The 144179-nt window shown below is 41.3% G+C and overlaps 2 protein-coding genes across 7 annotated transcripts; both read right to left on the bottom strand.

The window, feature by feature from the left end:
- Positions 1–40928: 40928 nt before the first annotated feature.
- On the bottom strand, positions 40929–54107 carry LOC141577541 (uncharacterized). Its single transcript, XM_074363027.1, has 2 exons — positions 52325–54107; positions 40929–41984 (listed from the first exon to the last, which is right to left on the bottom strand). Exons 1-2 carry the CDS (start codon positions 52493–52495, stop codon positions 41337–41339), a joined length of 819 nt encoding a protein of 272 aa, XP_074219128.1. The 5' UTR covers positions 52496–54107; the 3' UTR covers positions 40929–41336.
- A 6036-nt stretch (positions 54108–60143) lies between these two features.
- Positions 60144–125092, bottom strand: PTPDC1 (protein tyrosine phosphatase domain containing 1). 6 transcript variants are annotated; one of them, XR_012506711.1, is made up of 11 exons: positions 125023–125092; positions 100441–100528; positions 86465–86636; positions 84365–84445; positions 84008–84126; positions 82867–83004; positions 80192–81435; positions 76400–76585; positions 75159–75269; positions 70960–72831; positions 60144–62331 (listed from the first exon to the last, which is right to left on the bottom strand). XR_012506711.1 is itself a non-coding variant. In XM_074363024.1 (10 exons), exons 2-10 carry the CDS (start codon positions 100520–100522, stop codon positions 72712–72714), a joined length of 2253 nt encoding a protein of 750 aa, XP_074219125.1. In that variant the 5' UTR covers positions 100523–100528; positions 125023–125092; the 3' UTR covers positions 70893–72711. The 6 variants fall into 6 exon arrangements, 5 of the variants coding, with proteins under 5 accessions (XP_074219125.1, XP_074219126.1, XP_010965770.2 ...); XM_074363024.1 differs by lacking the exon at positions 60144–62331 and having other exon boundaries at positions 70893–72831; XM_074363025.1 differs by lacking the exon at positions 60144–62331 and having other exon boundaries at positions 70893–72831; positions 125030–125088.
- Positions 125093–144179: the final 19087 nt, after the last annotated feature.

Below are 144179 nucleotides of genomic sequence, written 5' to 3'. Positions count from 1 at the left end.
TGGAATATATATAAACAGTTCACAGAACTTAATAACAAAAAAACAAACAACCCAATCCAAAAATGGGTAGAGGACCTAAACAAGCAATTTTCCAATGAACACATACAAATGGCCAACAGGCACATGAAAAAGTCCTCAGTATCACTAATTATCAGAGAAATGCAAATCAAAACTACAATGAGATATCACCTCATACCGGTCAGAATGGCCATCATTCAAAAGTCCAGGAACAATAAATGCTGGAGACTGTGTGAAGAAAAGGGAACCCTTCTACACTGTTGGTGGGAATGTAGTTTGGTGCAGCCATTATGGAAAACAGTATGGAGATTCCTCAAAAAACTAAAAATAGACCTACCATATGATCAAGCAATCCCACTTCTTGGTATATATCCAGAGGGAACTCTAATTTGGAAAGATATATGTGCCCCAATGTTCATACCAGCACTATATACAACAGCCAAGACATGGACGCAATCTAAATGTCCTTCAACAGATGACTGGTTAAAGAAGTTGTGGTCTATTTATACAATGGAATACTACTCAGCCATAAAAAAGAATAAAACAGTGCCATTTGCAGCAACATGGATGGACCTGGAGAATGTCATTCTAAGTGAAGTAAGTCAGAAAGAGAAAGAAAAATGCCATATGACATCACTCACATGTGGAATGTTAAAAGAAAAAAAAAAGGACACTAGGAACTCAACTACAAAATAGAAATAGACTCGCAGACATAGTAAACAATCTTACGGTTACCGGGAAAGGAGGTGGGAAGGGGTAAATTTGGGAGTTTGAGATTTACAAATGTTAGCCACTATATAAAAAATAATTTTAAAAAGCACAGAGAAGTATGTTCAATATCTTGCAATAACCTTTAGTAAAAAATATGAAAATGAATATACATATGTATATAAATGACTGGGACATTGTGCTGTATACCAGAAATGGACACATTATAATTGACTGTACTTCAATTAAAATAAAAGAGACAAGAAACTAAAGGAAATCAGAATAATGATGTCTCTACAAATAGAGATGATCAATGAAGAGTTAGAAATGATTAAAAAGAACCAAAAAGAACTGAAAAGCACAATAATTCAAATAAAAATATTTACTAGAGGATTTCAATAGCAGATTTGCTCACGCAGAAGAATCAGCAAAGTTGAAGTTATCTCAACTGTAATTATCTAGTCTAAGGAAAAGAAAGAAAAAAGAACAAGGAAATACGAACAGACACTAAGAATCCTGTGGAACACCAGCTAGAGTACCACCGTTCAATTAATGTGAGCTTCAGAAGGAGAGGAGATAGGTAAAGAGATAGAATATCTGAACAATAATGGCTAAAATTTTCCCAAATTTGCTTAAAGACATGAACCTACACACCCAAGAAACTTAACAAACTCCATGAAGGATAAATACAAAGACATCCGCATTGAGACAAATTAAAATAAAATGATTGAAAGACAAAGACAAAGAGAAAATCTGAAAAGCATTAAGAGTGTGGCAACTCATCATGTACCTTTATAAGACTTATTTTATTTTATTTTATTTTATTTTATTTTATTTTTTGAAGAGTGATTTTATTTAGGTTTCTTTGGGGGGTGGGTGGGTAAGTAGGTTTATTTATTTATTTAATTTTGAATGAGGCACTGGGGATTGAACCCAGGACCTCGTGTATGCTAAGCATGTGCTCTACCACATGAGCTATAACCTCCCCCTACCTCTATAAAATTAACAGCCAATTTCTCATCAGAAACAATGAAGGTCAGAGGGCAGTTAAATGATATACTTGAAGTATTAAAGGAAAAACATAACATTAACCAAGAATCTACATCTGGCAATTCAAAAAGGAAAAAGAAATTAAGACATTCCCAAGATAATCAATGATAAAGGAGTTTGTTGCTAGGAGACCTGCCTTACAATAAATAATAATTACAATGGAGGTTAGAAAATACTTTGAGAAGAATGAAAATAAAAACAAAATACCAAAACTTATGGAATTCAGTGAAAGCAGTGCTCAGAGGAAGTTCATAGCTGTCAATGTCTACGTTAAAAAAAGAAGGAAGGTCTTAAATCAACTAAATTTATACCTTAAGGGACAAAAAAAAAAAGGAAAGGAAACTAATCTCAAAGCTACCAAAGGGAAATAAATAATAAAGATTAGAGCAGAGAGAAACTAGAAATCAGAAAAGCAATGAAGAAAACCAATGAAACCAAAAGTTGGTTCTTTGATAAGATCAACAAATTGACAAACATGTAACTAAACTCTCCCACCCCTGCTGCCAAAAAAAAAAAAAAAAAAAAAGACAGAGAGAGAGAGAGATAAGATTCAAATTATTAAAATCATAAATGAAGGTAAGGGCATTATTACCAACCTCACAGAAATAAGAAGGACTATAAGAAAATATATGAATAATTGTAGGCCAGCCAATTAGATAACCTGGATGAAATGGACAAATTCCTTGTCAGTTCTTATCAAAACTGACTCAGAAACATCTAAAAAGATTTATAACAAGTAAAGACATTGAAATGGTATTCAGAAACCTCCCAACATAGAAAAGTCTAGGACAAGATGGCTTCACCGGTGAATTCTCCCAAACATTTAAAGAATTAACACTAGTCTTTCTCAAACTCTTCCAAAAAATTGAACAGGAGGGAACACTTCAGAACTCATTCTATGAGGCAAGCATTACGCTGATATGAAATAAGGACATTAAGAAAGAAAACTATGGACCAACATCTCTAATGAATATGGGTACAAAAATCCTCACAAAATACTGGCAAATGGAATCTTAACAACATATTACAAGGATTATATGGCATGGCCAAGTGGGATTTATCCCAGGACTGCAATGGTGGTTATACAAAATCAATCAATGTAACACACCACATTAACAGAATGAAGGAAAACCAGTATTTGATAAAATTCAACACACTTGCATGGTAAAAACACTCAACAAATTAGGAATAGTAAGAAACTACTTCAGGGGGAGGGTATAGCTCACGTGGTAGAGTGCATGCTTAGCATGCATGAGGTCCTGGGTTCAATCCCCAGTACTTCCTCTAGGAAATAAAGAAAGAAACCTAATTCCCCCACCCCACCCCAAAGAGAAACGAACAAAAAGGAAAACATTTTTAAATTAAAAAATGAAATTACCTTAACATAATTAAGTCATATATGAAGAACCAGCTAACATCATACTCTATCATGAAAGACTGAAAACTTCTCCAAGGTCATGAATAAGACAAGGATGCCCACTTTTACCACTTCTATTTAACATAATACTGGAAGTTCTAGCCAGAGCACTTAGGCAAAAACAGAAATAAGAGTCATCCAAATTGGAAAAGATGAAGTAAAATTATCTCTGTTTGCAGATAACATGATCTTATACGTAGAAAACCCTCAAGATGCCACAAAAAATGGTTAGAAATAATAAACTGAGCAAAGTTGCAGGACATAAAATAAACATACAAAAATCAGTTGCATTTTTATACACTAATAATAAAAAATTGATCAGAAAATTTAAAAATCAATTCCATTTACAATTAGCATCCCAAAACATAAAACAGCCATTATTTGTGGCTCTGCAAACTAATATGCTTTCAGCTATTTTTTGTTTAGTCTAAAATTTTGATTAAAAAGAATTAACTTCATAAACCATATCTGTTCACAAGTTGGATTTTTAGGGTATGTATTTGAAATACATATTCTATTTTTTGAATTAAGATAGCCTTTTCTTTCTTTTTTCTTAACTATTTGAGCTACACGCACAAAGCAGACAAGGTGGAGCTACAAAAAAGGCAGCTTTGGGATATACCCTCATAACAATCTGTGACCTGATCATCATATTTTGTGAGTAATTGACAAGATATCAAAATAATGTCTTATAAGAGGAGAAAATCGCTCTTGCATCACAGTTGAGTTGACAGCTCTCCTCACTCACAGTGGGGGACAAGGGGAAACCTCCCTCTAACCAGAGCCAGCCAAGTGGAGCTGCTCCCTGCCAGGTAGCAAGCTCCGCAGTGAGCAGGTGGCCTGAAGCCTTCTAAATCCCTCACCAATACTACAGCCTGGGGGTCTAGAGCTGGTGGGGGGATGACTAGTGAATACAGTCCCAGGTCTCTGCCAAGAAGTCTAATCCCAAAGTCATGATGGAGAGTTATTTGAAAAAACTCTCATCCTTTACTTTTGAATAAATTAATTTTTTCCCCACATATCAACAGAATGTTCATGGGGGGGGAATTCATTTTTGTTAAGTCAAGTTCATATAAGTGATTTTTTCATTTAGGAAGAATTATGTTCTTTTAATGTATCACTAAGGGTGATTTGTAAATTATTAAAACTATTTAGCTAGAAATGATAATTTTACAGTTAATGGGGTTTACAGTAGGATTAATTAACAGACTCTGTGGAACAGAAGATCAATTTTGAAAGGTCTACCACGAATAGATAACGGCTTTTTTGTTTTTAATCCGTAACATTTATTTATTTATTTATTGAAAGTAAATACCAATACAATGAACTAAGGCAAAACATATATAGAAAAATTGTTTTTCCAGATACGGCTAAGTGATTCTTTTCAGTCCAAACCGTTATAGACATATGGCACAACTGGCAACGTAATTATAGTACTTAATTTTTTAATTAAAATTTTTTTCTTCTCCAATAAATTCTTGCTCTACGCCATGATAACTGGGCGCTTCTCCTATCTCATTGGGTCTGTGTCATTCTGCATATACCTTTTTTGGTGTTTGTGGTACCAGCTTTTCTAGAAGGAGAGATTACTTTTTTATTTTCTTTGCCAGAAGAAGTGGAATTGGGTGGCTGATAGTGCAAAAGAATAGCAACCTACCGAGTTCCCCTGCCACAAAAAATATTATCCAACTGACAAGGCTGCTGCAAAAGCTGGCTTGGTAACTGACCACATGCATCTTTGGCTGATTATCTCTAAATGATCAAGTTTCCTTTAGGATATCTTAATGATATTGTACATTTTAAATAAATTTATACTCAGTGAAATTAAACTGCATCAACATTATTGTCTATGCACTGAGTTGCTTCGCACCATATTAAGTTAAAATTCATAAGGTATATATCTTCTAATGAAATACTATCATTTGAAAAAAAAGTTGTTTATACAACCAAATCTCCGTAAATATGTCTATTTAATTACCTGTGGAAAGATAACAGAAACACAAAAGAGAAAACAGAATGCTTTTTTTCTAGTCGTCTGCGTTAAAAAACAAAGCAAAGCAAAGCAAAACAAAACAAAACATTGCAAATAGGTACACCAAAATAAAGCATCAATAAATAAAGCCCTTTGCCTGCCTGTGATGCTGCAGGACTCCATCTGGCGGTCACTGAAACTCCCCAGCGCCCTCTGCTGTACTGGGATGGGATCTACCGCCCTGTTGCCATAGAAATAAGCCTCGGGCAGCTCTGAAATCCCTACCAAGGGACTTCCAGGAGCCCAAGGGGCTAGTAAGAGAGCCTGAATATAGACACAGAAATACAGGAGAAAAATCAACAATTATGGCAAAAATATTTCACAGTATTTAGTACAGGAAAAACTGCCCTTCCCCTTACTTAAGACACCAGAGGAACTGAGTTCGACACGGTATGAGACAGCTACACCATTCACTGGTGAGGAGACAAGTTAGAATTGTTCTAACGTAAGATATTACCTGGAGTTGGGAGTTAAAACATAGGGGAAAAATTAAGTGTCGAAAAGTCCTACAATGGGAATTAGCGCACGTCCAATTGAAGAGAAGTTCGACTTTTTAAAAATCTCATCTAAGAGGTAATAATGCATTTTGGCATTATGTAGTGTAAGTGAAAGTAATTAAAATGAGTTGAAATAAAAACAAATGAAATAATGGGCTGCATTTTATTTTGAATATGCTGGATAAAAGTAACGAAAATATTTAGTTACCTCTATTTTTCTAAAAGCTACGTCAAACATCTTATTCTGTAGGTGTTTTGTGTATGGTGGTATGTGTGTTATTTAGGAATATTTAAAAGCCATTTTTTAAATATTGACTTGCCAGAAATGCTTTAGATTTGCCATTCTAGTAATCATTTTTTTGTACTAGGTGCTTTAGACAAATATATAATCGAGAGCTATATTCTAATGTTAACTCAACACAGAAGGTAACAGGACATGACATATTATGGTACAGAATGATTTTTAAAATAGTGCTATAGAATGTTCCAGAAATAAAAAATAAAATAAACATTTTATTATTTCCAATATTTGAGTTTAATATTAAAAGGCTCATCACAATCATCGACTAATTTCACCTAAATTACAAGTGGAAATGCCTATGACATAGTTTCTCTTTACAACCTCTGTCTTTATCTAAGTTAGAGGTCTGCAAATGTTTTCTATAAAGGGCCAGATAGTAAGCAATTTAGGTTTTGTGGGTCACACATGGCCTCTGTCATGCATTCTTTTATTTTTACAAATTAAAAAAATATATAAAACAATTTTTAGCTTGGGCCTGTACAAAAACAAGGAAACATCTGTGTCACAGGTAGTTGCTTAATTAAATAACTTCTCAGTAAAACATTTACCTATTGTATTGGGGTTTTTTTTTTGTATATTAACTATATCCAAAATGACCAAATATGACCTAAAAATAAAAAAAGAAAAAAGGAAAAAATATTTCGATGATGAACATGAAAAAACAAAGATGTGCTTTTATTTGTCAAAAGGTAATTTTAAAGAGGGAAAGATCCAGACTTTATATAATTATAAAAAGAACATGGCAAAGACTCCATTTAACTGACTAACTAATGAGGGAACCAGTAAGACAGTACAACTCATTCTGGTTTGAAGAAGAATTTAAAAACCACAGATATATAAGCAGAAAGCGGCAACTAATAATTTACTTATAACGTAAAATTATGTGTAGCAAATGGTCAAGTCCTCACTTGAGGTCAAGCTGACCTTTATCTTGAGAACAGATGTGTAATGAGTTGTATCTGCCTGATTATATAAACGACTGAGATTTCTTTCTGTCTTTACACTCTTTAGCGATTGCCTAATTTATACCTTGCAGTCTGGTTTAATGTTTATTCAGTAATAAAACTGTTTCGTTCTTTTCTACTTTGTGAACAGAATTGACTAGGTTGGCAGGTGATTTTATCTTTATTTCCCCTGCACTGGTTCCCTCATTAATTAATGACTTAGATAAAATCTTTGACACGTTTGCATTTTGTATATGTGTGTATGTCATGATTTGACCCTTTCTTGCAAACAAACAAACAAACAAACAAACAAAACCTATTCATGAGGAAATGGAAAGTAGGCTTACATTTTTTTAAGATAAATAATATCCACACCTCCTGCCCTGCTCTGAATACTTTTGTTTTGTCTTGCACAGTTTATCTTGGATCAGAAGTGGATATAGATTCTAACACGCAGGGGCTTGCATAATCGTTCCAGCGAAACGTTTTATTCAAACTTTGATACAAGCAGAGATCTGCTCTGTACACCTGTACGTGTGCTGCCGAAGCAAGCACTACTTCGTACACTTGTAAATCTAGCCTTTGGTACTTCTACGTAAGCAGCAGTCTAAACCTCACAAGAAAAAGGGCAAATTTCAGGAAAGCTGGGGAACCCCTTGTGAGATAATGAGGAAATATTCCCGCAAGAGTACATGGGAAACTGAATGAGGAAGAAGTCAGGAATCAAGAAGGAATTGGTCTCAAAAATGATGTAAGAAAGGATCTGGCGTTGGATGGATTTTTCTCATGGGAGTGAAAAACAGATTTGTCTTTCAAGAGTTTGGACTATGCTCCCCAAAGCATTAAGCTTAGTCTCATGAGAAAAGGGGCAAATTAAGAGATTTGCAGAACCCCATATGAGAGAAACAGGTGATATTTTCCTGAGAGTTGTAGGTTTATGCTTGCCTGAGAAGGGAATCCATAATTGCAGAGAAAAGAAGTTAGTCTCAGGAGTGGAACAGGAAAGAATCTGGTGACGGATGGAGTTATTCACAAGAGTTAAGAATAGGTTCAGTCTGCAAGTGATGGCCCTATTCTCACCAGAAAGCTTATTTTCACAATAAAAAGAACAAGTCTCATGAGACTTGGGGAGATTCTTGCAAGAGAATGCAGGTAGGAGAGAATCTGCAAAATGATGGAGTTCTTCACAGCGAAAGGAAGAGATTTCACCTGAGAGAGGTGGTACCATGCTTGCCAGAGCAGTTGGATAAGTCTCACAAGAAAAAAATGACAAATCTTGGGAGACTGGGAGACCCCTTGGAAGGAATATGGGGATATTCCCACGGGAGTGGAGACTTGTGGCAGAAAGGGGTTCATCTCGAAGAAGAAAAACATGTTAGGTTTGAGAATGTTGTTTGGAAGGATCTGGGGAAGGATGGAGTCCTTCACACAAGAAAGAACAGATTCCTCTAGGGAGCAATGGGACTATGCTGGCCAGAGCAGTTGGCTAAATTTCGGGAGAAAAGAGGCAAATCTTGAGAAAGTTGGGGAACCCCTTGTGAGACAGTAAGGGAATATTCTCCAGAGAGTGGCAGGTTTACATTTGCCTGAGAAGGAAATCCATAATTTCAGAGAAACGCAGTTAGTCTCACGCTTGGAAGAGAAAAAGAATCACGAAGGATGGAGTTATCCCCAGGAGCTGAGAATAGATTTGACTTGCAAGGGATGGGACTACTCTTGCTAGAGCAGAAAGCTTATTCTCCTGATAAAAAGGGCAAATCTCCCGAGACTTTAAGAGATTGCTGCAAGAGAATGTGGGTAGGGGAGAATCTGCAGAAGGATGGAGTCTTCACCGGAAAAGGAATAGCTTTCTTTTGAAAGAAATGAGACTATGCTCGCCAGAGCAGTTGGATAAGTCACAGGAGTTAAAAAGCAAATCTCGGGAGAATTGCAGGACCCTCTGGAAGGACTGCGGGGATATCCCTGAGAGAGTGGAGAAATGAAGGCTTGTGACAAAAATGGGTCTATCTTGAAAAAGAAAAAAAAAATGGACTGTAGAATGCGTACAGGAGAGTCTACAGAAGGATGGAGTCCACGTAAGAAAGAATAAATTCCTCTTGAGAGAGGTAAGACTAGGGCCACCAGAGCAGTTGGCTAAGTCTTTCGAGAAAAGGGGCAAATCTTGCTAGAGTTGGAAAACCCCTTGTTAGAGATTAAGGGCATATTCTTGGGAGAGTAAATGGGTCACTGAACAGGATAGAAAAGAAGTCCATCTTGGGAGACAAAAATGAATGAGTCTCGTGAATGAAGAAGGAGAGAATCTGGTAACAGAGTTCTTCACGGGAGTGAAGACTAGATTTCGTCCTGTGAGGGGTGGGACTATGCTCTCCAGAGCAGTGGGCAGTCTCATGAGAAAAAGAGAATGATTTGTGGACCCACTTGTGAGAGAACAAGGAAATATTCTTCCGAGATTGGCACGTTTAGGAACACCTGAGAAAGGAATCCATAGTTGCAGAGAAAAGAAGTTAGTCTCAGGAGTGGACTAGGAAGGAATCTGGTGATGGATGAATTTATTCCAGTGATTTAAGAACAGATGCGAGTGCAAAGAATGGGACTACTCTTGCCAGAGCAGAGAGCTTATTCTCGATAAAAAGGGCAAATCTTGTGAGTCTTGGGGAGATTCTTGCAAGAACTGCTTATAGGGGAAAATCTATGGAAGTACAGGGGGATATTCTCCCAAGAGTGGCTGGGTTACCTCTCAAATGGAAAGCGGGTCCACCGTATGTAGGAGATACCCTGTGGGGCCCAGCAGACCACTCTCCTCTCTGGTCACCAGAGTTTTATGCTCTAGGGAGGCCCTCCATGTGGGCTCTATGGATCCTCCTCTTGTGGTGGGCTGACTATTGTGGATGTGCTGGCAGGTGTGGCTGGCCCCCCCATCTCATTGGTTACCAGGCCCTGGCTTGTGCAGAGGCTGCCGGCCACTGGTGGGTGGGGCAGATCATGAAGTGGCTGGCCACAGGGCTGAGGCCCTGGGGCTAGTGTTGGACTTCTGGTAGGTGGAGCTGTGGCCCAGGGGTTTGGCGGCTAGTGTCAGCCTGCTGGTGGGTGAGGCCAGTTACTGACATAGCTGGCTACAGGATATGGGGAGTCCTGGAGTTGGTGCTGGCTTGCGATGAGTGATGCCAGATCTCGGGCAGCTGGCTGAGTGTCCCAAGGTGTCCAGGGGTGATGCCAGCCTGCCGGCAGGTGGGCTGAATCACATCATGGTTGGATGCAGAGCCACAGTGGTCCCAGGGCTGGTTTCCACCCACTGATGGGGGAGGCCACGTCCTGGCACTAGTGCTGGCCTTCTGATAGGTAGAACTAGGTCCTGGAGTCTCAGGCTGTGGGGCCTGTGGGGCCTGCGGGGCCTTGAGCTGGTGTCAACTCCTGGTGGCCAGGCCAGATCTGATGACCAGCTGTGCACCCCAGGAGTCCAGGGCTAGTGCTGACCCGCTGTGGGTGGGGCTGGGTCCTGCAGCAGCCAGGGGGAGGTTCTGGGGGCTTTAAAGTAGCTGGTCTGCTGGTGAGTGGGTCTGTGTTCCCACCCAATTAGCTGCTTGACTTGGAGTGTCCCCAGATTGGAGCCCACTGGCTGATAGGTGGGGTCAGGTCCTGACACTCGTAAGTTAGAGGGAGGATTCCAAAATGGAGCTTGCCAGCACCAGTGTACTCTTAGGATGAGTAGGATGAGCTCCCCAAATGGCTGCTACCAGCATCTATGTCGCCTAGGTGAAGCCCAGTTCCCTCCTGCCTCTCCAGGAGGCTCTGCAAAATCAGCAGATGGGTCTGACCTAAGCTCCATTCAAGCTCCTTACGGCTTCTGCCCTGGATCACAGAGCATGTGAGATTTTGTATGTGCCCTTTAGGAGGGGAGTCTCCATTTTCCTCAGCCCTCTGGTCCCTCAAAAGTAAGCCCTGCTGGCCTTTAAAGCCCAAACATCCTGAGAGCTCATCTTCCCAGTGCATGACCCCTAGCCTGGGGAGCCCCTCCTACCCATCTCACTCTGGTTTCTTTTTTATATCTTTAGTGGTAGAAGACTTTTTCTGCCAGTCTTCAGGTCATATTATTGATAGTCACTCTATAAATAGTTCTAATTTTGGTGTGCCTGTGAGAGGCGGTGAGCTCAGGGTCTTCCTACTCTGCCACATTCCTCAACTTTAAATTTTACATCAAATTTTAACATACACTTTATCAAATTTTAGATGTAAATTTTAAATGCATTTTTTATTGTATGTCAATTATTCTTCAATAAAGCTGCTTTTTAAAAAATGGAACAGAGACTCTTAAGTATGTGAGACAATATCAAATAGTTTAACATGTATTACTGGAGTATAAGAAGCAGCAATAATGAGAGCAATGATATATTTGAAGATATGATGGCCAAAATTAGTAAAATACATCTAACCACAATTCCAAGATGCTCTCTGTACCCCAATCAGGATAAATTTTTAAAAATCCACAGGTAGTACATTCTAGTCAAACTGCTGAAAACCAAAAATAATAAAATCCTTAAAGCACTGAGAAAAAAAGATAATGCATGTAGGAATGAAAAACACCTGACATGTAATCAGAAGCAATGGCATCCACGAGACAATGGAACTATATCTTTAAAGTGATGAAAGACAAAAATTGTCACCTTACAATTCTGCATCCAGTGAAAATAGTCTTCAAAAATGAAGTCAAAATAAAGAAGAGAAATGATAACAGGAAGAACCTCAATTCTACAGGAAGAAATTTTAAAAACACTGGATGGAGTAAAATCTTTTCGAAAGACTGTTATGTCAGTTGGGTCTTCCAGGAAGCAAATGATAAGACAGAGTTAGGAGTACAAGGGGTCTATTGAGGGCATTTTCTGTGAAAGATAAAAAGGAGGGTCGGAATTTGGCAGGGGAAGCATTCAGAGTACAATGTAAATCGAACACCTGAGAAAGGAGTGGGAGAGCATGATTTGGCAGGGAGATCTGTGAAATTTCAGAAAATCTAACAGGGAGCTCCACAGCCTAGAAAGCCCATCAGAAGAGCATCGCACTGGTTGAAATGGTCACTCTTTAGCAAGCCTGCCATTCGTATTCACTGGCTGGGGACCGCCTGAGAACTCACTCACGGCTTCAGTTCTAATCCTGAAGGCATTGTTACTGGAGGCTCTCAGGTAATTGCACATCTCATAGCTGAACAGTGAGGTTTTTTTTAAAGGAAGCTCTAAGCAGCATACTTCAATGGGTGCCTCAACCGTTTAAAGTAAAAATGACTATAATGTGGGGGTTTTAGCATTTAGAAAAGAGAGATACATTTCAACAGGAGCACAGAGCATGCACAGCTATTGGAAGGACATTGCTGCAAAGTTCTTACACTGCCCACAAAGCAGTATAATATATTTTAAAGGTAGACAATAAGTTATCAACGAAATTGTATCTCCAGCAGTGGTTCCTGAATGTTTTGATTTCAGAACACTTAAAAATATTGAAGACACCAACAAAATTCTGTTAAGTGGGTTAACTGTATCAACACTTACCATATTAAAAATTAAAACTGAGGGAAAATTAAGTACTTTTTTATTTTAAAATAATAGTAATCTTATGTTAAGATAAATAACATTCTATAAAAATAACTATTTTCAAAACAAAAAAAGGGGGGAAAGATTGGCATTGTTTACATTTTTTTGCAAATCTCTTTAATGTCTGACTTAATAGCAGACAAGTAGATTCTCATACCTGCATTTTCATTCAGTCTTCTTTCGTTTAAGTATATGAAGAAAATCCAGCTTCACGTAAATACATAGTTGGAATAGGGGTCATGTGTTTTAAGAGTCCTTTTAGACAGTTAGGGATATTCTGCTCTGATACTATACCAAAAGTCAACAACTGGTTGTTTCTTCATGGCTAGTCAAAATGTGGAATCTAAATACCTATTGGTAAATTCTCGTATCGTTACATTACAACCCCTCAGCCTACTTTTCTGCACGTCGAGCGGAACGTTTTACCCAGATGATGCGCGTTACACCACGCGTCAGTCACTTGGGAAAAGCTGGTTCACTGAGATGTGCAGGTCTTTCAAATGTTGACATATTCTACACATAATATCAGAAATATCATCAGTATCACCTCTGATCTCATCAGAAGCATTTTTAAATATTGGGAAACTGACAAACTCTCAATGGTATTTACAATTACAAATTACAACGTTCACTGGAAAGCTTGAATTTTATCACTGACAATAAATACTGTCATAAGCGGCTGGCTCTTATTCATTTCTGAGGAAATGCCTACCAAATACTCAGATGTGAATATTCATATTTTAACTGTCAGTAGTTCTTTCAAGGAAAAATGGTTTCCCCTGAAAAAAAAGCAGCTACTTCAGCTCACAAATTTAAACAACTGTTCAAATGCTTTTGTATACTTCCTGTTTTGTCACAGAGAATATTACAGTCATGTACCAAAGGGTTAAGATTTGCATCAAATTAATAAATTTTACTTCATCAAGGACAATCTTAAGTGAAACTGACTTTTTTAAAAAAACCTTTCATTGTGTGGCAGTGCAGAAAAGAATGAACACTAGTACAGCTTGGTGCCACTGCCTTGATTCATGATAAATGGGCAAATAGTTTCACTTTTTGCACCATCTTTTGCAAAGATTAACACATTAAAAAAGGAAAATATCATCTGAAATACTATTATAAAATAATTTTGCTATTTTGTACCTGTTGAAAGGATCTAAGGGCCCCAAGGAGGTCCCAGGACCACAGTTTGAGAACTGCCAAGTGATCAGGCAGTGAGCCAGCTCTTCATTTATGGTTCTCCTGGGATCAAGGTCAGAGGTGAAAACTCTACTCAACTTTTGACACCCTGTTGGCCACATTTAGAGCCACTGGATGACCATTATGTGCATGTGGTCTGTATCCACACATAACCTTCCCCTGCCTTTCATGACTTCAGGTCTCAGGTGGATGCTGTGACACACCACCTAGATCCATCTTCAGGAATGAAGAATCATTATCGCAGCTGCTGGCGGTGCTGCTGGCAGGCAGCATTCAGCTTTCAAACCCTTTTGGGATTGCCTCAGCTGCACAGAGCCAGATCACACAAGGTACACTGCCTTCACAGAGTGGCAACCGTCCAGTAATTGATCAGTGTGGGAGTCGAACGCTCACCCCACCTCAAGAAAACTCTGAAGGGCCATGTGAGATCCTTAGATCCTTAAAGGGCTGGCTGTTGTCATTGTTGAGCATCACAATTCAATTTTTCCCTCTGCCCTATCCTTTTTCTTCCCCTCTCCCAAAAACGTTGACCTCGAGAGTCTACCATAATAAATGTCCTGCAAACTTTCTTTATCTCAGAGTCTTGCTATCTGGGGAATCCACCAAATCTGTGGCAAGGTCTAAATACTGCCTTGATTTTATTGGCAGGACCTCTTCCATATCATTACTTCCTCCTTGGGTACCATTTTGCAAATGTGCACACAGATGCAAAAAAATTAGAGTTCCAGTCCTCGAGGGGGTTATATAGCACATCCCAGGATTATGGGATAAAAAGAGCAAGTAGCTTATTCATGCCTCACTTTACCTCTTGCCTAAAATAGATTACCTGCCCAACCCAAAATAATTGTATGAAAAGCACTGGAGTCCTATCTCTGCCTCTAGTTAGTTACATGGCCCAAGTAGGTCATCTCCACCCCTCTGCGGTGATTCCTCGTCTGTAGTGACACCTATCATGTACTGAACAAAATGCTAAGGATGTTACTTGCATTATTTCCCATCATCTATACGACCATGCTTTCAGGTATGTACTGTCATCATGACATTGGAGCTTAGGAAGCCAAAGCAGCTTGCCTGAAATCACAAAGGTCTTCACTGCTCATTCTGAATTCAAACTAAATTCTAAACTGTTCCAAAGTCTAAGCTCTTAATGATTTCTCTGCAATCTAAAAAGGGGCACAATGTTAGTACTACGCTTTCTAGTGTTAGGTGTTAAGTGTAAAATGAGGAAAACGAGGGAAAGATTGTGGAATGACTTTGTGAGTAATAACATGCCAGACAGGTGATACTAGAGTCACTCTACAAATGCAACGGTTTTGGGGGGAGGAGCAAGGAGGATTTATTTACTACGTTATGATAGAAAGGGCTGGCTTATTCCAGCAGGTCCAGCTAAGACAAGGAAACTGGCATCTGCAACACAGAACTGCTCAGTCAAGCAGGAAAGCTATCTATAGCCGACGCAGCACCACCTCTGAGCAAATTTCCAGAACTGATTGCTGGGATGATAATTTGAATTAAAACACTGTTCACCCAAATGAACATCCTTCATATGGCTAAGACCTAAGATTCTTAGGAAGATGGGACTTCCAACATGGAGGAGAGTGATAAAGAGGCTCAGCAAATCATCTCATTGAAAAACAGTAAAACTAGACAAAATTGTCAAAAAAACAACCATTTTGGGACTCTGGAAATTATCAAATTGCAAACAAACTGAGAAATGTTCATCCATGAAAAACTACTGAACAGTGGAAGTCTGTGGCATTATGACCTGCATTATTACCTAGACTGCTCCCGTTCACCCACACCAGCTGGGTCAGTTCTACCAAATTGGAACAAGTCCTGAAAACCAAAGATTCACTGCTGCCAGAGGAAATCTACTTTATTTGGAGCAGAATAAAAACAAAAACAAAACCCAACACCAACACCACCAACAAAAACACACAAAAAACAACTCTTCACTCAACAACGTTATCAGGAAGAGTAGCGACCTAGGAAGCGAGTGGAGAACACCTCTGACTCAGCTGCCATGGATCTGCAGTCCTGACTGGGGAAACAAGCGGCCAGCACATTAGCCAGAAATGTAACAAGGAGATCCTGAAGATGACAGACACAGAAAACCTTGCAAGCTCTCCACACATCCCAGGCTTACCAGAAGACCGCATGCACGTGTAGGGGAGACCAGAGAGAACTCAGGCTATCCATACCTTTCTGGATGTCCATAAAACTGTCTTCAGGTGAAAGAGCCCAACAGAAATAAAAGCTAAAGGAGACTTGTAAACTTGCTGAACTTTGAATATATTCTCCAAACTACACGTAGATCTATCAGCAAAGAGTGGGGATCTTAGTGGCTCAAGGTGTTTGAACAGAACCAGTTACCAGTGTTTGGCCGACAACTAAGATATACTGAAGCAAAAGGCACTTCTGGAAAGCCAGGGTTTTTAAAAACTGTGAGCACAGACATCTGCAGCCTCGCACTGAAGGCAAGACAAATGCGGCAAAATTAGCCCCGTCAAGTTTACTAAACAAACAGCAACAACAACAACAAGCCTCAGGGGTAGAAATCAAACTCCAGAGTTCCTATAATTGTGGTCCAGAATCCCAACTTTTAAACAACAACAAAATAATTACAAGATACGTAAAGAAACAGTGTGACTCATACTTAGGAAGTAAAGCAGTCAGCAGAAGCTTTCTTTGCGTAATCTCAGACAATGGGTTTAGCAAAGATGTAGTGGTTACTCTACATAAAAAGATACCAATTCCATCTAAATAAATCTATACAACTCCTATCAAAATCCCAGCTACGTGTTGCATAGATATAGATACACTTACTATAAAATATATGTAGAAAGACAAAGGAACAAGAAGAGCTAAAATAATTTTGAAACAATAACAATAAAGAATACAGAATCACTCTACTCAATGTTAAGACTTAGTATATAGTTACAGTAATTAAGACAGTGTGGTACTGGCAGAGAGATACATACATAGACCATGAGACACAACAGTAAATCCCAAAGTACTCATACATATAAACCCAGTTGACGTCTGACAAAGGTACAAAAGCAATTCAATGCAGAAAGGATGGTCTTTTCCACAAATGGTACTAGAGCAATTTAAACAAATTAATCTCAACCTGAACCTCACACCTTTTACAAAAATCAATTCAAAATGGACTGTGGATTTACATATAAAATGCAAAACTATAAAACATTACAAAAATATGGGAAAAAAGCTTTGGGAGATACAGCCGGGTAAAGAGTTATTAGCAAAGTCACTAAAAATAATAAATAAAAGAAAAATGACAAACTGGAGTTTATTAAAATAAAAATGTTTGCTTTTGTGAAAGACTCTTTTCAAGGAAGAAAAGACAAGCTATCAACTGAGAGAATTTATTTGCAAAACCTATACTCAACAAAGGATTCCTGTCTACAGTATATTTCAAAATTCTGAAAACTCAACATTAGAAAATCAAGAAAGTGGGCAAAAGGTATCGAATAGGAAATAATGATGGCACTTAAGCACATGAAAAGGTGTTCAAGCATCATTAACCAGCATAGAAATTCAAATTAAAACCATGGGAAAATATAACTATACACCTATTGAATCACTAAAACAAAAAGAATTAGCAAGATGTAGGAAGCTCCAGGCCCTCATTCCAAGGAAACATTAAAAATACAATTAGACACTGACTAAAGTAACATTATAGGGGCTCCGGAAAGCAGTAAAAGATCTATAGTGACCAAGCAAATATCCAATCAAGAAAAAGCCACATTCAAATGGTAGGAAATCTGTGACCTTTTCACCCACCCTCACCCCACCTCCTTCCAGGTGCGGCATGGTTGAGAGAAGGCGATCCGACTCCCTGTTCTCTCACTTGAGCCAGAAAGACCCGTCTGTGGGACACCTGTCTTACCTGACTCAGCCCACACAGTGAACAAACAACAGCATAGCCCAGATCTCGGACTGGCAGAAGTCACTGAAGGAAATGGGAAACACGGCAGCACGTGAAACTGCAGGGGGACCACAGACCCACGGATGCCTGCCTGGGTCATGAATTCTAAGCAAAGGAACACAACAAAACGTGTAAGGCCCTGAGAAGCTGCGCTAAGACTCTTTGAGAAGTTACCACATTTAACAGCAGCCACGTGTTCTGGGGAAATTGGAGGGGAAATAAATGCACACGTGTCGTCCAAGCAAGACGCAAGCTCAGAGAAAACCTGAGATGTCAGTTTCATCCCAGGTGGATCCCAAGGCTGAGGACATGCCCTGCCAATGACTAAAGGTACTGCATGCCTGTCTGCAAAGACAAGGAGAGGTGGCTCTTCCTCACATGCCCAGTTTTCAACAGAAGATCACAAGGCATACACAGAGACAAGAAAAAGGGCCTATTCAAAGGAACAAGATGCATCTCCAGAAACCAGCCTTGAATAAACACAGGCATCAGACTTACCAGACAACATCTCTAAAACAACTTACTCAGACGTGCAAAGAATTGAGGGAAACCTGGACAAAGAACTAAAGGAAATCAGGAAAATGATATACGAACAAAATGAGAGTATCAACAAAGAGAGAAAGTGTACAGAGGAGCCAGAAATAAATTCTGGAGCTGACAATACAATAACTGAATTGAAAAATTCTCTGGAGAGGTTCAACAGCAGACTCAAGTAAGGAGAAGAAAGAATCAGTAAACTTGACGATGAGTCATTTGGAATTGTGTCTGAGGATCAAGAAGAAAAAAAAAGAATGAAGAAAAGTGAATAGAACCTAAGGGATTTACAGGACACCATCAAAAGGACCCATATATACATTATAGGAGTCCCAGAAGATGAGAGAGAGAGTGGGACAGAGAGACTATTTAAAGAAATAATGGCTGAATGCTTCTGAAATTTGAGGAAAGACAAAGCAGTTTAGAAAAATACCAAGTAGGATAAATCTAGAGACTCACCAAGACAAAAAGTGAAAAAAACAAACACAAGAAGAATCTTGACAGCCGTGAGAGAAAAGCTACTCATCACATGCAAGGGATCCCAAATAAGATTAGTGGGTTTCTTGACAGAAACCTTGAAGGCCAGAAGGCTGTGGGATGATATATTTAAAGCGCTAAAGGGGAAGAAAAAAAAAAAACCAAAAAACCTGTTAACTGAGAATTTTATATCCAACAAAAACTGTCCTTCAAAAATAAGAGAGGATTAATGAATTCCCAGACAAAAAGCTGAGGGAATTCATTACCACAGGATCTACCCTGCACGAAATGTTCAAAGAAGCCCTTCAAGTTGAAATGGAAAAACAGTAGGCTTGAAACTATAAAACAACTAGAAGAAAACAGGAGAAAAAAAAATCTTTGACATCAGTCTTGGCAAGGAATTTTTGGGTATGACACCAAAAGCACAAACAAGAAAAGCAAAAATCAACAAGTTGGACTACAAACATCAAACCAAAAAGCTTCTGCAAAAGAAACAGTCAACAAAATGAAAAAGCAGCCTACAGGATGGGAGAAAATATCTGCAAACCATCTATCTGATAAGGGGTTAACATTCAAAATATATACAGAATTCCTTCAACTCAGTAGCTAAAAGCAAATAATTGGATTTAAACAACGGACAGAAGACTTCTACAGACATTTTTCCAAAGAAGACATACAAATGGCCAACAAGTACACAGAAGGGTGCTCAACATCATTAATCATCTGGGAAATGCAAATTAAAACCACAATGAGAAATCACGTCACACCTGGCTAGTATCAAAAAAACAAAACAAGGGATAACAGATGCTGATGAAAATGTGGAGAAAAGGGAACCCTTGTGCACTGTGGGTGGAAATGTAAATTGGCATAGCCACCATGGAAACAGTACAGATGTTACTCAAAATTTTTAAAAAGAACTACCATATAATCCAGCACTCCCATTTCTGGGTATACATCCAAGAGAGATGAAGTCAGTATCTCAAAGAGATATTTGTATTCATGTTCAATGCAGCATTATTCACAACAGTCAAGATATGGAAGCAACCTAAGTGTCTACTGACAGATGAGTGAATAAAAATAAACATCGCCACACACATGAATATAACTCAGTCATTAAAAGTGAAGGAAATCCTGACATTTGCCACAACACGGATGGACCGTGAGGGCATCATGCTCAGTGAGGTAAGTCAAAGACACTGTGTGATCTCACTTATATGTAGAATCTAAAAAAGGTTAACTCATAGAAGCAGAGAATAGAATGATGTTACCAAAGGTTGCAGGGGAGAAATAAGGACATGTTAGACAAAGGTACAAACTTTCAGTAATAAGAAGTATAAGTTCCAGGGATCTAATGTACAGCAAGGTGACTACAGTTGGTAATACTGGACTGTACGCTTCAAAGTGGTGTAGTAGATTTTAATGTTTTCACAATAACAGCATAATGGTACTTATGTGAGGTGAAGGATGCTAACTTTATTGTGGTAAACATTTTGAGATAGATTATATATATATATATATACATACATACATACATACATACATACACATATACACATACATACGTACACCAAATTACCATATTGTACGCCTAAAGCTTTTAATGTTACATGTCAATTACACCTCAATAAAATTGAGGGGGAGCTACAATGAGATATCACCTCATTCCTATTAGGATGCTGATACAACCCAGAAGTTTAGAGGAATTAGCTCCCACAAGAATTTATGACCAGTGGGTCCTAGACTAAGTGAGAAGCAAGTCATGGAAGAGAGCTGGGCATATTTTAAGAAGCAAAGGGGGAGTACATACACAGGCAATTCTTGCTTTGCATGGTACCATGTTAATGCAAATGCATTCATACTAGAAACTTGTTCCTTACTTTCATGGTTCTCTATCAGAAAAAGCAAAGGAAAAACACAATTCTCACGAGTGTGGATTTTTGTTAACAAGGGACCATGCAAAGCAAGGACTACACACACACACACTCAACACACTGCATTTACTGAGAGCCTCTCATGTGAAATGTGCTCACACAAAGTACTCTGGATAATATACCTCTGGGTATAAAATGGGGTGTTAGAAACTTGTTCTACATTACCTGTGAGAAATAGATAAGCTATACAGTTTGCTTTTAAAAATCTGTTTCTACATCAGTATTTCATTGCAAAGACATGAAATCAAAGAGGCTCTCTCCTTATGAATAGTAAGTTCTGCATTAGGGTAACTGTAGAATTCAAAATTTGCAGTTACCATTCAAAAGCACAAAAATGTAACTTAATCATTTTTTGGAAGACTTAAAATGCTCCATTTCTGCTAATGACAGAAAACTGAAATTTTGATGTAAAGCAGTTTGGGGGGAGGGTATAGCTCAGTGGTAGAGTGCATGTGTAGCATGCATGAGGTCCTAGGGTCAATCCCCAGTACCTCCATCAAAAAATAAATGAGAAAGCCTAACTACCTCCCCCAGGCCAAAAACAAACAAACAGAAAACCATAAAAAATCATTCAAAAATTAAAGCAGTTTATTTTAATAGTCTATCAAACTCGGTTCTCCCCTGTCCCATTTTCCTCCTTAAGGGTGACCTAAGATTTCAAGGGGATCTCAGCATCAGGAAGGGATGTGGTCCACATGTTGTCTGAACTTGGTCCTTGCTGACCGCCAGTTCTAAGACCTAGGTTTCTGAACTGTGGTTTTTGGCACCAGCCTTTCCCCACAGCATACTGTGGTCCTGTTCAGGGTCCCACCATGGCGTCCAGGTGCCAGAGATCTCGTCTCTATCACCTTTATCCTAGCCACAAGGCTCCTTCCCAGTTGATGGTTTCTTCACACCTTCACTCCTCTCTCATACTTAAGCACACTCAGGGGCTTTCCTTAGACTTCCCTGAGTATGAGGGATCCTAAAAGGGAGCTTTCCTCTGTAAAAGCAAGCATACACACTCAGTGTGGGGCAGTTTATTTTTCTCACATAACTAGAAGGATGGAGGTGGGCAGATGCTGGCATCAGCTCAACAGCTCAATGATGTCAGAACTCTAGGTTGGCACTGATCTCCCTCCCTCCCTGTGGCCTCAAAGTGGCTGCAGTAGCTCTGGTCATCACACAACCACATTCAAAGGTAAGCAGGGTGCAGCACAAGGCACTTTCTCTTCCACAAAATTCCTCTTATGAAATCCTCTCCCCTTCCACCACTCCTTACATCTCACTGGTCAGATCCCGTCCTGAGACAATGAAACTTGAGGTTCTCCTGACGGAATCATTTGGATAATAGGCCTTCTACAGCACCTCCATGGAAAGCCACAGTCCTCCAGCCCCCACTGCCGAGGTGCCATGCTGCACTCAGGCTTCCCTACAGGTCTCCCAGTATTTGTTCTGGGGGAAGAAGGCAAATCCGCCACCCCCTGATCCTAAACTCTCCCCAGTCAATGTATGCAGTTCCGCCATGACCACCCCAGAGCACTGAAGACAGGAATTTCTTCTCCAGCACTCACTGAAGTCTGACTGCAGTCTCACTCCGTCCTTACTTGCTGGTAAAACTCTTCTGGGGTGGAATGTTCATTACACATTTTCTTCTACTCTGTTGCCATAATGCAACTCATTGTCCTCTGTCCTCCAAGTTTATGCAAAATTCAAAACAAATCACTTTAAGTACCTGCTTCTGGTATTAATTTTCAGAGCCAATTTTGGCACTCAAAGCCAAGTATTTGTCCCTTGGTCATTGTGTGCCCTTCCTTCCATGGGGCAATAAGCTAAGCCTCTTAGCCGAATTCTAATGGTGGAAGAACTTTAAAGGCTTTTTTAAAAAATGTTTTAGTAAAATGCACCACTGTGGTCAGAATAGTGGTCGACAGTGAGGAAGTTTGGGCTTGGGTTGGGGTGGGAGGTGGTAAAGCGTATGTGAATCCTCTGTACATCCTGCTCAATTTTGCTGTGAGCCTAAAGCTGCTGTAAATTTAAGATCGGGGCGGGGGATGGGGGGGACTTCACTGGTTCCAGTTCCATACCAGGCCCTATGCTGGAGGTGATACACACTGAAGGAAGGGTCCATGCAGGCCCCCTCAAGAGCTCAACCGAAATGGTTAAGTCCCGCACAGCCCTTCTGTCTTAACCTCTCCATCTCAACTGGTATTCCTCAAGTTCAGGGCTTGGAGGGGCCCTGCCAAAGGCCACCCAAGTATGGCAAGGGTGGAAGAGCCCACAGATCTTTATGCCAAGTTTTCCCCTAATGCCCTCCGCTGCAGAGTTACGGGTGCACTTCCTTCTCTCATCTCCTTACTAGTGGAAACAGTTCTGTTCAGCCTGGAAACTGGCCTGCTAAGGCACTTCCCAGCCTTCCTTGCAGCCACAGTAGTGTGCTGTGGCACCAACTGATGACTCACTAGAGTCACCATGTGGCCCTGCTGGGAAAACTTCAGGTTTGACAGCCGAAATCTTTCCGCCTGGAAAAGGAGTGATGGCCAGTTAACAGTCATATTGTGACAGAGGTGATCTTAAGAATGGAAACCATGTGCTAGATTCGGCAGGAAAGCTAGAAAGTCTGGGACAGCAGCCACGAAGCTTCCATACTAGCGCTGGATAACGCTGGCATTTCTTTTTTTTTAGTGAGGGGAGGTATTTAGGGTTACTCATTGATTTATCCTTAGAGGAGGTACTGGGGACTGAACCCAGGACCTCATGCATGGTGAGCATGTGCTCTACCACTTGAGCGATACCCTCCCCATAACCTTGGCATTTCTTTGAAATGCAAACGTATCTAACTCCTTACGTCCAATCTCCAGAGCTCCTAAGCTCCCCTCCCACCAAGATCCCAACCAGGGGAGGCAAAATAGGAAACACTAAATAGAACAATCTGAAAATTAGTTCAGTGGAATGGAGGGGAAAATGAGGGCTGGCTGATGTGGCACAAATACTTTAATAAAATGGCTAAAGATCTTAGAAGACTTTTATAAGCAAAACTAGAGAAAATTTAGAATATTAAAAAATCACCCCTCTGTTACAGCCACTATCATTTGCACTCAGTATATATGAAATTGGTGCAGTTCTGCTACTCAGCAACTGAAAATTTTAAAATCTGATTTTAGAGGGCTGCATAATGTAAACAATGCCACACACAACTAAAATTTAGAGAAAATTTAAAGCCCCAATTGGTCAGAGGTGTGGAACATGCCTAGAACCCACCTCCTGACCTTTCTTCCACTGTAAACATTTTCTAAGAGAACAGGATGGGAAACTTCACTGACCTTGTAGACTTTTAAATGTATTAACTGTTCAAAATCATTTGAAAGAAGTTAAAGCTACTCCTGTGATGCTAACTGTACACACACCCCAGGCTCAGCACCACTCCTAGTGTGGTAAATGTTTGAACAAGAGAAGGGCTGAGAAGGGCTAATGAGCAAAGCAGTGTCTGCTTTAGTAAACTCAAAGACTGAGATTTCAAGAAAGTAGGATGTCCTGAGCAGATGTAACTATATGTACAAAGACACAAAGGCATTTATAAAAACGGAAGAGTAGGAGACCACTCAGGTTAGCTTAATATACATCTGAGAATGGTACAATCAGCAACTTACTGCAAATAAAAAGTGAAGTACTTTAACAGACCTTAGAATTAAGTCCAAATACTTGCAAAAAAAAAAAGCATCCAACTCTGCAAGCATGATGAAGGTTAAGAAATGATTTTAGAAGCACAATTTTAAGTAAAAGTAATATTTTATTAGAAAGATGTTTAACAAATTATAACACTACTATCTTATAACCATGTTCATTTCTGTTGACTTTCCAGTCCTTGTACACATCAAACAGATTCAATCACAGGATTACATACCATAATGGGTGCTCAATGCAATGATGGGTTTTCACAACATGCAATAATGCCACCCCTAAGAACTGCTCCAAATTTTAAGTCCAGAAGACAAATAAACCCAGAAATTTAAGATAAATATTTACAAACACAGTGTAGGGAAAAGTAAAAGATTTCAATAGTCTTGTAAAATGCGTTCTTTCAGGTTTAACAGAGTCGTCTCTGGATCAGGAAAGGGAACTTGACCAAAACCGAAAAACTGTGCTTTCCAAAACCTGCCAGCAACCCCAAAGTGAGATTACATAAGCAACTAGCTAGAATTCTGACGTCTTAAACTCTCAGGAGTTGACGTTTAGTAATTGATGTTGGTACCATGCTGCTGCTTGTACATCATTAATGCAAGCACCGCTTCCTTTGGTACTCCTACAATGTTTTCAGGAATTCAGTGTTCTGCAGAAAGAACTCTGCTTCATCAAAGCAAGGCAGCAAGGAAACAGGTTACCGTGGAGTAATAAGGCCCTAAGAAAGGCAGCAGGTCGTATAGTTACCTCCTTGTGGGCAAAATCCCTGCCCTAGAACTATGCAACCTACTACCTCTTCCTAGGAGCCCATTTTTTTCTTGCCGGTCTTCCACTTAGCAGGTGGACTTTCAAATTAACCTGTTAAATTAGGCCGTATTTCTTTGGTTTTATTTAAAATTCAAACCAATTAGAATTCTTTCACTGATGCTTTTAAAAAGTTACTGGCCACATGACCTTGGTAAAAACCACAACTGTTTGCTTAGAATCAAACCTCTTGCTAAAAAGGAGTAAAAAGTAATTCAGTTACATCGGAGGATGCAAACCAGAAGCCTAACACCCAGCCCACCATGTATCACTGGAGACACAGACTTTTAAAAACATTTAATATACTACCAAAACTTAAACATCATTTCATAAGATCTCTGCCTCCCCTGATAAACTAGAAAATTAGGTGATACCATGTATAAATCCTTCTTGCCACCGTCAACTGAAACAAACTAATTTACCGACTTTAGATGCCATGTTTTCTAGTTACAGCCAGCTACTTTCGGACCCAGGTTATCTGGGTTTTGACCCTTAGAGTAAGCAGAAGCAGCAAACGCTGATCACGGTTTTTGTCACTATCAAAAAGCTTTCAGACTTGTCACACTGCACCATAAAGGTACTTTTAAACGTTTTTTACAAAATGGAGTCCACAAGTTGATTTAATTACTGAACCTGGCCAATAAGGGTAAGAAATGAATCCTTGTGTAATTAATAAAAGCTATAAATACATTTTTTTTTAACATCACCAGAACTTAGGTATTCTGGAAGTTTCCAACCGCACAAGGGAGGTGATACCCACACGGGAGGCACACATACTGGAAACCCACAAAACTCCATGACTGTACTTGCCTAGCGATTTCTTGAATGTTTCTACTTTTCTTTGGCACACAAAGAGGCAACGACTACAAAAGGTTTCCGCAGACGTATACATACGTACAGTTCGTAACAAAGCCCAATTCTGGACCAGGCAGGTTTCCATCTATATGCCAGGGATGAAATAAAAAGCATAAATCTGGCCCAGGATAAATCACTTGGGTTGGGCCCACCCGAGAGAGAATTTGATGTTTGCTCTCATATAAATTCCTGCTGCCAATGGCACCACACAGTGATTATCTTAGATATTAAGATTTAGGATAGATGGAACTATTTGGGAAGAGGTGAGCTCTCCTTCACCTCCACTTTGCATCTTTTTCTTCTCCCAAAATAAAAAAAATACCAAGCACTTACAACAGGGAGCTTTTAGCCTTGCTTGATTATACGGGCCCGAGAGAGCATACGGTTCGGCCGCTGGAAGAAAGCTGAAATAAGGGCTTTCATAGGTGTGAAAACTCAAGTAGCTCTTTCTAGCATTATCCTCAAACTTTCCCTAAAACAACGAACTATGGATTTCCCCATCTGACAGCGTCAGGGGACCTCCCTTTGTGAACGAAGTCCCACTTCAAGTTTCGTGGGCAGTGCAAAGCTAAGGTCATGAGGACTTATCCAGGGAGCAAGGGTTGAACCCAGAGCCCATCTCTTCTTCTCCAGGTTGGAGAGTGAAGCTGTCCTAAGAAACAGTGGTTACAACACTGTCCAAGGCCGCTCAAAAAAGCAAACTGAGGAATGAATCATAATCCACATGATTCCATTTCAGCTTGGACAGTGCGTTTCCAGTTTGTATTGACTTTACCACCAAGGATCACACCCTGGACATCTATACCAGGGGGCAGTGAGCCTATTCCAAAGGGACCTTGGTCTCCTATTAAGATTTCCTGAAGGTTATTTCTTTCTCCACTCTTTTGAGATTCCTGCTTAATTTCAAATTTCTTAAATATATCAGATACCAAAATTTTAAATGTTAGACCACTGTCTATGCTTGAACAGAGAATATGATTATCAAATGACATAAATAAACTGTAAGTACAAAACAATGTCAAAATTAATTTTTCTGAGTTTTACTATCATCTACATAAAAACAAAATGTAGCAAGTCTACTCCTCAGGGAAGGCAATAGATTGTATAGTTATCTCCTGAACAGGGTAAAATCACTACCCCACAACTATACAATCTACTACCTCACTCTGATAGAGCAATCTTTTCTTGTGGAATGAAGAGCGCAATCTCTTTATGTTGCATTATCAGCATCTAACAAAATAAAATATACACTTATTCTGACATAGAGAAATGAGAAGCAGAAAGTATCCCCACTCCCAACCAGTCTACTTGGTAACACTTTTAGTCTCTAGAAGAAGAAGCAACCATAAAGAAATGATGCACTGCAGCATTTTTACACAAGTTAATCTTAAATGTCAGGCAATTAGTTATCAACTTTGCATGAGGTTTCCTGGATGCAGATTTTTCTATCACGTTAGGAAAGACAGTAGATTGTATAGTTATCTCCCAGTGGTGGGTGTGACCCTAAAACTATACAACCTACTACCTCATCCCACAGTGAAGAGAACGTCCAGGGTGAATGCTGAATAGGGACCACAGCTGAGCACCACAGGAAGGCTTTCTCCTAGGGAATTCTGGTTCTCCTGTGTGATTAAAGGAGAAAAAAAAGTATTAGACCACCTTCATTCACTTAACTGGAACCAAGTTTAACTGTACAAACCTTCCAAAAATCAGCAATTTAAATTGTAGCTACATGCATGATCTATACAGGGCTCTTATTTCCTGTATTTGGGTATTATTTTAAATGCTTGGTTATCTGAATCCATATATTTACAAGATTCAGAAATCACTGTTTTACCGTATCTCTTGACTATTACCAACTTTTAACCTTCTTACAGTTACCAGAAATCAATCACTTATCCTTTCTTGAGAATCCCTCCTCCAAAATCCATTACAAAGGATAAAAGAGCCTCTAACAAAGTTTAATAACTCCAAAACCCGGAAGTCCTATGCACATGCATAATCCATGATTAAATGCACTAACGTACCAAAGGGATATCAAAAAACATGCATAAAGGGTACCTAATTTTTAAACTAACCTACTCATGTACTCCATGTCAGCAAACACTAAGTGCTCTTATTAACAGAAAATCAAAGATAATCTCCTGGATCTGAGTCAGGATCAGGATCCTTCCTTTAGCTAGAAAGGTACTGTGAAGATCAAAGACAAGAACCAAGATATTTGACACTTTGGCACAATACTCTCTGAACTAAGCACTATGATTAGTTTAGTTTCATAATCAAAATCTTAATTAATCTAAGCCATATTAAACATCAGTCTTCAATTTACATACTTCATGCTTAACAGGTAGCTAACTACAGAGGTTAATTTTTCAAGAACATACTAAATTTAATGCCAAAGGAAGTTACTAAGCAGTGGCTTAGCACCAACCAAAATCTGTAACCAAAAACACTCTTATGACATATAGCTCACCATAGTAGAACTGACTGAAAGTCTCGAAGTAAATGCCATATATTGGGTCAACTGATTTTCAACAAGAGTGCCAAAACAATTTAATGCAGAAAGAATAGTTTTTTTTTCCCCAACAAATAGTGCAGGGACAACTAGATACCCACATGCAAAAGAATGAATCTGGACCCCTACTTCACACTATGTATAAAAGCAACTGACAGCAAATAACCTATTTTAAAGAACGGTGAAGACTTTGAACAGACATTTCTCCAGATACAGCTAATAAGCACAGATGGCCTATAATAAAAAAATCAGTGGGACAGCACTCTCAGATCCACAAGGATGGCCATAATTAAAAATAAAGAAAGCATTGTCCAGATGTGGAGAAACTAGATCACACCCCTGCTGCTGGCAGGAATGTAGTAACATAGTGCAGGTGCTTTGGAAAAGTTAGCAGTTCATCAAAGTTAGTTACCAAATGATCCAGTAGTTCCACTCATAGGTAAATTCCTAACAGAATTAAATATAAAACTCATACACGAATGCTCACAGCAGCATTACTCATTTGGAGTCAACAAAAACCCAGGTTCAAATCTTGGCCCTACTCACCCACTGGCACTGAGACTTTATGCAAGTAACAGCTTTTCTAGCCCCTCTGTAACATCAATACACTGGAATAAATGATGTGAAATAATAAGGGAAAAGATTTACCACCCCCCAACAAACAAAAGGTCCACATCAAGCCCTTCATGTGTGCCACCTCAAATAGTCTCATCTCTATTTTACATGGGCAAAAACTGGTGCCAAGAACTCTAATACAAAAAAAAAAAAAAAAGTTTAGCAACTTGCTCCAAATTACAGGAGAAAGCATCCGATCTCCAAAGTCACCGTTTATCTAAGCCCATCTCAGTTCTGCAAGGCCAGGTGATTCGAGGTATGAACATGCAGACTGTCCCTAGAAAGTCAAGCCCAGTATCCTTCACCATAACCAGCACAGTCCTTACTTAAAAAAAAAAAAATGACAGCAACAGTTAAAACTAACTGGAACGTCTACCCTAACCCTCAGGCCCAGCACAATTTTCTCATTTAAAGCACGTTTGAATCTTCATCAAACACAGGAATCTAAAATGAAATAAACGTAGAATCTAAAATGTATTCATTTTTCAATCTTGTTAAGTCTGGCTTGTTTACTCTGCACTATTTTTCTTGATCCAGCAATGTAAATAGGTACCCGTATTGGTAGAAAGCAGTCCGGCAATTTACATACCAAGGGCTATTAAAATGCTCCTCAGTTGGGGTGGCATATATATAAAATACAAAAGCTGCGTGTTTATGTTCCCTAGAGCAGTGATTCCCACCTTTCCACAATCCACACAAGAAAAATACTTTGTATTTCTAAATAGTACTCATATATATCTCTATAGATACATAATACTAAATACTAACACAATAAAATACTAATATTCAGTATTGTTCACAGCTCAACACTAACCCTTATTTTATACTTTATTATACACATTAAATTGATTTTATGACCCACTGATGGTCTTTAACCTGCAATTTTTCAGGTAACATTGATTAGAAGAAATTTTGGAAATTAAAATCCAACAGGAGAGAGGAGGCAATGTTTAGTTAAGCAGCTTTCAGAACACATAACACAATCCATATACTAGAATTTATGGATTATAAAGACCCATGGAAACGTTCATTAAGAAATAACATGTACACTGATCACAACTATGTTGGCTACTGGGAAAGAGAAAGGATTTGGGGAACTTTCAGTTCAGTGTATTTTCAGTTCTTGAGAATTTCTCCTCTACGTTCAAGTACACTTCAGAATCAGAGACCTGGTTTGAATCCTGAATCCCCATTTACCACGTCTTTAGACACATCATGTAATCTCTGGGCCTTTTATGAGTTAAAATAACTCATAAAAATGAGACAAATCTTACAGGGCTGCTAAGAGAAATTGGAAATAAAATGCAAAAGGCATCCAGTACAATGCTAAGTGCATAGTGGATGCTCAATAACTGGAAGCTGCAATCATCAGTGTAACTAAAACATTCTTAAACAAGATTAATAACTAACAGTATCTGAATCTATTATTTCAGATAATCCCTTTTCTGAAAGTAACATAACTTTATATCCATTTTCTACTCTAATTCACATACTACCTCAACTTGAAGCTTGAACTCCTCCCCTCCCCATTAAAAATCTGATTAAAAGTCACAACTCAACTTGGACAAAATGCTTCTGCACAACACAGCAGTATAGAAAGAGTGCAGAGCAATGGCTTTGGGGTCAAGCAGCTACTTAGTGGCTGTGTTCTCGGGGCAAGTTAAACCACCTCCCTCAGGTTTACTTCTCATCTCCAGTTGCGGAACTAACATCCACACCTCACAGGGTTGTTCTGAGAACTATGCACACATGCAAAGCACCTTAATAACCTTGAAATAAGTAGTCAAAAAATAGTAACCACTTTTCTTAATAAATTAAATCAATTTGAGAAACTAAGTAATCTTATTTTCCTGGATATACTTGTAACAGTCGAAAATACTTATCTTCAATTAAACCATGCTGTGTCAATTTAAAATGTGCTGTGAAGAGGCAAATCTACTTATTATGAATAAACTTGTTTCTATCTGCATTTATATCACGTAAAGTTCCATAACTAACACTCACATTTTAAAATCCACTTATATTTTAGTAAATGACAGTGTATGTCATCATGTAATGTGAACATACTTGTACAGTTAACACCTTAAACTCAGGGTTTCTTAACCTGCATCTGTAACAGGCTTCAGTAACTACCAGAAATTTATATATAATTTTTTCTGCAAGAGCCCATAGCTTTAACGTTTGCAAAGTCTATAACCAAAAGATTAAGTGTCATGGTCCTAAAAACATACTTGAATATACATTTTGAAGGCTATATATTGAGTAAAATACCTTTGCACTTGTCAATTTTACTAAGAGTATTTTAAACAAACAAGCTTCTAAATTCTTAAAATACACTAAACTTAGTCCTCTTATGGTTGCATAAACTTCCTTTTTGACCAAACTTCCATACAGATACAATGAAGCATTTCCTTCAGTCTCATCATTCAGTTTCATGATAACTACTGGCTACTTAATACAGATTTCCTTCAAGTACTAATGTTGAGTATCGATGAAAGCATTTATCTGATGCTGGCTGAATATTAAAACACTATGCAAAAGATAAAATGTTTCTTAAATATAAAACATGCAAACTCTCCAACAGTATTTTGATTCCTTTGACAGAATATGCCATTGTTTTTAGCAATGGATCACTTCATCAATGTATAAGTTAACATGTGAAACTGACAAGATGATTTAAGCTTTTAGATGTAACTAAGTTTTGCACCTTAACCTACTTCTAAGATTTCAATTTCCTTTTTGGGGGGGGAGGGGGTTAACTGAGGTATAACTGACTTACAACATTATATTAGTTTCACGTATACAGCATAATTCACTATTTGCAGACACTGCAGATCACCACAGTAAGTCTAGTTTCATCCAGCTCAATTTCTTATCCTACCAAATACTGCACCTAAGCTTGTCACTCATGTTAAATTTTAAATAGCCAAGTACTAGGTAATGTAGGTAATTGTTTCCAAAAAGACCATTTCCTTTACTTCACTCTTAGACACACAGTAAGTATATAAGACACTCTTTTTGAGGGGGACGGGGATTATGTTTATCAATCTATTTTAATGTAGATACTGGAGATTGAACCCCGGACTTTGTGCATGCTAAGGACACACTCTACCACTGAGCTACATACCTGCACCCAAGATACTCTTGATTAGATGAAATTATCTAAATTCTGAAATTTTCTTAAAAGGTAACTAATGTCAGGTCAACTCTGAGTATTCCTTTGTAGATTCAACGCAAATTGTTAATCCGGGGCCAGTTTCCCTGCTATAAGTACATTCTGTGCTACCCATCACCGTATACCTAAGAAAAGTAAATTCTGCTACAAACCCTATATTGCACACAAGTAAGTAGGGTGAGGCAGAGTATTCCACCTGGGTGACCTGTTCTGCATAACGGTCCCTATATATACACCATTATTTCTCAATCCTTCATCATCTTGTCTTCCTATCCTTAGTATGGTCCCAGGTAGAAAAGTCACTGTATAATCCATACATCCCCAAAAGCCAAGAAAAAGTGGGTTATTAAACCCAGATCCCCCAGTTTACTATAATTAACAACTGAGTCTATACTGTACAAGAATGTTTCCTCCTATGCATTAGGCAATCATAACTGACTGAATAAAAATTGGGGGAAAGAGAGACAGCCAAGTGAACAGTTCATAGTATAACTTCAGGATAATGAGTACTGACACAAAGCAGCAAATGACTACTTATCAGAAGAACAAAACGCTCCCAAATTATATTCATCACTAATATGTCATTTTAAAACAGATCATCCAAAATCTTTTAAAATATTCCTAGAGAAGCAAAGTTAACACTTAATAAAAGTGTAGTTGTCAGCTGCCTCAGAATACTTAAATCTTAGACCTAGAAAGAGCCTAAGAAATCACCTGATGCAATTTGCTCACATCTGAGATGAGGTTGTGGAGAAAGGGAACATTTCTGGCTGACAATCTGAAACAGCAAATACTTAACCAGAGAAAGCTAATTTCTGAAAAGCAGCTAGGCAATCCCCTGTAACGGCACTATCCATTTGGTCACTATTACCCACATGTCACTATTGAGTACTAGAAATGTCACTAGCCCAAAATGAGATGGGCTGTAACTATAAAATGCATTCTAGATTTCAAAGACTTAGTATACGTTCTAGATTTCAAAGAAAAAGAAAAAAAAAGTAGCAGCTCTCATTTTATCTGGTTATTTAATGAATTCCACTCTTTAAGTGGATTGTGCAATGCTTAAAACACCCATACAGTTAAAGAGCACACAGTGACCAGGCCTCCTTTCCTCTAGTCCAGAGGTCACATGAGGGCAATGTTGACAACTCATTACTGAGTATCCGGGTTCTTCTATTCTCATCTAGACATGGAAAAATCATTGGCAGTTAATATTCTGGGATGGAGAAAATCCTTTACTGTCTAAATAAAAGCTTCTCAGACTATCAAAAATATTAAGTGATTAAGATGCATGCTGGCCCTTGATGGCAAATTTATTCCCCCAATTCCTGAAAATTAAAGGGAGGGGGACAAGTTCTACCAAATACAGAAGAAACAGGGTTGCTTTTAACACTCCTTGGAGAACACAGGTGCTATGAACGAGAAAAACATCCATTAGAAGAACTGATTTTCAAACTTTTTTGACACTTACCCTCCGAAAAGGTATTTTTGCAGGAATAAACACATATACAGCTGAATCAACAGTTTGATGTAAAAAACTAAAATTTTCTGTTTTTAAAAAAATTATCACCACCCACTAAAGTGATTTCACGATCCAGTAAGTCAGGATCTACAGCTTGAAACACTGGTTTAGAGCTCTTAATACTGAGCAATTCCCACTATTAATAAAGCTACCACTGTATTAGCTACTGAAAGAGAAGATACACAAATATCTAGTGTGCCGTACACTAAACCAAGAAATTCTAGTTAACGCTAAGTACTCTACTCTCAGACTTCACAGGTTTCAAAATACTTTAACTGTGTATAGTAAATCACCCTCACAAAGCCCAAAGTAGCTCACAAATTTCACTGCCTTAATTACATACTGCCCCTGAATATACTGTAAAGGAACCTGACTGCCATACAGCAGAAAAACCTGGATAAAAAAAACGATTTTATTTTCTAAATACATACAAATTCAGAATTTAACACTAAATTTTCTCAAACTACTGTATAATTTTCAGGCCAACAGAAATAAACGGGGACTGCTAGATGAAGTTCTAACTCTAGCAACTGAGTGCCAAGAAAGCAATAATCATCAGTAAAGTTAGAAAAAGGAAAACTCATCCAGTCTCCTGATTCACTTCAAGAATTTAACACTCACTATCCCTAATGCCTTTTTACCGGTTGCCAACCCTCTCATAAATGATCAGGCTATTAAAAAAAAAAATCGAAGAGTTAAAAATGTGCAAAACATACACCCTCACCTCTGACACAGAAGGAAGGGGGCCAGGCCCTACTGTAAAAGTTGGAGGAACCGAAGGCCACTGCTAGCCAAGGACAGAAAGGTTACGCATTCCTCACACCGGAGTCCTCCGGGGACATGTATCAGCCAGCCTGCTTCCAGGCTGTGCAGCCCGATTCAGGGCTGGGGCCGCTGGCGGTGGCCCAGGTCGCCATGCACGAGCCCGTCCCCCGGGATCCTACTTCCTCCTGCCCCCTCCCCCGCCAAGGACGGCTGCCGAGGTGGACCCGGCCTCCCAGTTGCTCCGGGACAGGAGGCTGTGCGCGGCAAGATGGACTAGGAGCAAGGAGCCAACCCAGGGCCCGCCCGCCAGCTCCCGCACGCCCCGGCCCTCCCCCGCACTTCCTACCTTCCTTCTCACATCCCAGCCCCCAAGGCCAAGGTCTCCCCGGCCCACAAACCTGATAGCGGAACTGACGTCAGGGGGACCTGTCGGCACCCACAGCCAGTCACGCCACAGTGGGAGGCGACGCCGACCAATGGGCACGGCCCGGAGGTGGGACTTCCCCCGTCCAAGTTTGATTGAAGTAGGGGGAGGGGCAGGGTGAAGAATGTGAAGAATGACCCCTCCCCCCCGTCCGTGAGGCGCTGGGCGGGAAGCGGAGGGGGTTGGGGCTGGCCGCGCCACGCGGCGCCCATCCCCCGCCAGCGCCGCCGCCTCCTGAGGCCTCCGCTCTCAACCCGTCCGCCCAGCTCGCTCCGGCCCGCAGGCCTCCACCAACCGACCCGCAGTGCTCCCCTTTTCCCACCGCCGACTGGGGTCCGAGTGAAGGAAAATGGCGACAGGCCTGCGCTCGCCGTCCCGCCTCTGTACCCACCTCAGGCTCTCGGAGGAGGCCGCTGCCTTCCGTCATCTTCCGCAGGGCAGCCCGGACCTCAAGCCGGCCGTCCGCCACCACCCGAGAGCCGCACGCGAGGACCCGGATGGAGGCGCGGGCGGGCGGGCCGCCGCGGCCTGAGGGAAGGCAGCGCGGGAGCCGGGAGGCCGAGGCGAGGGCGGGCTCGAGGGCAGCGCGCGAACTCATTGGCGGGGCCGTTCGATTGACGTGCGTATCGCCCTTTTGCCTCGGCCGAGCCGGGTTTGCCGGGACCCCACTGGAGGGCGGCGGCTGGGCCCGCCCCGCGCTGGGCGGCCTCCTCATGAGGGGCGGGCCAGTCCCGCCCACCTTGCCCGCTCCCCATTTCTTATTGGACAACCAGGAGAATGGCGGCGCGGTGTCCTGCCTTCCGCTCGTGATGGACCGGCGCCGTCACGTGGCCGCCGAGACCGCGCCAGGCGGCCGTGCCGCTAGCCCTGGGGTTGGGGGCGTGTTCGGTGCGCACCACAAAGGACCGTCCCGCCAGCCACCCCTTGGGGCCTTAGGCAGGTCGGCCCGTTTTGTCTCAGTTTACCCATCTGTAGATGAGACTGTCGTGTGGGCCGCCCCAAGTTTTGAAGGTCCTTGTCTTTTCAAAGCAGTTCTTACTTTTCTTGCCGAAAATTAGCCTAAAACAGTTCCTCCGTGCCGGCTTTGACTTTCCCAAACTAGGATCCGGGAACACACTGGTTAGGTTCCCCTTCAGGTCTCCCTGTGGCTGGGAGCCCCACTACGCGGGCCTCGCTGTTTCTCCCAACTCACTGTAACTTTGTGCGCAAGATTTTAAAAACAAAAGCAAAAACCAAAAAGATTAAAAAAAAAAAAAAAGCATTCTCACAGGTAATAGAACTGTTTTTCACAACACTTAGTTTACCTGGTGCGTTTATGTTCCTGCTCTGAGGTGGCACTGGTCTACTACACGCGATAAATGCCCAAGGGATTCTTTGGAGAGTTCATTTTGTGGGCTGAAGTGAGCAAGAAACTAGAGGAGGGAAAACTTGAGCTTGGGCCTGAAAGATGAGCAGGATTTAGAGAGCACTTCCTGGAAGGAAGATGTGTTCAAAAAGAAGAGACCTGGCCCACTGGACTGGCTAGAGTTGTGCCGTGGAGAGATGGAATCCTCGTCGGTGTCTGTCCCCAGTACCTAGCACAGGAGGAGGTAGTCTGGGAATGTAAAAAAAAAACAAACCTCTGTTAAATGGAACCTGGTACTGTTGACGTAGGCGAGGTGGGAGGAGAGTGCAACAAGGAGACTGGTTAGCGTGTGGTTCGGTGTTTGAGTTGAGAGGTGCTGTGGGCGTCAACAACACAACAGAGCCCCCTTGGCTCTGTGAACTTTTCTGACATTTTCTTCACCTACTCACTTGAAAGTTTTTAGCAAGTCTGAAACAGTAATGTGAAATATATTACTCCGTGCTTTCCAACCCGTGTTTCGTTCTCTACCCTTGAAAGCCAACCAAACAACCCTGAATTCTGTAATGAAAAAGATGAATAGTTTTGACCATGTAAGTGAAAACCCAACTTTAAAAAAACTTTAAAGTTAAAAAACAAATGAAAATTTGGAAAAAAAACCATTTTGTAAAATATATAACAAAACATTAATTAGAATGTCTAGTGGTCAAGAGCAAGGAAGGACCTGAAACCAGGCTGCTGAATCTTAACCCCAGTTCACCCTCTTCCCACCTACACAGTGAGGCATCAGGCAGATTGCTTATCCTCCTTGTGCCTCAGTTTCCCATCTGTAAAATGGGGCGATAACAGCACTTACCTTATAGAACTGTTGTAAGGATTAAACAGATAAACATTGCAAGTACTTAGAACAGTGCTTGGTAACAAAAGCACTGTGTAAGTGCTGATATGGTATCCTTAATGTAAGTGAATTTTTCCCCAAAATCAATAGTTAAAAAGTGAATGGTCCATTAAAATATAGACAAACGACATACTGTCAGTTCACAAAAGAAATAAAAATGGCCAATGGGTGTGAAGAGGTGTTCATCCTTGTTGGCAATCAAATAAATATGAATCATAGCCATTTCCCAAAGTCATCACAGGTCATCACTTAAACATGCCATGAAAAAGTACGATGCTGATGTAGACCTAAATTTATCAATATGGGGAGATTATCAGGGTTATATTGTTAAGAGAGAAATAAGGTTACAAAACAATGTGTATAATGACCCCATAAATCTTAAACAATGGTTAGCTCTGGAATCACTGGTGACTTTTACTGTCTTTACACATTTCGTAGCAGTAAGTATGAATTGCTTTCATAATCAGGAAAAAACACCAAAGTTATCCAGAGATGGTTAGTTGTTCCCCAGTATCCATTGACTCCTTCTGTAATAAACAAAAACCAGGTTTTGGGGTGACGGCAGAGCTAGAGTGCCCTAGGGTGTAGCCATAAGTTCTGGGTGTGGAAATGTGAGCAGGATGGGTGGAGTTTCTGGGTTCTGCCCTCCAAGAGAGAGGCTTGCTCTTTCTTCCCCCCCTTTCTCATTTCCAGCTGCCTGGGTGGAGGGAAGTGTAGTGGCAAACTACATGCAGAGAGCCCCAGTCCCCTGCTGGCATCCTAGAGTGTTCTCCCCTGAAGCTTGAACTTGAAGTGAAAGAGACATGACTTATCTCATCTAAGCCCCTTAAATTTAGGGAAACTTCCTTAGGAAGCTAGCCTAATCAAGTGGGCATGCTCACACGGTGTGCTATCATTCTGCCTGTGGATTCTTCGGAGATGAAGAGGGTATCGCGGAAAGAACACGCAGCTTTTGGAATAGAGCGAACGTGGGTGAAAACCCCAGCTTATGTGTCCCGGGGTGCACTCTTGGACAGAGACAATGTGTTCAATTAAATCATAGTAGGGTGTGATGTGGAACTGCTGAGTGACACATGGAACCTGGTTGTCGTTACAATCATTATTTGCAGAGGTGGCAAGGGCTAGGAAGAACTGCATTTGAATCCTCGCTCAGGACCAAGTCAACTGCTAGCAATGCAGACCAGCCCACAGTAATTAACTCTTAGGTTCCAGTTCAAGCTTGTCCCCACACTTCACCCCACTGCCAGCCTGGCCTCAACCTCCCTCTCCACTCTTCACACTTGTTGGGGTGTAACTCCTACCACTGCTCAGGCCACCTAGAATGTTCGTCCCCATCTTCACCTGGCCGGACCTGGTCTGACTGACGGCACTAAAACCTGGCCTGCTCAGAGAGAGCTTTCCTGACCGCCCAGTCTAACCCCCAACCATCACTGTATCACCACTCTATTTTTATAACACCTTCAGCATTTTGGCACTCTCTGAACCCACCTTGCTTGTTTCCTGTTCTCCCCGCCCCCAATGGAACAAGAACCTTGTCTGCATATCCACAGCTGGGTCCCCATCTTCTAGTACAGGGCCCTGTGCACACAGTAGGTGCTCAAGGATCTTTTAAAGTGTGGAATGAAAACAGAGACTAGGGCAGTTTGCCGTGGAGGCTGAGCTCAAAGGACGTGAACTCCAAGAGCGGGAGTCTAGGTAGAGAGGGACTAGCAGACAGTGTGAAGAGGAGGAAGCAACAGCCAGAGGGGCCGGGGGAGGAGGAGTCTGGAGTCCGGAGAAGACCCACAAGCTTCCTTGGCTAAGGTTCCCAGAGCAGCCAAGCCCCAAAAGACCAGAGGCCCAGTGGTCCTGAGGCCTTGCTTTCTCAGATCCCACTTCTTGTCCACACCTCTCTGCAGGCAGCTTCAGGACAGAACCTTCCCTCCACCTTTGTTTACCTGCAACCAAAACTACCTGAGTAAAGCACACAGTCCTGGGAACTCCCTCTGCCCCTGCCCCACCCCCCCATCATCGCCCCTCCCCAGGTGAGACTGGAGCTCTGTTTGGCTGCTCCATGTCTGGCCCTCCACTCAGCATGCTGGGTCCAGATAATCAGTTTGCCTCTTGGTCTCCCCGCTTTTCATAGAAGATACCCTCGTCCTTAATCCTGCCCCTAATCCTGGATCCCCGCCTCAGTGGGCCCAGGTCTTAGTACGGAGCAGGGAGGATGTGTCATCTGGAGGTTGATATCTGGCCACGCCCCCGGATATCTCACTCACTCTGACTGCCCGTGATTCCAGGGGCCTCTTGCGTTCCTGTGTCCTTGCCAGGAAGTGCTCCTGCCTAAGGAGTCACAGCGGAAGGAGGGAGGCCCCAGGCTTGGCAAACACTCCCAGCATCCCTGGGGCGGAGCGGGCTGTTATTATTCAGTTATTATACTGTCTACCTTGACCAGAGGCTGCAAACTGGTGATGGCCTGGAGGTCACATCTGGTTCACAGAAGTGCTTTGTTATGCCCATGCAGTGTTTTACATCTATTTTTAATTAGCTGACAGCTTTCAAAAGGATCAAGACATTTAACGTTGAAAAGTCTGGATTTCTTGCTTTTCTCAAAAAAAAAAAAAAAAAAAAAACAAACCAAAAAACTGAAATCTCTGGCTACACTCAGCTTAAATTCCAAGAGGACAATATTTGCTTTATGTGCAGTGTGGGTTCTGCTATTTGTCACAGCCCCCATCCTGCCCCCACCCCCAGCCTGCTTCATTTTTATTACAAGCCTGGTTCCCGTGCTCATCTGAGCTTGTGTCCTCACTGCCTCCTCTTTGGGGCACTGTTCCTGCCCGACTTGGGCCACAGGGGTTTGGTCTAGGCCAAGCAGGGTCCTTTCCTGAAGATATCTTTAAACAGGCACTGGGAGAATAGAATCCCTTGGCCCCAGACCCCAAGCTGTGATGACAGGGGAGAAGAGGCCATTCTGCACGGAAGAAACAAAACAAGCATTGAGAAGCAGAGACAAAAGAAAGAGGAGGGCCGCTGACTGCAACTGAGTCTAGGTCTTATCATTCCAGAGGCTTCCCCGTCCTTTCCCCAGTGCACAGTTGCAACTAACAGTGAGGCAGCGGAAAGGAGGCTGGGCTTGAGAAATGACATCAGGAGTCATTTCTGCATTTCTGCACATGCTGAGATTTTGGACCAATTGCTGATCTCTGTCTCAGTTTCTTCATCTGTACAATGGGGACTCTACAGCTTACCTCCTAAGGTGGAGTGGAGTTCCAGTAACGTCATTTCTGTGAAACATTAAATGCAACGTTTATGCATAACAGGTGCTACTTAGGATTCCATAAGCACTTAGTGAATTTTATGCTAGACGTTAACTAAAAATTGGTGGGCTAGAATTAAGTGAGCTCCCTCTTGAAGAATGATAGCACTGTTCTTTAAGGAGCTGTTTCCAGATCAGTAACTGGGGTAAGCTAGGAGAAGCCAGGCTTCCACCAGAAGGACCTGGATTTGCATTGCAGTCCCCTCTTTCAAAGATTGTAACATCTTGGGCTCTTAAATTCTATGACCCTGATGCTCCTCCTGTAAAGTGGCGATAATAATTCTCATCTCTTTCACTTATTTTGGAATAGAGTGAACTCATTAACATAAGAGTGCCTAGTAGCGTTTGTATCCTCGGCATTCCACAAATTGTGATTATTGCGATGGAAAAAGAACAAAAGACACAGGGGAGAGCTAGTCAAAGGTTTCATTTCTGGGGAATCATTGCTATTGTGATTTCTACTATCTGAGGCTCGATTGAGCTAAAAGTGCACAGTAAGTCATCAGAGCACAAAGCTGTTCTGTTCTGTTGTGCCAAGAAATTACATCCCGCACCACCCACTCAGATGGTCAAGCCAGCAGTCCCCACGATTCAAAGCCTTCTATGTGAGCTTCAAGCAACTAGCTTTCAAAGCAGATTCCCATTAAAAAAGAAGAAAGAAAAGAAAAAACATTGGATGATCAATTAACAACATAAGACCCCAAATCAAGAGAGAAATCTCAATGTAAAATAGTGTAGATCTTTTTTTTTTTCAAGAAGTGAAGTCTAGCAACTTTCAAGTTGCAGCCAATAAAGGATGCTGATGTTTTGAGACCAAAATACCGTGTTATACAGTTGATTCCCTAGACCCAACCTCACTTCTCTGTGCTGAGGACGTGCTAGCGGAGGAAGAAGAGGAGGAATGAGATGGGTTTCCGGGAAGCTTTGCCTCTTCATTTGGTTTGGATGCTGAGCCCATCAATGCCTTGTACAAAGTATCCTCAAGCACCTGTTGGGACAGACGGCCCTGCATGGCACAGCCTGCCTGCCAAGCCTCTAGGAGCCCAGGCGTGCTGACCAGCACTTGATCAGTCTCAGGGAAGACGAAGGCAGTGATGTCTATGCCTCTGATGAGCTCCTGAAAATAGCGCCTGATGGCAATAGCGTCCTTGGTGGGGACGTGGGGGAACACGCTGCCCTCCACGAGTCTCTCCATCTCTGCCTTCAGCCTTTTGTGCTCATGGAGAAACTGCACAGCGTTAGTGTGATGCTGCAGAAGCATCTTCATCTGCTGGTAAAGCTGTCGGGGGGCTTCAAGCTCCCGGGCCACCAGCTGTAACTTCTCTAACTTGGAGGAGTGCTCGCTCTCCAGCTGCCTTTTCAAGGTGGCAACCCGGCGTTTGATGCCACCGAGCAGGCTGTCACCGATGGCGTCGATCATGGCCAGTGTGTCAGCAGCGCTGGTGGCGAGTTCCCTGATGAGTTTCTCTGTGGCCTGTGGAGGCAGCGTGAACATTTCTTAGGAAAGCCCTCCAGGGGGCAGGCCTGAGCACCCGGTTCCTGGCACTGCCTCCTGTCCTGCACTGAACCAGGAACTCTTCAGGGGTGTTGGTCACTGCTGGCTGCCCGCCCAGTACCCAGTTTTCAACTCTTTCCTTCCAAAGAACTCTGATTCTCCCAGCCAGCAGTGTGTGGGCAGCTAAAAATACTTACATTCATTTCCTGTTTCCCTTGCAGTTAGGGGTGACCAGCCGAGCAACAGAAGCAGAAGTCTGAGTTGTTGGGTGCGGCTTCTGGGAAAGCTGCCTAAACGTGGGCAGATGCCTTTGGGACAAGCCTTGATCCTCCCCCCGCCCTGCAGGGACCCGGGGTCGATGCCCACATGGAGCAGCATCCTCGTGACCTGGTGCTGACCAGAGCACACACAGCACAGCTGAGACAAGAGGGCGGAGCACCACGGGGCCACCAGGCCGGCATCCTTGACTCCCTACCTGTGGGCATTTCACTAAGGTAAAAAACCAAAATCCCTAACTTAAAAAAAATAAAAAGCCACTGCTCATGAGCTTCTATCACAATGAAACAAGGGGTCATGGGCAGAGGGCTGAGAAGGGAGGCAGCTCTGGATTTGGAGTGGTCTGGGAAGACACCCTGGAGCAACTGACCTCTGAGGAGAGGACTGAACGGTGGTCACGCAGTGGTCATATCTGAGGGGTATTCCTCCAGGCAGGATGGCGAGGAGGACAAAGCTTGAGATGGAACAAGGAGTCTGAAGAGCCCTCCAGAGGCTGGTGAGCCTGAGACGGAGCCCGGCTCAGAATGGGAGCAAGGAGGGCAGAGAAGCGGGTGGGGGACTGCTGATGGATTTATTCACAGTGGGAGCCATTAGAGTGTCTAGGCCAATGGTGATGAGAGTGGGCAGGAGAGGTGGGAGGGGTGGGGAAATCAGGGAAGTGTCATGGCAGTTGTGGGTGCGGGACTGGGGCTCAGGATGGACATCTGGGTTGGAGATAAAACTTTGGCATCATCAGCGATAGGGGATTTTTAAAGCTAAGAGACTAGTGACCAGAGAGATTATTTATGGAGAGAGTGTAGCTAGAAGGCTGAGCTGAAATATGGGGCAACCCCAAGTTTATAGATCTGACAGAGGTGGAGGAACACTGAGCAGAAGTGGCCGGGTAAGCGGCTGAAGGTGGGACAGCCAGGAAAGGTTGGGGTCTTGGAGGTCAAGTGGCCATTTTCACTCACTCCAATCCAGAAACTGTTACTGGCTGTGGAAATGAGTGTTTTCTGAGATGCTGGCTCAGGCAAGAGAGAAAGAAGTGAATAAAGAGCAGGCCAATGATCTCATTTGTATCCTCCATCCACTTGGGTCTTTTAAAAATTTGACTATTTCTTTGTTATTTCTTTTGAGCTTCTAGTATTAATTTGGTTGTTCTTTAGCGTCCAAGAAAATTTACAGTTCTGTACTAGACAGGAAATTTTAAAATGCTACAAATTGTGGGATTGTTTTATATTTGTAAGATGGTATATTTTCTGATAGAGAAATGTAAAATGATGTATTTTCTGGTATTGTAGGCTTTGTTTAGAAAACAGAGCCACAAATAACCGAATGAATGAATGAATGAATGAATGAATAAAAAGATAAATAAATAAATAAACAAACGGATGGATGGATGGATGGATAGATAGATGATAGATAGATAGATAGATAGATAGATAGATAGATAGATAGATAAATAAATAAATAAATAAATAGATTTCAACACCATATTTTTCTAGGGACAGCAAATCCCACAAAGTCACAAAAGAACAAGCTTGATTATTTCCCCCAATCCTGAATCTCACTTAAAATACACTTGAATTCTCCAAGCCAGGGAGGGATGGTTTTCTTGAGCGAACGTGGGAGTGAGATCAGGAGGGTGCCCTATGGCAGAGTCTCCCCACTCAGCGTCTACTGTGGGGACATCTCTCAAAACTATTTGTGTTTGTTCTTCACCACCAGTGAACTTCAGCGTCACATGATCCTATTCCTTTAGCAGAGCCTAGGTACTAATGATTGACAAATCTGCTGGTCAAACCAAAGCATTGTGAGCAGCTGGGGCATAAATTCTTTGTTTAGAGCCTTTGTCCTGCTCACAGTGTCTAGCACCCAAAAGTCACCCAACAGATACAAAAGCCAGAATGAACGAATGAGAAAATCATTCCTCTAGTGATAACATCATATGCTTACTAGCGTTCAATAAACCCAATTTTTCAAAATATCCTTTAAGTTCTTAAAACAGCTTTTTTGAGCATAACTGACATGGGAAAAATACACAATTTGATAACTTTTGAAACGTATTGGATGTTTTGAAGCCATCACCACAATTAAGACAGTGAAATTATTCATCACCCTCAAAAATTTCCTTGTGTCTCTTTGTAACTTCCTCCCTCCATCCTTGACCTCCCCTACCCAAGCAATCACTGACCTTTTTTCTATAAATATATGTTAGCTTGCATTTTCTAGAATTTTATATAAATGGAATCATTCTCTCTCTTTTTTTGATCTGGCTTCACACAGCAATTTTCAGATTCACTCATGGGTTATTGTATGTATCAATTTGTTCATCCATTCATCTGGACATTTGGCTTGCTCCCAGTTTTTGTCTCTTACAAATGTAGCTGTATGAACATTTGTGTACAAGTCTTTGTATGCATATATATTTTCTTTTCTCTTGGGTCTTGAAATCTAGGAGTGGAATGACTGAACTATTTATTTAACTTATAAAAAAAAATTACCAAACTGTTTCCAAACTGTATCATTCTACATTCTCAACAACAGTGTACGAGAGTTCCAGTTCCTCCACATCCTCACCAATACTCAGTATGATCTAGCATTTCTAATAGCTGTGTATCTCATTGTGGTTTTCATTTGCATTTCCCTGATGACTAGTGATGCTGAGAATCTTTTCATGTGCTATTTGCCATCTGTACAGCTCATATGGTGGAGAGTCTGTGCAAATATTTGCCTATTTTTATTGAGTTGTTTGATTTCCTATTGTTGAGTTTTGGGAGTTCTTTTTATAGTCTTTATTTTTTATCAGATATGTCTTTACAAAGTTTTTTTTTTCTCCTACATATTCTTACTAATTGCATGGTTTTAGGTGTTTTATGTAGGTCTTCAACCTATGAGGGGTTAATTTTTGCACATAGTGTGAAGGACAGATGTGGTTTTGTCTTCTTTTCTTTTCTTCCTTCTTTTCTTTTCTTTTCTTTTCTTTTCTTTTCTTTCTTTCTTTCTTTCTTTCTTTCTTTCTTTCTTTCTTTTCTTTCTTTCTTTCTTTCTTTCTTTCTTTCTTTCTTTCTTTCTTTCTTTCTTTCTTTCTTTCTTTCTTTCTTTCTTTCTTTCTTTCTTTCTTTCTTTCTTTCTTTTCTTTCTTTCTTTCTCCCTTCCTTCCTTCCTTCCTTCCTTCCTTCCTTCCTTCTTTCCTTCCTTCCTTTCTTCCTCCCTCCCTCCCTCCTTTCCTGTCTTTCTTTCTTTCTTCCCTTTGTTGTTGTTGCGTATGGATTTTCAATTGTTCCATCACCATTTGTTGAAGAGGCTATTCTTTCTCCAGTGCATTGCCTTTGCAGCTTTGTCAAAATTCAGGTGTCTATGTGTGTACAGATCTGTTTCTGGACTCTTTATTTCGTTCCATTGTTTTATTTGTCTGTCTTTACACCAATACCATGCTCTTTTGATTACCAAAGCTTTAGAATAATTCTTGAATTAAGGTAGTGTTAACTCTGCACCTTTGTTTTCAAACTGTTTTGGTTATTCTGTAGCCCTTGCCTTTCCACATGCGCTTTAGAATCACCTAGTCAATTAAAAAAAAAGTCTGCTGGAATGTTAATTGTAATTGCATTAAATCTATAGAAATATTGAGGGAGAACTGATATCTCAGAAACATTGAGCCTGTGCATGAGCAGTATATATTTCTCCATTTATTTAGATTCTCAGTTTCTCTCAACAATATAATAGATTTCAAGGTACAGATTTTACACACCTTTTGTAAGGTTTATATATCCATAAAACATTTTTTATCTTTGATGCTATTGTAAGTGATATTTAAATGTTCTTATTTTAATTGGTTTGTTGCTAATATTTAGAAATACAATCGATTTTTTTGTATATTGATCTTATATCCTTCAACGTTGCTAAACTCACTTATTCTGGTAGCTTATAGAATCCATCAGAATTTTTGTAGAGACAGTGATATCATATATGAATAAAGACAGTTTTGCTTCTTGCTGTCCTATCTGAATGCTTTTTAAATTTTTTTCTTGCCTAATTGCACTGGTTAGAACCTCTAGTACAGTGTTAAATAGCAGTGATGAGAATGACATTTCTGTCTTATTCTTGATTTTGGATGGAAAACATTCAGTGTTTCAAGATTAACCATGATGTTAATTGTAGGTTTTCATAGATGCCTTTTATTATTTTCTGTTTGGTGATATAATGGAAAATATATGGTCATTGTCCCTGGTTCCTGTTACAGAGCTCCTAAAATTCTCCGAATTTCCTGAATGATAGAAAGAGCTTTTGTTATTCATAATAAGCTCTTTTAAAACGTAGCTGAGATTATGCTAATTAGGTGACTGTTGGTGGGTTCCCCAGATAGCTTCAGGATGGGGCTTGATTGCCAGAAAGAGCAAACCACGATTGAAGAGTTGGAACTTTTATCACCACCCTCAACCTTGGCGAAGAGGAGAGGGTCTGGAGACTGAGTTCAATCACCAATGGCCAATGATTGGATCAGTTGTGCCCTACACAATGGAACGTCCATAAAACCCCTTTAAAAAGGGTGCAAGGAGCTTCCAGGTTGGTGAACACACTGATGGGCTGGGGGGATAGGGCACCCAGAGAGGTCATGGATGCTACCCCTCTCGCCAACCCCCAGCCCTTACCTTGGCATATGCACCTTTTCCATTTGGCTGTTCCTGAGTTGTATCCTTATAATAAAGAGGTGGACATGGTAAAGTGTTTCCCTGAAGTATGTGAGTCATTCTCATGAATTCTCAAACCTGAGGAGAGGGTTGCAAGAACCCCCAAGTTTATAGCCAGTCAGTCAGAAGTGCAGGTGGGAACCTCACACTTGTGACTGGTTTTTTGAAGTCGGGCAGTCTTATGGAACAGCCCTTAATCTGTGGGCTCTGCACTAATTAGAGTGTTAGTGTCAGAACTGAATTGAGTTTTTAGGCACCCACTTTGTGTCTTAATCTGAGATATTACTAGATTGCTGAGTTTTATCAAATTGATGTTAAGTTTTTTCGAAAATTATTTCTATGTCTATTGAGATCATATGATTTTTCATTTTTCTTTTGTTGTTATAGTGAATTACATTAATTGCGTTTTGATTGTTAAACCAATTCCAGGGAGATCCCTTTTGGTTATGATGTATTAATCTTCTTGTATATTTTTGGATTTGATTTGCAAAATTTTTAAACGAATTCTTTCATCAATGTTCATAAGGGATATTGGTTGTAATTTTCTTTACCTGGTTTTGCCTTCAGGGTAATCCTGGTCCTATAGAATGAGTTGGGATATATTCCCATGTCTTTAATTTTCTAGAAGTTTGTGTATATTTAGTATCACTTCTTCCTGAAATGTTTGATGGAATTAATCAATGAACCTATAAGGAGTTTTTACTGTGAGAAAGTTCTAAACTATACATTTAACTTTTTAAATAGATAAATGATTATTCTTGTAACGTTTCTTCTGGGAGAATTTGATGGTTTGTATCCTCCACAGAATTTAATCTAGGTTGTCAAATTTACTGGCATACAGTTATTCACAACAGTCCCTTATTAACCTGTTGGAGCCAATCCTCAGAAATAGAATGACTGATGATGACACCACAAAAACCAAGAGGGGATGAAAAGGGCTATTACTCACATAATGAGGCTTTCTAGAGGAGAGCAGGGCAGCTTCCAACCAAGTCTAAACTCCTGCAGGTGCCAAAGAAGGGAGCACCTAGACTTGCTTACCAGTTTTTCCAGATGTGGAACAGAAGGGGAAGAGGGAAAAGTGAGGCTTGAAAGCTGTGAGCAGTGTCAAACATCAAATAAGGAGTCAGACTATTATACTATCTTTTAAATATCTGCAGAATTTGTAGTGATGTCACCTCTCTCATTCCTGGTTTTGATAAATTGAATTCTCTTTTCTCTCTCTCCTCTCTGTCTCTCTGTCTCTGTCTCTGTCTCTGTCTGTCTGTCTGTCTTTCTCTCTCCTTGAGCAGTCTGGCTAGAGGTTTACTTCTATTGATCTTCTCGGAGAACTAGTTTTTGGTTTCTTTGATTTCCTCTATTCTTTTTGGTTTTCTATCTCATTATTTTCTGCTTTTGTTTTTATTATTTCCTTTATCCTGCTTACTTGAATTACTTTGCTCTTCTTTTCTGCACTTTCTTAAGGTGGAAGCTGACGTCAGTAACACCAAATCTTTATTCTTTTCTAATTTAAATCTCCCACTAAGCACCTTAGTGGCACTACGTAATTCTGATATGTTGTGTTTTCATTTTCATCCAGTGCAAAGTACCTTCTAATTTCCCTTTTGGCTTCTTCTTTGATCTATGAGTTATTTAGAATCTGTTATTCAATTTCCAAATAATTGGAGATTTCCCAAAAATCTTTGTGCTAGTGAGTTCTAATTTAATTCCACTGTGGGTCAGAGAACATGCTTTGTATGATTTGAATCCTTTTAAATGTATTGAGACTTGTTTTATGGTCTATCTTGATGAGCTGTGTGCACTTGAGAATGCGTTCTGCTGTTGTTGGGTGGAATACTCTATAAATATCAGTCAGGTCTGGGTAATAAGGTTGTTCAAGTCTGCTGCATATTTGCTGACTTCCTGCTTACTTGTTCCATCAATTATTGAGAGAATGGTATTGAGAATTATGGATTTGTCAGTTTCTCCTGGTAGTTTTATCAGTTTTTGCTTTATATATTTTGAAGCGTCCTTATTAGGTGCATAAGCATTTCCGACTGTTATTATTCTCTTGATTAATTGATCCCTTTATCAAAATGAAATGACCTTCTTTACCCTTGGTAATATTATTCAGCCTGAAACCTACATTGCCTGATGTTAACAGAGCGACTCTAGCTCCTTTTGATTCATGCCAGCATCACATATCTCTTTCCTTTCTTTTACTTTTAGCCTGTTTGTGTCTTTATACTTAAAGTGCATTTATCACAAGCAGCATATAGCTGGGTCTTGATTTTTTTTCATTCTGACAAAATCCTTTTTAATTGGAGTATTTAGACTATTTTCATTAATGTGATTATTGATAAGGCTAGATTTAAGTTTCATCTGTTGCTATTTGTTTCAATTTCTCCGTTTTTTTGTTTCCTTCCTCCTTTTTTTCTTCTTTCATTAAGATTGTATATCTTTTATAATTCCATTTTATCTCTGTTGCTGGTTTATTAGCTATAACTCTTTATTATTTTACTGTTTACTTGAGGGCTTATCGTACATGCCTTTAACTTATCACAGTCTACCTTCAAGTGATGTTACACCACTTCACATATAGTACAAAACCCCCATACTAGTGCACTTCCATTTTGCATTTCCCAGGCATTGTGCTATTATTGTTAGGTATTTTGCTTTTATATGTTGTAAACCTCACAATTTATTGTTATTTTTTTAAACAGTGAGTTATCTTTTGAAAGATTTAAGTAATATGAAAACAATCCTATATAGTTACATTTCTCAGTGTTACTCTCTTGTGCAGAATCGGATCTTCCTTCTGCCTGAAGAACTTCCTTGAACATTACTTACTGTGTGGTTCTGCTGGTGACGAGTTCTTTCAGCTTTCGTATGTCTGAAAAAGTTCTGATTTTGCCTTCATTTAAATTCTAGGTTGACTTTTTTAAAATTCACGTTTAAAAATTTTCTCCACGGTCTTCCTGCTTGGATTGTTTCCAACAAGAAATCAGGTGTCATCCTTATTTTTGTTCTTCTGTACATGATACGTCTTTTTCTCCCCCTCTGTCTGCTTTTAATATTTTCTCTTTATCATTGGTTTCAGCAATTTGACTATGGTGTGCTTTGGTATAGTTTTAGCCATATTTATTGTGTTTGATGTTTGGCAAATTTCTTGGATGTGGACTTACAATTTTCATCAAGTTTGGAAAATTTTTAGGCCATCATTTAAAAAAATAATTTTCCTACCCCTCGCTTACCCTGTCACTTTCTTCAGGGACGCCAATCACCCATATATTGGGACACTTGAAGCTGTTCCACAGCTAATGCTGTTTTAAAAAAAAAATTCTTGTTCCTCTCTGGGCTCTACTCTGAGTAGTTTTTATCGTTATGTCTTCAAGTTCACAAAGATTTTCTTCTCAGTGTCTAACCTGCTGTTAATTCTGCCCAATGTATTTTTCATGACATTATACTTTTTAGCTCTAGAAATTCGATCTGAATCTTTTTTTAAGTAGCTTCCATGTCCCTGACTTTTTGAAACAGGGAAAACAATTGTAATAATTTTAAATATCTTTGCTAATTCTAGCATCTGCCTCAGTTCTGGTTTGATTTTGATTCATTTATGGTTGTTTTCGTAATGGGCCATGTTTTCCTGCTTCTTTGCCTGCCTGGTAATCTTCAAATGCCAGACATTGTGGGTTTCACCTTGTTCGATGTTGGGTATTTTTGTATTCCTATAAATCTTCAATTTGGGGGTACAGTTAAGTTGTCTGGAAAGAGTGACCCTTTAGTGCTTGCTTTCATTGTTAGGTGGGTCTGGAGCAGTGCGCAGTCTGAGGCTAACACTTCCTGAGAACTCATCCCAATGTCCCATGATTTACGAGTTTTTTCCTGTCTCATCAGTGGGCACGAGAATTGCTCTAATCCTGTTTGAGCTCCAGGCACTGTTCCCTCAGTCCTTTCCCACCGTTCTCTTCCTGGCCTTAGGTAGTTTCTTCACAGACACGTGCTGACCAGTTCTCTGTTGAATACTCACAGGACACCCTCTGCAGATCTCTGGGCGCTCTCACTGTGCATTGCCCTGTTCTCTGGACTCTGTCTTGTGCACTTGAAATGGCTTGATCTCCCCAGACTCTCAGCTCCATCTCCTGCACTGGGGATACCTGCCAGACTTTGCTTGGGTTCCCTCCTTCTGCTCCAGGCAGTAAGCTGGCTCAATTGCCGGCCTCACCTTGTTTATATCCCTTCTCTCAGGGGTTAGTGTCTCTTATTGTCTGATGTCTTCCAGTGTCTTGAAAGCTGGTTTTCATGAATTTTAGTTTATTTTGGTTTTATTTTTTCCAAAAAGGAGGATAAATTCAGGCATGGTTACTCTGTCTTAGCCAGGTGAGGAAATAATACATCCAATATTAACAAATATTATTTGGTATTGAGAAGAAGATCTATAAAAGTCAGCTGTGGTAGATAGAGATTTTCTGCCCAGATTCCCCTTTTCAGAGGGAACTTGCTGGCTGCCATGGTATGACCAGCCTCCAGCGGTCAGATCCTTTGGGGTTGCAGTGCCCCTCCCAGAGCAGCCCACTTTTGGTGGCTCAGCAAGAGGACCTATGATAGCCTGGCCATTTCATCTCAGCTTGGGGTACTCTGATGGCAAGGCTGGCTCCAGATTCCTCACTGTATCAGGTGCTGCTCGTCAGGCCTGCCGTGTAGCTTGCCTTCCCTTCTGTTTCATCTACTTCTTCCTCCTTCCTTTTACAGATGTCAGACTTGGATATCTTGTACCACGAACTCTGTCTCAGCTTCCAGAGGACCTAGCCTGAGATACCAACTCTTATGTGGCTACTGTGGCCCAGAGATCAGTCCCCAGAAGCCTCTGCCCTGGCCGTTCATAGATGTCCCTTCTCTACAAGAGCAGAATGCTCACTGCTAGAATTTATTTCTAAAAGACCATCTAGTCTTCAACATGTGTATGTGTGTGTTTGACTTAGAAAATTTTATTCTCTTGACAGATGTATCCAGAGGTAAATTCCTAAAACCTATATTTGCAGATAGGGGGATATTTGCAAGGGGAAAAAGTCATGAGATAAGGAAAATAGGCCATAGAAGCTAGGATACTTCTCGCTTAATCATCTCATAAGAGGGTAAAATGGCCATTAAGTTACCATTTTGGAACCCCTTAAAGCGATGGCGAAATCACCATCTCTCAAGCTGCACATTTCAAAACTCAACACATTTCAGGACACACTTAAGGAGAGTTAGTCTCTAGAGAATTCCTTCTTCATGTTTAAACACTGCCTCTGTCAGTCTAGTGCCCTCAAGAGAAAGCCAACTGTCTGGACTGAAACCACACATTTCCCTGTTTCCCTGGAGAAAGGACACCAGTCGTGGGAGCCATACCTGCATGGCCTGTTCTGTGCTCTCCCATTTCTGCAGCACCAGCTGGATGTCCTCAGCAAAGCTCACTTTCTTCTCTGCGTAGGCATCAGAAATCTTGGCTACCGGGTGAGACTCGTGGTCCCCAAAGAGCTTGCATATTCCACATATTGGTTCTTCATCACTTAGGCACATCTGATTGACAAAAGAAAAGTCAATAACACTTATTTCCCTTCCTGTTCCAGTCCTTGACACTCAGGACTGGTCATATCTCAGGCTGGTAACATTCTAAGTGTACTTTTTTTTATTGAGGTATAGTCAGTTTACAATATTGTGTCAATTTCTAGTGTACACCACAGTGTCATACATGGAGATATATATATATATTCATTTTCATATTCTTTCTCACTGTAAACTACTATAAGATATTGAATATAGTTTCCTGTGCTATACAGTATGAACTTGTTTATCTATTTTATATATGCCAGTCAGTATCTGCAAATCTTGAACTCCCAGTTTATCCCTTCCCACCCCTCTCCCCACTGGCAAACACAAGTCTTTATTCTATGTCTGTGAGTCTGTTTCTGTTTTATATATAAGATCATTTGTCTTTTATTTTATAGAGTCCACATATGAGTGATATCATATGGTATTTTTCTTTCTCTCTCTGGCTTACTTCACTTAGAATGACATTCTCCAGCACCATCCATGTTGCTGCAAATGGTGTTATTTTATATTTTTTATGGCTGAGTAATATTCCATCATATAAATATACCACAACTTCTTTATCCAGACATCTGTTGATGGACATTTACATTGTTTCCATGTCTTGGCTATTGTAAATAGTGCTGCTATAAACACTGGGGTGCAGGTGTCTTTTTGAACTAAGGTTTCCACTGGATATATTCCCAGGAGTAGGATTGCCGAATCATGTGGTAAGCCTATTTTTAGTCTTTTGAGGAATCCCCATGCTGTTTTCCACAATGGCTGTACCAAGCTGCATTCCCAGCAACCATCTAAATGTATTCTTAAGCAGGTATCAAAAGTCAATTGCAGAGGAGGCCCTGGTGTGTGGAGGACAGAAACGATGGTCGTACCAGGATGCTTGAACAGTAATTTAGCAAGCACATACTATGCTTGGTATTTCATGGAGTCCTCACCTCAACCCTTTGATTTGGATAGTATTGTGCCCATTTTACAGGTGAGAAGGCTGAGAGGTCTCCAAGCTGTGACTTGCCAAACAACACACTGCCTGGAAGGGGTAGCACTGAGATTAGAAGACAAGGAGTTTTCTGACTCCAAGAGCAAAGCCTTTACCACTTGGCCAAGCCAGTGCTTCACAGGGCGCTTGTGAGGATTAAATACCGTGATGTATGTAACATGCTTGGTGTGGTATCTGGCACTCAGCAGACATCACACACATGGTAGCCATCGATAATATCATAAGGAGCTTGACAAAGCTGACCCCACCCACTACCGGCTCAAGTTCAGTTGGGCCTATTTTAGTTGCAAGGGATCGAGGACCCTCACTGCCCTGCTGGCCCCTCCTCTCCTCAGCTTGGCTAAGGGGAGCCTTGGAATGAAAACTCATTCTTGGAATCTTGGAAGGGGAGGTAACTGCTGAGGATGAGAAAGAACTATGGAGAACTAGTGATAAACGCAACCGATTTTTAAACGCAGAGTCCAGCAGGAATGCCAAGTCACATCCTATTGTCCTGAGTCCTCTTAGTGGCCTGAGCTAGCCTGCCCCAAGCATGCCACTTATGTCCTTACAGGAGGCGGGGTGGCTGGAAGGAACAGAGCAGAGGCATGTGGAGCTCAGAGCAGCCCAGGAGATTGGCTGAGGGTGGAGAATCGCAGAGAAACCCTGCCCTATGGGGACAGACCCTTGATACTCTGCACTGAAAAGCCGGGACCCCTGGAGAGAGGAGACCCTCTGTTGGAGCCATGTCCGTGTTTTCGGAGTTGGCTGCAGGGCTTCAAGCCAGAGCCAACTTATGAAGACTTAGGAATACTTTTGATCTTCTCCAAGAAAACCACCAACTCAGTTCATCCCTGACAGCTGACAAAGCCACCTACACCTGGCGGTTGGTGCCGCCTAATCTGTGAAACATGGAAACTTCTGCTTCATCCTGCCGCCTCCAGGGTTGTTGGGGGAATCAGATGGACTCAAGGGCGTGAAAGGGCTTTGTCAGCAGAGAAGAATGAAAGATGAAATGGTGTTACATCTGATTCATTTCTGACTTACATCTGATGTGGAGATCTTCCTAAAGTCAATGCCAAAGGGGAAGATTATGTGCATCAAATTACCCTTGAAGATCCCTTGGCTGGGAAATATGAAATTAGAGTAGAACACACGTGGTTTCATATAGATCACACTGTAGACATGTGTGTATAAATGTACAATGTATCCAGCATTGAACAGAGTACAATAAAGAGTTCATATGATGTATGAAAACTCATTAAAAAAGATTAAACAGCATTAGTCATAGCTCTTCAAACAGGCACGCTTAACCAACAGGAGGAATGGCAGGCTCACTGGTCCTGTCTTAGCCCACCCTCTCTCTCTGGGATGATCAAGGCTCACTAAATTCTCATAAATCTGAATCTAATGCAACTTCACTGTACCTACTTGAGCCCCTCTCTCTGTGGTCTTTTAGATTCTTCCGTGGGCTGCGTGGCTGAATACCACACACACTCCCCTCCCTGGACTCCATCACTAAATGAGGAATGAAGTCAACCTTGGTGTGTGCATTTATTTGGAAAGTAATCCTCTACTATGGACCTGAGCAGATACCCGGTTCCAGCCTTAAAGTTGCTGAGTAATTTGGCACATTGGGTAGCTAAGCGAGAGTAAGGTCGAACTCAAAGCGTAATTGAATACCAGATTCACATTATCTCCATGCTTTTCACACGTCTGACCAAGCTGGTTCTAAAGTTCTTCCTTAAACTTCTCCAGTATGTTTTCAGCCAGGATGTTCCTCTGCAATCCACGTGTTCCCCTTCCCTTCAAATAAATGACCTAAAACACAGAGCTGGCATGAGCTTGTGGCAGATTCCTGTGGTCAGCTGTGACATCGTCGCGGGGAAGGATGAGACACCCCTCTTCCTGCACATAAACACCGCTGAGCGGGAGGAGAGAGCAGGTGACTCAGTGCTGACCAGACTTTCAGAAGGAAATGACTGTGAAGTCTCTCATCCCTGCAAAATAACCCCCGCTCCCAAGCCCTCTCGCCTGGGCTAGTGTGTGCATGTAATTTCCATCCGCAAAGACAGTTGCCAAATGCTCCATCAGATGAAATGGGAGCCTGCCTTCTTTTGCCCCATGAGTCTTGGTAAGCACCTGCTCTGTCTCCTGGGGAAGCCCAACCCAGTGGGAAGACAAGCTCACAGGGGACCGTGTGGATGGATGCTCAGGGGAGCACAGAGAAGGAAGGACTGTTTCCTTGGGGTGATGGAGGAGATCAGGACCGGAGTCTCAAGAAGAAGCCTGAAGTAAGCTTTGAAGACCAAAATGTATTAACCAGACATCTTTTATTTGCTGTGTTCCAGTGTCCTGGTGGGTGGGGCCTGGAGAAATGGCCCCTCCCAGGGCGAGTCAACTCCTAGAGACAGAAAGATTCTCCTGGGATCATGCCTTTCACATACAAACCAGCAAACTCAGGGTCCTTTATATTTCCTATTCCCTATGCCCCTGCCCTAATCACCCAGGGCTGGGCACTAGAAATCTAGGGACCGCCCTTGTGTCCCAGAAACTGCAGAAGGTATTCAAACTGGCCAGTCCTGAGATTCTCCCCCTACCTCACCTGTTTCTTCCTGAAGAAACACAGCAAAGGTTCCTGTCTACATTTTCCCCATCTCCCTCTGTTTCCTGACGGGCTCTGATTCTTCTCCATGTGGCCCCGCCTCTTGGACTCTGTGAGTTACAAACTGTCTTTCAATGGCAATCATCTCCCGATCTGTTGGCCTTGTGTATATACCTGAATAATAATCAAACCTACACTTTGAAACACAAAGCCAGTTGCCACGTCCCAGTCCACCCATCTGGCAACAACCTTAAACCGCATTTGTTTAACAAACTTTTATTAAGCACCTATCATGCTGGGAGTGCGAGAGTGAACAGGACAGACCCACCTGGCCCTGCCCTCCAGGGGTTATCTGCTAGGAAGGGAAATAGATGCCAAAAAGCCAACGTGCTAGCTCCGTCCTCTGATCTCCAGCCAGACAAGTTATCAGACCCTTCTCAGACCCAGCTGCCTTTTCTGCAAAACTAACCCGTGGTGAAAGAAGTCAGAACAGTGTCCTGTGTGTGTGTTGGGGCAGGGGTGGGGGTGTCACTGGGAAGCACATGGGGCGAAGGAAGTGCTCTAGATCTTGCTTTGGGTGGGGCTTAGATGGAAATACACATATATAATTTATTGGGATAAATTATGTGCCCTTCACACATCTTACTGTGTGCATTTTATGCCTTGAGGGGAAAACTAGCTCTGTGAACTTAAACATTGTAACTTGAATTTCAAACCTTGGTTTCCTTGTCTGCAAAATGGAAATACCAACCCCTTCTCTCTGTGGCCACTGAGACCGCTGCTGGGGAATGCTCCTTAAAGGAGCCACTGTCGCTAAGCTTAAAGTGAATTTTGTTACTTCTTTGAAAAAAAGTGCCTTCTTAAGCTTTCAGAGAGGTTCCATAAAGGATCAGCAGGCTTAGATTTAGAGATTATCTTGCCCGTAATCTGGATGTAGAAAATGTTAGCGTATTTTTTTCGATTGCCCCTCTCTCTGGACAGAGGAGTGGGGCTGCTCAGCTCTCCCCGGCCAGCACGCCATTTCCACAGGGGTTACACCCTACTCAGAATTTCTCTGGTCCCTCTGGGATGAGAAAAAGATTCGGTTTAAGAGGGGCTGGGGCTAGGTTTGGACCTCAGCCTAGCCCTCACTGCAAAATGCCAGTGGTGTGTTCCATTCCCCAGGAATTCAGGGGCTTGCATGGTCCATGGGAAATGAATTATCCAGATCCCCAGTACCAGAATCTGGATCTTCAACAAAATTGTGGGCAGCAAAATCGAAGAGCACTGAGATGTCCCAGAGGGGCCAGTCCTCTTCTAGCCCCCTCTCTCCTCTCCCTGCCTCTGCCCCCAGTTCATCAGTCACAAGCTTTTTTCCGCCTCCCTGTTCACAGGCGCGGCTAGGGAAGCGCCCCGTCCCTGCGGGCTGTGTCCCATCAGGGTCAGGCGCACTCAGCTACCCCGGCTCAGCGCCACGCCCTCCTCTAGGACCGATCGCACCTGCACAGCGCTCCCCACCCCGACGTCCAAGCTCGACGAAGGCCTCCAGCGCGCACTTCCTGGGCCCTGTGCTCTTCGCCCAGAGTGTGAAGGGTCTCGGGCCTGGCAGGAGGAGAGCCGGAGAGCAGCCTCAGTTACGGAGTGGGTGGGCGGAGGTGCCGTCTCTCATTGCTGGGACCAAGAAGCCAAGGTTTGAGAGCATCTCTTAAAAATCACAGCCTAGAGACTAAAAGAAGTGCCGAAGCCCCTGGCGGTCGGGGTGGAGCTGTGAGCTACACCCTTGGCCACCAGAGGACGTGAACGCCAGTAATGTCCACAGCTGATCGTAAAGAGATGCGCAGACGAGCACATTATTGTGAGGTATGGTGGCAACCACAGAGAGAACTATCTAGAGAAAGTTCGAAGAGGATGCCTCCCAGGAGCGGGACTAGGGTGAGAGGACATGGAGCGGAGAGCATGGCTTTTCACTCTAAACTCTGTTCCAGGGTTTGCCCTTTTAACCTCGTGTGTGTGTTACTTTGATATGATTTTTAAATAAATGCACAAATAAGTGAAAATTCCAGGCTGAAAAGTGAAAGCGTGCATAAATCTAAGCAGCTGGTGCTTTTGAACTGCTGTCGCCCTCCCCACCGCACCCTGCGCGCGCACGCACGCACGCGCGCGCGCGCGCACACACACACACACACACACACACACACACACACACACACACACATTCAGTCAGTTATCCTTGGAGTGTCGGCACCTGTCTCTCCAATTGGCCCCCACTCTGTTCCTTCTGACCCAGGTCCCTACATTACTTCCCTCTTCCTGCAATTTTCCATTCATTTTCCATTTTCTTCCTTCGTCCCTTCCACAAATACCCAAAGAACCTAGAGAAACACCGATCACTGTTCCTACGTCCCAGTGGGGGAGAGAGACTACACCAGCCATTGTACACAAAGCCTCCATGAGAGGATGTGATGTAGAAGATGGTGTGATTTCAAAGCCGATGCTCTATGACCCTTTCCAGGTTAAACATTGCTTCTGGCTCTCATTGCTTACAGGAGGATATGCAAAGCCTCTGGCATGGCAGGTGAGACCTCCTTCAGCGTGTCCTAATCTGCCCTCCTGGTGGGCACCCTAGGTGCCCTGGCCTCCCCTCCAGCCTCACACTGAAGCCTTCTTGTCTGCTAACCAGCTCCAAGCATTTACCGCCGGCCCCTTTCTTGGCCTTTGGCACCTGCTACCCTCTCTCCCCAAGCGCCCTCTCCATTCACGTCTGCCCTGCTCTGTAGACTCCCCCAGCTGTCACCTCCTCTGAAGCCTTTCCTGCCTCCACTGTGGGACCTTTCCCTGTACGCAGGGCCACCGGCTCCTGCAAGGACGCCCCTCATCTCTGCATCCCTGGGGTCCTGGCACAGTGACAAGGCCACTAACAGGTGCTGATAAATGCCCTCCCCACCCCAGCACCCACTGAATACGTGAAGGCTGGCGTACTTTCTCTCTTGGCGGTGCCGTGAGAGCCTTCTCTCTGCCATTAAGCCACAATGCGTGTCTCCCTGCAGCTCCTCCCCTGGGCCTCACCGTGTCTTCTAAGCCTGCTCCCAACCACCGCACCATAGCCCTTCAGCGATGTGAGTTCTGGCCGGCCAGGCCAGGCATCCCCAGTTCTTTCCTGGAAGACCTTCCCCGAAGTGCTGACCGGGAAGAACTCGGCTAGGCCAGCAGCAGAAGGGCCCGAAACCTCTCTTACTCTCCTGCACACCGGGCAGCAGAACTGTCCGTTGGCGTGCGTGCAGCTCTGGCACACCAAGATCAGCTCCAGGCACTGTTTGCAGAAGCCGTGGGAACAGGACAGGAGCAGCACCGGGGGCGTGAACAGCTCCACGCACACCGGGCAGGCCAGCGCCGCGCGCAGCGCCTCCATGGCGGCAGTGGCCGCCCGCCCTCTCCGGGGCCTTCTGTCCCCGCCGGGCTTCTAGAATACAGCCACGTGGGACGGGTCACAATAGACACGGCCAGGCTCTCCTCAGAGGACGGGAGCAGCAAGGGGACCTCCACAGACACCCGGGGCCCAAGGACGTGTTGGGCACGAGGTGGGAAACTGTGGCCCGCCAGCCAAATCCAGCCTGCGGCTTCTTTTTTTCCTCTTTTCTTTTTTTTTTACTTGAAGTATAGTCAGTTTACAATGTTGTGTCAATTCTGGTGTACAGCACAATGCTTCAGTCATACATGTACATGTACATATATTCATTTTCATATTCTTTTTTGCTGTAAGCTACTACAAAATATTAAATATAGTTCCCTGTGCTATACAGTATAAACTTATTTATCTATTTTATATATACCAGTCAGTATCTGCAAATCTCGAACTCCCAGTTTATCCCTTCCCCCTACCCCCCTGGTAACCATAAGTTTGTTTTCTATGTCTGTGAGTCTGTTTCTGTTTTATATATAAGTTCATTTGCCTTTTTTTTTTTTTTTTTAGATTCCACATGTGAGTGGTATCATATGGTATTTTTCTTTCTCCTTCTGGCTTACTTCATTTAGAGTGACATTCTCCGGGGCCATCCATGTTGCTGCAAATGGCATTATTTTATTCTTTTTTATGGCTGAATAGTATTCCATCATATAAATATATGACAACTTCTTTATCCAGTCATCTGTTGATGGACATTTGGGTTGTTTTCATGTCTTGGCTATTGTAAATAGTGCAGCTATGAACATTGGGGTGCAGGTGTCTTTTTGAATTAACGTTCCCTCTGGATATATGCTCAGGAGTGGGATTGCTGGATCATATGGTAAGCGTATTTTTAGTTTTTTTGAGAAATCTCCATACTGTCCACCTTAGCGGCTGCAGCAATTTACATTCCCACCAACACTGTAAGAGGGTTAGCTGGCCTTGCTCATGTTTCTTCATCTACAAAACTTTGCCCGGGTCATCTGTACTCCCCACCAGCTCTGTAACACTGCACATCCAGTCACTGGCATGTTACTTAGACTTTCTTAACCTCACCCACTTTCATTAATGGGAAAACTGCATAGGTCTTACTTGGCCAGTGGGTTCTTGGGAAGATGAACTAGTCTTAAAAAGGAACATTGATTGAGCACCCAGGCTGGGCCAGACAGCTGTCACATTATCTGTCATTTTATCTCCACAACTGGAAGAGACTCGAGTAACTAGCTTTCACCTGTGTCTGGGAAGCAGAGGATGGAGAGGTAGAATGACTTGTCCAGGGCTACAGTTCATGTAAGTGGCAGAACTGGTGATGTACCACACTCCACGACTCTTTATTTGCCCCAGTGGGCTGTTGCCTCGCAAACGAGGTCTTCCGGCAGATGGGAAGGCTCCTGGTGAAATGCACCATTTCCTTACACTCCTGGGTGTGCTTATGAGACCATGGAGAGCAGGCAGAAAGGAGTAAAAACCTACCCCATGTGCTCTCAGGCTTCATTTGACACAAGCTGGAGCACTGAACAGGTTTGAGACACATGATGGGGCATGTGGGGGCTCAAGATGCTTGTTATTCGTGATGGTGACAGCCAGCCTGCAGGCTCATTAGTGCTCAGCGCACACCATCCCATTTACTCACCACATCGCTCCTGTGTAATCAGCTCTACTTCATGAATGCAGACAAGGCAAATCCCTGCTCTCAGAGAGCTCTCAGTGCAAAGGAGACGGCAGATGTAGAAGAGGAGGTGCAGACGTCCCAGAAGGCCCACCAGCCATCCCTTCTCTGGCTGTCTTCCAGGACAGTGGCCAGAAATGTCAACTCCCTCTCATTAGACTGTCTGACATTGAGAGGGTGGTTGTGGTCAGGTGCTTTTGGCCAATGACACTTGCAATGATGTCTACTGATTTCACCACACTTCCCTTTATCTTTCTGCCTTGTATGAAGATGCAAAACTTGGAGTTGCAGCAGCCACTTTGCAACCATGAGGATCACAGACATGGAGCCGGACATCAGTGAACAGCTGCACTGATGTCAGGTCTCACGTCCCTCCAGCTCACTGTGTACGAGTAAACAAAGCCACCCTGAATTGGGTTTGCAATCCTGACTGACAGAACAAGGCAGGAAGTATCATGAGTCACGGGAGAGAAGCTGGAAGCCTTTTGGGAACACGAGATGACTCACAACAGAAAGGATCGTGGAGAGTGGAGCAGCCGTGGCTGTTGCTCACTCCATAGAGCCATGCTTTCTGCCTTGCTAACAGCCCCCCAACTACACTCAAGACCCCAAAGTGCCCCATCCACTGGGACAAGACCCTAACAGCAGTGTCATCCCCCTGGCCAGTCACTCAGACATTTAGGGCCAGCTTGATTACATGGCCCACTTCTTTCCAGTGAGACATTAGGGGAATCTGGCTAGAAGGTTACTGAGAAGTGTTTCTAATAGGGGGAAATCTCCCACCCCGTTTCTTCCTGCCTTGAGCACGGTTGCGTGAAGACGTGATCTTGGAGCTACAGCAGCCGTCTATGATCGAGACGTAAATCCCCGAAGATCTGCAGAGACGCCGACCCAGACTGCTGACACTGACATCAACGAGCTGTTGAAAGAAGCCTGGTTCCAGATTTCTCGGAAGGAAAGAGCAGACGCTTTCATTGCTTAAGCCCTGTCGGTGGGGCGTGCAGTGGCTCATTCCTGGCTTGCACGCAGGCTTTCCGGAGGACCAGGCATCGTGGTCACGTTTGCAGGTGCAGAGGCAAGGGTGAGGAGGCATCTTCCAAAAAGGGAGCATCAGGAGCAGGTGTGGAGTGGGAAACTGTGGAGTATGAGATGGAGACAGTGAGTCGTCTGGTTTAGTAGTAGAGTTAGTGTTTGAACTAGGATTCTTTTTTATTACGTGTGTTAGAAATTGCTAGCTCAAACTGGCCAATGGGGAAACAAAATGGAATAAACTGGCCCCACACTTAAGAGAGTTTGGACTGGCCACAGGTGAGGTTGGGGTCTGGGCTCGAATGATGTCCTCAGGCCTCAGTTCCCTGGAGCGCAACGGGACGTGGAGGCCGGACAGTGGGATTCAGGAACGTGGGAGAGGAAGGTGTGCGAGCAGCAGGCCCACTCTGGCTCTGCATGTCTTCCAGGCACCCTGAGCGCCTCCCAGAGGCCACCCGACTGGACGAGGTGGACACCCTTCTGCCTCGTTGTCCCCCCTCCCTGTCCCTGCCGCATTCCTGCTGGAGAGTGCTGGACAGTGGGGTTTCCCTTCGTTCCCTTTTCTCCACTTGCTTCCTTTCTAAGGCACAGTCTTCCCCACCTATGTCCCTGTTGGACACCACCTCTGTGCCAGACTTCAATCAGAAGTTGCCCCTGCCTTCCAGGAACCTGTGTTTGGGTGGAGGAACCAACACGCAGCCCCTAGACTCTTCCCTGGAAGTCAGCGCTCTCCTTGGGGGAGAAGGTACCCAAGGTACTTGGCCTGGCCCCCAAGAAGCTGCAAAGAGAAAGTGTCCCCTGGGGTGGGCCCAGGAGGACAGATGTCCCTGGGGGAAGGGCAAAGACAGAGCAGGAGGGCTCAGGGGCAGGGATCCTGGATCCCCGAGTCCAGCGTGGTGCAGAGCAGGTGCCAGTTTGGTACCCATCGGGTAAGAGCCCAGGGAGACTGAGGTGGGAGGACGTGATGAGATGTGTCTTTAGAAAGTCCTGAGACGTGTGGCGAGAGCCCCAGAAACTGGGGTGGGGGTGCAGAGGAGGGGATGGAGCTGAAAGGCAGTTACCCACAGATCCGTGGACAACTGGTTCACAGATTGAAAGCTGGGGCCTGGGGGAGGGACGAGGCAGAGGCGATGAGAGGGGAGCCAGGTTCTCTGGAGGAAACAATAAAAAACCAGCTGCATCTTGTAAAGTTGCTCACCCCCCGGCCCAGCCACCCCTCTCCTAGGCTTCTTCACCAGGAGAAACCCAAACTGAGTTTTTGGAGAGGAGAACCCACCCATCCATGCACGTGTTTCGCATCTTTATTCACAGTTGGCAAAGCCTAGAATCAACACGCGTGTCCTTGGGTGAATGGATAAACACACGCTGTGGCCCATCCACACAGTGGAAATTCCCCAGCACAGAAATGAGCAAACCACGGATAGACAGGGCAGCACGGGAGAGTCGCAAATGCATTTTCCAAAGTGAGAAAAGCCAGATGCCAAAGGCTGCACGCTGCCTGATGTTCTGGAAACGCAGAACCAGGGGGACAGAAAACAGATGGCTAGGTGCCGGGCCGGGGGTGGGGGCTGCCAAGGGACACCAGGGGGCTTTCTGCGTGGACGGAGTGATCCTGTGTCTTGACTGTGGTGGTGATCATATGACTGTGTGTTTGTCAAAACCTAGAACATGAAAAGCAGAGAATCTGTATATTAATTATATCACATATACCTGACTTTAAAATCAGCAGCCACTGGGGTGACAGCCTTCGGGGGGGAGGTGGTTGAGTCGTGGTGGCTGATGCTGTGGTGAAGGGCCGAGGAGGGGCTGGAACGCGGGGTCAGGCCCTAGGGGTGAACTCAGGAAGGGGCTTCTGCATACAAGCCTGGTCCTCGGAGCTGAGGGAGGGACAGATCCTGGTCCTCCTGTCAGTGTGCCATGCCCAAGACAGCCTCAGCCAAGACAGCACCCCTAGGGGCGCACTGGAGAAGATCGTACATTTTGTTTGTTTGTTTTTGTTTTTAACTGAAGTATAGTCGATGTGTCAATTACTGATGTACAGCTCAATGTCCCAGTCATGCACATACATATACTCATTTTCATATTCTTTTTCATTAAAAGGTTATTATAAGATATTGAGTATCGTTCCATGTGCTACACAGAAGAAATGTTTTTTTTAATATGTAATGGTTAACATTTGCAAATCTCAAACTCCCAAATTTATCCCTTCCCACCCCCTTGCCCCTCTGGTAACCCTAAGAGTGTTTACTATGTCTGTGAGTCTGTTTCTGTTTTGTAGATGAGTTCTTTAGTGCCCTCTTTTCCCTTCTTCTTCTTTATTTTTTTAGATTCCACATATGAGTGACATCATACGGTATTTTTTTTCTCTTTCTGGCCTCCTTCACTTAGAATGACCATCTCCAGGTCCATCCGTGTTGCTGCAAATGGCATTATTTTGTTCTTTTTTATTGCTGGGTAGTATTCCACTGTATAAAAATACCACAACTTCTTTAGAAGATCATAGTTCTTTTTTCACCTTCTCCCAAGAGTTACAGAAGCTCCTGTACAACTCATCTCCTTAGCCAGCCTCAAACAAAGGGACAGAGGAAAGTGATTTCCTCGGGGTCGAGAGTGGATCCCAGATTAGAAGACAGGTCTCTGAGCTCCTGGAGCCCCTTCCATCAGGATGTCTGGGGATCAAACAGCACACACTTCCATCTAACTGCTCATCTGCTTATCAGGCTCACCCTCTGGCTGCTTAGAAGGGGCCAGCCTCCAGGACACAGTCCTATATTTTAAGGAGAAAATCTGTATGTGTTCCAGCCTTGCTGAAGGTACGTAGGCAGCAAGCCCAGTGTAGCAGCTGGGAGACGGAGCAGAGGACCCAAGCCTGGAGGCATATTCGACATCTTAGCTCCAAATGATCCCCGAACTGGGCCGGGCATAATCTTGGGGCCCAGAATAACCTAGATCAGATATTTCACCAGTCCCTGGGGGGAGACGGGGACTTGGAGTCAACACTGAGTTCATCTAAAGAGAGCAAAGAAATGTGATCTTTCTTACCTTCTGCTGTTTGTGGATTTAAAAGCGTGGAAGAGGGGGGAGCTCTTTGAAATTTGGCACCAGAATGACCCTCGGCTTTATTTCTCCCCCAGCCCTCTCCTAGAGTCCAGGGACAGAATGATTTGGTCTCAGAACAAAGGCCAGAAACATTTCGACGTATTGTGTCTTTATCCAGAGTTCTCATCCTTGGCCAAGTCTCTCATTTTCCTTGGCCAAGTCCAAGTGTCCCCTGGCATGGGAGCCTCTCATTCTTTCCAAAAAAATTTGGCTCCAGGGACCTGTTCCGCCTGGGCTGCCGTGTGCTCCCAGGGCCACCTGCCTCCTTAGAGGGGAGCCTGCTGCACATCCCACATTCCGAAGTGGGGGATGGAGTATGGGAGCCTGAAGGTGCTTGAGCAAGGACAAGAATGAATGACTCCAGAGAGGAAGAATTTAGATGGTCCTACATTTAATTCAACTTTCTACTCTGTGGCTCAGACACAGTACTTTCTGAAGGACCATTTCTCATTTGCCTGAAAGTTTATATTACACTCGGGGTTTCTTCATGACTCACGGTCCTTGGGCGGCAGCCAGGAGGCTCTATCAGAATTTCTGGGGTGATGACTTCTGGGCACATCATTAGCACCATCGTAGGAGGCTGGAACTTTTCTGAAGCTCTTTAATTAAACTGAGGTTTCTATGCCTCGATTTAATTAGTTTGTGGCTACCAGGGGTCAAAATTTTTAATTGTTGAAGGTTCAAAACAATTATGTGGCTATAATGGCTAAATGGCGTCTGAAGCCTTTAAATACACAAAGCAGGAAGACAAACATCTGGTAACAGAGGTTGTGTTCCGAATGGGCGGTGGCCAAAAACATGCACGCATTCGTCAGAGTCTAGAAAAATACTGAGCAGGGAATGTAAGACATCTGTTAAAAAGCAGAGTTTTCCAAACTCAGTCCTTTAGAAATTCTCAGGGGAAAAAAAACCATTGAAAATAAGAAATAAATTTCAATTCACTTAAAGATATTTTAGATTGTAAAAACAAAGTTCTCTCTGTAAAAATACTGTAACTCACCAAGGTTCTCTGCAGATTCAGAGTCAATGAATATCAGAGCCCACTGGTGCGCCATCCATCCCTTTTTTAACTTTAAAAAATAGCACAGTTACTATGTGGGCATATTTGTGTTCTAAAAATTCAGATAATCCAGGTAAAGTTCCAGTCCACCTTGAAAGGAATCACCCCATTCAATCCCCTCTATAGAGAAAACCACTGTGACCATTTACATTTTTTTCCTTCCAAAATGTTTTCTTTCGTCCTTTACAAATGTAGTTTCTTTTCTTTATTTGAACAGCCTTATTGGGGGTAAAACTGACATACAATATTTAAAGTGGACAGTCTGATAGCTTCTGACAGGTATACACTCATGAAACCTACTTTCTGTCGCTACAGATCACGTTGCAACTTCTTGAGATTTATATAAATGGAATCATACAATATGTCCTTTCTCTGGGGAGGCGGGGAGCTTGGCTTCCTCCACTCGGCACAATTAGCCTGAGGCTCATTCCTGTGGCTGTGTGTATCAGTAGTCCACTCCCTTTTATTGCTGCGTGCCATTCCTGGTGTGGATGTACCACAATTTAGTATCTGTGCACCTGTGTGTAGACATTTGTGTATTTCCAGTTTGGGGCTATTCCAAACACAGCTGATACAAATACTCGTGTACAAGTCTTTGTAGGAACAGACAAATTTTTTTTTCCCCTCTGGAGTAAATGCCTAGGAGTGGAATGGCTGGACCACGTAGCAGGTACCTGCTTAACTTTCTAAGGCACTGCCAAACTGTTTCCCAAAGCGTGTCCCATTTTACACCCCCACTAGCAGTGTTAAGAGAGTTCCCATTTCTTTGCATGCTCTCCGACACCTGGTATGATTGGTCTTTTTCATTTCATTTTAAAAGATGTGCAGTGTATCTCATTGTGGTTTTCATTTGCACTCCTCTGAGTAATAATGCTTAGCGTCTTTTCATGTGCCTATTTGCCAACTATGCATCTTTGGTGGTGTATTAAAATCTTTCGCACTTTAAAAAAATTAGGCTGTTTTAAAAATTGTCTTATTCTTGAATTTTGAGAGGTTTTATATAGTCTGGATACAAGTCCTCTATCAAGTATATGCTTTGCAAAGATTTTCTCCTGGTCTGTGGCTTGTCTTTTCATTTCCTAATAGTGTCTTTTGAAGAGCAGAAGTTTTTAATTCTGATGTAGTCTTATTTATCAACATTATTTTATGGACTGTGCTTTTGAAACAGCACGTGACTGACCAGCTTAAACCGGTTTTGCTTCCGTAAAACAGGTTGTTGATTAATCAAACCTGGAGTTATTTTACAGAGGTAACACTGCCACGTGTGCAAGATGGGAACCCATGTCTCCAGAATGACCTCAGAACCAAGAATCTTTAGTCTATGAAACTCCAGAGTAGAATGTTGACACTGGGGCCCTTTAGGAAGCAAGAAGTCCTCCAGGAAGGGAAATCTGGCTTCCAGCAGCTGATCACCGTGTATGGACTGATGGCGGCCAGCCAATCAGCTTATTCCCCTCATCCCTTAAATTGTACCTGGTACCCTGGATCAGGGAGATGGATTTGAGCTCTGCCTCCTGTCTCCTTAACTGTCGACCTTGAATAAAACTCTTTCTCAAAAGCTGATGGCATAGTGCTGGCTTCTCTGCACATCGGGCAGTGAACTGCTGCTCAGTCACACTTTTGGTGTCTTATCTAACAAATCTCTGGCTAACCTAAGATCACATGTATTTTCTCCAAGAAATTTTATAGTTTTAGATTTTGCATTTAAAAGCTGACTTCCGCAGATGGTGCAAGAAATGGGTCCATACTTTTTGGGGGGAATATAAATATCCAAATTGTCCTAGCGCCATTTGTTGACAGACTGTCCTTTCTCCATTCCATTCCTTTTACCTCTGTCAAAAACCAGGTGTCCATGGACGTGTGGGTCTATTTTTGGACTCCTTTTTTCCTGTTCCATTGATCTATTTGCCACAGGTTTGATGACTGTAGCTTTATAATAATACCAGAAAACAGGTAGCACTAACCTGCAGGTTTTGTTCTTTTTCGAAGCTGTTCAAGGTCCTCTGCCTTTCCATATACATTTTAGGATCAATTTGTCAATTTCAACAAGAAAAGCCTGGTTGGTTATTGGTTAGGATTGTGTACAACCTGGAGGGAAATGACATTTTAACAACCTTGGGTCCTCTGACTCACGGATAGGTGCAACTCCCCTGTCTTAATTTGGTCTAAGTTTCTCTTGTATTTATTATTTATTACATTTTGTAGTTTTCAGTGTACAGGTGCGGTGAATGGAACCATTGCTCCCCCATCCCATCCCCCGAGCTATGTCCACGTCCTAATTCCCAGAGCCCGAGAACACGATTTTATTTAGAAAAAGCTCTTTGCAGATGTAGCTAAGGGTTTTCAGATGAGGAGGTCATCCTAGATTATCCAGATGGGCCCTAAATTTAATAACAGGTGTCCTTATAAGAGACATGTAGAGGACAGAGAAAGAGGAGAAGGCAAGGTGAAGACGACAAGTGACGTGGTGGATATGGGCACACACTGGACTCGGTACCCGATGGAGGGGTTAATGACTGAATGAATGATTCCTGGGTCCACAGCATCAGCAGAGCACCAAGCACAGAGGAGGCACAAACCTGCTGCTGAAAGAACAGGAATCTCATACTGGCCTCTCCCACTGTATTGGGATTCTAACGTGAGCCCATAGGATGTTCCTGGAAAGTAACTGATCATTTAATTTTTGCTAAAGTAATTCAGAAAATGTCACCTACCAGTCCCAGGAACACTAAATTTAATGTTAGGTTAAATCATATGAAATGACCAATATTTGATCATTTCTGCCCTGCAGAAATGGCCATTTAATATGTTTCAACCTAATTCAATGTCTGAGTAATCTGTTTTTATTTTTAAGAGAAAAAAATGATAAAGCAATTCATCAAATCAGAACCAAGGAGTATTTGTAGACTGTAATCAAACAGTCACATAAGTCGGAATGTATTCTAAAAATACATTCTTCTCCTTCTAACAGGCAATCTTAAAACATCTTTTCATTTTAATTAAGAAAGCCAGGAGGAAAGGGCGTGACAGCCTTCTGTGATATAAGCTGCAATAGAAACATAGATCTTTTATTTTCAGTGCAGAAGACTTTATATTAATATGATACTAAAGACTTACTGGGACATTAGTTTTAGTGACTGGATGTTTTAACTGATGGCTTAGAAGGCAGGCCAACCACAGCTCCACTACTGAATGACTCCATTGTGGTTATTTATAAATCAGTTTTATTGTCAGCACTGGGCTAAGCAGAGATCAGCTTGTGCCCAAAAGCATAACTAAAAAAATAATACACCACTGAGTGACAGGATTTGTTGAATTCTTCTCCTGCCATTTTACCTGTAAATAATTTTCAACCACTAGCACTGCAAAGGGCTCCTTTGGTAAAGGTGCTCACCTTGGGTCACGTTTGTAAAAATAAAAAGCACCAAAGGAAATGCTGTTCTTGAATTACCTGCACAGAAATTATATCAGTGCTTATTAACTTTGAACAATAACAACGAAGATTCTATGAGTAAGCTGTCATTTTTAATCAACCCCCCAATTATTTGGGGGCATTCAGACAGCAAGAACTTGGGGCGTGCCCTCTGTTGACAGCATACTACCTCTGGAAATCTTTTCAGATCTTTAGAGAACAGTCAGAACAGCACCGAAGCATATGAGTAAGTGTCCTCCACTTAAGAGAAAACAGAGAAATTTTTTCCCCACTGAAGTATGGCATATTGTTGTTTTCGTGGAACTCAGAGCGATGAAAGCACACAGCTTTCTCAGGTAACACTGGGAAGCCGCTGAAGCTCTGACGCAGTTGACCGGCACGGCATTTCTGGGTGATGCGTGTAGCTGAAGCAGTCGCTAACCCAGCAGCACTTCGCCTCAAAGAGCATCAGCAAGATCTCTGAAGCAGGAAAACCCGCAAGCGGCAAGAAATCACATACTTCCTAAATGCGATGTGCTAGAGGCCATATATATAGTGACTGCAGAGTGAGCGCAGCCTTCTTCAGAGGATTGCAGATGTGGAACACTTTCCCAGGAGCCGCTCTACGCTGCTGCCCTGGAGCCTAGAGCGGAAAGGGCCTCAGGAGCGGGGAGAGCGCGGCTCAGAGGCAGTCGGAGGTGCCGGCTTCTCGCTGGGCGGCTCAGAGGGGTCACGAGCAAGACAGGGCCCGCGCCTGGCCGTGGGCGTTCAGCTCCGAATGTGTGCGCTTCCGGCCCTTCCCACTCTGTTGATCTGAATTTGGGAGCCCCGTAACTCCCTCCAGTAGGGAGATTTCTATCCTCTGGGCTACAGAGAACTCCCCCTCCGCTCAAATACAGGAAGCCTCCTTTCTGCTCGCCTCCGTCCCTTGGTCATTCTGAACCAGCAGAGCAGGGACGGACCAGACCTGGCCAGCTGACGATTCAGCCTACGACTCAGGCTGCCCCTCAGGGCAGTTCAATCACAGGGGCGTGTGTCCCTGCACCGCCAGGAGCTCAAGAGCAGCACGCTGTGTGCAGAAGCACAAGACAAGGGCTATGGGTCGTTCTTTTCGCTTTTATTCAAATACAAAACCTGTGTACAGCTCGGTACATTTCTCCTACCGTCTCTCTTTTCCAGGCTGGTGCATTCAGACTTTCAGCGTTCACTGCTGTGGTCACATCAGGGCTGTGCAGGATCTGGCCTCTAATTTGAAACAATCATTTTGGACGCACAGGCCGACAGCCACTTGTCAAACGAGCCCCAGTGGCACCTGCCCATACGAGACTGACAGAGATGAGGTTAACCACAGTTTTAGATTTAAAAATCACATTTTTATAATGTACCTTTGGATGAACGTAACTGTTTTCTCTCCTTCTTTCCCAGATCAGGCACTTGAAAATAAGAAATTTCAGGAGTGGGCAACCCCGTTCGTTAAAATTCACTGGATTTGATTTCCTAAAAATTCACACAGTGTGGGAGAAAACGGCATTTAGCATTTGCCCCTGGAGTCTGTAAGACTGACAGTGACTAAACCGTTTTTGATGTGCTGGAGCCTGACTCAGAAAGCCAGGAGTTGGAGGAATTTCATTTGTTGTAAATTAGCCTGGCTTCCCCTGAAATTCCGTCTTTAAGATCAAGCAGCAGCTTTGGTTTGAACTGGTTTAACATCACCTTTATTGGTAAAAACTACTCTCCTCTCTGCGGCACAGCATCTCGTGCCCCACATATTCATTTAAATAATTGCTCTGGCTTCAACTGCCAGTTGAGAGTTTGGTTTACCGGGAACTAAACAGTTTAGGCAATTACTTCTTATCTAAAACCAGGAGGGTGAGCGCAACCTACTGGGTCAAATTCAACTTAAAAACTTAATTCTCCTGATAGAGAAGCAGCCAAAAATAGGGCCGTGAGGCAACTGGGGCTATGGAACAGGTGGCTGTGGGAGGTGTGGGCTGGGGCGGATGCTGTCCCCACATCTGCATGAACAGAGCTGCCTCCCGGCAGCAGCCGCCCCTGCAAGACAGTTCTTCCTGCCGGAGTCTAGCAGCTCCCCACGCCGCCTGCCACTGGTCCCGCCTTCTCTGTGAAGATGCTGTCTGGCTTAGCAACAGCCCAGGGGAGCGGGAGGAAGGCTTCACGTGTCGAGAACTGCTCCTCCCTCCCACGACAGCAGAGGTCAGTGAGGCTGTCTGGGAGCCCGACGAAGAGCAAATCTATTTCCTACAATGAAAAAATCCCAAACACCTCACTGGCGATCCTTTGGAGTAAAACTAAATCACTCTGAGAAATAATATACTTTGAGACCTGTTTACCACAGTTGTAAAAAGAAAAAGCAAACAAATTCAAACCAATAAAAAAAATGCCTTTAAAAATGTTGACTCACTGGCCTTCTTATGAGCAAGCATAAATCAGTTTAAGACACTTGGTGACTTCCTTAGGTCATGTATCGGGCGGACGGACACACGGTGAAGCTTCACCACTGAAATGATCTATTTGGTAAAAACTCTAGGAAGAGTCCCGTCAATAAAATGTTTTGGAAAGAAGAGTTACAGCTTCTTCCCAAATGTCAAAAGGAACAAGGATGTAAACAGCACATACTTAACATAGCAACACAATATTAATTCCGTTCAATAAATAAAGGAAGTGGCACTAACTTTATGGCAACTTTTCAACCAAAAACGTTAACTCAAGGATATTTTAAAATAAATAACTGCTCCAAAGAGGAACAAGAATTCCTCGCACAAACCGAGAACATCTGGAATGAAGTGCTGTAGGAGGGACCGGTCCCACACGTCAACCTGTTCACCCGCCAGCAGAAACGCCAGCAAGATCTTCAGATCCGAAACAGTCCCCACGAACATCAGGGCAAGCCAGCTTCACCAAACGTCAGGCTTAGGGTCGTCTTTTGTCATTTTTCTTTTTTCTTCCAGCGTGTGCTTAAATATTTTCTTCAGGGTGTTGTAAACTACTGGTCCATTTTCAGAATCAAAACTAACCTAGCGACAAAGAAGATTTAAAATCAGGATACTGACTTTCACTGTCAGGATATTGTAACAAGAATTTTAAGCAGTCTCTGTTTTGGGAAAAAAAGAAAGAGGGTGAAGAAAACATTAAGATCTATTAGATAAGATATTATAAAAAGCACACATAATAAATTAGGTATTATACAAAGCACACATAATACATTTCACATACTAGTTTTAATTAAAAGATGACATTAGAACGGCCAATCATGCCAATATCAAACTTATGAATGAAAACTAAAAAAATTAACTCTAAATATGCATTGTACTCTCACACTGTCATGAAGCAAGTCAACAGTGAGCGTGATACGAGTTTCGCGTCGAGAGACTAAGCATGGATGGTTTAAGGGAAAAATGGGGAGCCTGGCTCTCCACCTGCCGGCTGTCGTAGGCTTGGGTCATACTTCACCTCTGTAAAATGGAGATCACATCCCCCCATCGTCTTAGGATTTCTGTGAGTGCGAAATACGAGTTCTAATACATGCTTGGCACATGTAAAAACCTCCATAAACGCTACTCTCCTTTCCCCTTGGTGGGAAGGCACCACGTACACATATCTGGATTATCTGCCCACGTTCACCATACCATAGGGTTAGGAGTGACCTCAGGACAGAGAGCCGAGCAATCACCACACCTCCACCCCACTCCCACCGCCAAGGTAACGTGCGACTGCTTAGGAAGGGATCAGGACCGCCTGGACAGTGACCCCTCCCTCCTAGAGGGAGAGACGAAAGGTCAGTCCCTTGTGAAGGGCTAGGAGGGTCTGAGACCTCCCCCTGCTCACACGGTTTGTGGACACTGGCAGAAGGCACAAGATCGCTGGGTCAGAGACAACTTGATGACTCAAGGCAGCATGTGCCCCGTAACCACAAGGGCTCGCCCTGCCCTCCCAGCCCCGAGGGCATGCTGCCGAGGGGCACGGGTGAAGGCTGCACAGGCAGGCGGTCTGCATCACAGCTGGGGAAGTCCATGCTTAGGCGGTCCCACATCTGATGGAAGAGCCGTGGCAAGCCTGCTGAGCCTCGGCCTGGAGGAAACATGGTCTTTGTGACCCTGGAAGCAGATGCTACACAGATTTCTTTGAAGGGCCAGCCTGGAACAAAAGCTATCAGGGCCTCTGCTCCTAAGATTATGTACAATGGGAGAAACCCAAGAACGCTCCTCTAACGTTTTCAGAGACAGCTTTGGAACAACCGGTATATTTAACTTTTCATTAGTATCCCCCTAAAAGGCCAACAGAAGGTAAAGAACTCCTGCCACTTGCAGAGACTGGTATTAAGGATTTTTTTCAGTTAAATTCAGAATTTAACTTTATCTCATTACTTTGTCAATCCTATCTGCAAAAACTTCTTATTAATAATGGTTTAAACTGTATACTTTGTTAAACACCAAACCACAACCCTCCCCACACAGCAGGCAGCCTCTGGGTCTGTGAAAACACAAACAGAGACGGAAGGGATCACAGGATTTGGGTTTGAGCCACTGACTCCGGAGATGGTCAAGAAGAGATGGAGAGGACGCAGAGCGGTCAGTGCTGTAAAGTTCCGAAGAGGGACACGGAAGCCTGCAAGGACATCACCGTGGAAAGAGTGGAGGAGGAAAGACATGGAGAACGAGCACAAATAATACTATGACTAATATTATTGTATAGTGGTATTATCACTAACATTTACCACAGATGCTGTCATGGAAAACCTGCGTTCTCTGCTTAATGACATTTTTGTATCTCATACGAGAGACACCAAAGGAGCTGAAAGGGTGAGGGGAACCTTTTCTTTTGGCACGAACCTGGCCTCTTTCTTCAGCCAGGGAAGACTGCTGCAGGCCAAAAGGATGTGCATGGAAAAAAAAACACTTTTTTTTTTTTAACTTGTTGCTGAGGATTTGCCAACCAATCAGGCACGGTACCGGACTGCCAATACTGGATGTTAAATTCCCAATAGATGGTTCAGACCCAGGGCAGGACTGGCTGAACAAGAAAAGGTTCTCTGACTTCTACTAGGCACGTGATTTAAAAATATTTTCTCAACACCCAAGTGTCTCTCTCTCTCTATAAAAGTTCTTTGTTGTAAAGTTTTCCTTCAAAAAACCCACAGTTCAGCCTTTTCTAACATCATTGTTAGGAAACTGGTATTTTTTTGGCCAAATGTCTGCAATTACTTTCAAGAAACGTCAAACACATTTCCAGTCAGGGGAAACACGGCTAGAAGTTTTATTTTAGAGGAGGCCGGTGACCTCTGGAGTCTGATTTACAGACTATGCTGACCGGGTCTGGCCGAGGAAGGAGGAGTGGGACCCACCTTAGTGAAAGCTTTGATGGCGCGGGCAAGAATGGCCTCCTCCACGTCTGCAGGAATCGCCCGCAGGCTCGCTACGCAGTGCAACACACACAGGATGGTCTGGTGCTGGCCCTGTTTTTGCAGAGATCGAAATCAAGTAAGTCATCTGAAAAATGCCTCACGAAATAAACCCCAAACAACTGCTGAGCCAAGAAGCGGTTTGCGGCCAAGTATTCATCATCTCACATACTGAACAACCCACCAAGGGTTCTACCAATATTTACTGTTACTTGCTTACTGGAAAGGCTTTCAGGAAATAAAAATTAAAGCTGGTGAGTTATTACACAGGGTACAGGTGAATCTGAAGATAAGGACAATTTTCAGTCAAATACCCTCCACGCAGTGAACTGAAGACGATCCACTCTTGTTATTAATGGACACAGTCGCTTCAACCCGGCTCGCGCGTGCTGACACGTCACGGCAGTACCTGGCCTGCTCGGCCGCGTCCCCAGTGCTCAGGACTTGATCATGTCCTGCCAGGTGCAGGCACTACTGAGGGAGGAGGGGCAGGAGAAGGAAGACAGCCACAGCCCCCCGGGAGCACGCCATAAACTAAGGGGGGGAAGTCCCTAAAGAACGTGTCCCCAACCTGGCTCCTGAGGGCTGTTTACTTTGGAGAAGTAAGGTAGAAGCTCCAGCACTGGAGCAATGCACATCCACTAAATGTATGTATGTGACACACACAGCCCTTTTTAAGAAATAAAAGCAAGTGCATATTCTAGCCCACCTCACAGTTCTCCACCTCTTATGCTCCTAGGAAATAAGTAGAAACAAATGCTTGAAAGTGAAAAAATGGTTATAACTTATTCCCCCATCAGAGCATTACCTACCCACTCAAGTTAACATTTATGAAAAATTAAATGCAACACGGAAAAATACCTATGTTATAATTTTGAAGAAAAACAAAGTATAAAGTTGTACGTGAAATGATTTTTACCAAGTTGACATACGTGCTGGTAACAGAAAAGACATGAAAATGTTTGAAGTGGCTCCCCTGGGGCCATGGGCACTTTCCCGTTTTATTTTTGTACCTTCTAAATGTTTATACTGGGCGTGCATTTCTTCTCTTACCTCGGAAGAACTGAAATTAGACACTGATATGGGATCCTGTACGAATTCTCTTTTTTATAGTGGATTTTTTTAGCGTGTGAAACGTGTATTGAGGCCCTTTAGCCAACGAACCTCATCAGCTGTCCAATTACCTTGTCTAACAGAAACAGCGCTTCCGCGGCCTCCGCCCGCCTGTCAAGCAGCGTGTCCACGTCCCGTCTGGGGATCACAGGCTCCTTCAGCTGCTCCACCCAGGACCACATCAAGCTGCACAGGGTGAGAGGATCCCTCTCGCCACACAGTCTTTCCCAAGCTCCATCTCGGGAATTTAGTTCTTTCTAAAAAAGAAGGAAGGAAGAGAAAGAGAAAGGGAGAAGGGAGAACACAGGACAGAAGAGGGGGAGACGGAGGAGGAGGAAGAGAGACAAAGTGAGGCAGCGAGGGAGGCAGGCACCGGCTGACATCTGATGGTCTTTAGGCTGCCCAGGAGGGTCAAGCCTCAGGCTCTGGGGTGTGGACTGAGAACCCTCCCAGCGCCCCCAACTTCCAGGCTGCACCTCGGGCTGAGACATTTAACTTCTCTAAGCCTCAGTTTCCTTTGTGGAGGTCATCCTGCCCCTCAGGTGGGCTGACTAACAGAGGACCACTGAAGCTCCGGGTACAGAGAAGGACTTAGTTAACCCGAGTTCTCCACTTTGTTCAGAAACCACTGTAATGGTTCAAGAAGAGGGAATAATCCTTTTCAGACTCCTTGGAACAAAAGAGGAATATTCACTGCAGTGAAGCAGAATGGGGGATGAAAAAAGTGTGAATATGGGAACACCTACAAGTAAACCTGGGATAAGGAAAAGCTTCTGCATGAAATGTCAAAATGCCAAAAAAAGTGTCAAAAAAAAAAAAAAAAAAAAGGACCAAAAGCTGGTAAATGTCTTACATATATTTCTTTCAAATTCGTTTTTAAGAATCCTACATAGAACTTAACCAACAGGCTGGGCATTCTCAAAATTTGACAGGGTGAAGTAACTAGGAAGTCTTGCCAACATGCCAAATGCTTGGAGCTAATTTAAGCAGATTTTAAGACTTTGCCTCAGAGAACAGGGGAAAAGTGAGATAAGAATTTTAATTTCTGACAGGGTTTATATTTATGTTTAGGTAAATAAAACATACAACAGGAATAAGCACCACTCATTCACTCACGCATCCAATATTCACAGAACACTAACAGTATGGCAGTAATGGTAATACATGACTTCTCTCTGATTTCTACAACAGCCCATCAAGGAGGCCCCCTTTTACAGGTGAGTGTACTGAGGGGCTCAGGAAAGATAAAGCAACTTGCCCAGGAGCCCACGGTGAGAGAGGCCAAAAGAGGCGTCCCCAGCCCAGCTCCACCCCAGTCCGTGACGTTCCTGCCACACCACCAGGGTCCTCTGGCACTGAGTTTCTCTCTATTATCTCACAAATAGTTGTGTATAGTTCTTCATATCCCACAGATCATGTATACAGTCTTTTATTCAATTTTATGTAGATAATACGAAGAGAAGCTGAGCAGAAATGGCACGACTCAAAGACCCTATTAGTAAAACGACCATTACATCATTGTTGTTTTCTGAAGTCTTCCAGTGGGGTTGGGAAGGACAGCAGGGATGATGGAAAGCATTAAACACATAGACTGTATCCTGGGTCGGCTGCATTTGAACCACATGACCTCAAGTGTATCACCGGACCCCTGTGACCCTTAGTTTCCCCATCTGTGATACTTAATTCATAAGGACTGAAAATCTAACAAAGAATCCATAAATAATATCACCTGTCTCTCAGGATTACTGTGAAAACCACATGAAATAACAGATGTGAAAGGCCCAGCAGGCGCACAGGCAGTATTATGTGCTCAAATCATTTTAGTTGTTCCAGAATTCAACTGATTGGTTTTATTACCTCAAGAAACAAGGAAAATCTCAAATAAACAACCTAACCTTACACCTAATGTGATTACAGAAAGAAGAACAGGCAAAACCCAAAGTTAGTAGAAGAAGAGAAATCGTAAGATTAGAGCAGAAATATATGAAATAGAGACTAAAAAAACAACAGAAAAGATCAATGAAACTAAAAGCTGGTTCTTTGAAAAGATAAACAAAATTGATAAACCTTTAGTCAGACTCATCAACAGAAAAAAGGGAGAGGGCCCAAATCAATAAAATCAGAAATGAAAAAGAAGTCACAGCTGACACCACAGAAATGCAAGGGATCCTGAGAGGCTACAATGAGCAACTCCACACCAACAAAAAGGACAACTCAGAAGAAACGGACAATTTCTTAGAAAGGTATAATCTGCCAAGACTGAACGGAAGAAAACAGAAATCATGAACGGACCAATTACCAGTCCTGAAATTCAATCAGTAATTAAAAAACTCCCAACGAACAAAAGTCCAGGACCAGGTGGCTTCACAGGCTGATTCTACCAAACATTTAGAGAAGAGTTAACACCTACCCTTCTGAAACTATTCCAAAAGATTGCAGAGGCAGGAACACTTCCAAACTCATTCTAACAGGCCACCATCACCCTGATACCAAAACCAGACAAAGGTATCACAAAAATGAAAATTACAGGCCAATATCACTTATGAATATAGATGCAAAATCCTCAACAAAACACTAGCAAGTCAACTCCAACAATGCATTAAAAAGATCATGTACCCCACGGTCAAGTGGCGTGCAAGGATTTATCCCAGGAACGCACGGAGTTTTCAGTATCTGCGAATCAATCAATCTGATACACCATGTTAACAAACTGAAGAACAAAAACATACATCAACTCAACAGACACAAAAGTACACGGATGGCCCTGGAGACGGTCATTTTAAGTGAAACAAGCCAGAAAGAGCAAGAAAACTACCATATGCTACCACTTACATGTGGAATCTAAAAAAAAGGGCACAAATGAACTTATTTACAAAACACAGACTCACAGACAGAAAACAGACTTATGGTAACCAGGGGGTAAATGTGCTGGGAAGGGATAAACTGGGAGTTCAAAACGTGAACCTCTTAGGGAGTGATGGAATGTCAGGTGTCTTGACTGTGGCAGGGGGTTTACAGGTGTGCACATCTATCAAAATGCATCAAATTGCACATCTGAAATGTGTGTAGTTTACTGTACATAGACTATGCCACAAGTTGTTAAATTTTTAAAAAATTTAAAATATAAAATTAAAAAAAAAAAAGACTGTCTTTCTAGTGAAAGTGACAACACAAAAAGGGGTTAAAATTAACAACTTCTCATTCTAATTTAAGTAAAAGCCAGGAAGTAGACCCCAAAGACCCAATCTCAGATAAAACTAGTGGCGCAAAAATACTATGTGGTCATTCCCATTTGCTTCCTGGAATCCAACAGCTGCCTCACTGGGGTGGACTGGGAAGTCTGCAGGAGGGAACGCTGAGCAGACAGCACCCGTTTCTCATCCTCTGACCTCACTCGACACTTGCGTTGATGAGTTTTGGAAAAGAACTGTCTCTGAACTGTCAATGGGTCTCAGAGTGGGGCTCCCTGCCAGGCCTCAGGTTAGAGATGCTTCAGGTCAGCTCCTACAGCTGTCTGCTTGGGGTCCATTCGTCTGTCCATCCGTCCCACAAACCCAGCGAGAGAGAAGGCAGGCATCGACATCCATCAATACTGATGCCCTGTGCAGCCAAGCACCCTGCTCAGTGCTAAGCACCAAGTGCTCTCTCTCACAGGGATTGGAACGGACCCACACAGCAGCCCTGTGTCTGCTGTTTCTATGACAGCAAAGCTGGTATTACGGCTGAGAAGCCTGACGTTCAAAAGTTAAGTATTATACAAATATGTCTTCAAATTCCCGTAACAAATGAATTTGGAAAATATATTCCTTTTGCTCCGACGCAAATACTTCCCACGTGTATATAATCAAGCGAAGTGCGAGTACCTGCCACATTTCTACCTTCCTTTTCACCTCCTCCTCTTCTGCAAACTCATCTAAATTTGCCAGGGCTTTGGCTGCCACTATTCTCCTTGCTTCAACACTCAGTTCAGACTGTAAAACTGTGCTTGGCGTGACTTTAGACAGATCTCTGCCGTCTTGGGTTTCAAGTCCAACCGAGAGCTGTGCTTTGGGACCGGACCCACAGCCCCAAGGGCAGCGGCAAGTCTCCCCATGCCCTGCAGCAGAGCCCGGGCCACAACCACCGAGAGCTTCACGTCCACAGTGGGACACCTGCTGGTGAGAACAGTTTGGTTCCTTAGGGATATGTGCCAAGTTTGGTGTAACTGGTTCCCCAGGGTTGCATGATCCCGAAACACCTGAAGAAAAGGTTCTACTTCGCTGTATTTCCTTTGGAATGTTCGTCCTAGAGGAAACTGGTGACCCGTCATCTCTCAGTCTTTCCAGGCCTCCAAATTTAGCCTGATTCCAGAAAGAAAAAGCGCTGCAAGCCAGCATTTCCTTATTTAAATCTGGCTGTGGGGACCGTGAAGAGTCACAACGGCTGATGGGCTTGTGGCAGAGCAAGCCCTGGGCAGGCGCCGTCCACGGCGTGCCCCCTCGCTCCAGGACGGACTCGGCCCTCTTTAAATCCGAGTCGCTGTAGCTAAGCCGTCTTTTCAGATGAGTCAGGGGCTGAAGACACTCAATGTTCCGCCTCTTCCACAGAGGGTCAAACTCTTGCTCACTGGAAAGAACTGCATCCTGATTCTCACAATCTGCCACCACTGCGCTGGGGGCGAAAGAGCCCGACGCGTAGCTGTCATGTCTCAGCAACGCCTTCTCCAGCTGCCTTGTGACCACCTCAGAAACGGTCTTTTCAATCTCAGCAGAGAGGCCAGGTACTGCCGCCACTTCCTGCCTCACCACCGGCCTGTTCTCAGCCAAGTCCAGCAGCAATCTGCAAACGAGGTGGATAATTTTTGGTACGTGTTTCAGAAGTCGGGCCTCGTATCCATGAAGCAGATGGTGCTGGCGAATTAGGTACTGTGCTAGGGTGACAGCATGGGCCTTGGGGTCACAGCAAGAGAAGACATTGCGAAGAGGAACCAGAAACTGGGTGAATTCCCTTACACACAGTAGCTGTCCTCGCGTTTGTATGGAATTAGGTCGTTTTGCCCGAACAAATATAATTGCTTGGTCAGCAGTCATTCTTGTTGCAAAAACTAAGTAACATGCTATTAAAACACCTAAACAGTGAAGAAGAAAAGATTGATATGAGAAAAACTTATGTTTTTATTCATATTCTTTGATGATTTAAAATTTGCTGTTAGGAAACCATATAAATACAGAAATATTGTGAGGACAATGAAAACTTTTGAACTTCTGTGTGGGTGTTTATCTATTTACTTGTCTGTGTGGCAACCTTTCCCTTAACTGAGAACCCTTAGCCACCTCTGCACCCCAGGGCAAGCACAAGAACTGTCAGAGTGAAGCCGAGTAAGTGTGGAGTGAGGGGGGATACCTAGCTGTGTATGAGGGGGATGACTGAATGAACTGATTACCTGGCCCATTTATCTTGATCATTCCCAACTCCATCATGGAAAAAAGCAAACCCTCTTTCCATTCTGAACAGCTCTTAAAAATTTCCATCCAATCAATCCATACACTCTGCTTGGAACTTCCCATCCCTGCCAACCTTGCCATCAGTTGGTGGTACGTTCTAGACTGGCATTTTTCCTACTTGGGCATTTTTGTTTTTTACTTGGGTATTTTTATCTTTGGGGATTATTCACATTCAAAATCGACTTTTTTTTTTCCTGATGAGTCTTCTTCAAGATTTGTGCCTAAACTAACATGCATTTTCCTCCAGACCATGCTATAACTCTATTTTTCTATAAGTACTTAGTATTAAGGAAAACAGCCTTAAGAGTATAAATATTATGTATTCTTTTTAATTAGTACCAAATTAAAATGAATAATAAAAAGGCAGGTACACAGGCACACTGTGGGCAGAGTCGAGCTCGGATGTCTGGCTGGACCAGATGACAATGAAGTTCCCCACTCTTCTTGTGCCCCAATTTCAGCACAGCACTGATGCTCTGCTGCGTTTTTTAGTAAATCTTCGATTTTCATACAGAATTCTAGGCACAGATAAGACTCTCCTTCACAAACAAAATCCTTATAGCCATGGAATTAAATCATGGCCTTGACACTTACTTGATGTAGCAAATTAATTAACTTCCTTTAACACTTACATTGTTGCTAGAGACTTAAAAAAAAAAAAAGACAGTAGGAGAAATAACACTTGCTACTTTCATTATTACTTTGGTTAAGGAAAATTACATTTTTAAAAGACCTTATGTATTAAAAACAAAGTGTTGACTTTTTTTCCTTTAAAGAGGAAAATCAGAAAGGTCATTTAGCTCGTTGTGGCAATCCACCTGTTTATTACTCAATATAATGAGGTTTTAACCCTCAGTCATCCAAAAATACTCTCATGAATATATGGTCACTAAAACTGTTTAAGATATTTCAAGTATCTTTTATTGACTTGTTCCATTTGACTCCAAAGCTTTGATAGGATTCTGAAAAATATTTACCCTCTAGAATAAGGAAATATTATTCCTTATATGTCTAAGTATGCTACCAGACCATTAAAACCACCTCCTGGAATTTACCTGTTCGACCAAGCCCTGCATGACAGTGGACAGCTACTTTTCCTTCTTGTAAGGCAAATGTCATCACCTTTACCATATCTAAGATGGTGGTAAGTGACGCTACACCATAATCCTTCCACCCGAAATTGTAGAAATAAACTGAACAATAAAAAAGAGAACAGGAAAAAAAATCAATGTATAAGAAAAATATTGGCAAAGTGAGTTAATTTATGGAAAGTATAAAGCTATAAAGCACACAGATCTCACTGGGTGTGCAGGCCTAAAATAAAAGGCTTTATACGTTTCTAGTAAATTTACTGTTAACATTTCTTACAAAGCACATTCTATATTACTTAACACATTTCCTGCTGAAACTCAGCCAGAAAGAATTAAGGAAAAGCAAGATTGCAAATTACAGTCAGCGATTTATGCCAAAATTATTCAACCATGGAGGGAAAGCGTGCAACCGTGTTTAAGCATGGAAACACGTCTAACTGACTGATGAATGGCATAAGGCAGTAAGTACACAGAGGTCTTCTGCCCAGTGGGAGAAAACAGCTAGACACAAACCTCTAAAATAAATATAAGTTCTAAAACTGGCACGGGCTGACCCTTCCCAGCTCAGTATGAGTAACACGCGTTTCGCGGTTTCCATCCTGACGCTCCCATGACCGAGGGGCTTCTGGTGATGCCACGTGAAGACTCCCTGCACCCACCCGGGGCAGAGCCGGGCAGCAGCTCAAAGCACGAGTGGGTCCAAGGCTCCGAGCCTGCTGCCATGACTGAGCGCTGTGACCCCGGGCACATCACACCTTGCTCAGCCTGCGTGGCCTCATGTGTGACGCAGAACACTATTGCACATCAGCTTTCAGGAGTAAATATGAGAGATCCAGCATGCTGTTTATGTTAATTATTTCTACAAGGTCTCCAGTCTCCTCTCAAGATCCCTCTGACAGGGGAAAAGAGACCCTGGACTTTCAACAGCAGTACCGAAGGAGGATGGTAGCACTACTGAAAGTTAGCTCTCCTTTACTTTTAGGAGCCCTACTACTATGCAGTAGCTGTTTATTCCCATCACCTTTTTAACCCAAGAGCTGAGCAGACAACAAGTCTTTGAGCTCTGTCGTTGGTAACTCACAGAGAGGAGGGTGGAAGGACTTACTGCCAGCCTCCATGAAAGCTTCAGGAAGGTACGTGAAGCCACTTTCTTGTTCCAGAGGATTCCCACAGCTGGCATGCTCACCAGGACGCTGCAGGTTGATGATAGTTTTTATACCGTGACTTAAAGGAAGAAGAAAAAACAAAATCAGTCATACTGGGAGGTACTGCTGAAAAAAAATAACCATTTTTGGCATTCATAAACACCATTAATTACTCTGAAAACAGTAACATCTTATTTGAAATAAGCTCTTCACACTCCTGTAGTTAAAATAAAAGCACTTTTCCACTTGAAGTCAAAAGGATGGCAAGAGCAAACATGAGCTGGCTTATTAAAGTGTGTAAACAACACGCCGTTTACCTTCGGAACTGCTCGATGATGCAGTACTTCTCTAGGAGCTCCGTGGACGGGCGCGCCATGGCCAGGATATGATCAGTGACCCTGCAGATGGGAGGAGGGACTGGTGAGATGCATAAAACCGAGAACATTCCAGCTCTAAGGTCTGAGAAAGAGAATGCAAGATTTCAAGCCCTTTTCCCATGATTTCAACAACTCTGTAAGATAAAAGTCTGCTTAGACAAAAATCTGGCTTCAATTCTGTATCATGATTAGGGATCCAAGAAACCCTAGCTTCTTAAATGTCTGGAAAAAGAGATGGACTCCAGCACAGTATTTTCCAGGACTCTCATGAGATTCTAGCGGATGTGATGGAGAAACAGCTGGCTGCAAAGGTAGCATCTGGATTATTTATCCAAAGGTTACTGACTAAATGAGGAGGGCCAATGGGAGGAATTTTCTTACTCAGCTCTCTATACCCCAGTTACCTGAAGTTTTGAGTGGGGACAGTAATGACCGCCTTGCAGGGTTGCTGTGAGAATTCAATATGATGTGAATGGGAAGTCTTTAGCACAAGTCCTGGCATGTAGCTATGAATAAATGCTCAGTTATTGTTAGCCAGAAACATGGGCTTTGGAGTCAGTCAGGCCTGGTTTCAAATACTGGCTTTTTCACTTTCTAGCTGTGTAGCAAATTACTTAGTCTCTCTGGACCTCAATCCCTTCATCAATAAAATTACATTAATAATGTCTACTTTAAAAGTTTTATGAAAATAATAATTCAAAGTGTCTAGCACGATGCCTGGCCTGTGGCCAAATGGATATTTACTGAATGTACACATGGACAAAAGCCCAATAAAGAGCTGTCACTCTCATTAGGGATCTGGCTCCACTCTGTTCTGGTCGAATTTCTCATCAGTGGCCTGCTAAAAGATACATAAGGTAGCCTACCGGAACTGGGGGTCACATGAGCCTGAGTGGAGTAACAAAGACATTAAATGAGCAGGGCAGGATTCAGGAAGATACCACCCCTCCTGCCCGAGGCAAAGTCTAAAACTTAACAGGGCCCCTCAAAGGCTTGGGGAGCCCCCCAAACTTAATAGTCCTTAGTTTAAGATGAGGAGGGATGTAACATGAAAGCAGTAGAGGTGAAAAATATTCAGATGGTTTAGTCGACAATAAACCAAAAATATTAATGTGACCTTAAGCTGCATTATTAGGAATTTACTTGTCTGACCACACTTTCACAACATTCTTTAAGACAGTGATAAAGTAGAACATGATCTGTGGGGAACATGTGACAGTGGACCCCAGACTATGTCACTACACGTGTACCTAGCAAATCCAAAGAGGGTTGCAAGTTAGATCAGCTGGTTGACAAATATCTAAGCTGTAAAAGGATTCTTGCCGTATAAAATGATTCACTGCTAGAGTTCTTTAAACATTCCTCTTAGTGCTTTCCAAATGGGATTTGGTTTGAATATCAGAATTTTTCAGAGAGATCACTATATCAAAAGAGGTCTATGCAAGTTTACTATTAATAATAAAAGCAGTATGATTCAATAATGAATGAGTTACACTGACCACAAACAACATAAGCATGTTATACCATTTACTGAACTCATAGCCTGTACACCTGCTACACGGGAAGTACACGTACTGGCATGAAAAGGTGTCCTTTCACACAGAATACAGCAACAGAATAAAAACGAGGCTAAAGTTTACCTGTATGAGATAAAAAAGCTACATGTGTACCTCATAATTTCTCAAATTTATAGCTGAATGTTTTAATTATTCCTCGCAATTTCTGAAATTTAAGAGCCATCTAGGTATCATTTCTTTGAGATACTTTACATAGAGCATTTCACTGAATTAAAAAAAACAAACCTGTAAGGTTGGTTTTATTATTTCCATTTTACAGATGAGGAACTTGGTTCGGAGTGCCTGTGTGAGTAAGCCAAGATCACACAGTTTGTCAGGCCAGGGAGGGGAGGTGAGTTCCTCTGACTGCAAACCCCATATTCCTTCTTCTGCAGCCCACCGTCCCCAGCATCGCCCACGTGTCCATTCCCTTTTCCTGCTCAGCAGCAGGTGGGAGCTACTGAAGACGGACCGGATCACTTACCATGACGAGTAGACCCCCTTGATAGCCTGCTCCTGCTCGCTCCAGCGCGCTGGGTTTTCATACTTGCAAGCTTTGCCACCACATGCCACGGAGCAGGCCACATGTCCAGGAATGACATGCCGTAAACGCTCTCCGACTTTCGTGTACTTTGGTGTTGGACGTCCGGGATTTCCTAGAACGTACACACAAAGGAAGAGTCAAAGTTCTAATTCTCCAAACAGAAGAGTAACACGGGGAGCAGCTTCCATTTTCCATGATTCGCTGGTGCTGAATCCCCTTCATTTTGTCACAAATAACACTGTCTCCTTCTCATGGAAGTGCACCCTCCCTTACTACAGAAAAGGCTTTAGCACACAATCATTTCCACATGTCATATTGGTAACGAGAAGGAAAAAACAAGATCTTCTACGAGGGAATGAGTTTTGTGCAAAAACTACATTTTTAAATTAAAAAACACAGAACATTCGGTCATTTTTATCTCCTATTATACGTCCACTGAAACTTTTAGCATAACAGACGGCAAAAAGTATAACCAAGAATTTTCAAAATTTTAAAAAGTCTAAACACAGCATAGCCTGTTCAGTCCTTCTATTTAAACTCAAAGGTGTGGCAATCTTTAAGAAGAAAAGGAGCTTTACTTTTTCTCTCGGGGCAAGTTGGGCTTCTCTCGGCACAGCTGACGGAGGACATCGCCACCATCACCTGGAGAGAGGACGAGGACAGCATCTTGGCGGCGGAGCTGCGCCGCCCCTGCTGCAGACGCAGCAGGGGGTCGGAGGCAGAGTGTCGGCGGCCCTGGAGAAAGGCGCTGAGGAACGGCATGGCAGACAGCCTCCGAGGGGGGTCCTGCATGGCGCTGGCTTTCCAGGAGGCAAGAGCTGGAGGTGAGGCGATGGCAGCGCCAGCCTGCTCCGCGATGAACTTACACTGAGACACGAGCATCACTCTGCATGATCTAACAGCCATTCAGGATAGGCTGACTTGTTCCCATAGTGACGAACAAAGAACTACTGATTCCCACTCAGATCTGCACAAGCAAAATCTCCTATGAATGGACTGCATTTTGAACAGATTGTTCAAATATGAGGAAGAATAACACGTATTTTATAAAATGCGACTATTCCGTTTTACTTCTCAAACCCATTTAAAAGATCTGACTGCTCAAAGAATTACATCTAAAATATTGTAATACATTTAGAAAAATGTTTTTATGATGTAAACACACATATTTAAATATTTAAATGTTGCTTCTTTCTTTCATATCTACCTTCTGAACATCTGGAAAAAATTCTGTTTCTGGAACAGGGTGAATAAAAAGTTAATTGTAAAAATGGGATAGACTAGATAACTTTAACATTATTAAAATACCATTTAATTTTTCAAAACAAACCCCCCCCCTATATTTTCTTTATAGAACTATTAAAGGAATACTTGGACAGAATAAAGAAAGATATCTGTAGGGCTGATACATTAATCAAGATATTTACTTTCATATTTTTATTTTCAGAATGTGAAAACCTAATTCTTGGTTGTGCATTATTGGATAGCTATATTAGTCATGCCATCAAAAGCTCAGACACAGTTCTGTGCTTTTTGTTGCTGACTGTGGGGAAAGGAGAAGTTTCAATCATGTCTTGGCAGAGGCACAGGAAGAAAATTCACTAAATATCACATTTTTTTTAAAGGAACTAGATGAGGGGGACGTTGCAACTTGAAGATAAAGGACAGAAAGAACACAGAAACTGTTACAGCCACCCATTGTCCGCCTCCTCTCTGTTAATGTCAGGCTGCACACCCCAACCCCACCCCCGTGTTGCTCTCTCTTTCCAAATGGTATTTCAGCCATGTGCAGATGGAAACAACCTACTGTCACAGATAGGTTCTTTGTTTTGTTCTGTTTTACTTTAACAACTAATAGTGCTTTAAAGTACACTCCTTTTAAAACGCCCCCAGATCTCCCCAGCTGGAAGCACTTTGTCAAATTAGAGCAGCACAATTTGGTGCCCACATTGCTACACTGAGTGCAGCACGATGCCTCTGTTATTTTGTACACAGCAACGAAAGACAATTTTTAATGTTCCCAATCTGGAAGGCACAGCTTCCACAGAGCTTTACAGGAGAGGAAAGAGAAGATGGGATGTGGAAGGCAAGTTGCAACCTGCCGGCAGGAAGCCCTAAATGCTCAAACTGAGGGGTCCAAGTGTGCTATGTGGGGAATAGGGAACCTGACTCAGGTTTCTTAGTCTCTGTTAACACCCCCAGTAAAGACAGAGCCGGGGGCCAAGGACTGGGGACCTGCTGGGACAGTGCATGACAGGAGCTAAGCAGGGGAGTGAGACCGCACAGGGGCGGGTACTACATGGGGTGCCAAGACTTGGAGCTTAAACGAGCGGCAGCGAGATGCTGCGGCTGATTAATATGGGAGTCCGTGAGGAGACAGTGAGAGGAACACCCAGCAGGCCAGGTCCATTTGAGATGAAAGGCATGCGAGGCGGCAACCAGGAGGCCTCAGCCAGGGAGTGGGAAACGCCTGATCTGTGCAGCTCTGAGGACAACCACAGAGAGCAACTGCTCTCAACGGTTCGGAGAATAAAAATGAATCTGATGAGGACAGGACTTCTCTGGACCAAGCTAAAGAAGGGAAGGCTTATGTATCATCTCAAAAACAATTTCTGCTGTAAAATCTTAAGAACTGGGCTGCCCTCAAATAAATATGTAACCACTGAGCAGACTCAGTTACCAGACAGTCAGGGATGCTCGGCCCAGGTCCTCAGGAAAGCGGAGCTGAAGGCAAACTGGTATCCAAAGCATGACTGCAGTCCTCCCTCCCAGCATATTCAGACTCAGAAATAATATTTTAATTTTTATTTGACTTCGCAACAGGAAAAAAATGAAGCCTTGTTTTTTAGATAAACAGGAGCAACAAGACCACCTTAATTTCTACTTTATGTTTTATAGAAAATGAATTATTTTCGAGTAAGAGTAATTTTATGAAGGGCCAGGTCTCAATGGATACCTAAAAGGTAAAACCCTTTTTTTCCCCGAACATTCCTGGGTAGGACTTTGCTTCCAAATCCTTCACTGTAATCCCCCTTCTTCAGAGAGCCCGCCCTCCCCTCTTCACAGGTGAACTTCTGATAGAGCCGACTTTGCCACATCCTCAGTCATTCTCAGTCTATTCAACTCTTGGCCCTGCCTGCACCATCCACCAAAAACTGATCTTGCTAAGGTCCCCGATGGCCTCTTTATAGTTTCTGTCTCACTGGGACTGCACAGGACATTCAACACAGCTGGACAATTTCGTTTTAATTTAAAAAGCTTTTTGGAGAGGATTTTCTTTTTTTTGAAGCAATCTCAAACTTACAGAAAAGTTTTAAGTGTAATACAAAGATTTTTTTAACCACCTGAGAATAAGCTGCAGACATGCTTCCTGATTACTCTAAATAACTCAGCGTATGTTTCCTGTAAACAAAGACATTCTCTAAAATTTCCCCCAAATCAGAAATGTATGATTGATATATTAGTAGTTGCCTGCTAGTCCTCAGACCTCACTCAAGCTTCACTGATAATCTCAATGTTCCTGGTGGTAAAATCAGAATCACAGTTGCATTTAGTTGCCCTCTCACTTATTTTACTTTAGAATGAGTCCCTCAGTCTTTCCTTGATTCCGATGCCTTCATCTTTTAAAGAGTACAGGCCAGTTATTTTGTAGAACATCTCTCAATTTGGGTGTGTCTGCTTCCTCATGATTAGATCCAAGAAGCCCTGGTGTTTACTTGTGAAGAATGGTATTTAGAAACCAAGTCTGGGCACTAGGTGTGCTCATGACTGTTAAAGTGTTGTTGCCAGCAGGCCCTCTCAGTGGACAGAGCTAAAGAACACGTGCATTACAACAAAGGAAATCACAAACAAAATGAAAAGACAACCTATGGAATGGGAGAAGATATTTGCAAATGATGCAACTGACAAGGATTTAATTTCCAGAATATACAAACAGCTCATACAATGCAGTAACAACACCACCACCCAATCAAAAAATGTGCTGAAGACCTAAATAGGCATTTCTCCAAGGAAGACATACAAATGACCAATAGGCACATAAAAAATGCTCAACATCACTAAGCATCAGGGAAATGCAAACCAAAACTACAATGAGGTGTCACCTCACACTAGTCAGAATAGCCATCATTAAAAAGTCTACAAATAATAAATGAGGAGAGGGTGTGGAGAAAAGGGAACCCTCCTGCACTGCTGGTGGGAATGTAATTTGTACACACACACACACACACACACACACACACACACACACACACACACAATGGAATACTACTCAGTCATAAAAAAGAATGAAATAATGCCATTTGCAGCAACATTGACGGACCCAGAGATGATCATACTAAGTGAAGTAAATCAGAGAAAGACAAATGTCATATGGTATCACTTATATGTGGGATCTAAAAAAAATGATACAAATGAACTTATTCATAGACATAGAAAACGGTTACCAAAGGGGAAAGCAGGAGGGGGGAGGGATAAATGAGGACTTTCGAACTAGCAGATACAAACTACTATATATAAAATAAATAACAAGTTTCTAATGTATAGCACAGGTAACACATATATATGTTATATAATATATAACATATTTAATATCTTGTAATAACCTAAAATGAGAAGAATATATATACATATATATATGCATAACTGAATCCAGTTATGTTGAACACCAGAAACTAACACAACACTGTAAATCAACTAAACTTCAATTGAAAAAAGAGTATGTGCATTATATATAAGCATACACACATTTACATCCATATATATGTATGCACATACAATGAAAACGGAGAGTTCACCCTGATATCACCCATTCCAATCCAACAGTGCAGGGATCCCCATAATTTCCCCCTTTCTATAACCCCCTTCTCTGTTGGTGAGAACCCTGCTACCATTACCCTTACTGTATTTACTTATCTGACTAGGCCTCCTCCATGTGACCACACTCCCCTCACTGCTGCTGCCCCCTCATTATAAGTGGATGCCTCCCTCCCCACGACTGAACTCTAACACCCCAAGCTAGGCTGCTGCTGCCACCCACCTGCGTGGGTGCCTCTCACCCTGCGTGTGTTCTGACACCTGGAGCATTCAAACACCCAGGAGTCAGGTCAGCCTCTCACGTGACATTGTCCTGCTCAGGAGACATGACTGCCAGGCTGCCCCCGTACAGGTCTCCCACACCCTACTTGGCTTCCTTCCTTCCACACCCTGCAGCCTCACCCATCCTACCTTTTATGGCCTTGCCCCAGTGACTTTTGGACTGTTCAGTTCAGGAAGGGAAGGAAAAAGATGAGGAAGAGAAGTCTCCTTCTTTTTTTTTTCTTTGTTAATTGTGGTAAAACATATATAACTTAAAAGTACCATTTTAACCATTTTTCAGTGTCCAGTGTAATAGCATTATGTACATTCAGACTCTTCTGCAACCATCACCGCCATCCCCCTCCAGAACTTCATTTTTCAAAACTGAAACTCTGCACCCCTCAAACACTAAGTTCCCACCTGTCTCTTGCCATAGTGCCTGGCAGCCACCACTGTACTTTCTTCTTCTGTGAACCTGACTATTCTAGGTACCTCATATACGTGCAACCACATAATTATTTTTGGTTTTTTGTGACTAGCTTATTTCACTTAGCAAAGTCCCTTCAAAGTTCACCCGTACTGAAGCATGTGCCAGACCTCCTTTCCTGTCTAAGGCTGTACGTACATGCTACAGCTTATCCTTTCATCTATTCACAGACATTCAGTCATTTTCAACTTTTGGTTATTGTGAGAGCCGCCAGAAATACGGGTGTACAAATGCCTGCTCAAGTCCCTGCTTTCAATTCTTTCTGGTATATACCTAGAAGTGAAAATGCTGGGTCATACGCTAATTCTATTTTTAATTTTTTGAGGAACTACCATACTGTTTTTCAACAGTGGCTGTACCATTTAACACTACCAGCAATATACTAGGGTTCCAACTTCTCCACATCCTCACCAACATTTGTTATTTCTGTGTTTTTGATAACAGCCATCCTAAATGGACATGCAGTGGTATGTCACTTTTTTTTAAACATTTTTTACTGAGTTATAGTCATTTTACAATGTTGTGTCAAATGCCAGTATAGAGCACAAAATTTTTCAGTTATACATGAACATACATGTATTCATCGTCACATTCTTTTTTGCTGTGAGCTACCACAAGATCTTGTATATATTTCCATGTGCTATACAGTATAATCTTGTTTATCTATTCTAAATTTTGAAATCCCAGTCTGTCCCTTCCCACCCCCGCACACTTGGCAACCACAAGTTTGTATTCTATGTCTATGAGTCTGTTTCTGTTATGTATTTATATTTTGTTTTGTTTTAGATTCCACATATGAGTAATCTCATATGGTATTTTTCTTTCTCTTTCTGGCTTACTTCACTTAGAATGACATTCTTCAGGAACATCCATGTTGCTGCAAATGGCGTTACGTTGTCGGTTTTTATGGCTGAATAGTATTCCATTGTATAAATATACCACCTCTTCTTTATCCAGTCACCTGTTGATGGACATATAGGCTGTTTCCATGTCTTGGCTATTGTAAATAGTGCTGCTATGAACACTGGGGCGCAGGTGTCATTTTGAAGTAGGGTTCCTTCTGGATACAAGCCCAGGAGCAGGATTCCTGGGTCATATGGTAAGTCTATTCCTAGTCTTTTGAGGAATCTCCACATGTTTTCCATAGTGGCTGCACCAACCTACATTCCCACCAGCAGTGTAGGAGGGTTCCCCTTTCTCCACAGCCTCTCCAGCATTTGTCATTTGTGGATTTTTGAATGACGGCCATTCTGACTGGTGTGAGGTGATACCTCATTGTAGTTTTGATTTGCATTTCTCTGATAGTTAGTGATATTGAGCATTTTTTCATGTGCCTATTGATCATTTGTATGTCTTCCTTGGAGAATTGCCTATTTAGGTCTTCAGCACATTTTTGGATTGGGTTGTTTTTTTCTTATTAAGTTGTATGAGCTGCTTGTATATTCTGGAGATCAAGCCTTTATTGGTTTCATATGCAAAAATTTTCTCCCATTCTGTAGGTTGTCGTTTTGTTTCGCTTACTGTGGTTTTGATTTGCATTTTCCTAATAGTTAATTATGTTGAGCATTTCAAGTCCTTTGTGCATTTTTGAACTGGGTTGTTTGTTTTTGGTTGTTGAGTTTTAGGAGTTGTATAAAATTCTGGATATTAGTCCCTTATTAGGTACATGATTTGCAAATAGTTTCCCCCATTCTGTAGGATGACTCCTGATTCTGCTAGCAGTATCTTTTGATGCACAAAAGTTTTAAATTTTGATGAAGTCTAATTTATCTATCTTTTCCTTTTTTGCCTTTGCTTTGGTGTTATAGCCAAGAAATCATCACCAAATCCAATGTCATCAAGATTTTCCCCTATATTTTGTTCTAAGAGTTTCATACTTTGAGCTCCTACGTTCAGGTTTTTGAGTTTGAGTTAGTTTTTGTATATGGCATAAGGTAAGGGTCCAATATCATTCTTTTGCATGTGCATACAACAGTTTTCCCACCACCAATTGATGGAAAGATTATCTTTTCCTCACTGAATAGTCTTGGCATCCTTGTAAGAATCATTTGACCACATAAGCAAGGTTTTTTCCTCCCCTGCTGGAATCTCTATTCTATTCCATTTTTTGTATGTCTGTGTTTATGCCAGTACCACACTGTTTTGATTGCTGTATCTTTGTAGTAAGTTTTGAAATCAGGAAGCAAGTCCTCCAACTTTGTTCTTCTTTTTCAAGATAATTTTGGCTATTTGGGGGTCCTTTGAGATTCCATGTGAGTTTGGGGATACATTTTTCTACTTCTGCAAAAAAAAAAAACATCATTGGGATTTTGATAGGGATGGTCCTGAATCTGTAGATTCTGTCGGGTTGTACTGACATCTTAACAATATTAAGTCTTCCAGTCCATAAACACAGGACGTCTTTCTGCTCATCCAGATCTTCAATTTCTTTCAGTGATGTTTTGTAGTTTTCAATGAGACAAGCTAAGGACACTGTGGCCCTGACTGCCCTCACTCAATCCCCTTTCTAGCTCAGAAGTTCCATGCTGAGAAAGGAAAGCCTTCAAAGGGCAAGAACAAACCTCAAACACTGGCTTCAAAAGTTACCACACCAAAACTTTACTGGATCAACCTGTAGAGCAATATATGTCCCAGCAGAGTGAGCAGCAGGCAACTAGTGGAACCCAGCGGCTGGGTATGATACCAACAGAGGGAGACAGCTTAGCAGAAACATTAGTGAAAGAGAGCCCTGACACACCACTGGCATCCCGGGGTGACTGCATCTGCCTGCCTCAGGCTGTGCCCTCCGAGGCTTCAGACTGTGGAGAAAACAGACTTCACTGAAACGGTGGAGAGTCAAGTCTCTGAACACAGGCAAGCAAAAGCAACAAAACAGGCCTGGAGAAGGGACGGGGAAATCAGCCTGTAGAGGCGTCATCGGACGCTACCTGTGAGGTGGACGTCAGATTTTCAGAAAACACTTCAAAGTGGTCATTATAAACATGACCAGAGAACTAAAGGAAACCATGCTTAAGGAAGTTAAGGAAGGTACGATGATGATGTCTCATCAAACAGAGAGAAATTTAAAAAAAGAAACAAATGGAAATCCAGAGGTTGAAAAGTACAATAAAAAATTCACCAGAGGGGCTCAGCAGATGTGAAGGGGCAGAAGGGGGAATTAGATCATTGGAAGACAGACTGAGAGAGATTACGTACTCTGAAGGACAGAGAGAATAAAGAATGATAAAGAAAGAACAGAGAATCTGAGAAATACAGGACACTTGTGTGTACCAACATGCACGTAATGGATGCACCAGAGAGGTGAGGAGGGAGCAGGAAAAATATTAGAAGAAATAATGGTTTAAAACTTTCCATACTTGATGAAACATTATAATCTATACATCCAAGAATTCAACGAACTCCAAGCAGGGTACACAGAGAGAGAGTCACACCAAGACACGTCATAGCAAAAACACTGACAGTGAGACACAAAGAGAAGAATGATTCCTCCTGTACAAGGGAACCGCAGTAAGGTTTACACCGACCGCTCAGTCAGAAACAAGAGGCAAAAGGGCAAAGGGATGACACACTCAAAATACTGGGAATTAAACACTGTCAACCAAAAATATTATAGCAAGCAAGATTATCTCTCAAAACTGAAGGGGAAATACAGATATTTCCAGATAGACAAAAAACAGAGACTGTCTTGCTAGGAGAGCCAGCTTACAAGAAATAATAAAGGAAGTTCTTCATGTTGAAAGCTAGTGACCCAAGACATGAATGTGAATCCACATAAAAAAAGAAAGGATATTGGTACATTACAAAAGACAGTATATATAAAAGACTGAGTACATAGGAATATAAGACAGTAAAATTCAACAGGAAATTACAAATTTGTCTTAAAACAAATGAATAAACATAAAATTCACAGCAAAGAAGTGCATGTTATAAAAGACAACCAAACAGAAATTACAGAACTGAAAAACACATAACCAAAATTTAAAAACTCCCTGGATGGGCTCAATAGTATACAGTGCATAGGACAGAGAATAGAATTAGTGACCTGGAGGACAGATCAACAGAAGTTATATAATCTAAACAGAGAGAAAATAGACTAATAGAAATTGAATAGATTCTCAAGGGATTAACACAGGAGCTCATATCCGTATCGGTGAGTCCCACACAGAGAGAATAAAAAGTGTGGGACTAAAAAAACACTGTAAAAAATTATGGTTGAGAACTTCCCAAATTCGGGGGAAGGCATAAACTTGTATGTTCAAGAAGCTAAATGAACCCTAAATAGGACATCCCCAAAGGGGTCCATGCCAAGAGTCACAGGTGGAAGTGGGTTTGGCTATAAAAGGGCAACAAGAAGGATCCTGCAGTGATGGAAGTGTCCTGTATCTTGACCGTAACAGACTATAACAGTCAATATCCTGGCTGTGATGTTGTGCTGTAGTTTTGTAAGATGTTACTATTGGTGGAAACTGAGTAAAGGGTAAATGGGATCTTTCTGTACTATTTCTTACAATTGCACGTGACTGTACAATCATCCCAATATTTTAATTAAAAATATATATATATAATCAAAGAAAAAAAAAAAAACAAGGCAGGCCTAAATGAGGGTCATTTAGCAGAGGTCAGGGACAATACAGGGAGGGCAACTAATAAAGAGTATATGGCATGTGACCCGGCAGAGTTTGGGCTCCATATGAAAAAAGAGCTAAGTTGGGTAATGGCTGGGCAGGTTGGGAGACTGGTTATGAAAAGGAGTGCAGAATAAATAAGTAAACATTCTGAGGATATTAAGAGCCAGGTTTCTCATTCTTAGAGAAGGAAATTATAAACATAAAAATAGGGAAAACTAGAATGATGGTATAGTGTTGCATTAGAACAGAAGTGCCAATGCAAAGTTACAGTTTCAGTATGCACAGATAGAAACAAAAATAAATACACATGTAAAAGCGAGTGTGTGTGTGTGTGTGTATATATATGTACATATATTAACGTACACTTCCTAGCTTTGTCTCCTAGGGAGCGTGGGGACTGTGACATTCCAATAGCAGCCAGCACGTCAGTAGCAAGCACTTCCTGGTTTCTAGATACCATTTCCCACTACAAGAAGCCAGGGCTTCCTGGAGAAATGGCTGACCTCAGGGCTGGGGCAGGGAGAGTACAAGATGAGAGTGTAAGCTCTCACTGTGCTAGAAAGCAAGGGATGCAGGAGTGGTGGGGACACGTCAAAATGACACAGCTAACATCTTGAAGGGGCTCTTACTGGCCAAATATGATAGTATCATATTTAAGCATCAAAATAAATGATAGTAAAAGAATATCAAACAAATGACAGTAAAAGATGATTTTCCATTGAACAAAACATGACTCTACACTGAAATAAAGAAAACCAAACCAATCAATGGAAAGAGCACGTTCTTCCTTACTGCACAACGTGCCAACTAAGAAAGGCAGAAGGAACGACAGAATTGGAAACCTCCATTTAGTTATCTACCACAGTAATGATTAGGAGCTGAAAGTCCTGCGTAAAACCTAGATGAGGACCAGGATATATACATGGTTTCAAAGCATCTCTCCATAAAATATTAACTGTGGAGGGAGAAAGAATAATTTATAGTAAGTAAATCTTGGCAGATACCACTTTACTGATGTGATCAAACTGAACATTTCCAGTGACATGGAGAAATGATACCTTGTGTCACCTGGCAGGATGCAGTATAAGACAAGCATAGAATCACTTGTGTGATGTTCCTGCCAGAAATGCACAACCTCAATCTCCTGATGAAACAGTAGACAAACCTATTTGAGGAACATACTGCAAAATAACTGGCCTATAATCTGCATAAAGGTCAGGAAAGGACTAATAATGGTCACTGAAAGAAACTGAAAAAATATTGCAAGTGTCATTTTGCTATTAAAGGATATTATTCAGACAGTTGACAAAACTTGAGTGGAGGGTCTCTGGGTGAAAAATATACAGGGACTTTTCTGTAAGTCTGAAATTATTTCAAAGTAGAAGAACTAATATCACAAGAAGAGAGACGCGCAGGCATTCTGGGCGTTCTGATGGAGGAATAAGGCACCATCCATGAAACTCTGTGCCAATTAAAAACCCAACTAGACTCTATATCCCTCTATCAATTCAATTTACAGGAAATACCATGAGGACACAATTGGCAAAATACAGAATGTGCCAGACTCTACAGGGCAAAAAACCTGGTTTCTTCAAGAAATAAACTATAAGGAAAAAGAGACAGGGAAAACCCAAGTTTAAAAGAGATGTGAGATACGTATCAATTACAATATACTGAGGGATATATTGTTGGATGCCGATTCAAACAAACACAGATACATCTATGAGACAATTAGAAATCTGAGCAATATTTAGATATTTAAGCAATTTTTTTAGTTACTATATTGATGATGTGGTTAATGAATAAAATGAAGTAATAAGGAAGTAGAGGAAAGAAGTGGAGGAAGTGAGCTAAAACTGTTAAAACTGGGCGATGGTAACTATGTGGGGGATGGTACCTCCATGGGGCGGTGGTACCCAAATGGAGAGTCTGTATACTTTTGTGAATGTTTGAAATTTCCCAAAATAAAGAGTTGTGGGTTTTTTTTCCCCCAAAAGTAGTAGAACCAGATTTAAATCTAGGTCTATCTAATTCCAAAGCGAATTCTTGCTGAGTTTTCCATTTTCCTTTAAAAATAATTTGAGTACTCTATTTATATATCCTCTAATTAAAACTTCCGATGATCCATTAGCTAACATTAAAAAAATACTAGCCCATCCCAATGTTAACGTAATGAAGTATAACTAAATACCTTCATACATGAGATGCGCTTTAAGAAAGCTAGGTATACTTTTTAACTTTTTCAGATTTTTTCCTAATTAAAAGTTAGCTACATTTATACAATGAGGAAATTTTTAATTTAAAAAATGGTTTTGGGAAAGGTAAAAATCAGCTTATCTAGTGGATGACAATAGGGGTCTTACAACCTTCCTAGGGGCATTTGGAAATGTATGTATTTTTTTTTTGGTTGTCACTAAAATCTGGGGACATTACTGGGTTGGGGGGAGCAGGGATACTAAATGTCTTCAGTGCTCAGGGCTCCTGTTGCAATGAGGAGTTGCCCTACCTCAAAAGCCAACAGAATCCCAGATGAGAAACACCAACTAAGAGGTAACATTCCAACACAAGAAAGGACGGAGAAAAAGGCTCATTTGATTCTTACATTTGTTAGTTGGGAAGTCACTTGAGGGAAAAAACCCCATTATTCTACAAGAGAAGCAGCAAGCAGACACATTATTGCATTTGCTTCAGTAGCACTTCTTTCTAAAACCAGGGAAATGAACATAAAGTCTGACACACAGAAGCTGCCCACAGACGGCAGTTATCAGCAGTACCAGTCCCCCTAGGGTCAGACACAGCACAGACATGAAGGAGGATCTCCGAGGACCTGGAATTGAGACAAGGTCAGAAGCAGGAAACTCTGGTTTTCTTGATGAAAAGGAGCTCCCCCTGGTGGAGTGGTTAGATTCCAACAAGAGGCACAATCTATTTGGAGAATCGATTATTTCCAGCTAGCATTAGACTCCAATGCCTTTAGAACCTAACTCCTTTACTTTTCCTTATATTATCTAAGCCATATTTAGGAGGTAAAAAAAGATACTTCAAAGTTCCCTAAAGAGGAGCACTAAAGTGAACTTGGGCAACATCCAGAGTAGGCAGTAAGAAAATCATGCAAGGGGTAATGCCAAGAAAAATTATTCAGCACCTCTCTTGGCTAACCGGCGATGACAGAAATAGGACCAGTGGTACCTCAGTGGCAGGAAATCAGGGTGTACTCCCAGCTTAGAACTTGCAACAGTTAAGAGTGCAGGTGAGAGTGGCAGTAAGAGTGAGCCACAGCACCCTTCCTTTCCCGGGGTACGTGGGGTAAAAATCAGAACCGTGGGACAGTGACAGAGGAGAGGAAAAAATTGAGAGGAGGAGGGCTAGCCTGCTTCTGCATGTGCTTTATAAGTGATGCCTGTGAGTAACGAAAGAATACAGAAATGAAAGGTCGGTTCCCAGTAGGAGTTTGATAACCACATAACTTCAGTCTAAGAGGATAATGCAGGAGATAAACAGTTTTCAGCATTCCTTCTTAAAAGGCTAAGGTCATTACTCAGGATTTTGAAAAGGAATTTTAATGGGCCAAAATGGTAAGGCAGAAATAAACAAAAGGCCACAAATAGGACCTGCAACTTGGGGTTCCAATATGAAGGATCAAGATTCTTCTTTCATGTCCATTCACGTAGATTTACTAAACTCTCGTTTGCACAGAGACGAAAAGCACATTAAAGAACTATTACCTTTCATGTCTGCAGCACACCCACTGTTATTCAGCATAGGGGAATATGGCTGTTCATTCTGAGGCAAGAGTCCCGCAGACATGGTAGTCTGTTGGGGGAAAAAAAAAGATTATTTTTTGAAAGTCTGCCTATGGGATATTCAATTGCTCATCACCTACAACATGCTAGACTTTGCTGCCTTATATGGCAGTCGTTAGCGAAGTGGTTATTCAGCACTTGAAATGTGGCTAGTACAGATCTGAGAAATGCTGCAGGTATAAAATACAAGATTCTGGCAACTTGTACAGAAAAAAGAATGCAAAAGATCTGATTTCTTATGTTGATTCTACATTTGAAATATTTTTAATATGCTGAATTTAATAATGTTTTTAATATATTGAATTGAATTATTAAAATCAGTTTTTGACTCATTTTATTTTTAATGCTGCTACTGGAAAATCTAAATGTGAATACCTGACTCACATGATATTCTACTGGACAGTGCTATTCTAGACAGTAAAGATATTATAGAGAAAAACAAGACATACTCTCCCTCATGCATTTACAGACGACTGGAAGATAAGAGGTAGACACAAAAATGTTAACATGTGCTAAGTGTCACAAGACAGGCTTGGACAAGCAGGAGGGCTGCCCAATTTGAGGGCAGGTGCAAGGCTTTAAGAAGGGATCTGCACTTGATCTGGCCTCGAGGAGTAACATTTATTGTGGACATGACAGTATAATATGCAACTGAACAGAACCCTTCATTCTTTACTAATTCAATTCAATTTGCTGAATTTATGACTTTAATCTATAGTTAACAGACTTCACCTGGCTCATGCTAAATGCTACACGGCTAAGTGATCATTGTGTTGCTATGGTTTCCACTGAGGAAAGGCGAGTAAATCTTTCTATGTGTCAAAAAAAAAAAAAAAAAAGCAAAAATTGTCACTTTTATTAAGCTCTGATTATGTGTGGATTGTGAAATAAGAAATTCACATATTGGCCTCTGTCCCCCTGGTTCCTGACAGAGAGCAGCTAGACTCTTGCAAATTCCTAAGAGATAAGAGCCGTCGAGCATCTTCTGTCCTAGTTCTAGTGAACCAGCTCTAACTCTAGGTAGGCCCCTGGGTGGCTCCTGGATAGGGGATGGTCCCCAGAAAGACAAAGCCATGATTAGAAGCTTGGAATTTTCTAGAGAAGAGAGAGCTGACTGTGATACAACAGAAAGTCATACATAATATTGTATAGTTTTTCTAAATAATGATTTCAATATCTTTCTCTGAAAAAGCATGTGTACTGTTTGGGTATCAATGATGGGACGGGGGTTAAACACCATAATTTTTATTAGCTTATTAAATGGTTTTGTATTTTTAAAAAATGCTTTAAAAATCTGTTGAAATTTCTTGCACCAATAAATTAACAGTGGTAATTAAATATAGCCTTAATTTTTTTCTTGGAGCATTTATTTCTGTGGGAAAAATCACAAATTTCAGTGATCCTCTAGGAATTTCAAACTCATTAAAATTTTATTTCTAAAATAAATGCTCAATAGGTATAAAACATAAAGTCCTACTTGATGAAACCATCTCCCGTCAAAAGAAAGATAAGAATTAAAATCATAGGGATGTTCTAACATGAAAGAAAAAAGAAATTCCTACAATATTGAAATGCCAAATCTTATACCATATTAATGAATACAAAATTTTATAAGGTATATAACGTTCCAAATGAATGTTACACAAAGACAAGAAGTCAATGGACTAATAGAACAAGAAGTTCCAGGAAACTCATTAGCAAAAATTTAATTTGAAAGAATATCCATTAATATTAAATATACAGTAAACATTTTTACCGTATTATTTTTCATAAATTTGGACCTTTAAAACATTTTGACGAAAAAACAATTATCACCGTTTTAGAACCAGGGAATTTTAGAGCAGTCAGTTTTAGCCTTGGCTGTTTTGTAGATGAGGAGCTATGAAGCACGTCCCAGGTGCCCCAGCATGTGGTGGTGACAAGACAGAACCAGCTGTCACTTTCTCTGTGAAGCCTTCCCTGATACCACCCTAAGCTCTGCAGTGGTAATGAAATATATGACTACGGGACTGGCTCCCCTGCACACCATACGGTCTCAAGAGGAGAAGCCAAGAGTCACTCACTTCTGTCTCTAGAGAAGGGGAGAGTCTGGTGTAAGGGGCACATTTACTGCACATCTGTTGAGCTGAAATGGGCATCCTAGGCTGAGTTTCATGGATCTATTTGTGTCTTATTTACCGCTGTATCCCCAACATCTAAAGCCCACTGAAAACATGGCTTTAAAGAGTGTAGAATTAATTTTACCCTTTTGGGTACTAAAGAGTACAAATACAACTGTGGCCTGTCTTAAAACTTTCTTTTTAACTAGCCCCTCAGTAATCAGGCTCCCTGACTTTAGACTATACTACAAAGCTACAGTAATCAAAATAGTATGGTACTGGCACAAAAACAGATGCATAGATCAATGGCACAGGGCAGAAAGTCTAGAAATAAACCCACACATTTGCGGTCAATAAACCTACAGTAAAGGAGGCAGGAATATGTAGTGGAGAAAACCCAATCTCTTCAATAAGTGGTGCTGGGAAAACTAGACAGCTACATGGAAAAGAAGGAAATTGGAGCATTCTCTAACACCATAAACAAAAATAAATTCAAAATGGGTTAAACACCTAAATGTAAGGCCAAATACTGTAAAACTCCAAGAGAAAAACAATGGCAGAACACTCTGACATAAATCACAGCAATATTTTTTTGGATCTACTTCCTAGAATAATGGAAATAAAACCAAAAACAAACAAGTGGGACCTAATTAAACTTAAAAGCTTTTGCACAGCAGAGGAAACCATAATCAAATGAAGAGACAACCTATGGAATAGGAGAAAATATGTGCAAATGATGTAACTGATGAGATTAATTCCAAAATAACACAGGCAGCTCACACAGCTCAGTAACAAAAAAACAAACAATCCAATCACAAAATGGGCAGAAGACCTAAACAGACATTTCTCCAAAGACATACAAACAGCCAACAGGCACATGAAAAGATGTTCAACATCACTAATTATCAGAGAAATGCAAATCAAAACTACTATGAGGTATCACTTCACGAACTGGTCAGAATGGCCATCATCAGAAAATCTACAAACAATAAAATGCTAGAGAGAATATGGAGGGAAAGGACCCCTCCTACACTGTCGGTGGGAATGTAAACTGGTGCGGCTACTATGGAGAACATTGCTGCGGTTCCTTAAAAAACTAAAAACAGAATTACCATATTATCCAGCAATCCCATTCCTGATGGAGGAAACTCTAATTCAAAAAGATATACACTCCCCAGTGTTCACAGCAGCACTATTTACAACAGCCAAGACGTGGAAGCAACCTAAATGTCCACTGACAGATGAACAGATAAAGAAAATGTGGTGTATATACCTACAATGGAATAATACTCAGCCATAAACAGGAATGAAATAATGCCATTTGCAGCAACATGGATGGACCTATAAATTATCATACTAAGTCAGCGAAAGACAAATATACTGATATGTGGACACTAAAAAAATGACACAACCTTATTTACAAAACAGAAAGAGACTCACAGATGTAGAAAACAAAGTATGGTTACCAAGGGGGAAAGGGGAGAGGGAGGGATAAACTGGGAGTTTTGGATTAGCAGATACAAACTACTACATACCAAATAAACAATAAGGTTCTAATGTATAGCACAGGGAACTCTACTCAAAGGCCTGTACTATTCTGTATTGAAAAAGAATATATATATATATGCATAACTGAGTCACTATAGTGTACACCAGAACCTATTATAATACTGTAAATCAACTACACTTCAGTTAAGAAATGTTAAAAAAAAAGATTTATGAAAATATTATCTCCATTCACAACTGAATTTACTTTATGTGCCTGGGTGTGGAGCCAGGACAAAAAGGGTTTGAATAGTAATCCTGTCATTTCACTGTACAATCATACGTTAGTTTCATTTCCTGTTTCTGATGACAGTTATTTTGCTTACTCTGTCCTACAGTTTGCTTTTATCCCAAAAAGTCCTTCCAAATGACTCAACGGTTTAGGATTAATCATACTCTGGCTAATTAGCACTCAATGCTTACAACTTAGAACAGCAACGGACTATTACTCATAGTGTTAAGAGCCGTCACAAAGTAAAGGTCTGACATAAAGAATGTCGCACTTCATTAAAAAGGCATTTCACACAAGAGACTGGGCTCTGAGGTGGACAGAGGAGTTCTCAGGTCACTACTTCTCCTTCCATCTTCCAGATACACAGTGATCTGCCAAAATCTACACGTGTATTTTGGGGAGGGAATTTGTGAGGACTGCGTTAAGAAGTGCAGTATAATCCTTCCCAGACTCTCAAAAGCACCAGCACTCCAACTTGCGTCAGAATCACCCTGGGTGCTGGTGGAAAATGCAAATTCCTTGGCCCACCCTCCAAATGTCTTGAGTTCGTAAGTGTGGTGAGGAGTGTAACAATCTGTGTTGTCAGCCTACACTCTGGCTCGTTCTGATATGAGGCCCACACCCTACACTTAAAGAAATATACAGTCAATATGATTTGATTCTACACAGTAGTCATGATAGAAGAATTTGAGGCTGCAAAACTCACTTTTATATGGGGAAAAAATAGAGGTGGAAAGTCTATCAGTGAACCTATGAAACCTATATACACGTTTTCATGTTTGTGAATAACACAGCAAATAAAACATACAAGCTTACTCCAAGCCAAGAACTGTTCCAAATGGTTTATACACCTTAACTCATATAATCCTCAAAACAACACTACTAGGTGAGTACTACCATTATTCCCATCCAAAACAGATTTTTAAAAAAAGTTTATTTTTTAGAGCAGTTTCAGGCCCACAGCAAAACTGAGTGGAAGGTACAGAGATTTCCCACATATCCCCGGCCCCACCATCTACATACACAGCCTCTCCCATTATCAACACCCCCCACCAGAGTGGTACACTTGGTACAATCCATGAGCCTATACTGACACACCATAATTACCCAGAATCCACAGTTTACCTTAGGGCTCCCCCCTTGGTGTTGGACACTATGGATGTGGACAAACATATGACATGTATCCACCATTATGGTATCATACAGAGTATTTTCACTGTCCTAAAAATCCTCTGTGCTCCACTCAGTCATGCCCCCTGCCCCACCCCAGCAACCACTGATCTTCTGTCTCCATTGTTTTGTCTTTTCCAGAATGTCACACAGTTGGAATCACTGTATGTAGCCTTCTCTGATTGGCTTCTTTCACTTAGTAATATACAATTAAGGTCCCTCCATGTCTTTTCATGGTTTGCTAGCTCATTTCTTTTTAGTGCTGAATAATATTCCATTCTCTGGCTGTGCCACAGTTTATTTACTCATTTACCTACTGAAGGATAACGTGGTTGCTTCCAAGTTTTGGTAATTATGAATATAGCTGCTACAAACATCTGTGTGCAGGTTTTTGTGTGAACATAGCTTCTTCAGCTCCTTTGGGTAAACCACGGAGCATGACTACTGGGTCATAAGGTAAGAACATGCTTGGTTTGCATATTATTTCTACTTTACAGATTAGGAACTTAAGGCAAAGAGGAGTCAGACAATTTGCCTGAAGTCACAGCTATTACTTGAGCTGGGATTTGAGCTGGGATCTGAATTCACAGGTTCAGCTCCAGAATTTGTGCTCTTAGTCACTGCACATACAGTTTCTCAACAATAAGGCCTCACACTAAATAAAAGGAACGTCACTGTTACTCAGTGACACTATGCGCTGTAACTCTAACTCAGCTACACTGGATTCCATACTGTTTAGAATTCCTTCGCTTTCAAAAAATTTTCAGATCTCCCTTCCACTGCAAAATTTCGAATCTGTTTTGCTTTGTGCAATTTGCTGATCCTTCATCCAAATCATCATTTACTGCTGTCCCAAAGTCAAGTATCAAGAACATAGCCCCTTTACACATTTTAGGCTCCTCCCTTCTAACAGAAACAGAAATGCAACTGGTCTGAATGGAAGGTTTCAAAATACAAACATATTTTCGATTGAGTTGTTGGCACCTACTGGCTTTGTGATCTTAAACACACTTATTAACTTGAGACTCCCTATCTGCCCGGCAGTAGTTGTAAAGATTACCTGAGAGCTGGTACACAGACCTAACTCTGTGCCTGATCGACAGTTCACAGCAGCCAGAGTGATCCTGTTAACTTCATACAGGTCATGTCACGTTCCTCTTCAAAGTCCTTCTAGGCACTCTGTTTACAATTTAAATCAGCTCCCTTTCCCTGTTTCACTCTTCTCCTCAGGATTTATAAAGAAAACACATCTAGCAGTTACATAGTTTACTTACTTATCTCGTTTATCATCCGCCCTTGTTTACTAGAATGGAAGCTCCCCGAAGGCAAAGGTCTTTGTCTGCTTTGTCGTTGTGTCTCCGAAGCCCAGAACAGGGCCTGGCGCAGAGTATGTAGGTGCTTAGACATGTATGGAATAAATACATGCATATACGTACAATAAAAGGTGTACCACCACACCACCACCATTTAATCTCTCTGAACTTCAGCTTTTTCATCTGTAAAGGAGTAATTGTAGTAATCATACCTTACTTATCTCACAATTATTGCTAAGAGCCTATCAATTACGTGCCAACACTACACAAATGCAAAGAACAGCCTTCCCCCTACCTTAGCTTTCCCGATCACAGCTACATCTCCAACTTCTTGCCAGTATTCAACCTGACAGACTTAGATTCCTTCTAACTCCTTGAGGGTGAAACTGTTTTCTCTCCAGTCAAATACGCGTGATGATAATGCATTCAACCCTCAGCCCTAATTTTCTCTCCTTTAGGATGCCTTCCCTAATACCAATCACACATTTTTATTCACATTGCCTCTACGAAGGACTGACTGAAGATTTATCTAGTGGCTCAGACGCTGTAAAACATAGCTTCCTGATACCACAGCAGTATTTTTGTCCTTGAAAGAATTAAAGCGCTCCTTATGACTCCTTGCATAGTAAAACAAGACAAAAACTCGTTTCATTTAAACTGTGAATCCTCACCTCTGAATCTGCAACCTCAAAAAACAAACAAAACAACTTCATAAAATCTCTTTTCTCCTCAAATAACCTGGGGGTGGGTGGGTAGGGGCAGCAGGCAGGCAACATTTAAAAAACAACTTTTCCTTCCTTCCTTCCTCAGGGGAAGAACTAAGGGCTGCTTTGAATATTACGTCTGGCAGTTCACGATGGACTTCACTGGTTCCCGCAATCTCACACCTGAAATGCACCTTAGGGAGGGCCCCTGGCTCTCAGGAGACCCATCATAGATCAGTGAAAAACAACACTATAGCAGGATCCTTGCTATTTCATCATTTAGAGAAATATGATGCTTGGTTCAGATTCTTCAAAAAGCGTATTATGATAAAAACAGATGAGTAAGATGTTAACAGCAGGCGAAAGCGGTTTTCACAAGCCAGGTTTCCACACTCCCTAGCCTTCTCCCACAACCAGCCACACCCAGTGGATTATTCCTATAGGTCTGAACCAACCTCATATGAGCGTCACCACCACAGATACTTCTGAACTCATAAACAGGCCAACAGTTCCCGATTCAACACTCATCAGAATCACTTGGAGGGCTTTATTAAAAAATCCAGACTCCTGGGTCCCACCCCTCAGAATTTCCACTCCGTAGGTCTGGGTGGGGCTAAGAATCTGCATGTTTAACTAGGTTCCAGAAATGATGATGCTTTGAGAGCCACTACATCAGGTAAGCAGTTTGCACTTACCTAAGAGCAGGTATCCTATAGATTGTTGCTAAGGTGTGTCTCCTGGCTTCTGTTTAGTGTCAGCCAATAAAACTTTCTTTTTACAGTTCTTGGGCCAATCTTCACAATGTCTTGAAACACATGAAGAAGTCCTGTATCATCAACCAGATCTAGAAAGAGCCTTATACTCCTGGGTAAGACCTGGTACTAATGTTCCTACCAAAATTCTATTTTGAACCAAACACATCACCTAATCAGGGGACTGCTATGCAGGTGGCATAGCAGTAAGAAAGACTCTCCCCATCAGCTACTTTTTGGTCAAGTATCACATACCGCACCATTTTGGATACCATAATCTGGATCCTAACCAACCGATGTTAATTATCTGAATATTCCTCTTAAATATACAAATATTTGGCTATGTAATTACGTTGACCTTTAAATACATATTTTGTGACATACTGTTTAGATTTTAAATATAATTTTCAGGTAATTCAACATGAAAAGCTTAAAACACTGGGTGAAGTGGGGTTTGTTACTCACTTTACTCTTCTCATTTATTTACAGACTAGGAAGGATAACAAGATTTTACACCTCTCCACTTCCCGAGCTACTTCTCAAAAAGAAAAACTATTCTGTGAAACATATTTCTAGTATCTGGGTGACAAGTTTGGATGACTTAACACACAGGCAGGTGTGTAGCTGTCAAAGGCTTAAACTAGACCTTCTACAGAAAAATACATAGACTGTCTGGTTTAAGCAGTGGGTTGAACTCATACCCTAGCTTCCTCTTCCTCCTAAGAGCCTGGTGAGAAGAAATTAAAAAAAGAATAAGCCCACAGAGCAAGAAGCAAGAGAACAATTCAATGGATTAGCTACCTCGGTAAGCTTCTGGATGAAAGAAAGCAGATGGAAGTAAGGAGGCAACTAAAACCGAGTGGAGGAAGTTGTAGAACAAAATATGCCCATGAAGAGGGTACACAACAGACGGCTGTGTCTCATCAAAGATGGAAAACAGTGAGATGACCACTTTCAAAGTGTTGAAAGAAATAGTCAACCAAGAATTCTATATGCAGCTAAACTCTCCTTGAAAAATGAAGGAGCAATTAAGACATCTCTAGACATAAAAACAATCAATCAAAAACCAAAAAGCAACTGTGAACGAGTTGTTGTTAGCAGATCTGCCCTATAAGGAATAACTAAAGGCTAACCTTCAAGCTGAAATAAATATTAAGGTAACCTGAATCCAAACAAAGAAATAAAAAGCACCCCCCTCAAAAGCTAACTAAACAGGTATTATGAAAAGATTTATAAACATAACTCTTTAAATATAACTCTCTTGTTGACTTGTTTTAAAAGATACCTGGATAGAGCAATAATTTAAAAAAATGAGTTGTTAAGTTTATAATGCCTAAAGGTATAATTTGATGACAATAATAGTACAAAAGACAGAGAAGGAAACTGAGATATACTGCAGGAAAGCTTTTGTATACTACTGAAATTAAACTAATATTAATCTGAACTAGACTGTTTTAAGATGCTAATTAAAATCCCAGGGTAAATTCCAAGGAAAAAACCTGAAAATAAATATAAAAGGAAAAAAAAAAAAAAAGGAAATTGGAAAGATATAATAAAAATATCTAACACAAAGGAAGGCAAAAATCAAGGAATAAAGGAATGTAAAAGATATGAGATAAAAATAGGAAAAAGGCAGGTGTAAATCCTAATTTATCACTTATTATATTAAATGTAAATGGATCACATACACATATCCCAATTAAAAGTAAGAGACTGGCAGAACAGATTTAAAAAATGATCTACATATGCATAAACATATATAATCCGTATGAGGAAAACTATAAAACTCTGATGAACAAATTCAAAGAAGAACTAAATAAATGTAAAAATATTCCATGTTTATGGGTAGGAAGATTCAATGTTGTCAAGATGTCAGTTCTTCCCAACTTGATCTATAGATTCAGGGCTGTCTCAGCCAAAAAACCCCAGCGAGTTATTTTATGGACATCAACAAAATGACTCTAAAGTTCATACGGAGAAGCAGAAGACCTAGAACAGCCAATCACAATAAAAAAACAAAAGAAAAACTAAGCTGGAGAACTGACACCACCCAACTTTAAAACTTACTATAAAGCTACAGTAATCAAAACAATGTGGTACCAGCAAAAGAACAGATACAGAACAACACACCAAAACAAGTAACACAGAAATAAATCCACATAAGTACAGTCAAGTGATCTTTGATGAAGGAGCAAAAGCTAAACAATGCAGCAAAGACAGTCTCTGAAACAAATGATGCTGGAACAACAGGACACCCACATTAAAAAAAAAAAAAGAAGAATCTAGATGTAGCCTTTAGACTGATTACAAAAATTAACTTAAAATCAATAATAGGCCCAAATGTAAAATGCAAAACTATTAAAACTCCTAAAAAAAAAAAAAAACAGGAGAAGACCTTGAGTATGGTAATGCCTTTTGAGACACAACACTAAAGGTACAATCCATGAAAGAAATAACTAAAAAGCTGGACTTAATTAAAATTAAAAATTTCTGCTCTGTGAGAGACAATGTTAAGAGAAGGAGAAGAAAAGCTACAGATTGGGAGAAATACTTGCAAAAGAGACAGCTGGTAATGGACTGTTAGCCAAAATATACAAAACCCCTTAAAATCCAACAATAATAGAACAATGTGATTAAAAAAAAGGCCAAAGACCTTAATGGAGATCCCACCAAAGAAAATATATGGCAAATAAGCGTATGAAAAGGAGCTCCACATCACAGTTCACCGGCAAAAAGCAAACTGAAACAACGAGATACCATTACACACCTATTAGAATGGCAGTAATTTGGAACACTGATTGGCGAGAATGTGGAGCAATCCTCTTGTATACTGCTGGTGGGAATGCAAAATGGTACAGCCACTTTGGAAAAGCTTGGTAGTTTCTTACAAAACTACACATACTCTTACTATACAATCCAGCATTTGTGCTCTTTGGTATTTTCCCAAAGGGGCTGAAAACTATGTCCACACAAAAACCTGCACATGGATGTTCACGGCAGCTTTATTCATAAAACTTGGAAGCAACAAGATGCCTTTCAATAAGTGAATGAATAAGCAAACTTTAGTACATTCGGATAATGGAATATTATTCAATATTAAAAAGAAATGAGCTATCAGGCCATGAAAAACATGGAGGAATCTTAAATGCACATCACTAAGTGAAATCAACCTGAAAAGGCTACATACCGTATGCGTCCAACTATATGACATTCTGGAAAAAGCAAAACTACGAAGACAATAAAAAGACCAGTGGTTGCTGGGGGTGGGGGAGAAAAGGAGGTAAGGAGGGATGAATAGCCAGAGCTAAAGGAACTTCAGGGCAGTGAAAATACTCTGTATGATGTCATGATGATAAATATGTCACTACACATTTGTCCAAATCAATTAAATGCACAACATCAAGAGCCCTAAAGTAAACTATAATTAGATTACGATGTGTCAGTGTAGGTTCATTGATTGTAACAAATGTACCTTTCTAGCAAATGATGTTGATAACGTGCCATGCATGTGCCGGGGCAAGGGAAATATGGGAAATCTCTGTACCTTTCCTTTCAATTCTGTTATGAGCTTAAAACTGCTTTTAAAAAGTGAATCCAGAAGACATAAAGCAAAACAGCATAAATTAGATTCCATCAAAATAAAAAAAAAGATCCAACTATACACTATCTACAAAAGACACATTAGATTCAATGACACAAAACAGTCTGAAAACAAAAGGATGGAAAAATACAGACTGTGCAAGCAGTAACCAAAATCCAGCTGAGGTGGCTATACTAATATCACACAAAATTCTGTTAACACAAAAGAAAGACATTTTAAAACGATAAGAAGGTTGATTTATCAGGAAGATAAAGTGACTATAAATATACTTGCACTTAAAAACAGAGCCCCAAAATACATGAAGTAAAACTGAAAACCTGAAGGGGAAACAGACAATTCATCAAAAATAGCTGGAGACTTCAACACTCCACTTTTAACATTGGATTGAAATCAAAGCAGAAGATCAACCAAAAACAGAAGACTTGAAGAAGACCATAAACTACTTAGTCACAGCAGATACCTACAGAGCACTAAAGATCCAAAAAGAACAGAAAACACATCTTTCTCAAGTGCACACAAAACATTCTCCATGACAGACCATATGCTAGGTGATCAAACAAACCTCAGTAAATTAAAAAAGAATTAAATCGTGCAAAGTATGTTCTTTGATCACAATGAAATTAAACTAGAAATCAGTAACGGAAGAAAATGTGGAAAAATTACAGATACATAAAAGTTAAGCAACATATGCATAAGTTACCATGGGTAAAACAAAACAATGGAAATCAAAGTACTCTGGGATGAATGAAAAAAACATTAAAAAAGTCAAAATTTATGATATGCACAGTTACAGTGGTATTTAAATTTATAGCTGTAAATGCATATATTAAAAAAGGAGAAAGAACTCAAATCAGTAACTTTTCACCTTAAGCAACTGGAAAAAGAAGAGCAAGATGAACCCAAAGCAAGCAGAAGGTATGAATGCAAATGATTAGAGTGGGAAAAAATGAAACAGAGAAAAATCACAGAGAAAGATCAATGAACCCCAAAGTTGGTTCTTTTAAAAAAAAACAACAAAATTTATAAATTTTTAGCTAGACTGCTCCCCGTCTCCAACAGAAAACTCACACTAAATCAGGAACAAAAGAGGGAACTTACAGAAATAATGATTGTAAGAGAATGCTATGAAGAAAAGTATGCCAACAAATAGGTAACAAAGACCAAAAAAATTCCTAGAAAGACACAAACTACCAGGAACACCTTCAAGAAGAAACAGAAAACCTGGGAGAGTGACGTGAGCAGCACGGTGGAATGAGATGCTCCCCTTCAATCAACAACCAGTAGAACGACCATCACTCAGCAAGGCTCCTTCTGTCCAACACAACAGGATGTTGGAGAACACCACACACCTGTACACCAAGAACTCTGGTTCTTTGTAATGCTTAATGAGTTGTTCCTCTGCCAGTCTATTTGAAGTAGTGAACGCTTTTCTACTTGATTCTAATAATTCAACAGGGAAGAAATTAGAGAATTTTCCTTTGTTTTCCAGTAGGTGGCACTATAGCACAAGTTTTTGTTCTCTCTTAGCTGAGCTTCCACTGAGTTGGCACGTTCCACCCTCCTGAGTCGTGTGTACCATGACTCTGACCTCCCGACAGGCAGCAGTGGCACCCACGGCCACAGGTAACTGGGCAGCAACTAGTACTAGCAGTACTAGCAGCCCAGGACCCCATCCTCCCAGCCACCTAGATGCCCACGAGTCTGGCTCCGTTACTGTACCCGCAGCAATGGAGTCTGCAAACCTTACAACACCAGACACAGCAGAGGTGTCTGCATGACCCCAGCTCCCCACCCTCATCCTTGGTGGCAGAGTCTGTGACTCAGGGGATCCTGTCAGACAAAACAAAAACTTGTACTACAGTGCCACCTACTAGAAAACAAAAGAAAATCCTCTAGTATCTTTCTGCTGAATTATTAGAATCAAGTAGAAAAGTATTCACTACTTCAAAGGCACTGGCGTAGGAACAACTCATCAAGCATCTCATAAACAACAGTGAACAGTGGACCACAAAAAGAAAACAACTTCCCAGAAACCGAATTTAATCTCATGGAATGCTGTGATCTGACAGAGAATTCAAAATAGCTGTCACGAAGAAACTCAACGAGCTACGAGAAAACTCAGAAAGGCAGTTCAGTGAGCACAGAAACATAATTAATAAACAGAAAGAATACTTCACTAAAGAGATTGAAACTCTTAAAAAACAAACAAACAAATTCTGCAGCTGAAGAACTCAATACACGTGATACAGAATACATTAGGAGGCAAGGGAAATAGACCAGATCGAATACCACAGAAATACAAAGAATTATAAGAGAATATTATGAAACTATATGCTAATAAATTGGACAACCTAGAAGAAATAGAATAATTCTTAGAATCATACAACCTTCCAAAACTGGAATCACGAAGAAACAGAAAATCTGATTACACAAATCACTAGTATAGAGATTAAAACAGTTATAAAATACCTTCCCCAAAGCAAAAGTCCAGGACCAGACAGCTTCACAGGTAAATTCTTTCAAACATTCAAAGAAGATTTAATCTCTATCCTTATCAAGCTCATCCAAAATACCAAAGAAGAGAGAATGCTTTCTAACCCATTTCGTGACGCCAACATCACCCTGATACCAAACCAGACAAAGACAAACCAAAAAAAGAAAATTACAGGGCAAAATCTCTGATAAACTTAGATGCAAAAATCCTCAACAAAATATTAGCAAACTGAATACAATACATTAAAAGGATCATACACCATGATCAAATGGGATTTATTCTGGGGAGGCAAGAATGGTTCAACACCCTCAAATCAATGTGATATATACCATGTAAACAACATGCAGGGTAAAAAACATATAACCATCTCAATACACACAGAAAAATGGGATTGTTTTCTTAAACTGCTCTTTTTCAAGTTGAGGCAGTTCCCCTCTATTCCTAACTTTCTGAGAGTTGTTTTTTTTTTTTTTATGAGTCAACGTTGAATTACGTCAAATGCTTTTTCTGTATCAATTGATATAATTATGATTTTTGTCTCTTTAATCTGCTAATACGGTGAGTTACATTCACTGATTTTCAAATACTGAACCAGTCTTGCACCTTCTCTCAGCACTGCTTTCGGTGGCCCACAAATTTTTGCTATGTTAAAATTTCATTCAATTCCATGTATTCTCCCCATTGAAACAAGCATGTCCACTCTCACCACTTTTATTAAATACAATTTGGAGGCAGGAAAAATTACATTTATTCAGAATGACTTATCATCTATATAGAACATCTGATGCAATCCATAAAAAATCTACTAGAAATAATAAGCCAACTTAATAAGGTTGTGGTATGCATGATCAACATACAAAAATTAATCATGTTTTTATATAATAAATATAAACAAAATTAAAATTAGAAAACACATTTACAATAGCATCAAGAAGTATGAACTATTTAGTGATACATCTGACAAAAGATGTGAAAAGGCTGTATACTGAAAACTGTAAAATACTAATGGGAAAAAACAAAAAGAGGACCTAAAAAAAGGCAAGATCTACTGTGTCAGTAGTTCAGAAGACTAAGATATCATCAATTCTCCCCACGATGACCTATAGATCCATTGTAATCTCAACCAAAATTTGGTAAGATTCTTTTTTTTGGGTAGAAATTGACAAGCCAATTATAGAACTCTCATGGAAATGCAAAGCGTCTACTTTGAAAAAGAAAAATTGTCAGTATACCCAACTTGAACCAACATAATAAAAACAGTGGTATTAATTTAAATACTTTTGAGTAAGAAATGGTTGAGCAAATGACAGCATACATTTTTCATGGAATGAAAACCAGTTACATTTTTAACAAGTTAGATTCATATGCACTGGCCTGAAAAAATGACTATAATACAGTGATTAAAAACTAAAAGCAAGTTGCACAGTAGTCATTTTAATCTAGTTACTTTCATGTTTTCAAAATTATAGGAAAAATACATTTGTGTTACTAGAAGCACGGGGGGAAACCAGCAGCGTATGTGTTCATCTCTTAACATCAGTTATTTTAAGAGATTTAGGTTTGGAGCAAAAAGGTAGCGTTTATCTTATTTTATGTCCTTTATGTACTTCTGTATTGTCTGAACTTTGCTCTGAAATTAAAAATAAACCCTCAATATTATATTTTTTTAGTTTCTACTTAAATAAAAAAAATCGGCAAACAGTCTGAAGAGACACCTCATTGATGATATACAGATGCAAATAAGCGTACGCAAAGATGCCCAGCACAGAGAAGTGCAAAGTAAAACCACAATGATGTACTATTACAAAGCTATTAGAATGGCTAAACAAATATACAGACAAACAACAAAAAACGACCTAGCAACACCAAGTGCTGGCAAGGATGGGGAGCAACAGGAACCCTCACTTCATCGCTGGTGGGAATGAATGCAAAGTAGTGGCTACTTAAGACGACAGTTTGGTAGTTTCTTGCAAAACTAAACACAGCCTTAGCATAAGACCCAGAAACTGTGTTCCCAGGTATTTACCCAAATGATTTAAAAATGTATGTCCACAAAAAAAACGTGTGTGTGAATCTTTACAGCAGCTTTATTCATGATTACCAAATGCCAATACCTGGAAACAACCAAGATGTTACAATCATGCCATGAATATCATTCTGTGATCAGACAGAAAGAGCCGTTAATCTATGCAACAACATGGATAAATCTTAAATGCATTCATTATGCTAAGTGAAAAAATCCAGTCTGGGAACAGGCTACATACTGTTTAATTCCATTTATATGACTTTCTGGAAAAGACAGAAAACAGATCAGTTTTTGCAAGTGGTTTGGAAAGGGGCAGGGGTGGCTAAGTAGAGCACGGTTTTTTTTAGAGCCATTAAACTATTCTGTCTAGTACTACAGTGATGTTATCCACTTGTCAAAACCCAGGGAACTTTATACCACAAGGAATGAACCTCAATGTAACATTTTAAAATGAAAAAAAAAATCAACTGGGGATGGGAGTCAGGGAATGCAGACTCTGACAAAAAGAATTTAATTGTATTACAATGTATGATATAACCCTACAGGAGAGGATAGGAAGAAAAGGATCTAAATAACTTTGGAAATGACTGGAAACTGCATGACAAAACCAAAGGAACCGTACATAAGCACCATGCTGTAGCTGTAATGTTTCTCATAAAGGTACTGGGTAACAATTCTGATGCTGCTATACCTGTATCCTGGGACTGAAAACCTAAGTAAAAAGATGGGGAATGAGAGATTACAGATAAGTAAAGGGAAAAGGCTAGAATGAACCATGTAGTTCTGAATTAGAGTCTGAGACATCAGTGGGAACTCCTACACGACTTTACTCCTTAATTTAGGAACTGATGAGTAACAGCAGAAATAACACAGACATGTACGCATTCACAAGTTAATGCACGTACATTTACTTCCTGGCTCTGGTCACTGACAGGTCTAAGAAGAATTCAGACCCCAGGTGCAATGATAAGCACCCTGGAGCAAATCCTGGTTTCTAATACCATTCTCCAATAAAAGGACCCAGGGACCCTTGATGAAGTGGCTGATCTGGGAGGGAATATACAAGACGGTCCCGGAGTATGTAGTGCCAGAAAGCAGCGAGGTGTTCAAAACACAAACTGGTGGGGATATGTCAAAGGGATACAGAAGCCAACTGGAAGAGCCCCCAGTGGCAAATGCTCCAACACGCTGAGCATTAAGGAACACAACGCAGCTTTCAGTTGTAACTGTCTGGTAACAGAAAACTTTGACATGCTCCATAGTAATAAAATTAGGTCATCTTTGATATTTTTTCCAATTTTCAACCACATAAAATTGTGTCTTTGTGCAAGTATTTTTTTAATTCGATTTTTCAAATTAAAATTTTCAATTTTTTTCCAAGTAGGAAGACAGAACATACCAGGAACATACCTTACAAGGGAGAGACAAACTGGAATATGTATAGACGGGACAAGGCCAGGATAGTTAGGAACCCACATGAACAACAGTCCAATTCAATGGAATAAATATTTGAGCCCCTGCTAGCTACTGAGAACTATGAGAGGCATGGGGGAATACATAGTTAGATAAACTAGCCCCTGACCTTTTAAAAGGTTGTTGTCTGGAAGAAAGGACGAAAGCACATATCCAGGGAGTAACAAATCCAAATAGTTAAAGGACTGTTGTACAGAAAAGGGGTCAGAGTTGTTCATTACGACCTGAGGGACAGGCTTATGAATGAAGGTTAGTACTGTAATGGGCTGACTTGATTGCAAAAGTCTAACACAAAGTAAGTGATTGATATATGTTAAAATCTCTTCTCCAAATGCCCAATACAACAGGATCCACTCTGCTGAAACCAATACATTTCACCATTTATGTGGCAAAAGGATATTATATTACTTCCATTCTATACTGTTACCATCACTTAGAAAAGTTAGTTTTAAAAAGAGTATAAAATTTAAGTCCAAAATTTAATATAAAGAAAAATAGTTCAATTTTACTTCCATCTTCACCAACGTGAGGAATTTTGAAGTTGGATTTGTCTGTCAAGGAGGTCTACCACTGATCCAAGTAATCATCAATTAGAAATACTTTGAAAGGTACGCGAGCTAGAAGCGTAATTATTCTATATTCTCTTTATAGCAATATAGATCATTGATGGCATTCACACTTTAAAAATTCACAAATAATTAGAACTCTGTTTTTCCTGTTTTGAAATGTCTAGTCATTTGCATCAGATGGAAGCGAAGAAAATTATCTAAATGAGAATACTTTTCCCACGTGCATCACACACACAGTCACAGAGAGAAGAAAACCTCCTGTTTTCAATAAACTTTTGCTCAAAAGAAAAGAAAGTGCTGAACAAGAGTCAGCTGATTCTGTACAACCTTCTACTGACAAAACTAGGCAAGCTAAGTTAGAGGCATACTAGGACCTTAACAAAACATTTTTTTTCCTTTATACAATTTTTACATATTCCATTATTAATTATACTACCGTTATTACTTATATTATTTCCTATTTTGTTACCACCCAGGTGACTAAAACAAACTTTAAACAAACTTTCAAAATAGATAACATATATCTATTTACTTCAAATAAAGAGTTAAAGCACTCGCAGGAGAGTTGTTATTTTATATGACCATTAAGAACAGAATCCACTATAGATTAGGGAAGAGAAAGGCAAATTAGACTAGTAAAATGATGGAGTATTAACAGTGGTGGGATGCTAAGCGCTTTTTCTTTTTGGTCTATTGATATTATCTGAATTTTTAAACTCAATATTTTACATTTATAGAAATAAATTTATTTTCAAAAGATTTTATAGTTGCGCTGGTTACAATTATGTACATCTTTAGGTATTTGCTTTCATGCTATAATTTAAAACCCACTCCTGCCATTGTTTTTAATATTTAATATAAACATAATCTGTGACTTGAGTCATTTATACATAATTTCTCATATAATATAAAGAACTGAGAATGAAGACAAAGATATTGTGTATTTCCAGATGGACCTCAAGATGATCATATTAAGTGAAGTAAGAAAGATAACTATCATACAGTATCACTTATAAAGTGGGATCTAAAAAAACCTGATACATATGAACTTATTTAGGTCAAAAATAGACTCACAGAAAACAAATATTTGGTTACCAAAGGGGAATTGGGGCCAGAGGGATAAATTAGGAGCTTGGGATTAACATAAACACACTACTATATACAAAGTAGATAAACAACAAGGACCTACTGTATAGCATAGGGAACTACATTCAATATCTTATAATAACCTATAATGGAAAAGAATCTGAAAAAGAATATATATAACTGAATCACTCTGCTGTATACCTGAAACTAACACATTGTAAATCAACTATACTTCCATTAAAAAAAACACACTGAATATTTCCAAACAAGGATAATAAGTCAAATATATTTGCACATCAGCAATAGATATAACAAAATTGCTATAAAGTTTGAAGTAATATAAAAAGGCAAAATGGAATTTAAAAATTGGGCCATTTTCTTTGGAACACATAAATTTAAAACTCTAATGTCTATTATTCAACTCTAAACGTATTTTTATTCAATTATCTCCCCTTTCCCTACAATTCTGAGAAAGATTACTAGCCTATGATTTTATTTTTCCTTATTACTCCAAATCCTCCCAACTCCATTCTTGATGTTTGCCTTTAGCAAATAAAGCAAAAAATAAAAATTCTGAAGGATTGGCTGAACAAGTTTGAAAAGAAGAAAATTAAAAGTGCTAACAATGTGTAACTGACTAGATAAACCTCCATTCCGAGACTGCCCCAGGAGAACCCTCCTGGGGATGGGCAAGTGGGCAGTGTGGGGGTAAGTGGGACAGAATTAAGGAAGGAAAGGGGCAGAGAAGTGCATTTTGTTCCTGAGTGAGTAGATCAGGTTTCTGAATTTACTCTGCAGAGTATTTTAATAAATAGTTTTTTGTGGTCCCTATTCTAGCAATAAAACATCTGCTTAAAAAAAACTGGAATCATGTGAGTAGGAAACACATTTATCTGCCCTATAATACTAGATTAAAAATAAGCTGTAAAATGGAATGCAGAGTACAATCTCATTTTTATCAAATAAAATATGTACACAAAGACTGGAAGAATATATATAAAAATATTAACAAAGTATTTTTTATTTTCTGACTATCGATATTTTCTAAGTTTGACGCTGAATACATATTACCTTTATATAAAAAACATTACTTTTAGAAGTTGATACATATTACATGCAAACTTCTTGGGAAACAGCACTGTGCATAGAATAAAAACACAGTCACGGCACTGATTAAACTATTGGGCAATTTAATTCCTAAAACAGATTTTTTTTAAATGGAGAAGATACAAACTCTTTAGAACACTTTCCACCTAGCTATATTAATTAGTTGTTGAATTAGTCTCAATAAAGCTATAAAAGTAACATTAAGACTGACTTTGCAAAGACATGATTCTAAATGAGAAGCTGTTTCCATGAGTAGCTAACATCACGTGGGCCTCCTTAAACATAGAGGAATTTGCCACTGAATCTATCATAGATCCACTTAAACTATCACAATGTCTAGGATATAGTAAGTGCTCAAAAATTTCTGATGAAATAAAGTCCTGAATTTTATAAGGCCAAACAACTTCCCCTTCTGAAGGGAATTACTAGATCAAATGGGCAAAAGAAATGGTGCTGCTTGAGCTGTAGTGAATAGAAATGACTCAGAGACAAATAGGCATGCCTTTGTTTTCCTCAACTATTCGTGGGCCTTTTCCAAACCATTCTCCACCTGCAACGGCCAACTCCTTGTGCTATAAACACGGCAGCATTCAGACAGGAAACTATGGTCCAGAAACTGACACTTATCCAGACCCACAGAGAAAGAACAAAGAAGCTAGAACCTGCTGCTCAAAAAGCTAGGGATTAAAGTGATAAAGGTTTATTTACCACCCAAGAGAATAAAAGTTAGGTTTTAAATGATGACCAAAAAAGTAATGTCCAAATACTTAACTAGATAGCCGAAAAAAGATGATCAATAACAAACTAAAAACATGCTGAAGCAGAATCCCCTATCAATGTTTTCAAGTTATTTTTTTCATGCAAGTAAAAAGATAAGGGAGTTTCAAATTCTCATCATTGCAACTAGTCACTTGCAAAATTCAGTTTCCTTAAAAATCCAATTTGTTCAACTTACTGTGATCAGACTGATTACTGAATAACTAGAAAAATAAAGATACATAACATCTAAATTATGTCTAAAGTTACTGGACTAGTTCTCTCAGACACCTGTTTTAATGATCAGTCCATACTCATTGTTTGTGTTAAAATTCCTATGGGCTTAAGAATCAATGAATTTTACCGAAACCACTGAGAAAGATTTTGTTTGGACACAGTTTTCTACCAAACTAGGTGCCCATACTAACTGTTAATAAAAGGAATGATTTCCAAGAAAAATAAGATTATAATTTCTTAAATGTCAAGGCAAAGAACTATCAAAACATTGACAGGTTTATGTCTCTTGGATCAACTATCAAAGTATTTTGGACCTTGGAAACCTTTAACTGGGCTCCTTTGTTTTCCTTGAGTTCCTCATTTTCTGACACACAACCTACTTCCACAATCTTAACTGAGACTTTTTGAGAATTTTCTAACCAGTATTTTGTTACAAATTAAACTTAGTGAGGAACATTTCCCTATCATGTTAAAATTTAGACACTGTATAGTCTTATTGTCTCTGCATTTATCACAATCTGTAACTATCTTGTTTTATTCATTTATTATCCTTTTCCTATATGATTTCTCTAAGATAAGGCAGGGCTGTTTGTCTTCTTCGCTGTTTTAGCCTCCACCTCTAACACAGTGCCTGGCACTAATAAGTGTTTATAAATACTTACTGAATTAACAAAAGGATGATTTTAGTCACAGAGGGCAAAAATATGATTAAGAGATGGATGGTCTATGCCATTAGATTCCCCCCCGCCCCCAATTTTTTTAAGGTGGCTCACTATAATTTTTTGGATCTTTTTATGTCTCACACAAAGAAGAGCCTCCAAAAAAAAAAACAAACCCTACATCTTTTTTGGAAATGAAAATGATCTCAAATATTATACAGCAGGACTGGAACTTACAAATTTGCTGTAAAGAGAGTGAAGGAGAAAGAGAACTGAAAACAGTTGTGCTTGGTTCTCATATAAATGCTGTCTCAGATAAAACCCTGGTGGCACTGTCCCCATCTTGAAGATGAGCAAAGTGAGGATCAGAGAGGAAGTCACTGGCCAAAGGTCAAAAAAGTGCTGGAATTGGGACTGGACAACCTGTTCTTCCTTAAACCAAAGTCCACTTTATTTCCTCTATCCCATATTGCCTCCACTAGAACCAGAAAAAATAAATAAAACCTTTTAAGCAACAAAGTGCATTAAATGATAGTTAATATTTGCAAAGAAATGCTTCGATGATTCAAGTCATACAATTTTTAGAATAGGAAACATACAAGCAAATTAAGTAACTAAATATATCTTTTGGTCAGGCTGAAGTGATAAGGGAAAGAACAGATGAAGTCACTGGAAAAGAAACTCTCCAATGTGTACCTTTTCATACCTGCTATACCACTTGTTTTAGAACTAAAGAAAAATCTTCAGAATTTGAGACATTCGGAAAAAGAATGAGATATGCCTTGTGAGAGCTATGATTTAAGGTTTATCTTCAGAATAATTTTCAGACTTCCAATTGGAATTATGAGGTTCAAGACTATCTCTTAGAAGAATTTTCTAAATCATGTGAACCTGAGCAATGTATATGATTAACAAGTGGGAGATAATAGAACAATCTAACAGAACACGAAAATAACTGTTAAACTGGTAGCATTATGGGTGAATTGTGTTTTTACATATGGGTTTTTAAATTTTTCATGGCGTTTTAAAGTTTGTTCAATATTAACTTTAAAATAAATGCCATGAGCCTGTTTTTTTTTTTTTAAAGGAGGATCAGACTAGTACTGAAAAAAAAAAAAAAAGAAGAAAGAAAAAAAAAAAGCAAAGCAAAATTGTCAGCACTTTCTCTCAAACTGAGAGCTGTAGAAGGTGCTATTTCATAAACCTTGGCTTCTCCCAACAAAAGATTTCCTCCCAAAGTCTGGCCAGTTACCTATCTGGAAGAGGAGATGGAATCTCTGCTCTGGAAAGGGGAATTTTAAATCCCTTAGGTACAACCCCATGACGACATGAGTACTGGGTGGGAAATTAGACTTGAGTAGTTATTCTCAAAATGGTCCCAGGATCACCAAAATGGAATCACCCAGGAAAGTTGTTAAAATGCAGATTTCCAGGCCCGGTCCCAGACACTGAATTCACGTTTCTGAAGTCGGGGGCTAGAAATCTTCATTTTTAAAAAGTCACAAAGTGGGATACTTGTGCACAAAGAGACTGGGACACAACTGGACCCGACGCTGAGACGCAACATGAAGAGTGGGTAGGTTTGGAGCCACACACACTTGGGTTTAAACCCCAGCTCTCCCATTTAATAGCTCTGGCTGCAGCAAGGCACTCAAACCCTCTGGCCCGCAATTTTCTCATACAGAAAGTGGAATGACTGTTTTGGAGACGATGTAAAATTACGTGTGTGCACATGTATGGTGTCACAAAACTTTTCTAATACTTAGATGACCTCTCGGGTTACTTCCAGCTCTAAGTCTATGAAGGCTAGCTTGTTTTAACCCCTCAATATACACCAGCATCACACGAACGTCTGTTTATCCCTTCCCTTAAAACACTGTTTCTCACCTTTTTCCCATTTCCCTCCGTCTCCCCGCAGGAGCCTTTGTAGACATTTTCTATTCTAATCCCTCAGCCCCCATTAACATCTTAACGCCACAGACAGACTGTACATCTGTTAATGTTCTGTGTCCCTCTGGAAGGCCACAAGCCACGGCACTAAGACCCTTTTGTCCCTGAAGGATATGAGAGGAGACTTGGTCAAGGTCATACCACAAATCAGAGGCAGAATCGGGTCTGCGTCTGAGCTACAAACTAACGGTCTAGAACCAGCCCGTCAACGAGCTGTTTGGCTCCCCCCGTGTTTACTTGTTTACTTTTAATTAGCTGCCAGTGTTTAAAAATCAGGGGCTTTTACGGGAGAATACCGACTTCACCCTCCCCAGATAAGGTCGGGTCCGGGAGCGGGCGGCCCCTCGCGCCCCGGCCCTGTAGCCCCCGAGACCCAGGCCCATCCCCCGCACTGAGGTGCCCTCCAGCACTCACCGCGCGAGGAACCAGACGTTTAAGACGCGGCTGGAGTCGCACGCGCAGCTACATCAACTGCAGGTCGCGAGCCTGTCCCCGGCTCAGCATCCAGAGCCCTCGCGGCGGCGGGCGGGTCGGCGGTGCAGCCTCCCGCGCCGGCCCCGCCCCGCCGCCCCAGCTGACCCCGGCCCCGGCCCCGGCCCCAACCGGGCTCCGCAAGCCTCGCTTCGCCGGGGCGTCCCGAAGGCCCCGCGGCCCCCTCACCACCCTCGGCAGGATGGGCACCACTACCGCCCCTCACGGCCCCGCCCGACCACGCAGCCCGCCAAGCCTACCACTCACTGCAACCAGGCGCTCGGGTGGAGGAACCGCTCCCTCTGTTGTCCTCGGCGCGTCCGCCCCCGCCGCCTCGCACCGCACCAATCACCGCCGCGCGCTGCCGCACGTGACACGCGCTGGCCAATGGCAGCTCGAGACGGCATGTGACGCCGCCGGCGACTCCCGGCGCTTTCAAAGCGGGCGGCGGGCGCGGGCCAAAGGGTCGGTGGGGAGCCGCTTCAGGGCCGCGATTGGGGGTTGGGGCCTGACGGCGTTGGCTGCTCTGGGGCTGGATTCTGCATGGCTGCGAGTAACCGAAGTCCGGCTCTGACTCCTGCTGTGTGGAACACACCGGAGTTCGGCGGGAGAAAGAAGGGAAAGGAGTACGTGGGAGGAGGGCTCACAGAGTATGGGGTTTAGCCAGCCTCTCCCCCGAGGATCAGGAGCCTGTTTCCCGCCTTTTCTTCCTGTAGTGTCATCGTACTGGCCACCTGGCATCAAGATGGTCCCAATGTTCCCAAGGACGCCAGGAGGCATAGGAGTACTAGGATTAGAGCAAGGCCAGGAGTCAGCTCCACACCAGCTCCGTTAACAGATGGACTCATGAGTTAGCCTTTGTATAACAGAAATCCCCAGATTCCAATATCCTAAATCCATAAGTCTTTTTTACGCCTCTCAGAAAGTGTTAGGTAAGTACTTCAGAGATCCAGACTCTCTGCTCTATCCTTACTGCTTGGCTTCTATCCCCAAATTGGGCCAAAAATGATTGTTGGGGCTCCAGACATCACGTCCTTATTTTAGAAAGGGCCTTTCCAGAAGCCCCAAACAACTTATACCCACATCTTGTAGACTTGAGCTTAGCAACATGGCCTCACCTAGCTGGGAAATGTAGCCTAAATATATTTCTGCCCGCAATAAAATCCCCTTTCAAAAAAAAGAAGGGAAGAATGCATTTGGAGGGACTGAGGTGGGAAGCCCCATAAAAAGACCGGCAGGACCCCTAGGTACAGCCACTACTCTCCTGCCAGCACAATCCGGTTCCCTGGCCCAGAGGCTCTATATCACTTTTTGCCTCTGAAATGGCTTACTTCTAGGAAAGCCAAACTTATCCCTATAATTCTATTGATTCCCTGAGCTCACTCCTGTTTGGTTATTTCCTTCACTCCTGATTGGTCCATTTCCCTAACTTCTGATTGGTCCGTTTGTAGTACTTCATTTGCATGGAGCTCACTCCTGGTTGGTTATTTCTCTCCCTCCTGATTGGTCCATTTCTACAAAGCTTGTTCCTAATTAGTCAACTTCTGTTACACCTTATTTGCCTACGATATTGCAAAGTGTAAACTGGCAGTCTATAAAAGCCTGTGTAAATGTACAGATGGGGTCCAGAGTTTGGAGTGTTAACTCCTTTGGGCCTGCTGGCATAATAAACCTGAGTTCTCCAACTCTCCAAGTGCTGCTTTGTCTCTCGCCTGGTTCTAGGTTGCTGTCATAACTGAGCTGTAACACCGAGCTGTAACATTTTTTTGCAACAGGACAGCTAATAGTCTCTGCTATCACCTCTTTTTCTTTTTTCTTTTTATAAAGTTTTGCAAGTGGTCCTGTATCACACAACTCGTAGAAATAAATCCTTCCCCTGGATGTGCTGAACAACTTACTAGACAAATGTATACTCTGGCTGACCCTGTGCTAGAGGCTATATGTATGTTTTCCTATTTAATTTTCAACAATCTGCAAGATGGGTGGGCATTACCAGACCTGTGATGCAGATGAATGCAAAGAAATGGGTGACAAATGGTAGATAAACCAAATGGTCTGGTATGAGTTGCTATGCAGTATTACAAGCACATGGGCGGAAGGAATATAATTTTGTGTATTAAGTTAACAAGGGCCACTTGTTCTAAAGCTGCCAAGAATCAATCAAGGATAAGGCCACTCCCCTGTAGCATAGGAAGAGACATCACATAATAGACCAATGTAAAAATATAGTCATGTCAAAACACCAGAACAGGGATGTAAAAACAAAAACTTGATAAACAGAATCTAAAAGAGAATTGAAATGGTTGAACTTGGTGTTTCTCAGCACTGTCCAGGGGAGAAGAGTGCCCGTAATAGGGTTTATTAATAAGAAACAGGATTAGCTTTGGGGGGTTGTTTTTGTTTTTGTTTTGCAATCAATAAACTTCAATGCCTATGAATTACTTGCTGCTGCATTAAGCATAAATGATTAGTGAGATAATCCCTGCTTTTAGGGAGCCCACAGTCTATGAGGAGAAAGACAAGAGTATAAATTTAACACATCATGGTAACTATGTGTGGTATGGGAACACATGAGAAGGGCATCCAACCTGGAGGGGAGGGGAGGGAGGAGTGGGGAGTTGTCAGAGAAGACTTTCTAGAAATGATGACTGAACGAGTTCTTGAAAATTGAACTGGAGACCAGCAAGCTAAGCATAGGAAATGGTAGTTCATGGCAAAGAGGGTGAGTTGTATGTATGTGACTGCTGGGTATGAAGAGAGAGGGGATAGGACAGCGTACTGAAGAGTTAAGCAGTGCCTTATGATGGATCATATATGTACACCAAGGAGTTTGTATACTTTGGCCACTGGCATCCATTTCCTCCTAGTTTTGGAGGGAGTTACTTTACCTTGTTTGCATTCTTGGTGGCGTTCTTAATTTAGACATCCTCTGCTTCCCCAGCTAAGGCATGGGCAGTTGACTCAAGAAAAGCCAATCAGATCACCTACCAAGAGTGGGAGGAAAAGTTGTGGGATGGGGAGTTGGGTGTTTAAACATCCCCACGAGAGAGAGGGTGAGGGAGTTGCCTGTGGATCATGAAAAGATTACAAGATTGTATGGAAACACAACTGAGGGTAGAGGTTATGCGTGTGATATTTCCTTTAGCAAACCCAATAACCTAGACTCTCATTACTTCATTTCCACATCTCACAACTGGATATAAATACTATATTTTAGTTCCTGAAAATATGTACTCTTTAGTTATTGTGATCGTATTTTCTAACCAAAAATTAAACACTTCATATTTTAAATCAGCACTATTATGGAAAATATGGACTATGCAGACATCATTTCTCTATGACAACTTGCATGGGATGTTCCACAAAAACATTTTTTTTGAATAATGTGTGCAACAATAACTCAAACCGTATCCAAATTTATTCTCATTCCATGGTCACCTAACAGGCTTCTTGGGGTTTCAACTCAACAACAAACAAGGTTCCCCAGTGGAAAAAGGATTACTTTGACGTTATGCATGGATTCTCTCGATTTCTAAATTTTGAAAGGCTTAAAACTGTTGTATCCTTCCACCCAAAATGAAACAGAACTGACGACCTAGGAGAGCGTCTACTTTCAACACCTCCACCAGTATTGTGAGTTCAAGACACACCTAGTAGCTGCAATCCAGGAATAGGAAGCCAGAGTGGATAGTAGGTGCTGCTGCTGAAGCTGCTGTAATAGTGTCTGGGATGGAGAAGGGATATTGGGAACTTGACGGGAAAACCTTAACCTATCCAAAACTTTGCTTCCTAGTAGAAAGAGCTGAAGGTGAAGGCAGAGAACCTGTACCTCACTTCCGCCTTCAAACCTCAGAATCCTAATTTATACAAGAACGTAGCTTCAAGAGAATGTGGGAAGTGTAGTTGCCGGCATCTCCAACCAGAAGGCGGCTGGAATGGGAATGGTCCCAGGGATCAATTCACATTATCCGCCATGTGGAGAGGTCATTCAATGGTCTGGTGAAGGAGGGATGGTCAGGTCTCACTTTTATCCTCCATCCTCCCCAGGGATGCTCTGATGCGTATGCAGAAGCCAGGCTGGAGTTTCTGCACGTCATTTTTGATCTCTTAAAAGCAAAGGTGCATAATTTTTAAACATGAAAGAATAAGCTACTACGTATAAACCCTAATTTTAAGCAGGAGCAGCAGTTTTGCATCCTTCGCCAAATAATACTGGCTTTCTAATCAAAATATTGATGAAGAAAAAAATGATTGGAGAATTTAGAGATCAACTAAATGTATTCCTGTGAGTCTGAGTCATTCTTTCTTAATGAATAAAGTTGTGGATTTTAGAGTAGATAGGGTTTCTGATGGTTGAAAGTCAAGTAGAACTCACATGCTAGCATAATTTCTCTCCTTTCACTGCTGCCCTAGAGTAAAAGTATTGTGTTCATGAGGAAGAGCAATAATGTTGAGAAAAGACAACTGTGGGTGATACGGAATAAAAATAGAGCTTTGTTCTTGAGTTCCTGGAGGGCCACTAATTACAGCCACTTGCTAGAAACCTCTTTTTTAACCATTGATTGATTGATTGATTGATCGATTGATTGGTTGAAGTATAGTCAGTTTACAATGTTGTGTCAATTTCCAGTGTGCAGCATAATGTTTCAGTCATACATATGTATATATATATAGTCCTTTTCACATTCTTTTTCACTATAGGTTACTGTAAGATATTGAATACAGTTTCCTGTGCTATATGGTATAAACCTATTTATTTTAACTTATTTTTGATGACTGATATTGTGTTTCTGGTGACACTTTCAAAATAAAGTTTTTTCTTAAGGAATAGAAAGCTTACAAGTTAGGTTAGATGAAAATGATAGTTTTAAAAGCATTTCTGTGGATTTCAATCCTCACCGTTTTTTTTTTTTCACTTTTGTTTTGCTTCCCAGATTTGAATCTCTGAAAATTAATGATTGATTAGACCTAACTCAGTATACTGATTTATGAATTAGAGCATTAAAAAGGAAATCCTGATATGACTATGAATCTTTAAGCTATATTTCCAACATTTCACCAAATGTACTTTTCTCTCTCTCTTTTTTTTTTTTTTTGGTCTCTTTTTTAAAATGCAGTCTTTATTTTAATATTAAAACAATTCATTCCGTGGCATCATCTCCAGTTCTGTTCTCCTCAATAATATACCGTAACCATTGACCATCTCTCTGAACGCATCTGCTGTAAGGGAGATAAATGGGCAATCATTCTTGAATGGTAAGTTCTTATTGAAGAACTTGCCCTTTTAGTCTAGCTTGAAAATCCCATTATTAGGTAGAATGAATGTTCTGCATAGCAGCTATTCAAGTTGTGATTTTATTTCCTTGTAATCTTACAATTTGCAGTTGTGTTTGAAATAAGCCATAATGCACTCTTCTTAATTTAATATGAGTATTTTTAGCAGTGCAAAATCTTGGATTACGATTGTTTTCATTTGATCCTTAGAATAAGATGGACATCCATGTTTAATCTTATCCACAGATTACCTTAATGAACAAGAATGTGTTCCATTATCTTTAGATAAATGAATTTCAATATGTTCTAAATCCCCCCCCAAAATGTTGCATCATTATGACACAAAAATGACGCCATCACAGATAAGTTCTCCTCCCAAGGTTCTGAATATATATTTTTCTTTAAAAATGGGAATGCATCTATCTTCAATTATAAAGTACATGTTCATTGAAAAGATAAATTTCAAGAGAGGCAGAAATGCATGAGGACTCTTGTATAACATATATAAAAGTGGTTTATATTGTCCAAGATACTTTTCCATGAATATTTATTCAAACATAAGTTTAATTTCATATAAGATTGTATCACATACTGTTTCATAACCTATTATTTACTTAACATAACATAGACAGCTTTGCATAACAAGTTACCACAAACTTAGTGGCTTAAAACAACACACATTTGTTATCTTACATTTTTTTGTTGCCAGGCTGCAATCCAGGTGTTGGCCAGGGCTGCAGTCTCATCAGAGGCTTGACCAGGGAAAGATCTGCTTCCAAGCTGCCTCGGATTATTGGCCGGATTCATCTCCTTCCTTTTCTAGACTGAGGTCCCTGTTTTCTAGCTGACAGTCAGCAGTGGGCTGCTCTCAGCTACTAGAAGCCACCCTCGGTTCCTCGCCACATGGTTCTCACCATAGAGCCTCTTACAACCTGGCAGCTTCTTCAAAGCCAACAAAGAAAAGAGAATCATTATCATTTTAATGGAAGCATAATATTCTACTGTACAGATTTAACATCTTTTAACTACCCTTTATAGATTTAAGAATGCTTCAAATATTTCTTTATTATAAGCAATGCTACAATACACCTTTGTGAATTCTCCAGTTATTTCCTTAGGATAATGCCCAGAAGTGGAATTTCTGAGTCAAATGGTATGCACTTTAAAAACTATGTACATATTGCAAAACAGCCATCCAGAAAACTAACCCCATACTTCCACTAAGAATGTATGAGACTGGTGGTGTGTGCACATACTTGCCAACGCTGGCCTTATCCATAAATTCAAGCTCTGCCAATCTAATGAAGAAAAATTACATTTCTTTGTTCCAATTTGTATTTCTTTGGTGATGTCAAACGTGTTTGTATGATACTGGACATTGTGTCTTGTGAATTGTTGTTTCCTGACTTTTGCCCATTTTGTAATCATTAAACACTTTGTATGTTAAGTGCTCTTTGTGGATTGCAAATATTTTTCCTAATTTATGTTTGTTAATATTTGGGGGAATTGTTGGCCATATACAAGTTTTTTCAGTTTCATACACACTTCTTTCAGAAGTCAGTTCTATTGGTCATTTTCTTAATGCTTGTTCCTTTGATGTCATGCTTAGAAACTCCTTTCCCATCTCAGAAGTGTAAAAATTTTTGCATGTTTGTGATTCTGAAATTCTTAAAGTTTCATATCTTGTTTTAGTTTTAATTGTTCTGGAACTATTGTCTTGTAAGATTGGCTGATTGGTTTAGTGACAACCATGACAATTGTCTTTTTTTGTTTTGTTTTGAGTTATTCTAGACGGGCAACTCTAGAGCTATTCAAAAAATGAGTCACGTTGCTGTAAATTTGTGGGAAATAGAGAACAGATCAGCACTGTGGAATGTTTTCTTCATCATGCGGTTGTCTGAGTGCTTTTATTTCCAGTAACAGCCACTTTTTCTTGAAATTTTGTGGAATTATGTCACTTGTGCTATAATAACATTATATAAGAGAACATTCTTAGTGATGAAATTGACAACAGGGAATAAATTAAGAGGGCCTGGGACAAGGATCAAACCACAAAGCCCTTAATTAAGAGAGCAGGACGATCTTGCCACAACACAATTACTTTCAAAAGCAATAATGTTGAGGCCAAGGGCACTGAGGCTTCTGTTGAGAGAGTGAAGTCATTCATCACTGCAAGTGGGAAACCAAAGACGGTCAGGGAGCAGAGCGAAGCCAAGACCGAGCTCAGGCCTGGCTGGAGCGTAAAGCAAGCCTCTGGGGTACACTCTCCTGCCCCAGCGAAGTTCAGAGACGACTGATTCCAAAAGAAATTTTGGTGACCGTATACTGTATAGCACACGGAAATATATACAAGCTCTTGTGGTAGCTCACAGCGAAAAAAAATGTGACAATGAATATATGCATGTTCATGTATAACTGAAAAGTTGTGCTCTACACTGGAATTTGACACAACATTGTAAAATGACTATAACTTAATAAAAAAATGTTAAAAAAGAAAAAAGAAATTTTGGTGACCAGAAAGCCACAGTAGCTTTTGTGAACTTCGAGGTGTCTTAAATGAAGGAATGTGCAAAATGAAGAAGCCAAAGCAGATATGAGATTCAAATGCTCTGACATGTTTACCTGCAATTGCCAACACTTGGCACGTAGTCTGGCTCAACGTGGGTTGTCAATGAATGTAAATTTCCTCTCCCTTTTCCCTAAGCCATTCTTTTATTTGTCTCAATGTCTATGACTTAGCACAGTGACTGGCATATTATTAAGCATTTAGTGAATGTTTATGGAATAAATGATTGGATGGTTTGAAGAAATAAATGTATACGTATTCAAGAGGGAATTTAGATATGCACCAACAATCATAGCAGCCTATTTATGAAGTGCCTATTTCTATGCTAGCTTTCTGCTCTTAGTTTATTTAATCTTCATGATAGCTCCATGATATAAGTATAATTATAAGTCCAATTTTACAGGGAAGAAACAGATGCTCAGAGAGGAGCAAAAGTTATCCAATTAAGTGGAGGAATCAAGGTTTAAAAACCCTGAGCTGTCTTAATTACAAAGTCCAAGTATTTTTCCAGTATTGCTTGATAACCTCTAAAAAGTTCACAAACCGCTATGGCAAGAACACTCTAACCATTGTATAGGCATGTGCAAACCCAAAGCATTTCTTGTGGGTGTTTAATCTTATAAAATGGACAAAGATTGGTAAGACCACACTAGCCAGAGAGAGCTCATTAATGTTCCAAATTCCTTCAACTCAGTGCCTCGCAGAAGAAAGACAACAGATGGTCAATGTGCTGTTCACTTCCTCAGCTGCATGGCTATTTCTAGAGACATTTAACTTGACAAGTGGGCTTGGAATTTCCAGTGGCTGTGGGAGCTGACACATTCAAGTTCAGCTTGAGCCGTAACAGCTGCTTATTAAATCTGTTCAAAAGGCAGCCACCAGGCCAATATAGCGGGAAACAGTTTACTAGAAAGAGTGGTGGGCAGGAAGTAGGAGGTCCGGGTTCAGCTCACTGTTTATTATTATTATTATTACTATTACTATTATTATGAATTTATTCATTCAGCAGATGCTTTCTGAAATATCTGTTATGTGCCAGACCCTGTGCTCTGTTCTATGCATTTAGCAAGAAAGGGTTGAGGGAGACCATCATGTGATTTCTTCTGCTGGAGGGGAAAATGGGGTTAATACATGTAACCATCATTCTTAAGCAAGTTCCATCGAGATCTGTGCAGTCCTTTCTCAGATAATAAGCCACACTGAAGGAAGAGAAAATGGGGCTCCTGCAGGTGTGCAGCCTGGCTTTCTTTCAGTATTTCTTTCAGATAATGGCGAACCTTGCCCCTCGGTGTTCTAAATTAAGAGTTACGGTTAGATGTTACCATGACACAATTTCTGCCCTAAGGAACATTTGAGAGCAGGGAGGGGTAGAGCTGTCTTCCCTGCCGAAGCACGTATCTGATCATCTCTGCCGTGCCTCCTTCCCTCTGAGTTAGGCCCTGACTTTTCCAGATGAGCCACGTCAGCTTGGGTGCCCAGGACTGTTCGGTCACTTGAAGTCCCAGCGCCAGCCGAGGGCTAGAGCAGTCCAGATACGTCCAAATACAGTCTAGCATTGTCCTGGTTAGGAAGAAATGGCCATCTGAAACCCTGCAGCTCCTCTCCATTTCTTGACGCCCTCAACTTTCACGTCATTGTGACTAAATTAAGGCTCACGCTGCAGAGGAGGAAGCCTTATTTTTGGCAGGTGGAAAGAGACAAGTTTTCCTGTAGCTTTTAGGAGCTTAGTGGTGCCACACACTTGTACATCTTACTTCAACCAGAGCCTGCCAAGTTGTACCTTCTACCTTAAGGCCACTGGCATATCTACTTTCTCATTAACCCTTACAAAAACCCATGGGATATTTATTATTTTTATCCTACCGATGAAGAAGCACAGGTTCAGTCAAATGAAATAATACGTCCAATCACAGAGATGGTGAATAGTGATGCTGGTATCAAATCCGCATCTGTGATTCCCATACCCCTGAGTGTAGGCAGGATTCTAACATGTTTTCCAAGAATTCCTGCCCACTTTCCACACACACGTCCCAGATAATCCTTGGGATTGAGTTTGATGGGTTTTACTGCCATAATTAGGTTATGCCAACTGGCACAGTTGATGTTAAGAAAAAGAGAGGATTCTGGTGAGCCTAACTTAATCACACGAGACCTTTAAAAGCAAGGATTTTCTGTAGCCGGTAGCAGCAGCGGAAGTCAGAGATTTGAAGTACGAGAAGGATTTGATGGGCTGTTTTTGGCTCGATGATGAGTGGGCCGGATGGAAAGAGCCTGAGAAGGGCCTTGAGGAGCTGAGAGCCAATGGCCAGCGAGGAAACAGGGCCTTCAATCCTGCAACTGAGTCCTGCCAATAAGGATGAGCTTGGGGGAGTGGGTCCTTCCCCAGAGCCTCCAGACAGGAATTCAGCCCACTGACACCTTGATTTCAGCCTCGTGAGACCCTGAGCAGGGAACCAGTCATGCCGGGCTGGGCAAGGCTTCTGACCCACAGAACTGTGAGTTAGTAAATGGGTGTTGTCTTGAGCCACTAATTTTGTGGGAATTTGTTTTGCAGCTTGCTTTATTGGCTGAATAAGGACTTGGAGCAAGTCTTCTAAATTTTCTGGTCTTCATTTTTGTTTGAAAGAGAGTTGATGTGATCTCTAATGTCCTTCCAGCTCAGATGACTCTAAGATTCTTGAAACTGTGTTTTTATAAAGATTGAATGAAAATAATGCATGTGAAAGCACTTTAATCTTGAGAAAATACACAAACTGAGGCTAGTAATCAATCGAATCATGTTTCTAGTCATCTCATGCCCTCTTGGGATCGTCTAGGACAGTTTCCCATGAAAATCTATATTTTAGGGCCATAGGGAAGAGCGAATTTCTGAGTCCAGAGGGCCCCCTCTCCACTGTGGCAGACACTGGGGAACACACAGAAGGAAGGACGCCCTCCTGTGTCATGAGGCATCTGTGCTATATGGGTCGGAGGTGCCGTAGGAACGAGGCGCAGCTCCTCCCTCGCGCTGTGGGAGGGCGATGTCCACAAGATGAAGCCGTGACAACGAAGTGATGAGAAGAGAGGCTTTGTCAGGGGCGTCTATGAACTTGGGCTAGGTTTTGAGGGTAGGGGATTTGCCAGCCACACTGGGTTGGAGCAGCCCAAACAGAGGCTACAGGATATGTGAAAGTGTGGGTAACACTTGCTGATCCTAAAGCCAGGTGGGTGTTCAGTCGGTGGGAACTGCTAGCTGACTATTGTTGGAGCATTTGGAGAGGGCATGCTGGGGGCAGAAGGGGATTAAGGGACCACCGCGCTCAACATGTCGAACCTTCCGAATCTGACATCACCTCTAATTTTAAATCCACATAATTGATATTTTTTCGTCCTTTAATCTTGTGCACATTCCCGCTGAAGGACAGTTTTGTTGTGCTTTACTTCCTATAGTTAGAATTATCAAATCAATAAGCACATATTAAATTGACCATTTCCAATGGCCTCACCACCATCCCGTTCTGCCACCCAACTCAAGATCCCATTAGGCTCTCCTGAGGATTACGAATCTCTTGTCCAAAATATAGGCTTGATGTGAATTATGATTAATAGTGCTGAAATAAGAATTGCTGGATTGTAAACTCCTTGAGGACAGGCGTCTTGCCTTTCACATCTCCGCATCACTCCCTGTCTTCCAAGGCACTCAGCATTGGTTTCCGGCACACAGCAGTTGCTCAGTGCTGGATTTAATCTGAGATAAGTTGAATTAGCATGCAAATAAAAAAGAAGCAGAGATCATGTCAAAATCTCCCTGATGGCTAGTGCTGAGGGTTTTTGCACGCACCAAACCAGAGTGGCCTCAAAGCACAGAGCCAATCGGTTAGAGCACACTTCTCTGGGACACGTTGTTCCTGGGGCAGAGTCATTCAGCTGCCAGAGGCAAGCGGGGCGGGAAACCCCCCTCCACACTAGATCCAAGTTGTTGCCATCACGGGACACTCACTTATTCCTACTCCAGCTGACTGCTTTGTGAGTTGATAGTTAAATTACACAATTATGGATAATTGTGCGACACTTACTGAGGAATTATCTGAGTAGCTCCTAAGCATTGCTCATCTCCTCTCACCGTTATACGGAGCTAAAGACCAGGCAAGATGGAAACTTGGTTGGTCAAGCTTTTGTTTCTTTTTTGGGGGAAAAATTTGTTTTCCCTGAAAGCTTTTACGTTTCAGTCTGGAGGAAACCCTAGAGGTTACCTATTTCTCTACCATTAATTTACTCGTTGAAAAATGTTAATTACTGAGTGTCTATTGAGACTCAGATACTGAGCTGGCCTCTAGGTTTGAGATGCAAATGAGATCAACGTGGTTCCTGTCCTCATATGAAGCTTTAAATGTAGAAGTTAGAAATTTTTCAAGAGTGTAAAGTTTTATGATGACCGAGGACAAGATCCTCCAGGAGTGTGTTCTCAGGGAACTAACCTCTTTCAGGGAGGTGATACTCTCTAAGGAAATAATATTTTAAGTGATAACTAAAGATGACTGTGAGTTCGTGAAAGGAGGGAGAAGAGGCTGGGTGGGAGGGATTCCAGATTAAAGGGATACCACACTCATGTGAGCTAGTCCTTATTAACTAGAAAAATCAACACTGAATTTCCAGAAGAGAAAGGATGCCGTAAGTGGAGAAAGCAAGGGTGAGACTATTGATTTAGACCAACCGCATTGCATTTACTGAGAACTGTGCCACCTTGTGGCAGCTAATTGCCAATGCACATACTGTGTATCAGCAGGTTTTCTTGGAATCCTAGAATTTTTTTGAGCTGGAAGGTCCTTGCTTTAGAAAACAGCTATTCCGTGAGTTTCTAACTTTATCGAGAAGGGTACACATGACTATCTGCCTCCCCTTATGGGTCATGTTTTGAAAGATATCTGTCAAACAGAAAAACATTCTTTTTCCTTTTTCTCCCTCTGTTAACTGGATAGTCCTGGCTACATTATTAAGTTCATGTAATTCCATTTAGAAGAAAAGAAACTTGGGTTTTGGTTTTATTTCACTTTGTAAAACCCCAGTTCTGCCTTGGGAAAGTTATCCTTTCTCTGTGAACTATTTCTTCATCTGAAAATGGAAATGGCAAAATAAATATAGTAACACTTCAACACCTACTTCGTTACATAACTTCAAGGAAACATGAGACCCAAACATGGATACTTAGTAAAGGTTTATTCCTTTCGTAGCCTTTTGTGGGCAAAAGTTCTATTTTATTAGCTTACTGATCCTTGTTCATATCACCAAGGGCTGCCTGGGGATCCAGGGGTCCCATTCTTGGCGTCTAATCCCAACTGAGTTCAACCTTCTTACTGCACAGATGAAGAAACTATGACACAAGAGAAAGGAAGTGACCCCATTTCTGCTCTGGATCTTAAATTGTACGTCAATTTATTTATAGTCATTATGAAGAAGCAGTTAGTAAAAATAAGGTCTGGTCCCTCCCAGAAATGCAAAGAAGCCCAACGCGGCAGGTGAGGAGTGGGGAAGAGGGAGGGGAGGGCATGGGAAACTATTAAAGAATGTTAGTCGTGGTTTAGATTTGGAAACATCTTGACAAATACATTTATAATTTTTCATCCATGTGTTTGGCATAGTTCATCCTAGGTTTAAAGTTATGAAGTGTTATTGTGTAAGCGGACAGTAAGAAATTAATTTGTTTTGGTGAGAATAAGAAACAAAAGCAACGGGTGTAACCAGACAGAAGAGATGGAGGTTGAATGTAGATGGATATTCTGGACCAGTGTGTGACACTGGTGCACTACAGAGCATCTTCCATCCTGGAAAAGCACCCAGGCAGCAGTGTTCTCAGAATAGGTCGCTACGAATCTGAACATTTTCAAACTGAATCATGCAAGATGAAGATTTAATCTGTGTAAAGAACCTTCAAGGTGTGTTTTTAAAAGAGGGGCTCCTTGTTTGGTTTTCTTCATAAACAAATTCTGAGGAATGAAGGTGGAGGGTTTGAAAGCCACTGGATCTAGCGTATCCTTCAAGCTATGAGACAGTGATCTCGATAACACACCAAGAGTGTCTTCCGTTTATCTCTGTCCCACGTCTCCCTCCTACGTTTCAGATCCATGTATTTGGCAGTCTGTTGGACATCCCTACTTGCTTATTCCACAGGTAGCTCCAACTCCACATTCTAAAACTGGATTCTCTCTCCCTCAAACTGCTTCTCTTTCTACCTGAGTGAATGGAACCACTTTTGATGCATCAGCTCAAATCAGAAGCCAGGAGTCATCCTTCATCCTTCCTTTACCTCCCTGCTCACTGGCGTTCTGTCCTATGGACCCTGCCTCCTGAGGCACCTGGGTTATATGCCCTTCTCCATCTGTGGTGCAAACACCTTAACTTGGGTCCTTGACGTGCCTGGCCTGGGTCACTGCACCTGCCTCCTGAGTGATCTCTCAGACCAGTCTGACCGCTTCCCAGCCCTCCTTCTGCGCTGCCCTCCCGGGGAGACTTCCACACCACGAATCTGGTCACTCCACTCCCTCTCCAAATGCCTCGTTTCCTGTATCCTTCGAAAGTCCAAACTCCTTGGGGTGATGTGCAGAGTGCTTCACGACCTTGCCCTGCCTGTATTACTAGCATTGTGTTTCCACCCACCCATTTCCCTTAACCCTTTAATCTGACTGTGCATATTTGGGGCAGTTTTTCAGATATACCCAGCCTTCCCTCACCTGGCCATGCTGCTTTCTTGTCGTAGATACCCCTCCTCTCTTTTCTTCCTTCTTCATGATTCATCTCAGTTATTATTTCTTCTCTCTATACTCCAGCCTGAGTTAGGTGCCCATCTTCTAAAAAGGACTGTACAATTGCAGTATATTGCAGTTTACGAAGTGCTTTTACATGCATAACCATCAATTCTTTTCAAAAGCTAGATCAGGTAGATTTGTACCCATCATATCTCAGGGAGTTGACTTGTCCAAGGTCACATGGCTAGTTAGTGATAAACAGGTCGTCTAGTGCAGGGCTCTTCCCCCTGTGAAACAGAATCAGAGGAGTAAGCAGAGGGTGTGCCGTCCAAACCGTGACAGGCTGCCATCGAGAGAGTGGGAACCACGAGAGAAACCTTCCTTGCTGCCTGTCCCCACTCCGCACCCCTGGCCCCAGACCACTCTGATCTGGCCCAGCAGGAAACCTCCTGTGTAGCCCAGGGTTTCAGGCTGGGGAATGCATTTTAAGTTCTGAAAAATGTCATTTCTCCTAACATTTCTGGAAGAAATGAAAGCCACTTAACCGATGGCTTTGTTGATTAATTCATTACCTAATTCACGTTAATAGTCAGACGAAAGGGGTTGGATGAGGGCAGTGGGAACCGAGCTTCTTCCTGATGTTCCTGGTCCTGTGGCTGGGGGCTGAGGTCAAAGTGTTTATCCAGAACAGAGCATGGGGGCAAGACCTTTTCTCCTGAAAACAAATATTAGAGTTTGATTGTGTTGGTGATGTGGGAGCCTACGGAGGAATGAGGACCAGGAAGAATTCACATCTCCCCTCAGGGTATCTGTGACCGCCTTGACGCCGGCACGCTAGGGACAAATAGTTCAGCCTAGGACTCAAACGGAGGAGATGATGGATTTCTGCCTCCCTGCACTTTGCCGCCACATTTATGGGAGAAGCAAAGAGAATTTAAGGGCTTCTTTGCTACTGAGTGTCCCACTGACTTTTGCTTCTCTTCTTGCATTTATTGTGTTTAGTTAACAAATCATTTTATATTGCTTAATGAGGTGTCCGGTGCTGTTCTAAGTATCCTGCAAACACAAACTATTCCATTTAGCATTTAACTTCCTCAAGGACAGGGCGGGGCTCTCCCTTATGCTCCTTGTCAACGTCTCAACTCCAGGTAACACTGATTGGCTTCAGCCATCAGCATGATTTAGAGTCCTCAGGGCGAGAAGGAAGTCTATGGTGTTCACCCACACTTTTACTCCTTCTGTTTTTCCTTCTTCCTTCCTGTTGTTCCAAAATTCCTCCTTTTATTGTCATTTCTGTCTCAAGAGCGTCTTCTAGGGAAGTCTGCTTGTGACATGTAGTTTTCCTGGCTCTAAGACTGTCTGGATTTCATCTTTGTCCTTGAGGGATGTTTTCACTGGATGTAGAATTCTGGGTTCATAGTTCTATTCTTTCTGTGTTTGAAATGTGCCAGTGCCACTTCCTTCTGGCCACTGTGGCTTTTGATGAGAAATATGGTCATTTGAATTGTTTCTTCCAAAGGTAAAGTAGCATTTCTTTTGCTGATTTCAAGATTTCTTGGTCTTTAGTTTTCAGGAGTTTGACTGGGATGTTTTGGCATGGGTTCCATTGGGTTTATCCTGTTTGGAGTTAATTCAGCTTCTTAAATCTGTAGGTTTATGTCTTCTGCTAAATTTGGGAAACATTCAACCATTATTTCTTTGAAAGCTTTTCAGTGTTATCTTCTTTCTCCTCTTCTCCTGAGACTGATGAAATGTGAGATTTTTGTTATCGTTCCACAGGACCTGGGGGCTCTGTTCATTTTTTTTTCAATCAGTTTTTTTTCTGTTGTTCAGATTGGGTAGTTTCCATTTATTCTACCTTCAACTGTATGGATTCTTCACGGTGTCATTTCCCCTCCATTTCCCATGGTACCCATCCACTGAGTTTCTCATTTGTAGTTTTCTGTTCTAAAATTTTCATCTGACTCTTCTTTACACCTCCTGTTTCTTTGCTGAGACTTTCTATTTTTCATTTGTTTCAAGCGTGTTCATGTTTCTTCATTGAAGTATTTTTATGATGGCTGTTTTAAAATCCTTACCAGAACTATGTTGAGTGCGAGTGGTGAGAGTGGGCATCTTTGTCTTGTTTCCAATGTTAAAGCAAATGCTTTCAGCTTTTCACCATTGATTATGATGTTAGCTGTGGGTTTGTCATATATGGCCTTTATTATGTTGAGGTATTTTCCCTCTATGCCTATGTTCTGGAGAGTTTTTATCATAAATGGATGTTGAATTTTATCAAAAGCCTTTTCTGCATTTATTGAGATGATCATGTGGTTTTTATTCAGTTTGTTACTGTGGTCTATTACATTGATTGATTTGAAGATATTAAAAAAATCCTTCCATTCCTGGGATAAATCATGGTGTATGATTCTTTTAATGTATTATTGGAGTGGATTTGCTAGTATTTTGATGAGGATTTTTGCATCTATATTTATAAGTGATATTGTCCTGTAATTTTCTTTTTTGTGATCTCTTTGTCTGGTTTTGGTATCAGGGTGATGGTGGCCTCATAGAATGAATTCAGTAGTGTTCCTTCCTCTGTAATTTTTTGGAATAGTTTCAGAAGGATAGATGTTAACTTTTCTCTAAATGTTTAGTAGAATTCCCCTGTGAAGCCATCTGATCCTGGAACAGAGGTCCTCGCCACAGTAACCAGAGAAGAAAAAGACATAAAAGGAATCCAAAATGGAAAAGAAGTAAAACTGTCACTGTTTGCAGATGACATGATACTACACATAGAAAATCCTAAAGACACCACCAAAAACTACTAGAGCTCATCAATGAATTCAGTAAAGTTGCAGGATACAAAATTAATATACAGAAATCAGTTGCATTTCTATACACTGACAATGAAATAGCAGAAAAAGAAATTACAGGAACAATACCATTTACCATTGCATCAAAAAGAATAAAATAGCTAGGAATGAACCCACCTAAGGAGGCAAAGGACCTGTACTCTGAAAATTATGACACTAATGAAAGAAATTGAAGATGGAAGCAGATCAAAAGATTTGCCATGTTCTTGAATTAGAAGAATCAATATGGTTAAAATGGCCACAATACCTAAGGCAATCTACAGATTCAGTGCAATCCCTATCAAATTACCAATGACATTTTTCACTAAACTGGAACAAAAACATGTTAAAATTTGTATGGAAACACAAAAGACTCCAAACAGGCAAAACAATCTTGAGAAAGAAGAATGAAGCTGGAGGAATCACATATCCTGACTTCAGACTATACCACAAAGCTACAGTAATCAAAACAGTGTGGTACTGGCACAAAATTGGACACATAGATCAGTGGAACAGGATAGAAAGTCTAGAAATAAACCCACACACTTATGGTTAATTAATCTATGACAAAGGAGGCAAGAGTATACAATGGAGAAAAGACAGTTTCTTCAACAAGTGCTGGGAACATGGACAGCTACATGTAAAGGAATGAAATTATAACATTTTCTAGCACTATATTAAAAAAACTCAGAATGGATTAAAGACCTAAGTGTAAGACCAGAAACTATAAAACTCCTAGAGGAAAACATAAAACACTCTTTGATATAAATTGCAGCAATATTTTTTGGCTCCATCTCCTAGAGTAATAGAAATAAAAACAAAAATAAACAAATGGGACTTAATTAAACTTAACAGCTTTTGCACAGCGCAGGAAACCATAAACAAAATGAAAAGACAACCTACAGAGTGGGACAAAATGTTTGCAAATGACACGACCAATAAGGAAGTAATTTCCAAAATATACAAACAACTTATACAGCTCAATATCAAAAACAAACAATCCAATCAAAAAATGGGCATAAGACCTAAATAGACATTTCTCCAAAGAAGACATCTAGATGGCTAACAGGCACATGAAAAGATGTTCAATATTGCTAATTATTAGAGAAGTGCAAATCAAACTATAATGAGATATAACCTCGCACTAGTCAGAATAGCCATCATTAAAAAGTCTATAATTAATAAATGCTGGAGAGGGTGTGGAGAAAAGGGAACCCTCTTACACTGTTGGTGAGAATGTAAATTGGTGCAGCCACTATTGAAGACAGTATGAAGGTTCCTTAAAAAATTAAAAATATTCTTACCATATGATCCAGCAGTCCCACTCCTGGGGATATATCCAGAAAAACTATAATTTGAAAAGACACATGCACCCCAATGTTCACAGCAGCACTATTTACAATAGCCAAGACATGGAAACAACCTAAACATCCATCAACAGATGAATGGATAAAGATGTGATGTACATGTGTGTGTGTGTGTGTGTGTGTGTATACATATACATGTATACGATGGAATATTACTCAGCCATAAAAAAGAATGAAATAATGCCATTTGCAGCAACATGGATGGCCCTGGAGATTATCATATTAAGTGAAATAAGTCAGACAAAGAAAGACATATATCATATGATTTATCACTTGTATGTGCAATCTAAAAAAATGATATAAATTCTATTTACAAGCTAAAACAGATTCATGGAAGTAGAAAACAAAACTATGATTACCAAAGGAAAAAGGGCAGGGGAGGGATAAATTAGGAGTTTGGGATTAACAGATACACATTACTATGTACAAAATAGATGTGCAACAAAGACCTATGTTATAGCACAGGGAATTATATACAATTTCTTGTAATAACATATAATGGGAAAGAATCTGAAAAGAAAAAAAAATGTGTATATGTATAACTCAGTCGCTTTGCTGTACACCTGAAACATGTAAATCAATTATACTTCAATAAAAAATAAGATTTAAAAGTCACCAGTGTTTCCTTATTGATTTTCCGTATGGACAGTC

Source organism: Camelus bactrianus, chromosome 4 (assembly GCF_048773025.1).
Source record: "Camelus bactrianus isolate YW-2024 breed Bactrian camel chromosome 4, ASM4877302v1, whole genome shotgun sequence".
Taxonomy (NCBI): Eukaryota; Metazoa; Chordata; class Mammalia; order Artiodactyla; family Camelidae; genus Camelus; species Camelus bactrianus.
The sequence above is the reverse complement of the archived record's forward strand: the minus strand, read 5'-3'. Positions and strand labels throughout refer to the sequence as shown.

Excerpts from the sequence above, each read along its gene's own strand:
- LOC141577541 (XM_074363027.1), bottom strand. The coding sequence starts at position 52,495 with ATGTGCCTAAGTGATGAAGAACCAATATGTGGAATATGCAAGCTCTTT. Across the intron at positions 41,985-52,324 it reads GCACAGAACAGGCCATGCAG|GCCACAGAGAAACTCATCAG; the intron begins GTATGGCTCCCA and ends CTGCCTCCACAG.
- PTPDC1 (XM_010967467.3), bottom strand. The coding sequence starts at position 87,430 with ATGGCTGTTAGATCATGCAGAGTGATGCTCGTGTCTCAGTGTAAGTTC. Across the intron at positions 83,005-84,007 it reads AGCTTTCATGGAGGCTGGCA|TTTATTTCTACAATTTCGGG; the intron begins GTAAGTCCTTCC and ends TTTATTGTTCAG. Across the intron at positions 75,270-76,399 it reads CGCTGTTTCTGTTAGACAAG|GGCCAGCACCAGACCATCCT; the intron begins GTAATTGGACAG and ends CTGCAAAAACAG.